Here is a 121,896-nt window from a genome sequence, read left to right on the forward strand (position 1 = left end):
AATTGAGTCGGATTGCAGTGCCCAGCGTGGGAAATGTTTTGAGATTCCATTCCAAGGTCCAGCAGTGGAAGGGGTTCTGGGGTGAAAAGTCAGGATGGGGATGAAGACAGCCAGGTGTAGGGGTGGATGTGGGGTGAGGTTGATGATGTGATTTTGGTCAGGCACTCTGGGTGACATGTGACATTTCAGGGAGATGGAAAAAGGCAGAAAGCAAACAAGGCTCATTAATCCCAACAAAGGGCAATGCACACAGCTGCCAGCTCCTGCTCTTTCCTTTAGCTTATTGTCTGAGGGCTTCTGCACCATAAACAACTCCACAAATTGCACAACAAATAGAGCTCTCAAATATTAAATGGTTGAACAGTAGGTACCAAAGTGTGGGAGCAAAGCTCTGTGACACAGACACTTCCACATCCTCTCCTGTGTGATTTGGAGGTGCAGAGCTGTACCCAGGGCCGTGGCTAAGCTAAGCTTAAAGCTAAGCCCACCCCAGGCTGTGGCCAGAGTAAAACCTGCCAGGAGGAGCTCCACAAGCAGGGAGCAGCTTGGGGAAGCAGCTGACATGGAAGAGCACAGGCAGGACTTGCAGAGGTGCCAAATCATCTCTGCAGGCTGTTTCAGTGCAGGCACTGGGCAGCAGAACCAGGCTCCCTCACAAAAACCTGGATATGGATGGCAATTTATCCGGGGGGGGGGGCTCTCCCTCTCTCTTCTCATGGCCAGGCTCTTGGCCCACACAGAATATTAGAAGAAGAATATTCAGGCATGAATTTATTTTTAAAAGTAGAACAGTCTGTTCCTGTTTGTGGAAAGGTTCTTTTTTGAATGCCCTGAACAAAAAAAAAAAAGATCTAAAATCACCTGTGGATCCTGGAGACACCTCTCCCTCTTGGAAGAGCTCAGTTTCTTTCTTGCTGTGTAATTCAAGCTGGGCAAACAAGAACGTTGCTCAGCCAAGGATGATTTAATATTTAACAAGCCTGCTCTGAGTTGCTATCAAAGTGAAGAGCAACTTGGAGTTTCTATTTAATATCCTTCCCCAGGACTGTGTCACGCTGTGTCTCGAGGTGGGGATGTGGTGCTGGATGGAGATTTGGGTGCTCACATCCCCTGGGGTTGGGGTCCATGCTTGGGATGGCCAGAGGAGTGATGTGACAGTCTGGCACAGTGCACAGAGGAAAGGAAGCCCAGCTGTTCTCATGTTGAGCTAATTCAGTGCACATCTGGGAATTAAGTGTGAGCACAGAAGCCCTGATGCTTTCCCAGGAGCTCAGGAATTCTCTCTGTGTGTGCCAGAGGGAGAGTTTGTGTCCAGCTGTGATGATTTCTGATCCTACTGCAGTGAGCTGGAACCTGCGGGACAGGAGCACTAGGCCAGTCTCTTCTTGCAGGTGACCTGCAGAACTGCAGATCTGGATGTTTGCACGTTGCTCACCTGCCCTCCTCTCCTTGTGCACAGCTGAGTCCGAAATGACACAGACAAATGAGTGGCATGGATAACTGAGTGACACACTCCCTGCATTTTCAGAAGGTTAATAATGATTTTATTAGGAACCCATTCCTTTTATACCTTGGTTGGCTACAGGTGAACCTGATTGGTCATTTAATCAACACATTTCACATGATTGGCTAATTAAGACACCGTCTTTATGAGGAAAACAACTCATTACAAACACCACTGGCAGATTGTTTAATATTTGTCTAGTATTGTTTCTCTCCAGCTCCCTAAAGCTTCCCAGACCAATTCATGGGAAAATTTATCCAGCTTTCTCTCTCTCTGACCAGACTGTCACATCCACACTCCTTGGGCTTTATCACAGCCACGTGAAGGCAGCTTTCATTTTCCAGTTTTATCCCAGTTCCAGACACATATGAGATAATGTAAGCTATCTCCTACTTTCCAACCAGGGTGTGGAGCAGACATTGTCCTAACTTGGTTGTTCCTGCTGCATCCTTCAAGTTTCTGAGGCTATTGCATGATTCTTTCCATTTCCTACTTGGACATTTGGGGTTCTGGCTCACTGCAGGCAATGGGCAGAAAGAGTCACAGCTCCAAAACTAGGGTGAAAAGAAATTGCCTGAAATCAGTGCTAAGAATCAGGAAAAATGATTTTTGGTGCTGGTAGGACATGCTTGTCCTGCCAGCATGGAAAAACTCCTGCTTTGGTCCAAGCATCAGACTGAAAAACATCTCCAATCTTCCTGGTGCTGCTTGAGGAGTTTGCTGCTACATGAGCCTGGAATTCATCCCCTGCTGGTGTTTCACAGCTCTGCTGGCTCCAGCACCACCAGCACCTTCCCTGAGGCTGCAGAATCTCCATGGAGACCCCTGACATGCCTGTGCACCTTGGCCCTGCCATTAATCCTGCTGCAATGTACCACAAAGTCAGCTGTAGCTGGGAGGAGAGATCAAATAAATATGAAAACTGCTCCCAGAGGAGGTAAATATTCGCTAGACAAGCAGAAAGAAAAGCAATAATATACCATGTAAGCTCCTGCCTTTTATTAGCTCAGCTCCCTTTTCTCCCCTTGTAAAGCAGTGTTGTGTTGTTATATTAATCTTTACTGTGAAGCAAATTAAAGCAGGGACAGTTGTCAGAGCATTATTAAGAACATCTGTTTAATTAGGGCTGCCTTTGCATCCATTGGAGGGGGGAGTGGAGCAGCCCTGCTCATCCCTGCCTCACTCCCCCTGCCCAGCAAGGACCTGTGGTGAATCCAGGAGCCTTCATCACCTGCCCTTCCTCTCTAAAACTCTCCCCATTCATCCTGAGATGGAAAGAAGGAGGAGCAGGCAGCAAGGTATGGCTGTCCTGGGGTTTTTTAGTGATCTCTGCCTTGAGAGCCCTCCATCCCTTCTGACTCCCCCTCAGAAAAGAATTTGAAATTCTGTAAAGAGACCATGAACAACTATTAATTATCATTAGCAATTTGCCATTCCAGGCCAGGCTTTCATCTGGGAATCTCAGAGCAGTTTTACAAATGCTAATTAATTGAGACTACTTCATGAAGAAGTCTGTTAAACTCATTTTCCAGGGGTAAACCAAGGCTGAGAGAGAGGCAGCCACTTGCTGGAGTCGAAGGTGGTGCTGCCAGTGGAAACAAGGCCTTCCAGACCCAAATTGTGATTTTCAACCACATTCTCCCACTTTCCCTTCATCCCCTGACACTTGCACAAGGCCACACCAGGAGGTGACAAAACCAGCTTTGGCCTTGCCCATTTCTTTGTGTTCACCAGATTAGGCTGGCCAATAATGATGAAATTATTACAGGGATTAAAATTAAAACAGTGATTAAAATTATTACAGGGATTAAAGCAGGAATTTACCTGCAGTCATGCTGCCAGGGTTTGAAGGGAGCCACAGGGCTGCTCTGAACATCTTTTGTTCTCCCCTTAAACCCTCGCTGCTGATCCCTGTCAGCACTTTTGCTCCCTTCAGAGCAGCCCTGACAATCTCTCCTGGCTTTCTCAGGTGTTTCTGTGTTTCCCTGTCTGCCCAGATCGCAGTGTCTGATTGTCTTGTCCAGGCACCATTTCTCCTGTATTTATGTGGCCATTTACCCAGGCAGCCAGCAGTGAATTAATCATTGTGTCTCCAGTGTCTGCTGGGAGAGGCTTTGACTCACATTCCAGCCCAGGAGGGCAGGAGCCTGTTTCTTACCTGAGGAAACCAAACTGCATTTGGGGCTGCCCGGGATGGCAGAGCATGAATGAATGGAGATCAGGGCCCAGCAAACAAAAGTTTGTGTTTGAAGCTGCAGTTCTTCACACAATCCCAGCCTGGTTTGGGGTGGGAGGGACCCTAAAGATCAATTCCACCCCCCTGCCCTGGGCAGGGGCACCTTCCCCGAGCCCAGGATGCTCAGAGCTCCATCCAGCCCAGCCCTGGGCAGTGCCAGGGATGGGGCAGCCACACCCTGGGCGTTCTGCAGGGCAGTGCCCACAGCAGGAACAGAAATAAATCACGAGGACTGAGAGAAACAGGACTGAATTACCCCCAGCAGCCATTTCTCTCCGTGCCCTGCCTGTGCCATCACGTGCTTTCGAAAATTAGGAATTTCAATGGAGTCAAGCCTGGCTGTCCATTTAGCAGAGACCATTTTCCCTGGGAGTACATTCCCTGAAAGGTCTGCCTGTTCAGGCACATAAATTATCCCCAGGCTCAGGCTATCTGGTGAGTTAATCAGGTTTAGAGCTATGTCAGGTCACTCAGAAGTTCAAAGCTGTCTAAGCTTACCTGTGAATCCAAATTCCAGTGAGCAGTGGGAGATATTGTAGAAGAAGCTGTTATACATGCTAGAAATAGTTTTAAAAAGACCAAAAAAAAAAAACCCCAACATAAATCTTCAACTTCCAAGTGCTTTGAAATATAAGGAATTCTGAGACAGTCTAAAAAATCTGGACCCTGAATATTTGAGGCTTTCCCATCATTATGAGTATTAAGCATATAATTAGGTATTATCTGAGAATTATCCATAAATGCTCATCACAACATGATATTTGCTAAGTAATAATTAGGCCATGAAAGGAGCTCAAATAATACCTTTGTCTAGAAAATTAAAAGCCCTGCCTTGGGTTTATACAGCACCATGCTGAGGGGGTAATAGGGTTTAAAATTGCAGCAAATTGCAGTTAGACCAAACCTCAGCCCCTCAAGTGTAAGGAAGATGCAGAGGGAGAGACAATCAGGGCTCCTTTCCTAAAAAAAGGCAGGACAAAGCACCAGGTTTATTCACAGCAGCAGCACCTGGGCACTAAAACTCCTTCCACATTTTCCTTGGAGTCAAAATCCCCATTTTCCAAACTCAGGCTCTCCTCAGAAGTACAGGATTCTTCTCTTTTACCTTGGGTTGAGTGGAATGATTACCTGAGGATGGTGATGATTTCTAGGGGATAGAGTTAATTTTGCTTTGGTTTGCAACGTTTCAAACCTCCCCTGATGAGCACAGCAGAATCTTCTGTATTAATTTATCATCATTAGATATTTTTGGGCTGACCCTAAGGAAGACAAACATGCAAATTGCTCTGAATTCCTTATTTCCATTAAATTCAGTCCAGAATCACAGGGCACAAGAACATTTGGGACAAACTTTTGCTGCACAGGATTAAATACTGAGTGTCTCTCCAGCAGAAAAGTCAAATTTTGGCATGCTGTCTGAAAGCCAGGCTGTACTAAAAGCTTCTTGTGGCTGGCACTTGATGGCATTTTCAGGAATAAAAGGAGCATTTGACCTCTGGAAATGGAAAAGAACAAGAGTGTGCTGCTGATGGGAGGCTTCCTTACTCCTCTCCCCACTTTTTGATATTTCCATTTTATTTTTACTTTTATTTCCTCTGTTCAGCCAAAGCTTTAAATGGATATTTTGGTGTGTTTGGTGCAATAATTTTTTTCGCTGTCTGTTGGTTCTTTGCAGAGGGACTGTAAAGGAGGAGCAGCAATACCAGAGGGAGCTACAGCCCCTGGCATGATCCACCCTGTGCAGCAGCTGGGATGTCCTGGAATCCTCCCTGGATTGTTTTCCTGGGTAAAGTAGAGCATTCCTGGTCACTGGGATTTGAATTGTGATTTTCCATGGATGAAACCCAACTCTCATCTTGCCTCCTGTTCAAGCACTCTGCTTCCCAGGGGGGAAGAAAATACATTTTCCAGCAGAGATGTCCATGGAAATCCAGGCTTTGTGAGCTTTAAAGCTTTCATCAGTAGATCAGAGCTGATGAAAAGCGGTGGCGTGGCAGCTGAAACCCTCTGCAGGAGGGGAGCAAATGCTCACTCCACACCTTGGACCACCAGGATGTCTCAAACCACCCACTCTGGGCTCTGCAGCTGAGAAATTGCTCCCATTTCCAGCAAAAACAATGGAATGGAGTGGGAATTTCTGGCTGTAGAGACCTCTCTGTTCACACTGGGGGTGATCCTCAGCAAACTCAGCTCGTGCCATCACCCCACTGCTACCAGTCAGTGCCAATCTGGATTTATTCAGGGTTGGGACCTGGTTTTCTCCAGCTTGGAGAAGGTGACATTTGGGAGTCTGGCATCTGGGAGGTTGTGAAATTTCCATGCCATTAGGAAATAACAGAGCTGAGGGAAGAAGACAATTTGTCTGAAAGAAAAAAAAATAAAAGTGTTTGAGAACATCAGTGGTGTTTAAATCTGAGCAGAAAGTGCATATAAAGATCTCAAACAAATGTGAAACATGTTTTTAATAAAGTTGCCCTCTCAGCCTCTTTATTGTAGGTTTTAAATGCTGTGGTACAGAGAGGACAAAGGAGGTGACTTAATCCTGCCACTGCCTGGTGAACTCGGGGTTTTTATATCAGGAGTCCTCTGCCCAGAAGGGATTGTAAAGAAAATGTGTTTCTGTGCTGTGATCCATGAAGGATGTGTGCTGTGCTTGTTCCCTTGACACAGGTAAACATCTCCGTGGTGAGGACATGGGATTTAAGGACAGTGCCGTGCTGTAACATTAGAATTGGGTTAAAAGTCCTGTTCTGAGGATGTTTAGAAAGCCCAGTCCTTGTTCAGTCACGGAGCCAGGCAGGCTCAGGCTGTTCAGATCTTCATCCTGCCCACGATTTGGAGAGGAGGCAGCAAGTAAAATCATGGAATGGAGGGTCTTGCAGCTGTGAGCTGCTCCCAGAGGTGTGGTGCCAAGCCCTTGCCCTGGTGAGCTCTGGGCATGGTGAAGGTTTGAGTGCTCCAGTAACCTGTGCCTGTCCCAGAGTCCTGGCTGGGGCAGGAATGCCTCCCATGAGTGCCCCGGGCACAGCAAACACATCATTGCTGCCAGCTGAGCTCAACTGGCCCTTTAGGAGTGAAGTGCATCGGGGGCTGCTCTCCAGGAGCAATCTGCCCGTGTTCCAGCTGGGATGAGCTGGTTTTGCTCAAGAGTGGCCTCATGGTGGGGCTGAAGCCACCTTCTGCTGTGGGTTAGGCAGGGCCCAGACTGGGGGGAGAATCTGAGGGTAAAAATCCTGTTGGTTGAAATAAAAACAGCTTAATCAAGTAAAGCAAACCGAGGAATTCCTTCAGTGCCTCCCATTATCCAGCCAGGTCAGCTGTATCCCCTCCCAGCTTCCTGCATTGCCCTGTCAGGCAGTGATTCCCACTGCACGGACTCTGGAATTAGGGAATTCTTGGAATTCTGTAGACTTTGGTGAAGGTTAGGAGCACAAACGGACCTGGAAAAGCTGATGGCAGCTTTGGTGTGCCTTGGTGTGCAAGGATTCACCTCTGGTGGGGTTACAGCTCTGTGGTGTGCCAGGAGGGGAGAGCTCCAGCTGCCAAGAGCCCTGGGGCAGGAAAGGTTGGGAACAAGTCTCAGGCTGAGCTCTGGAGCTCTAAATCTGCCAGGCAAGATTTGGGATGGTTTGACCTTCGTTCCTGATTTCCACTGGGACAAAAGTACAAGAATCCCCCTCATCAGGTCCCACTGGTTGTAAACACGGGGGTCAGTGAATAAAGAATGACCTTCACTCTTCACTCAGCTCAAGCCCCATTTGACCTTGATTCCTGATTTCTACTGGAACAAAAGTACAAGAATCCCCCTCATAGGTCCCACTGGTTGTAACCACGGGGGTCAGTGAATAAAGAATGACCTTCACTCTTCACTCAGCTCAAGCCCCGTTATCACTTTCCATTTCTTGGAATCTCCATGCTCACCTTATCTCTGTTTTCTTTTTTTGAACTTCACAAAACCAGGCCGTGGCAGCGAGTTTTGGAGTCAGAGTCCCTGGCGGATTAACACCAATAATGGAGAGCACAACTCTGTGAGGACCTGGAGATTGCTAAACTCATTAATTTTATTCATAATAGGAAATTAATGTGCAGAAAGGCAATGCCAGCCTGGCAGTAATTGCTTTTTGGTTTTAAAACATTAAGTGGAAAAGTTAAAAGTCATCTCCAGCTGCTGCTTCCTTTCTCCTCTCCCTCACTCCCCCCTTCCTCCTCGCACTCTTCCTGTCTCTTATTTGTGTTTCACAAGAATTGAGCTTATTTTTTCTCCCACCTTTGCTTCATTACGAGTCATTATATTTCATCATTACAAGACTTTGGTCATATTTCATTGCTTTCCCATTATGTTTTCATCACTCTTTCTCCTGCTATTGCTGTGCAGGGCAGAGGCAGGCAGAGGATTCAGGCAGCTCAGCTCTGCTGGGGTAATGAGCAGCCACGTCTCTGCCCACTTTGGAGCCAGCAGACGCAATTTGCTGTCCCTGATTCCCCTCCCTGACTACACCACCTCCTTCAGGACACGGGATGTTCCACCCTGGGAAAACAGAAATGCCATTTCACACCCTCTTTAGGGCTGAAATAGCTCCTTCTTTTGTAGGATTCAGAATGTGGGAGGAGGAGAGGTTGGTGAATAAAATAACTGGAGTTCTGAGCAGCCTAAAGAGTGCTGGGCATTGCCTGGCACTGCTCTTGAGGGGAATATTCAATATTTACACTGCAAAGAGAGACCCTGCCCTGTCAGCCTGCTAATGCTCTGATCCTGGACTAACCCCAGGTGTTTTTTGGGGTTGGTGACACTGTCACAAGGCCAGCACTGAGCCCAGCTCAAGGTCTTTGTGCTCTGGTTCGTTAAGTTTGATGCAGAATGATTGTGTGGGTTGGTTGTCAACATTTCCCAGTCACCTGTCCCCAAATCAGAGCCACCAACTCCAGCTTGGCCTCAAGGGGAAAGGTGTGGGAAGAGGCAAGGGAAAAGGGAAAAGGGAAAAGGGAAAAGGGAAAAGGGAAAAGGGAAAAGGGAAAAGGGAAAAGGGAAAAGGGAAAAGGGAAAAGGGAAAAGGGAAAAGGGAAAAGGGAAAAGGGAAAAGGGAAAAGGGAAAAGGGAAAAGGGAAAAGGGAAAAGGGAAAAGGGAAAAGGGAAAAGGGAAAAGGGAAAAGGGAAAAGGGAAAAGGAAGGAAGGAAGGAAGGAAGGAAGGAAGGAAGGAAGGAAGGAAGGAAGGAAGGAAGGAAGGAAGGAAGGAGTAAAAAGTTCAGTATTTTTTAATTCCATTTTTCTCACTGCACTAGATTCTATCAGTGTCTAAGTGCAAGCAGATTGTGAAGCTCCTCACAGAGCTGGGAGCAGGGGAGGTGAGTTTGTCCTGCCTTTCCTCGGGGTCTGAGGAGTCTCTCAGGAGTCTCAGTTTGGGCTAATTTTTAATTGTCTAGACCAGAACATTAAGTCTGAAAAAGTCCTGTGACCCAGTTGCAGATGCAGACCTCGTGACTGCACCCAAGTATATGAAAAATCCATTATCATCCTTTTTTCCCCTTTCTCTCTTCCCCTTTGTTATATCTGCGGTGTGTGTACAGCTTAATTTTAGTTCTGATAAAAGCAAATGACATTTTAATTTTTATAGCATGATTTATTGTCATTTGGCTTTAATTTATGAAAAAATAATTGAAAAGAAAGAGAGATTTAACCCTGACCAGTATTCCTGATATCCATGAGCCATAGCTGTGAGACTGCAGCTATTTCAGGACATATTTTATTCACCCAAGCAGGACAGGAATATTTCATTTTCTCTTACTGTTTCTGTGCAAAGGTCTAATTATTTGCTTGCTGGCTGAAAAAAAGATCTGAAAAGAAAAATAATCTGATTATCACAGTGCGCATTTTTTTCCACTGGTTTTCTGCAATTAAAATGAAATATTGGGGAACTGTGGCTGTTGTTTATTCTGCTCCTTTGCTCCAGAACTTTGTGGTGGTTTGTGCCATGACCATTCTGCTGGATAACTGAGGGAATGGCTGCAGCTCTGTCAAGGGAGGGTCAGCTTGGATATTAGGAAAAGGTTCTTCCCCCAGTGCTAAAAAATTCAGCTTTTGTACATTTTTCCTATATTTGTAGCTTTGTAGACTATTAATATGTGGTTATACAGCTCCTGGTATTTTTCCTGCCCTTCCTCTTGGATTTTAGAGTAATAAGTTAACCTTCTAATGCATTCCTGAAATACTGTTTGGTCTTGTTTTCAGGAAGAAGATTTTGTTTTCCAACCAGAATCTGAGAAGACACAATAAGAAATGGGGCAAAGAAGCCCTGGACCAATTCAAATGAGGCAGTACCCAGGGGAAGAAAAATTACCTAATCAACTGCTCTTCTAATTGGCCAAGGTTTGTTAGAGATGCTAATTTGTAAACCTTATAAAAATTGCAGAGATTCAATACCAGGGAATCTGTGATTCTCTAAATTCTGTGAAATTTGTGTGATTCCCTCTAATTCTTCACCTTTTACAGCAGCTTAGGCCACACTCAGCATTTACATCAGATCCTTTCAAAATCCTCTAGACCTCTACTTTATCTAGTAGTGAATCCCACAGTAAGTGATGCATTTAAAAAAGCAATTATTTACCTGTCTCTATCATAATGTGCTGCTCTTTCTCACTCCTTTCGCCCACTATTTTATTTTATGCACTCACAAATGCTCACACCCTCACGGTGAGGTGCTGGTGCCAGGTGGGTGAGGAGGGGTCTCTTTGGAGCCTGTTGTGTTCACTGAACACATGTCCCAGTGAAAGATGAGTGTGCCCAGGGCTCCAGCTGCCTTTTGTCCTGCCAGCCAATGTGTCTCTGTGCACTTGGCCATTGGGGAATTTCATATTTCTGTAAACATTTCCATATTGAAAAATGCAATGCAAAAAGAGCCTGGCTCCTCTGTCATCTGCAGGGGGAGCTCCGAGGGCCAGGGAGATGCTGGCTCTGCCTTTTCTCCAGGATCCTGCAGGTTTAGCACATCTCAGACCCTGCTCTGTTATTCAGAGGTCTAAAACCATCTATAATTTTAAAAAATCCCACTAGAATAATTCCCAGGCAGGCTTCCTTGCTTTTCTGTGCTTTAAACATCTTCCAGTGACTGCTGCCATTTCCTTTTCCTTTTCCTTTCCTTGGATCTGTCCCATGAGCAGAACAGCCAGCAGATGTTTGCATTTCACACTCCCCTCTCTCTCTGCCAGCCTTGCAAGGAGGTTTTGTCACCGATCAGAGCCGTGGGGGTTCTCAACGAGCAACCTCTGCTAAGGCAGAAAACAAACAAACAAAAAACCATCCTGCAACTGCCAGGGGCAGCTGGTGTTGAGGGCAGGATGCTGAAGGATTTCTCACTTGGACAGGATAATTCTGAGCTTCTTCCAGCTTTGTCTTCAGCAGAGAGAGAAATTCCAGGACCCCTGGCCCGAGCTTTGCCACTTCTGCAGCCTCCAGTGCTGAAGGACTGATGGTGAATCCATCCTGGTTATCTGTGGTCTTCTTCTAACTAAGCACCAAAAGGAAGAAGCCCTTGGTGTCTTTTCTGGAATGTCCTCGTGGATCAGGAATTAAAGTCCTGCTCCTATGCCTGCTATATTTAAATATATATATATATTTATATTTAAATGAATTTATTTGGGCAGGGAGGGAGGGAAGGAAGTGAAATCCCAACCTGCAGCAGCAGGAGGCTGCTAAAGTGCAGCTCCAGCAACACAATGCAACGTTCCAGCAAGAGATAACATCACCCTCTTTTGCATATACTGGGGATGTGGTGATAAGGCAGGCGTTCAGATAGCCCGGAATTCTCAGTGGGCTAGGGCAGGGAATGCAGCTAAAATGGAATCTGGAAATGGAGTGCATGTTCCCAGCACACAGCACAGCCCTGGGATGATGCAGAGCCACGGCCACGCTTCCTTGGCAGTCCGGGCATGTGTTTCCTGCAGAAAGACTCTTCCCCCTTTGGAAATATTTTCCCTGATTGTGATTCCTCTCAGCACTTTCTCGCTGACCTTTGATTTTAGAAAGCCCTTAAGTACCACGGAGAAGGAAAGCAAAATATTTGTAGTGATAAATTTCCACCCTTGCTGGCAACTCAGTGTTAGTCCTATTTTTGTGGCATTTTTGGGCTCTAATGGATTAAAAATGGACCTTGATTCTGATATTTCTGACTCCCCTGTGCTTTGGAGTGCCTGGCTGCAGGTGTAGCTTGAGTGGTGGAGAGATTGTCCCAACAGCTTGCAGTGAGGCAGCTGCACAAAGGGACAGGGGACACCCAGGGGACACCCAGGGACTCAGAGCATCCTGGGCAGCCCCGTGGTTTCCCACAGGAGGTGCTGGAATCCTGGGAATTAAAGGCTGGGCTCAGCCAGCACAGAGCCCAGCTGGGACAAGGCTCAGCTGAGAGTTTGCTGTGCTCTGCCCCATCCTTCCCCCTCGTTTCAAACCCTCCCCGCAGCCCCAGGCAGATGTGGAATATTTCCCCTGCCGGGCTGGCAGAGTGCTGCTCTGGGGGCTGCTGCTTGCTGGCTGGCTTTCAGTGCCAGATGACATTTTCCCAGTGCATGCAGGGTTTGTCACGAGCCCTGATGAAAGCTTTCTCCTTGAGCAGAAGGACAGCCACGAGGAGCAGGCGCTGGCCGCTGAGCCGGGATGCTTTGACGCCGTCCCCGTGATTGACAGAACATTCCAAGTCCTGCTCCACAGAGCACAGCAGGAGCCAAGCCATGCAAAACATCTCCTCTCCTTGCATCTTCGGCTCTGTCTCAGCCAGCACTTGGCCCAAATATTCTCCCTTTGCTGTCATTCAGAGCGGTGCTGCTGGAGCTGTTCCTGCCTCTGGTTAGCTCCTCTCCTGGCTTCCTTCTGGCTGCTCGTCAGCAAACAGACAAACCAGCACAAAAACAGCCAGCTCCCTGCCTTCTGCTGGGAGCACCTTGCATGGGCGTTCATTTTGGGCAGCAATTCCCTGTTTTATTGATGAACCACTTACGTTTCGATTCCCTGACTCCATCAATCTCTGCGTGCTGGGCAGCAAAGGAGGAGTGGCACAGGGGCACGTGCAGTACCTGCACTGTGAATATTCCTCATTTTTGTATGCATGCACACATCTCCAGGTGCCTCTCAGTCTGTGCCAGGAGTATTATATGACAATACAAAGTTTTTTTAATACATATTTGATGCTTTTTTGTGCAATGCCAATACAATTATTTTTTCCTTCAGGTGAATTCCTGTACCCAACCACCTCCCTTCCCTCCAGCCAGCCGATTGTTTTAAGCTCTGCCACTCCATGTACCATGAAGGAGAGGTAAATAGGCAGCCAGGGAATCGAGAGAGGCAGCTGGGAGATTATTAATGTTGAAAATATCAGCAAGCATCAGCCCTTTGATCACCAGGCGTGTTTACAAAGGGACCTTTCCTCGGCACGCACCCCATCGAGCTCGTTGGCATTCAGTGCATGCCACAGCAGCTGCTCCTGTCTCCTGCTCCTGCCTGTCCAGAGAGGCTGGAAAAGAGTCAACAGGTAGATAAATAAAGAGAGAAACCTGGGCTGTGGGGTTTGTGGAGGAGGAAGCAGGGAGGGAGAAGTTGGCAGGCTGAGACTGGCCCTGCTCCAGAGGTCTGGGGAGCTGCATTGATGCCTTGGGAAGGCTGGCCTGAACAGAGGCTGGACACAGTTACAGAATAAAGATTTATTAAAAGGCCTCCATGGATGCACCTTGGGCAGCACCAGAGCCCAGCCAGGGCTGCACCCAAGATGAACCCAAATGGTCCCAAAACGCACGAGCGCTGCCGGGGTCTCTCCCTGGGCTCAGCTCTGCTCCATGTGCACATTGCAGTTCAGTGTCCAACCCCAGCTGCAGCCCCTGCAGTCCCACCCTGCTTGTTTTTCTCTCTGCAGCCCACGGGGTTTGTGCTCCTGGGCTGAGATTTGGATCATTTGTCCTTGGTGCCCAGCTGGAGCAGGAATTGTTTTGTCTCCCTGCTCTGTGCAGAGCTCACCATCCCCTGATATGAACCCAGACCCACACACTGAACAGCACAGAACCTGAAAAATAGAAAAGCTCAAACCTGAGGCATCAACCTTGGAAACTGGGAAGGACAGGGGACAGGTGGGATAAGCACTGTCAGCTGGGTCTGGTGGCCACTTTCATCCCTGCTTCACTTTCCCCTTTCACCCCACCTGCAGCCACACCTGTGCCCATCACCGCTGGAGAAGATTTGTTCTCCCCAGCTCGTGGTTTGGCTGTGTGGATGCTGATCAAAGCCTCTGGGCTCTTCCAGAATAGAAATAATCAAGAGCAGCAGGGTGGTCTGGGCTGTGTCCTCATCTGGGTCCTCATCTGAACATTCTTCCAAACATTTCTCCTTGGGACAGAGTCTGAACCACTGAAAACTAAAGATTGTCCCAGTCCCATCAACCCCAGCCTGGCCTGAAGACATTGATAAAATTTCCCAGTGGTTGCTTGGGTTTTTTGTTTTTGTTTTTTTTTTTTTTTTTTTTTTTTTTTTTTTTTTTTTTTTTGTTTTTTGTTTTTTTTCCCATGGAAAACCACTGTATGAGTCTCATGGGGCTTTTTTTTCCCTTTTTAAATGAGGAACCAGCCACATCCAGGCAGTGGCTGCACTTCAGCACTTCAGGTGAGCCCTGGAGCAGGGCTGGCCCAGTGGAAACCATTCCCTGGCCGAGCTTGTGGATGCAGATCACAGTGTAAATAATAATAATTACTAATTATGGCTGAGTAGCTGTCGGCAGCTCTGCCTCGCTGGGTGCCATCCACGCTGGCTCTGGGCTGCATCCTCATCTGGGTCCTCTTATTTGGAATTATTCTTCCAAATAATTCTCCTTGGGACAGAGTTTGACCCTCTGAAAACCAAAGATTGTCCCAGCCCCATCACCCCCAGCCTGCCTGCAGACATTGACACAATTCTTGGGTGGTTCTTTGGGTTTCTTTTTTCTGTTTGAATCACTGTATGACACTTATGGAGTTTTTTTCCCTTTTTAAACCAGGAACCAGCCACATCCAGGCAGTGGCTGCACTTCAGCACTTCAGGTGAGTCCTGGAGCAGGGCTGGCCAAACTCCCTGGCCCAGCGTGCGGACACAGATCACAGTGTAAATAATAATAATAATTAATAATAACTGCTGATTAGCTGTCTGCAGCTGTGCCATGCGGGCTGGCAGCAGTGGCAGGAGCTGGCTCAGTGTTGCCCAAACAGCATTTGCAGCTTTTGTTCTGCAGGAGTGCAGCTGTGGGGAGCAGCCCTGGGTGAGACCCTGGCTCACACACGGGTGAAGGGACAGCCCTGGGCTTGCTCTGAGTGCTTCAGGAGGGACAAAAATCCACAAAATAATAATTTCCATCCTCAAAATAAAAATTACAGGAGCAGAAAGCAAGGAGAAAGAACAACTGACCTGTCCCAGGAGCTGCTAATTCCCACCTCTCTCCTCTGACATCCTGGGGCTGTGGTTTCCTTTGTCCCTCTTTTATTAACATAAGACATTTTTGTACATTTAATTCCCTTTTCCTTTCCCTCATAGACAAGGCAATTTTATAGGTTTGAGTTCTCCATCTTGTGCATGGAAACACCTGTGCACAGAAATGCACACACAAGCTGCTTTTAAGGATTTTTAGAACTTTTGTGTGTGTCCGTCTTGTGGTTGAGAAGGCTCTTGTGGCTTTAATTGTATTTATTATTATATTGCATATAATATATAATATATAATATATAATATATAATATATAATATATAATATATAATATATAATATATAATATATAATGCATAATGCATAATAATAACAGATAGCATATAATTACATTGAATATAAAACTTTATATAATTTTATTATTATATTGCATTTTATATTGTAATATATTTATTGTGCTTATTATCATATGTAAATAGTCTCTCCCATACATATTCATTTTTTCTTTTCTTCATTTTTTCTTTCTATTCATTGCTTCTTTTCTTCAGTTCTGTCACTCACAAGCAGGTTCTGCTCCATTTAAAAGGTAAAAATGCTGGGATTTTTCCTACTTTTACATTACTAAAATCAACTTAAAACATCTCTTTCTTGTGTTTAGTCCTAGGGAATGGAAATGCTTTAATTTAAATGAAATTCCTGGACTCAGCAGAGATAAATGGATGGATATCATGGTATGTGTAACATTTGTGATATACAAGAGATCACCTAAATAATCAGCTGCCTCCTTCTTACCTTCAAAGAAAGGTTCAGTTCTCTCTTGTAGTCTGCTCCTGGAAGAAATAAAATGTCAAAGAAACAGAAGGATTTGTGGTTATATCATTTGTTGTTCTGCTTTTCCAAAAAGTATTGGAAGCTGAAAATGTGAGTAAACACACAAAAAAAAGCTATTTATTGTATATCAGATAATGTTTTGCTTTGCAGCAACTTTGTTCTCTTCAGGTTTTTCAATTTTAGTTTGAACCAAACAAACAAAGCAGTAAGAAAACAAATTTTAAAAGTATTCAGATGAAATTGGGGTAGGAAGGGAAGCATTTTTCCCTTGAGATCCTGACAAAAAGAGTAATAACCACTTTTTTTAACCAGCTTTTCCATGGAATCTTCATCCTCCCTACATTTATTTTTTACCTCTAGTGCTCACCTGCTGTAAATGAATGAAAAGTTTTTGATGTTAAACCTCACAAACAATTTTAGGGCATTCTTCATAAAACATCAGCAGCAGTAAAGGAGCTTTTAGTGGGAGCTGCTTCCTTTGGGAAGGATGAAAACTGCAGTGGAGAGGCTGGACAGGAATTAACTACAATCTCCTCAGGGGCAAACGTTGCTCCAGCAGAATTTTTAGCATCTTAGCCTGGGAGAGGACAGGGAGCTGAATAAATGGCAATACCCTGACGTCATTTGAAATGTTCTCAGGGCTCTCTCTGGTCACACTGTTTATACAGTTTAAGGTTTGAAATGTAGCAGTTGCTGTTATCCCAAGATAAGACACAAAGAAATGCTGTCTGTAGCCAGTGAGGGTTATTTCTGTAAATCAAATTATTTCATGCTGCTAGGTTTCCAAATGGACTCTAATTAAATTAAACAGCTTTTTAACTTTTTTTTTCTTTATCACCACAGGCAGATCGAGATTGCGTTGCAATTATGGGGGAAGATCTATATTTATAGCGTGGAAAGAATTTGTGCAGCAGCCACTGTTGTCTCTCTGTGCCTGACAGGACATTTCCATTCTGCACTAATGTTGTGTAACCTTCGGGTGAGAGGAGCAGGCACAAAATATTTACCAGCACTGGCAAGACAAAGCTACAGGTCTTTCTTCTTTTGTGCTTAAAATATCAGAGCAGATGCTGTGATATTTTATATTTTATAACCCCTCTCTTGTTAATCTGTTGGAGGTTGAAAGCTGAATTCCCACTCGTTGACACCAGTGCAGGGGAGGAATATCAGATATGCTGGGTGGCAGGAGAAAAATACACAAGAAATCCAATATCTGCTGAGGAACTCCACTTCTGCTTTGGGTTTCATTTGCTATCTCCCAGGGTTGTGTCTGAGCAGCTGATAATCCTTCATGTCCCTGTTCCCAGAACAACCCTGTGAAAAATTGCCAGCCCAGCCACGAGGGAGATTGGCAAGGGGAGTTCATATCTTTCCCAATATCAGCCCTTCATCAATCCACAGCTGGCAAAGGTTACACTGCAAAATTGGTTTCCCCCCAGCAGGGAGACAAAGCTTTTGGAGGCATTTCAGTATTGATGAGAGGAGCTCTGTGTGTGTCTTGGTTTGAAAAGCCAGGTGTCTGCTAAGGAAGGCAGGAGCCTCCCCTGAAATTGAAAATGCAAACCCCCTCCCTCAAAGAGCAGAGAACTGCCCCACAGATAGAAATAGAACTCACAGCCCCATTTCCAACCTGAGAGTGTCACTGGCCTTGGCCAGGGCGCTGTGAGAGCCCAGCTGGGTTTGTCAGAGCTGCTGGAACAGCTGGGCTCAGCTCCTCCTCTGGAAGAGCCCTTGGGCAGGGCAGGTCTGCTCTGCTCCTCCAGGAGTGACAGTCCCAGCCTGCTCTGATGAAGGACCCTGTCAGTGCCCCAGGTGTGCTGGGATGTTCAGTGCAGCAGCTCCTGCTGCTGTGAGTTCCAGCAGACACCACTTAGACATTCCCCTGCTGTCCCTGCACTTGGCACCTCCTCATTACCATAATCAATGCAATTTACACCCAAAATAATCAATGAGTAGTTATCAGGAGCATTGGGAGCTGTGTATCCAATCTTCTGCTCCAATTCTCACTTTTTCTCTTCACTCCAGCTTGCATTGCTATGAAAATATCTACAAGTTGAGCATAATAAGATTAAATAATAAAAAAAAATATAATCAAAGTTCAGAGTGCAGCCTCATTTAAAGTTTCTGACAGAAATTTTAAAAAAAGCAACACAAAACCAAAACCCAACATTTAAGTAACCTTAGTACATCAAATTAAATACCACTTATTCAAATCCAAAGAAAACCATTCTCAACCTACTTAATCAATCTACCAATAAACAATTAACCAATACCACAAAATATCTCTCCAAATCTTTCACAAATCATTGTCAATCCCACTAAAAAATAAAATACCTAAACCAAATTTCTCCCTAAAACACTCTATGAACCTCAAAAATTAACAGCTGTAATAATAAACAGCTCAGTTTAAACAGCTCAGGAGTGAGCTTCTGTGTTGTTATTACAAACATATTTTTAATACATTTTCTAACAGGCAAAAAAAAAAAGTCTAATAGCAGAACTCAGATTCTTCTTGGCTTCCTGGTGATGAGAATTAAGATTAAGGAGATGTGGAAACTGGCCAGCAGGTCAGTTGTAACAAATGATAATGTTAAAATGTGCCCTTTTTTCTCTTTGTTGGTTTTCCTTTCTCAAGCAGGGTTTTTTTTGCCCTTTGCCAAGGCTCCATCACCCCCAGCAGCCCTGCCAGCCTCCCTCCTGTCCCCTGGCTGCATTCAGGGAGCGTTGTGCAGAAAATCAGAGGCAGCTGCTGGGGGCGGCTGCTGCGATTTGCTCCGGTAAACAAAGCCAGGAGGGGAGGCTGAGCTTGGCCAGGACACCTCATGCACCTGACACCGGAGGGACTGGGGGCAGCAGGGACATCAGGAGCAGGCTCAGTGCCCAGAACATTGTGTCAGCTGTGGCTGCATGCACAGCGCTGCCTCGGGGGGAACACATTCCTCTGAGGAAGTGTCGGAACCCAGGATATCCCTCTGGGTGCCCTGGGTGACACCTGCCCCTGGCAGCGACCAAAGACACTTGGGATTTCGATCTTGACCCATGGTATGAAGAATCACAAGTCACAGGAGGTTAAGTAGAGTGATAATGAATTAATCACCGGGTGAAAAATGGAGTTTTGGGGGTTTTATTATAGGGGGGTCTAGTAGGCAAGATGGAGGGAATGGGTGTTGTCCTATTCTTCTTCCTAGCCTCCATCTTCTTGGTGATGGTGGCACATTTAGATTGGCCTAAAAAAAAAGTAGACAGTCTAACATAGACGATAAGTATTGGAAAATAATGATAAATAAAGTATGTGTAACTCATAGTATAAAATGGAGACACCAGCCCAGGGGTGGGCAGTGTGCCTTGACAGACCTGCAGATCTGTGGGTCTGGGAGAAAATATTTTGGATAATAGATAATAAACAACCTTGTGAACATGCGACAAAGACTCCTGACTCTTTCTTTGACCATCAGGCTGGAAAAAGGGACTATTGGGTCATCCCAAAAGCAGAAAACCCAAGAAAGAAGGAAACAACCTGAGCATAAAAACATGTTCTTCCTGGCCCACAAACGGGCATTGCACAGCTGCTTGTGCAGATTCAGTGTAACACAGTGTAATACAGTATATAATAATATAGTGTAATAAAGTAATTAATTAGCCTTCTGATAAGATGGAGTCAGATGCATCCTTTTCTCCCCCTCGTTGGGGTTGTCCTGCTCTTCCAATAGGGGAGCCCTGGTTTAGCTGCCCAAACTCTCACAGAGACTTAAATTCCACACTGAGAGCAGGAGCCTTGTCCTTGGCAGCTGCTGTGGAGCTGTGGTTTAAATAAAAATAATAAAAATATACGAAAAATATAAGAATAGGATAATAATTGAAATATTAGTAAGCTAAAAATATAAGAATGAAAATAATAAAAAAATAAAACCAGGATTTTATCCCTCTTTCCCAAGCTCTGTCCAGCACAAGGGAATTATGGGCAAGGCTGGGGGTGAAGCTGAAGGCACAGGCTCTCCTTTTCCCAAGGAAAATTCCAGATGGCTGTAGGAGCTTTCCAACCAAAGATTCCCAGCCATATTCAAGGGAAAATTCTCAGCCAGAGAGGTCTGGGACATCTCTCAAACACTGCCTAGATAAGCAGTAAATTAAAAACCAATTAAGGCAGAGGGAGAGGATGCCAGGTGTGGCCCAGGCTCTGTTTAAACTTGCTGCTCTCCCTGTCACACTTGGTGGCACTGCCAGCTGTCACCGCAGGCTGCCTGTGCCCAGGGCCTCAAGGTGACAGCGCTGGTGCATGTCTGCAGCAAGTGGGCACCTTCTGGAAAAACATCTCAGCTGCCTGGTGCCATCCATCACAGAGGCAGCTCCTCTCCAGCACTCCATCCCCGCTCCATCCCCAGCAGCTCTCTTCCCTGAGCCAGGCAAGTCTCCAGCATTGTGAGCCCAGCCTCAGCATTGTTATTCAGTGGGATCATTTTGATCATTGAGAAGCCACTCCCAAGCTCCTGGGTTTGTTCTGAATACCCAGTAAACGACAGCACCATTCCAAAAAAAAAAAAAAAAAACAAACCCAAAAAAACATCCCAGGTAACCCTTTTGAAGCAGGTCTCTACTGCAGAATCTTCCATCCTGTAATACAGTCTGACTTCCCATGTCCAACCCCATTGAAATCAGCAGGAAATCTGACAGGAATTCCATCTCTCATGGTCTGAGTGTCATCTGGAGCAGGTAATGGCACTCAGGGCTCACCTTCATTCAGAAAGGCTGGATTTATTCATGTATGGGTTTGTTCATTTGGGGTTTTGCTAATGAAGAGAGATCCCTGACTCCTCTGCAATGAATCCACTGGCAAACACCCTGCAGATTTCAATAAGCAGAGTTTACCAAGCTTTTGGAATAAAAACTCCTTAAGATGTCCAAGAGCCTGGGCTGCTGATATGCCTCATATGATCTGTTTTTCAGGACTGGATTATAATTCCAAACACGGCGCTACTTATTCCACTCTGTGGAGTCTAATTAACTGTCAGGAAAGCATTGTTGAAGGGATGATGGATTATACCAAGGAAAACATTAATGAAGCTCATTCCAGGCAGCACATGAAGACCAGAGCTGATGTCACTGGCTGCATGGGAAGTCCGTTTCCTTTTGGTTTCCAAAGCCTGGAGCAGGGACTGAGTGCCAATCCCACCCAATTAAGAGCTCATTAGCTGCACCCTTTTCTCTCACTGTCATGATCAAGGTGATTTTTGCCTTTGTGAGCAGCAGAGACTGGAAGTGAGCACTGACTGGGGGAGTTCCTCACTCCAGGCTGTCAGTGCTCCCTGAGAGCAGAGCCAGGCTGAGGGAATAGCTCTGCTTGGCCATTCCCACATCCTGCAGAGTCGGGATCTGCCCCTTGCTGTGGAGCTGGGAGCGGCTAAAAGCTCTGAAGAACCAGCAAAATTCCATCCCTTCCTGCTGCCATCACACCCTCCCAGCTCAGGCCACAGCCAGCTCTGGAATTGTCCTGCTCCGCTCATGAGCTTCATGGCTGGGACCTGGCCACAGCCACCTCCAGGCTGACACGGGTGTCTCCCTTTTTCTGGGCAAAAATCCTGCAGGATCAGCTTTTTCCCCCTCCCTTCTTGTGCCCCATCCCCTGGAGAAACAGCCCAGCCCAGGCTGTGCTTCCCCACACAAAGTGGGGAGCTTTTTGGCTTGATTCCTTTTTGGGTTACCTAAAAACGAAATCAAGAGAATAAAAAGCAGTTCTATTTATTGAAGGGCCTTCAGGTACATTTTGGGCAGACAAAGCCCACCCAAAAATGGACAATGGGTCACGGGTTTCACACTTTTATAAGTTTGGTCCATTAGCATTTTGGGGGCCAATCTTCCAATTCCAGCTTCAGCCAATGAAGTCACTGACCCCAAGTCTGCTCCCCCAACTCCCTTTTGTTTCCATCTCTCAGCCTGAGGCAGTGAGGTGTCCTTGATTGCCAGGCCTGGAGAGGAATTGTTGTGTCTGCCCCAAATGGGGAAGCAGCAGCTCCCACTGTGTGTGGAGTTTGGAGTTCTGCACTAAAGAACTGCAGGATTACAAACAGATGGAAAACAGAAAAGCTGAAATCCTAAGGCATCAGTTTGGACATCCCATGTCCCCAGCCTGCACAGCCTGGTCCCTGGGCAGAGCTGCTGGATCAGGGCAGGGAGATCCATTCAGCTCTGGCCACCCTGGGCTCTGCTGGCCATGGCTGGGCCATCTGCTGAGGGCAGCCAGTGCTCCTCTCAACCTCTCTGCAGCCCCCGTGTGCCCCTCAGAGGTGGCAGCAGCCAAGGTGACAGCGTGTAATTCAGTGGGAATGGATCCCCATGTGAACCCAGAGAACAGGAGTGAACATAAAAGCCTGGCAGAATTTTTCTCACCTCATCCTGAGCAGATGGCACCAAATTAGTCCTCTCTCTCTCTTTTTTTTTTTTTTAACCTTTTAAATAATGAAGCAGCAACCTGGCTGAAACGGCTCCATCTGGATCATATAATCCTAATCTTCCTCCGAGGTTAAGTGCAGGTTATGTCACCAGGAGCTGAGGTGACAGCGTGGGCAAGGGCACACAAATCCAGCCTGTAAGTGACTTTACTTCCACCCCTGGTGGGATTGGGAATGGCCCCTTCTGGGAAAGGTGGGATGGGGAATGCCCCTTCTGACTGCAGACCTTTTATCAGAATCCTAAATTAGTGGGTATTCCACTGCTGTCTTTTCCTCCAGTTCTCACCCCGCTCATTTAAAACACAACAGGTTGGAAGAGCAAACAGAGCCTTACTCTAAATTCAGCTGAAATCCCCAGCCTGGAGCTGCCTTGAGCCTTGCCATGGTTCAGGTCAGCGTGGAGGTTGTGCTCTGTCCTCTGTTTCTACTCCAGTTCCTAACCCAACTATTTAATTTAGTGTAGTGGGATTAAATCCAAGGCTTGACTTGAATTTCCTCCTTCCAAAATCTGCAGGAAAAGTCTGTCAGAGACTGGGAGCAGCAGGGTAGGAAAGGGTTTAAGGGTGACGCAGAAAAATCTGAAAAAAACTAGCGGGATTAAATAAAGCACTGAGAGTTTGACACAATCAGGAATTATATCCTATTAGACTACAGGATAATCCCAAGAGAGGTGGCAGAATGCAGCAGGCAGTTTAAACCAAATTGCTTATACCAGCCTGTGAATACCGAAAGATAAAAGGCAGCAGATAAATTAATTAAAAATCCATAGCTCAGACAGGCCTTGCTTTGCCTCTCACTGTCCCTGGGATTCATGAGGAGAGAGAGAACAGCACAAAGCCAATGGCACGAGGGCAGGGCTGAGCCTGGTATCTGATTATGTCAGTTAATTTAAGGCAAAGACACTGCAACACACAAAAAAAACCATTCCAGCAAACAAAAGTCACATCCGAAGGAGCCATTTGTCACTTTTTTTATGACTGCATTTAAAAGGCAACCTCCAAAACAAAGTTCACCCTGCTTATATCTCATCACTAGGACCTGGTGCCTGCTGCAATGAAAGCAATTAATTGAGGTCCTTTACATCACTTTCTCTCATGCATCATTGAGTTAATTATTTAATGACATATAAATCCTATCGGTTCAAAAGGTCTGGGGCTGCGCTGCAGCTACATTGCAAAGCTGTCTTTCATCTCCCTCTCCTCTCACAAGAGCAACTTCCCTTCCCTGTGAAGAAGGAGCTCTCTCTTTGAGATATTGTTGTGGCAGCCATCAAAAGGTGTGATATGAAATGTTTATTCACACGCAGATAGCAGATATTAAATGAAATGAGACATATGTGGTTGCCTGTTTGTTTGGTGCTCCCCTGCTAAACCCTCAAGACACTTCCCTGTCACTCTCTCTCCTTGGATTGGCTGTGGAATGGGATATGCCTGTTTGATCTGGTGCTTTCACTTCCATTAGATAATGCTTGTCAGCAAGGAAACACCACAAATTAATTAATTTGTTAAAAAGACTGAGTGTTTCCTTAACAATGCCTCGCATTTGTTTGGAACCTTTTTTATAAGGCTCTTGGAAAGCTCTGCAGAGCTGAATTAATTAGTGGTGAGGTGGCATTTTCTGCAATGCCAGAGTGAGCTTGGCACTTTTTGGGGCTACAGCTTTAAATTAAATGAAAATTTTTAAAGTTTGTGCTTTAAATTGTGTGTTTGGGCCCAGGCCTGGCAGCTGCTGTGTGCAGGGACACTCTGCCCCTCTCACAGCACCTTTGCAGCTCAGGGGAATTGTGCTGACCCTGTCAGAGGAATGAGGGATTTGTCTTTCCAAACAAGCTGTGGGTCTGCTGGTAGATGAAGCCAGCAATGGGACAGAAAAGAAATAATGGGAAGGATTCCACTGATTGATGAATGGAAAAAGATATTTGCCTTTACAAATATAGGCTGGCTGATCAATGAAATTGGACATTGAAAGATGAAATAAACTACAGGGAAAAACCCTAAATTCCATAAGAATTAAAAATTAAAGGGGAGGGTTGTACATTAGAGGGGAATCTTTGGTATCAGGCATTCTGGGAAGTCTGAACCTCTCAAGCCCCTCAGCCAATGGGGAAAGAGAGAGGGAAATGTGGCTGGGAAATTGGGCTAAAAAGGAGGCCGAGTCTTCCAAAAATTGGAGAGACTCCAGGGAAATACCCCATGGCCTCTCCCTTTATTGGAATAAAGTTCCAGGACTCTTCTGTCTCCTTTTTGGATGTCAACCTCTGATGTTTGTGGATGAATTTTCCTGACACTCATCTTGCAGAATCTTCCTAGAGCTGCTTTCTGAGCCATTTTTCTGGGTTTTTTCACCGCCTATAAATGTCTTTTCTTAGTGACCAGCCAGCCCCAGGGAGGGGATTGCTCCTGCTGACATCCCTCCCTGCTCAGGTGAGGTGACACTGCTGAGAGGGAGGAGTTGGAATCCACTCCAAAATAACAAAAAATGCCCCGTGCTCGGAAGTGCCACCTCCCCTCTGCACCCTGGCTCTGAGCGCTGCTGTGGCAGCACTTTCCCCTTCTGTCCTGCCTGGGAGAAGTTTTTGTGAGCAGTTTGGGTTGGATGTTCAGCCTGGTTTGTGTTTGTGAAGGAGCTCTGCCCACAGGCTGTTATTCGGGCTGACTTTGCTCCCAGCGGCAGGAGATGCTCTGAGCTGGGAGCAGCGTTTGGAACGGCTGGGGGTGGATGTTTGGCTCTGTTCTGCCGTGCTTTGCTGAGTCTGGGAGCAGGATCTGCACACAAACCGAGCCCACAGACTGAGATTAGTCTTGACTTTGCTTCCAGTGGCAGGGAGATGCTCCAAGCAGTGTCTCACATCCTGCTGCCAAAAGGAAAAAAAAAAAAAAAGTGGAAAACCACACATGGCCAGTATGAGTTTCCTCCCCGGATCATTTTCTTTCAGCTGATGCTGCCTTCTTCTTATTTGTAGCCATTTTGTGAATGGCTTTGAATGCCTGAGCTTCACAAAAAAGAAATGGCTGTTTCTCAAACCCTTCCTTATCAGGCTAAAAAACAATCATTCTTCATTGTAAACCGAGCTTGAGAACGTGTGAATTATCTCGTGTCCGTTACAATCAGCTGAAAACCTGGCATGGCTGCATCCAGCGTGGCTGGGGGAATTCAAACACATTTGCAAACATCCCTTGTCTGCAGAGGGAACAACGGGCACAGCTGCCTGGAAACTGCTCAGCACCAGCTGCAGCCTGGGCCTGCTCCTCTGGGAGGTGACAGCTGGGGAGGGACAGGGACAGGAGGCTGGTGGCAGGACACCCTGAACTCTGGCACCGGGGTGGTGTGGAAAGCGCCAATCACTTGTTTTTCAAATTTTTAAGTTTAATGGCAATGAAATGGTAATAACAATGGTAATATAATTAGAGTAATAAAATTTCAACAATTGAGATTAGGACAATATGAGACAATAAAAACAAAGCGTTATGGCTGTCCGGGTACCTTTTTCTGGGCCACACAAGCCTGGAAAAGGACACCCGTTAACAGAGGATTAACCCTTAAAAACAATCACCCGTTGCATATTCATACACTCATACATGATGCATAAATTCTATTCAAATAAAGGATTCTGTCTGTTCATCATCAAATTCTCCTCTTATTCCTAATAGCATCTTTTTTTGACTGAACCAGGTGGGAAGAAGTTTATTTCTCCTGATAAATGAGCAATAAATTCTCTTTCTCTGAAAGATTTAGGTGTCCTGCAGCCGCCATTCAGTGAGAGCAACCCACTCCTTTCCAAAAAGAAAATATTCCACATACATAGTTCCTATTTTAACTACAAAAGTTACCTTTTAGCTATGAAACTACATTTACCATACTGTTAAAATGTTAATGAAGCATAACTTTCTAACATAAAACATATAATATTCATTTTAATATTTGCAAAAAGCCAATCATAAAATACGCATTTTTCACAGGTAGGACACCTCAGGGAGCTGCTCTGTACCTCCACCAAGGAGTTAAATGTGTTTTGTTGGGGTCAAATTGTTGTGTCTTTCACGATCTTGGTACCTCACCTGCCTTGGAGGTGCAGAAGAACTTCAGTGCACAGTGGGAATTGCAGGTAAGGTGGGAAACTGGCAAAATTTCAACATGAGAAGGACACAGAGTTTTCAATGCCCACCAGAGCAGGGTATTTTCAAGAGCTAAGGATTCTGCTAAAATAATGAGCCGGCCACATGGCACTCAGAGCTCTGGTGAGGGTGCTGGGCAGTCACAGGTTGGACTGGTCATCCTGGAGGTGTTTTCCAGCCTGAATGATTCTGGGGAGTGGAGCTTGGAAGAGGCTGGTTCCCTCCAGCTCAGCTCCAGTCCCTTGCTGTGGGATGAGTCCCTCTGGCCACGCTGCTTTGGGATCTGTGCCACGTCCTGCAGAGCAGGGACCCCTCAATTCATGGGCTCCCTGAACTGCTGGACCCCAAAATCCGTCAAAATGGATGGATTTTTTTCAAGAAAAAGCTGTTTCAGCCTAGGGGGAAGCTCTGTAAACCTATACTGGGACCAAGCTGCAGCCACATCAGCTGGAATTTCTGTTCCCTGGGCTAACCCTGCTGCATGGAGAAAGAGGAGCTGGGGGGCTTCAGTGCTCATCATTTCTGCTGCATCTGCTCCTCCCCAGCTGCAAGGAGGGGTTTCCACAGCAGTGGGAATCACTAAATAATGGAGAATGGTCTGAGTGTCTCACTCAGGTCAAAATGTGAAAAATACAGTGAGAATCCAGGAAGAAGTGTGATTTTTCTAGTTGCTTGCACCTATGTGAGAATGAGAAATCACAGGGTAATGCTTTTACAAATTAATGGGGGGAAAAAAAGGAAAAATCCACCATGGCCTGAGAAATACAAACATGCCAGAGGGGGTGGAGGAATCTCTGAAATCCCCATGTCTGGAGGCTGTGGAATCATGTTGGAGAGGAATCCTTGTCCTTCTGGTCGCATTTTCCCTCCAAGTTTGGTTTTACCCACTCTGAAAGCTCCTCTGGCTGGGTGGGATTTTGGTGGGATTTGGTGAGATTCTCCAGACAAATGGAACCCTTCTCCTTCTTCCACTGAAATTTCCAGCAAATCTCTCCTGCTCTGCACCAGAAGCATCAGCCTTTAACCCTGGCTCAGCAAACTGCCACACCAGGACTGATTTGGCAACAGAGCATTTTCCAGGGCATGTTTTTTTAACAAAAACACATTCCCAAGGACCCCTGCTAATAAAGAGATCAAAGGCAAAGCTTAGCTGGTACAAAGGCAGCTGTAGACATACGTGTCCAAATGAATGTGAACAGAAATTAGCAAGGAGAGCGAGGATTACTCTGAAAATAATTTGTTTGATAGAACAGGAGCTGTGCAGTTTGAGTAATTATTCCTACAGCACTTTTTGGGAAATACCCTCTTGCTTTCTGCTCCCTTGTTCCAGCCTCAGCTGACAGGTTCTCCTCGCTTGCCTCTCCTCAGGGAAGGGGCTGTAATTGATAGAGAGAGGAGGGTGAATTAAACAGATCCACTTGGAAAGTGAATTGTAGCTTTTCAGGTTGCCCAAACTCAGGCAGACAAGCTGCCCTTGAGATAAAGCTTTTGCATCTGTGGGAGAGAAACAACTGGCCAGGAGAACCATTTGCAATCCATTTCAGCAACACTTTCTAAATTAAGTGCTTTAAAGATTCCATTTAGATTCTGTCAGGCAGTTTCTGGGTGTTAATTAAATACTGACTGATTATGGAAAACTTATTTATGGGAATCCTAGACCTGCTGATGCCTCTAGGAGCATTTTATAACACATCCTACTTACAAATAATTTTTTGCATTGATTTTTCTACACCCTTTTTTTTCCCCACTTATTTTGAAGAATGTTATCAGGAAAAGAAAGATTTCTTTCTTAAAAGTTTTCCTGCCATAACTTTTAAATTCTCTGGTTGTTACTGATTGAGTAGGAGACTGCAGGTGATAAATCATAGGCTCCAGTTAGAAACATTTAGACTCTGGAAATGCAGCCACTGGAATTAAAAATGAGACAGAGAAACCTTTTATTTCTTGCTTTGTGGGCACCCATTTTGCTGTGAACATCCCTATTCTGATGGTGTCAGCAGCAGGTTAACCATGACAACCACAGCTAAAAACTGACAGAATTAGAGATTCAGTGGCTCAAAATAATTACAGAAGCAGGAAAAACTTCTTGTAAATGCAACAGGTGGGTGTGGAACTCTGGAAACTTGTCTTAAGGAACAGAACTGCTGGGATTATCACTGTCTGTCACCGTCATATTTTCTGAAAAATCCCTTTGCCAGAATTTCTTCCCCTGGGAAGCTGAGAAGCCTCAGAGAAGAATGAAAACAATAATTATCTGGTTGCTTCTCCTGTGTTTTGCTGCTTTGGAATGTGGTCTGGACATTGTTTACCAACAGGTGTGTTATTTGATTGGTTTCATGTGAATTGTTTTTACTTAATCACCAATCACCATCAGCTCTGTCAAGGCTCTGAGGACTCAGTCACGAGTTTTTATTATTCATTCTTGTTAAACCTTCTGATGTATCCTTTCTCTATAGTTTAGTACAGTTTTAGTATAGCATAATAATAATATAATATAATATAATAAATATAATATAATATAATATAATATAATATAATATAATATAATTAATATAATATAATATATCAACCTTCTGAGAGCATGGAGTCAGATTCATCTCTTCCCTCATCCTGGGGACCCTCACAAAGACCACAACTGTCACTGGGGTTGTCACTGGGGTTGTCACTGTCACTGGAATTGTCACTGGGATTGTCACTGTCACTGGCAGGAAGCAGCTGAGGGAGCTGTCTGTGCTTGGGGAGCTGCTGCATCATCTTGTGGGAACAGGAGCATCTCTGTGACCTCCCAGTGCTGGGTTGGTGACAGAGCTCCTGCTGCAACCCTCAGTTCAGCCCTGAGGAGCCTGACTAATTAATTCTGTGTAATACGCCTGGAAAGGGCCTCCAGGTGTGACTCAGGCAGGGGAGCCCAGCAGAGCACCAACATTTTGCTTGAAACTATTAAAACTGAGCTTAGCAACACATCCCAAAGGGCAGGAATGACAAACAGAGGTGGCCAGAGCAAACACAGCCCTTCCAGGCTGGCACTGGCCCCAGAGAGCCAGGTGGGCATCCTGGCTTTGCAAAAAGCACCAGGGGTTAGTCCTGGCTTTGCAGAAAGCACCAGGGGTTGTCTGTGAGCCCCAGGTTTAGTGCAGCATCCAGGGGAGTGTTCAGGGAGCTGTTCCCTGATCCAGGAGCCCCATGTGGCCCTGCAGAAGGGCTGGGCCCGGATGAGCAATGCCTGATTCACACACACAGCCTGATCCATCATCATTGCCTTTGATTTAATGCACAATAACCCTGCCTCTGAGCCTAAATTAATTGCACGGTCGTACATATGAGTCATTTAATTGTAATTGTTATTACCTTAATTTCTACAATTACAGTGGGTAAACAACAGGGCTTCATTTTCCAAGGGACGTGGCTCACGTTTGGAGCACGTTTGCTTCCCTGCCTCACTCATCTCTCATGGCAGCTCTCTAGAAAACATCATGCACATCCTCCCAAGCAGGGAATTTGGAAATATTCCTATGGTAATAAGAACTTCTCCTTCAGCTCTGGCCAGCCTCTGGGTGGGACATGGTGACTGAGTGACGCCAACCTGCCCTACAAAGGGACAACTTCATCAACAGCTGATGAACAGCTTGCAGCTCTTGTCTTCCTTCAGTGCCTGACCCCACAGAGTGGTGGTTGTAAACCCAGATTTACAGATTTTCCAGACACTGACCTTTTTATAATTTGAATTTTAGATAGATCTTTTGTAGAGCTGGCCCTGGGCTGCTTGATGTCTCCTGCTGATGGGATGAGGCAGTGCCTTTCCAGCTCCAGAGATCACAGATCTGAAAGAGCAGAAATCACCAATAACTTTAATTCCTCTCCCTTCAAGCTACAACCCCTTTAATTACAGGCCTGTAACATTTTTCAGTCGTTCTCACTTCCCAGCAAATAGTTTGGCTAATAGTGGTTGTATTGATGGACCCATCCAGCAGAGCAGAGAAAGAACCAAAGCTCCTGGATTTAAAATGAATGGAGTGTTTACCTGTACATCATTTTAATGGATGGTGAAATTCATTCTCATGATAGACCCATAAATGTCACTTTCTGTCTGCCACAGCAAAATACTCGTGTAACAAATGGCATGCTGCATTAATACCCAACAAGAGGATGTTCAAAGCAGCTTGACTTGCATTACACACGCTAATAAAGGCTCAACCTGGGATTTTTATTCATTCTGTTGGCTCAGGGAGCAGCAGAAACACATGGGTGGAGGTACAGCAAGAGGGAAGATGAATGATATGAAATTAAATATAAACTAGTCTGGCTCCCAGAAATGAGATCCTTTGTTGAGCTTGGGTTTATTCCAGGTGCTCCAGTAGAAACTATTTTTATTTGTTTGTTTTTTTTCACCACAATCCTCTGTGAGTTTGCTCAGCTTTGAGAAAACCTGGAGGCTGATAGCAGCATCTTCCATCCCTCAGTGGAAATGCAATCACATCCCTGAAATCCCAGTGTCCAGGGAGCTCAAAGCCCTCCAGGTGTGCACAGAAGAGCAATCAGGGCCCTTTATTACATCCTGCTGTGCCACTCTCTCCCAGGACAGCAGCAGGTTTGGGACACTGTGGGCAAAGAGGAATCAGCAAAACATCTCCAGCCTTTTGTTTCCCATTATTTTCTCTCCAGGAAAATATTTTCTTAGGTTATTTTTCCTGGATTCCCCTGGGTTGGGAAGCACAAACATTGTCCTCTCCTGGGCCCAGGGATGGGATGGAGAAGACAGAAGGGAACAGCCCCAGCCCCTGTGCCTGTCCCTCTGCCTTTGACATCACAAATCCATCCTGTGGGATTTCAGAGGGGGGAAACCAAAGGAAATTTTAGAATTAAAATTTATTTAGCAAAAAGTCAAACCCTCTGTAGTCCTATAGAAATCAAGAATATTCTTCACCTTTAAGTCACCCTCTAGGCTTTAGCAGAGAATAATGTATCATATCATCCCTTGAGAATAATGTCTCATATCTCATCCTTTTTACCAGGGATGGTAAAAATAGGTACAAAATGTAGAGAAAAGGAGGATTTCTCTCTTTCTTTTAAGTTCCCCATAAGCAGCTCTTATCTTGGTATTTGGGATGTTTTTATCTCCCCGTGATGGAGAGGGCTGGGTGTTTCATGAGCCACAAACTGTCCCACCCCCACTTTGGGGCTGAGGAACACTCAAGTCCTGTGACAGCTTTCCTGGATCACCCTTTATCCCTCCAGAAAGGAACTGATTGAAGCTGCCCACCCAAAGAGAGCACTCCCTGTGTGCCCTCCCACATTCCCTGGTGATAAATTGGGGATGGGGGTGGATGAGAAACCCCTAATTGTAGGTGCTCAAGCAAAAGTCAGGCCTTTGTGTTCCTCAGCAGAGGATTAGAGCCTGGGGGAAGTTTAGCAGGACATAAATTGAATCATTTAATTAACAGAAAACTCCCCCTTCCCATCCACTGCCAAATTTCTGTTACACCTTTGGTTTCATCTTTATTCCCTTTGGTTTAGTTCCAGCTCCCCTGTCCCTAAATTCGCAAAGTGGAGCCCTCCTGCTTTTCAAAACAATGCTGCAGCTCAGTTTCCAAGCCCTGCTGAGCTCTGTCAGATCATTTAAATATTTAACTGAGCCTGGATGGACTATTTGTTAATTAGAGCTTTCTGTGTTAGAGAAATGTTCCTTAATTTGCATCTCCCAATATAAATATCCCCTGGATACCAGCACTTAAAGCTGCAAACCCCTCCACAGGAAGAAGCTGTCAGGGACAAAGCAGAATGGGATTCCCCTGCTTCCCAATTCCCAGGATCCATGGCCACGTTCCTCAGATTGGAAACATCCCAAAAGGAATGCTTGGCTGGAGCTCAGGGTTTGGATTTGCTCAGGTCTCTAGCACAGAGCATCCAGGATCTCCTGGGCTCTGTCTCAGGCTGGAAGATGTGTCTGGGGTTCCCTAATAAAGAACTATAGTTATTTCTACTCCCATATCCTTGCCTGAAAGCTCCTTAATTTCAAAACTATAATAATTCAGAGGGAGAGGATTTACATTTTCCATTTCAGGGGAGGCTCCTGCCTTCCTTAGCAGACACCTGGCTTTTCGAACCAAAACACAGGCCCTGCTGGAGGTGGGATCTGAGGCATTCACCTGCTCCTGATTTCTTTCACTGATCTGTTGTAGGAACATGTTTGAGGCATTGCTCCTCTCTGATGGCCTCTCCAGCTTTCTGTGTGAGGACTGTGATAATTCCACAGTGATACTTCAAGAAATATCGCTGGCTCTGTGTATTTAAGGGCTTTGAATCGTGAAGAGAAAGGGGAAGTGTAATCTTCTTACATTATCATTAAAGGCATCAACTAATCCTGCTGCAAAAGGTGTGATTTGCTGATGGAAAGGGGAATGTCGCTGCTGCCTGGGAATGCATCTTGCCAGCTAATGAACACTTCTCCCCCAGTTCCTCAAAAGCTTATCTGTGCCTGATAAATTCCACATCCCCTCCTGGTTAATGCACAATCCGCACCTGGCAAACGCTGTGGCCCTTTCTATAAATATTTGCTTTTCCACTGCTGAGTAAAAACAACAAACGGCTGGGGCTGGGATGTGCAAGTGCTGCAGATCAGGCAGGAGGTGGCACAGTCAGGTGGGCAATCATCAAACCATCCAGGGGCACACTCAGGTTTTTCATTTTGCTGCTGACTTGATCTGCTGCCTCAGGCAAAGCACTTCACTGCGTTCTGCTTCCAGTTCCACCCACCAGGAAAATAAATATCAGCGTATCCAGCTTTGTCCCTCTCCTTTGGAAAACAAAGGAGCCGAGATCTGGGAAGAAGCATTCAGGCATTTAGCTGTGTGGCAGTGATCTCTGCCTCTTTTCCAGGCAGGATGAGGGAAAGTTTAACTGTTCCTTCCTCATTTTGCAGGCATGGCCCTCCTGTGCCAACCCCACAGAGGGGAAGAGGGATGTGAGCAAGGTTTGGAAACCTTTGGGCACAGGGATTAATGGAGGGGAGAGGTGCCAGTTTGCTGACAGAACATCTTTTTTCCTCCCTTGATAAGTTTTTTACCATTGCAGGTGCAAATTGGTCAGCTTTACCTTGCTCCTGTGTGTTCCATCTACAGCCACACAGCAAATTGGTTCTGCCAATAACTTCCCCTTCCCACACATCAACCATTCTCTCCAATACTCAGTGGCTTCCAGAAAGTGCTCCATGGCTTGGAGAGGCTTTGCACAAGGAAAAAATCCAAGCCAGAATGTTGAGGGATAGTTAAAATGGTAAATGGTTAATGGAGCAGAGTTTTGAGTTCGGTGTAGGGTGTTGGAGTCCAAGTCAAAAATCCTTGAGCTCAGTGGGCTGGGGACAACAACAGGATTTGGTTCCAAGGAATGGAGGTTTCACAGGTAGGAGGTTTGAGCAAGCAAGATGAACCCAAAGAGGGAGTTTTTCACAAGTATGGAGGAGTTGAAGCATCTAATATATGAATGAGGAATAATCTGTCAATAAGATATGAATAAACCCCAGGCTGACAGGGAGCAGCAGCTGTGTGACAGGAGCAAGGATTGTCCTGGACATGTGGCTTGGCCATCCCCTAAACCAGAGATAAGCCCAGGCTGTGCCACTGCTGTCAGCAGCAGGAGCTCTGCAGCCAACAGAGAGGGGAACTCTCTTATTTCCACATTTATTTTGTACCAGAGTTCCTCTGACTGCAGCACTATTGGAAAATGAACACAATTATTTTGGATTTCCCATTTCTTATCTCTATTTTTTTAATTTTTTTTTTTGTTCCTTAATGACTTGCTTTTAGTTAATGAAACCTCCTGCTGCTTAAGAAAGGAAAGGAAAGGATAGGCTGTGATTTCCAGCCAAATGTGTGTGTGTGCCAGATACTGTCAGCACAACACCCTGCTCAAATTGGGCAGGGATCTGAGTGCAGGACATGGATTGAAGGAGAAGGACATGAAATTCCACTTGCCTGGCTCTTTCTGTAGGATCTGGAATTCAAATGTAGGGTTCACTCGTTGATGTAAGACCTGGAAGTGCCTGTTGCCATCACTGATTTGGGTGGACTCACCAGGAATTGACTCCAGAGAGGAAATGAAACTTTCTGACCTTGGACTCCACACCCCCATCTCCTGTTGGGGTGGACACAGAGGATCTGTAGAATCCTGGTTTAAAAATGGGCAACAGTTGTGATTAAAAAGAAAAACCCTTTGTCAGCTTTCTTAAAAGCTATTTTATCCCCCATGTGGGGAGAAGAAGGGGGAAGGACGCCTTTGAATAGCTCCTGTGCCTTGGAAACATTTTTAATATCCCTTTAAGTATAAGCTCCAACATATTTCTGGCTGATATGAATTGCTCTTATATTAAAAATGTAGCAGTGGTGTTTTATGAAGGGGAAACATTTTTAATGCCAAAGTAGTGCTATTCTAAAATGAGTTGCTTTTATGAAATAGATGAGGTGGTTTTATTTAAAAAAGACCATTTGGGAGGGAAAACTGTGGCTGTATTTCTGTCTTGCAGTGTAAGACAAAGCTGCATTTCTTACACTACCTCTTTTTTGAAAAGAAGGGGATAGATTTGAATTTTTTGGGGTTTCCATGGAGTCTGTTTAGGCTCTGCCTGCAGACAAAAATACAGTTTTGTATGAAGGGTGTGGTATTAGAAATAGTCAAAGGTGTTCCTTTGGCTCAAATACAAAGTGACCTTGTGGACAACTGCTTTGGAATGAAAATTGCATTTGTAATTCTAAATAATAATAATAATTTAAAATATAATTAATAATTTATAATGACAAATAATAATATAATAATAAAATATAAACCATAATTCACATGTAATTATAAATTATATATAAATCATTATAAATAAATATAAATAATAATAATAGCAACAATATAATTAAATATATAATTATAGACAATAATGTTTTACATTATGAATAATAATTATGAATAATAATTATAAATCCTTCCCTTCTGGCTGTGTAGAGATTGCTGTGATAGCAAACACAGAGTTTTAGCCACGGCCTCATCCTTCCTGCCAAAGGTGTGCCTGAGGAGGGGCAGCACCAGCCCTGCTTTGCCTCCACTTTTGGGCACCTCCAGGAGAGGACTGGCAACAAAAACCCTGGATAATTCAGCTAAGTGGGAAGGGAAGGCAAACCCATCATAATAGCTCTGAATAACAAACCCCAAACCCAACAACCACCCCAATAAACAACAAATCCCAGCTGCTTTTCTCACCAGGAGCACCCAGGGCTGATTCTCCCTGTGCTGAAGCAGGGCAGGGAGGTTTCTCCAAGGGTGCTCTCCCAGCACAGCTCACACCAAGTCCCAGGACGATGTGGGACGTTGTGTCTGCACAATCAAAGGGGTGCAGGACCCTGAGCCAGCCCAGCACCAAAACCTTCACCCCTCAACCTACTGATCCTTTGCCTTTGCATTTATACAGGTGCACTGCTCTGGCTGTTCTTGACATTGCACTTGTGCCCCTGAGAGGCTGGGCTGGAGCTGTTCTGGCTAAAGTGAAACTCTCCTGTCACCTGGAGCACCCACACTGCTCTCAGCTTTCTGAACTGGTCCATGATCCTCATTTCTCACCTTTGTTTCCTCATTAAAAGCTCTGGTTCAGGTCCGTGATCCTGGCCTGTCACCTTTGTTTCCTCATTAAAAGCTCTGATCCTGGATTCTCACCTCTGTTTCCTCATTAAAAGCTCTGATCCTGGATTCTCACCCCTGTTTTTTCCTTAAAAGCTCTGATTCTGATACATGATCCTGATTTTCACCTCTCTTTCTTCATTAAAATCTCTGGTTCTGGTCCATAATTCTGTTTTGTCACCTTTGTTTCCTCCTTTTTAAAAGCTCTGGTTCCTGGAATTACGTTATTTTCATTCCATGATTCATTTCTCAGTGTGCTGCTTTCTCTACCCCACCCCTCATCTCTCACTTCTTCGTGCTTGTGGGCAGAGGGAAAAGCCTTGGGAATGCACCCTCTAAAGATCAAAAAAAAGTTAAAAGCCAGGAAAACACTTTTTTTTATGTGCTTGTTTGCAGGAAGTTGAGAGTGGCCACGGCCGTTGTGAAGAAGAGCAAGGCTGATCTGTGCTCACACAGGATGATTTTGAAAACAGACTGTGGGTGGCACAGGACCAAAGGCATCTTGGGAATACACCCTCTAAAGATCAAAAAAAAAAGTTAAAAGCCAGGAAAACACTTTTTTTTATGTGCTTGTTTGCAGGAAGTTGAGAGTGGCCACGGCCGTTGTGAAGAAGAGCAAGGCTGATCTGTGCTCACACAGGATGATTTTGAAAACAGACTGTGGGTGGCACAGGACCAAAGGCAAATGTAAACACTTTTCAGAGGTGAAGTTCCTCCTTTCCTAAATTACTGTCTTGGCTCATTTCAGGGTCTGAGTGGCTTGGTGTGTGTGCTGCAAAGAGGCTGCCAGAGTGCTGGTAATGCTTTGGCAGTCCTGACTGACCTCAGGTGCTGCTTCCACAGCTCTGCCATCCACCCCAGGAAATTTGTGTTCCTGGTTTGAGCAGACAGGTGTCTGCTAAGGAAGGCAGGAGCTTCCTCTGGAATAGAAAATGCAAACCCCCTCCCTGTGAATTATTGTAATTTTGAAATTAAGGAGCTCTCAGGCAAAGATATGGGAGGAGGAATAACCTCCTTTGATATGGAAAATGCAAACCCCCCCTCCCTGTGAATTATTGTAATTTTGAAATTAAGGAGCTCTCAGACAAAGATGGGGGGTAGGAATAACAGTTCTTTATTAGGGAAGAAAATAAAAATTAAATAAACAATGCAGTAATACAAAAACAGCACTGCCAGAGTCAGAACAGGCCCTGTCCCCCTGTGGGTCAGGGTGGTGGCACAGTCCCATCCCATGGGGGCTCAGCCCTCCTGCAGTGCCAGCTGTGCTTCTGCTGGAGCAGGGATCCTGCACAAGGGGGGAGTTTTCCTCTGCAGCTCCAGGGCTGCTGGAGATGGGCCTGGTGTTCCTCTGGCAATGCAGGGCAGGAGAAAGCTGCTCCTCTGGGCATGCAGTGGGCAAAGGCTGCTGTGCTGTTCCAGGCTCAGATTGTATCCAGGTAGGAATGCTTGGCTCCTGCCCTGGGCAGAGCATCTCCCCATGGGATGCTGGAATTTGATCAGCCCTGCAGGGACACTCAGTGGCCATGGACAGCAGAGATCTGCTGGAGGGAGGATTGGCTGTGGGAGAGATAAAGAAACCTGCCCTATGAACAGCAGAGAACTGTCCCAGCTCTGACAGATGGGGACAGAACACACAGCACAGACACAGCTTGTAACCTAAGACGTTTTTGTTCTTGAGTAGAGGGAGAAACCATGGCTCCTGTCACTCAACAGCACATTCCATGTAGGAATCCCTCTCCCTGACCTCTGGGCTGGGAACCAAGAGCTCACACAGCCCTGCAGGTCAACAGGTTGCACACCGAGTGTGCTTCAGGTTAAGTTTCTGTAATTGCTGAAAGGCAAAGGGGAAAAAACTCAGCGGTGTTTGTTTTGTCTTTAATCATCCCTGTACAAAGGCAGTTCTCTGCCTCCCTGGGGTCTGCCTGGGTGGTTTTGCATATCTGAGAGATGCAGTGTTGGCTTCCCCCTTCCCTCTCCATTATTTATCTATTCCTTTGTGTCGGGGCCAGCTTAAGTTGTGAGCAGTTCTCTGGGCTGTGGTGATAATTATATTTATTCCTCTGAGATGGTTTTCCTTGGGTTTTCAAACAGGACAGAGGCCTTTGAGATCCTACTCTCTGTGCCTCTCTGATAGCTTTTGAACCATTTGTGAATTTCCAACAAATTTCTCCAGCATGTGCCAGTCTCAAACAGAACTCATGAGGATGTTATTTTTGTTACCCAAAGGGACTGGTAGAATCCTATATTTCTGTAAGTATCATAAACACAGGTGGGAGAGAAATGGGTGTTAATTCTGTATTTCCATAGGCTTTGTAAACGGAGGTGGGAGAGAAAAGGGTGTCAATCAATCCCACTGCTGGGGGCTGAGGGTAAGGTCACCCTTCCAAGAAACCAGGATCCATGTGGGAGACATCCTGACTGTCCCAGGAACAGGAAAAGCAGCTTTGTGCCTAAACTTCCATCCATTTCCATGGGAAATTCAGGGTTTTGTGGTTCCACCACCCACAGAGCGACCTGAGTGTTAAGCTTTATATATTTAGAATTTATTTTGTCATGCTGCTCCTCCTGCTGCTTCAGCCATCTGACTGACATCTATCTCAGCATTTCATATCTCAGTCCCTTCCCTGAGAAAGGAGCGTGTGAGGGCTGGAAGCAGAATGATGTATCTGTGTTTGGGACAGAAAAAGGATCAGGAAAATGAATCCACAAACATCGGAGGTTGACGTCCAAAAAGGACACAGAGAAGTCCTGGAACTTTATTCCAATAAAGGGAGAGGCCATGGGGCATTTTAGCCTCCTTTTTATCCCACAGCCTCCTTTTTATCCCAATTTCCCAGGCACATTTCCCTCTCTCTTCCCCATTGGCTGAGGGACTTGAGAGGTTCAGACTTCCCGGAACACCTAATACCAAAGATTCCCCTCTAATGTATAACCCTGCCTTTTAATTTTTAATTCTTATGGAATTTAGGGTGTTCCCCATTGTTTCTTTCATCTTTCAATATCCAATTCCATTGATCAGCCAACCTACATTTCATTTGTACAAGCAAATATCTTTTCCCATTCATCACTCAGTGGAATCCTTCCCATTGTTTCTTTTCTCTCTCAGTGCTGGTTTTATCTACCAGCAGACCCACAGCTTGTTTGGAAAGACAAATCCCTCATTCCTCTCAAAGCTGAGGTGTGAGACACACACAGCTCGTGTCTGGCATTTTGGGAAGTGCAGAACGCCCTGATCCCGTCCCTTCCTGCAGACAGAGACACTTTTTGGGTGCATGACTCAAGTGAACTCACTGATTTTGTCTCCCTGCCATCCTTGGGGCTGGCACAGATGACCTCATGTCTGGGAGAGCACAGGGCACCCTGTCCTCTGCTTCCTGCATGGACAAATCCACTCCCTGCATGTTCTGAGACCTGATTTTCAGTGCTGCTCCCTGCTGAGCACCCCCATTCAACAAAAGGGTGTGCAAAGCCTTCTATGTGCAGTTTTCAAGGGAATTCCTGCATGAGAAAAATCTATAGAACAATTACATTTAAATACTTCATTCATTTTTAAAAGAACTGTTTGTTCCTTTCCTCTCTTAAAAGCTCCTTTAGTGATTTAACTCCTTCACCAGCCATCAGTAAATTCTGAGGGACAAAAAGGCTTTTTGGTGTGAGCTGGGAAGGGACCTGCAGCCTTCCAGCCTTGTGACACAAGGACAGCCATTGCTCCTCTCTGTCAAAAGCTTTAATTCCTAATTTAGGAGGCAATTCTAGTGCAAATTAGTGCGCCTTGCAGATAGAATTAGAGTCTGTGTGATGATTTGGAAAATACAATCAATTTACTCCAATTGTTTGTACATGTCAGATCTCTCTCCAATAATGAAGAATTTACTCCTCGTGCATGAATACAAACAATGAGCCATTAGCCACGGAATGGGAGGCAGAAACTGCAGTGGGGGTGTGAGGGGCTGCTCCTCAGGGAGGGTGTTCCCAGGTCAAAGAGGGTGTTCCCAGGTCAGGGAGGATGTTCCCAGGTCAGGGAGGATCTTTCCAGGTCAAGGAGGATGTTCCCAGGTTGAAATCCCAAACCCTGCCCCGTGGAAGGCTGCAGGTAGAGGAGGGATATTGGATTCAGGGCAATCCCCGTGGCAGAGAGGAATGATGATGACGACTCCATTGATAGCAGAAGGCTAATTAATTACTTTATTATACTATATTATTCTATATTATATTACACTATGTTACATTACATCTAAACTGAATCTGCCAAGCACTCAACTCAACTCAGCTGCCCAGAATCTGGTGACTGTCAGCCCTCAGTCCCAACTCACACACACCCCTGGCCCTGACAGGCCAAGGAAACAACACACCTTCACTCTGGGTGAACAATCTCCATATTGCATTCTGCTTTGGCACAACACAGGCATAGCAAATGAGATAAGAATTGTTTTCCTTTTTCTGAGGTTCAGAGAATGTGAAACCCAGCAATATTCTTGGGAAGAATTCTGCCTTGCTTTTCTCTGTGAAAAGAGAAATGTGGCTGCAGAGGGATGTCCCTGCCCTGTCCAAAATGGTGTGGGAGGAGGATGGAGGACACCCAGTCCTGCTGCTACAGCAGGGGAAGAGAGGCCAGTGCTGGGGTCAGGGTGGCTCTGCCCCTGCAAGGGGACACCACATCCTCCCCTTGTCCCCAAGCTGAGCTGTCACAGAGTGGCTGGAGAGGTCCTCTTCCCCAGCCAGGGGACCTCCTTTCCCCTTCCTTCCAAATTCCTGGGCTCCCCAAAGTCTTGTTCTGCTTCTGGAGCTCCTAAAAAGCACATTTATTGAGATATCCCATTGGGGACTGTGCTGTGACCATCATTAACAGTGCAAGTATGATTTCTGTGCTGCAATAATTCATCCTGTGAGGAAGCCAGGCTGGACCTACAGCTGGTTTCAGGAGCTCTGGACCATTTCTCAGCACCAGCAGAGCGTGTCCAGTGCATTCCTTGCAGAGCTCCTCCAGACCATCCCCTGTCCCACATTCACAGAGCTCATTAGAGGGTACCTGGGGAGTGATTGTTGCTCTAATTCTCCATTTCTGGTCTTTTCACAGCCTGATCTAAATAGCTTCTTAGAAAGCAAACAATATGCATATTTCATGGAATTCAGCTCAATATCTGTTGAATTGTGAACACCCTGGGTGAGTTTTGAGGAGCTGCTCCAGTGAATCACTTGAGCTGACAAACAGGGAAGCTGGGGAGGAATTTCTGAGCACCAAGCCCTCATCAGCCTCCTGCTCCTCTCTCTCAGAAATCAGAATTCAGCTCCTTTGCCTCGGTCTGGCAAAGCCTGATTTTTCCCCAGCAGAGTTTTATGTCTGGTTTTGGACTTTGAGCAGTTCCTAGGGAAAGGCCATTCCCAGGAAAAGTTCCCTTTAATCCCCAGGATGGCTGAAAAAGGCTGCTTTAGCAGGAGCCTGTGCTGCCTGCTGGGGCTGGAGGCCAGGATGGCTTGAACTGTACAAACCCACTCAAAATTCCATCAGGGATCTCCAAAACTCCCAAATCCACCCAAAAAAATTCCCAAAAATTCCACCCAGATTTCTGCCCAGGAATCCCAGAAGCCCTAAATCCCACCCAAAAATTCCACACAAAATTCCATCAGGGATCCCCAAAACTCCCAAATCCACCCAAAAATTCTCCCCAAATTCCCACCCAGGAATCCCAAAAATCCTGAAATTCCACCCAAACCCCCAAACTCCCACCCAGCAATCCCAAAAATCCTGAAATTCCACCAATATTCCACCAAAAATTCCACCCAGGAATCCCAAAAATCCTGAAATTCCACTCAAATTCCACCAAAAATTCCACCCAGGAATCCCAAAAATCCTGAAATTCCACCCAAATTCCAGCCAATATTCCACCCAGGAATCCCAAAAATCCTGAAATTCCACCCAAATTCCTCCCAAATACCACCCAAGAATCCAAAAATTCCCAGAAATCCTCCCCAATTCCACCAAATATTCCACCCAGAAATCCTGAAATCCCACACAATAGGAATCCAAAAAATCCCCAAATTCCAGTGAAATTCCAGTGAAATTCCCAGCTCCTCCAGGTGGGAGAATCCTGTGGCTGTGAATTCCTGGGGCATGCAGATGTTCCAGCATATGGATCCTATCTCTGGGGCCAGCCTTAATGCTGGGGGAAACGCACGAGATGCTAAAACCTACATTATCTGGGATTTAGGATGTTTGCTTGGCAGAACAAGGGATTAGAGAACAGAAAGCTGAAATGACCATCTGTCTGCAGAAAAAGGATCCCGTGAATTCAAATTTCCATGGTCGTTTTCCTCTAATCTGCTTGGCTTCATTTGATAGCTTCTATCAGAGCTGCTGTCCTGTGCCCCAAACAGGGACAGAGTTCATTTCCCACCCGTGGGAGTCCTCTCCTACTTGTCTTTCTAGAACCTGTCACTCTTGAGTTTCCCATTGTTTGCAGCCAATAATTTTAGGGCTTCCAGCACCTTCTATCCCCAAAGAATGAGCACTGGGTTTGTATTTCTTCTCCATCTAGAACTGAAATGTTTTTTCCTCTGGGGTGGGATGACTCACACTGTTGGATTCTATCACTGCACAACGGTTTAGTCACCAATTCCAGGTGTTTATACACCAATTTCTGCCATGTGCTTGTGAATCTGTTGGTATTTGATGTTTCCCCATAGAGCCCCTGCTCCTGGAAATGTGAGAACCTTGAAATTTTGGGTTTAAAAAAGCTTCAAGTCCTTGTGGCTTGAGGAGAAATCTGAAGTGTGTTAAAAGTGCTGCCTGTGGATTCACAACCCAGAGAGCTTAAAGCCCCAAGTTTATTAATTTAAAATCTCATTATCTTTAAGAGCAAATTATATTTTCCTTAAAATAGCAGAGGCATAACACCTGCAAAGAGGCAGCAGATCCTTGGTTCTGTAGTGGGGCTGAGAGCACTGGGAGATGCAGCACCTCTCCTAACTGATGAAATACTCAGAGCCTGAAGGAAACGAAGTTCTTTGCTTTGTTTTTAAACCTTGCCTTGCTCCCATTTTTTAGGATTTAGTTCTGAAGGCAGGGAGCCTTGCTGGGAGACCTTGATGCGGGGTATCTTCAGCAAGACAAAGAGGTTGCTGGGCACTAATCAGCTCTGCTGGAATGGTCTGTGGCTGTGCTGGCATTAGCATGTGCTCCCCAGGGGCTCCCAGGTGCCTTTGGAGTGAAACACCAAATAAATTGGGGTCCTCACCCCTGTGCAGGCTGCCTTGAAGCACAGAAGCTTGAGATTTATTTCATTTTTTTCTGTGCTCTGCGTTCTGCCTTTCCTGCTTTCCTTCTCTTTTAGCATTTCCTTGTTTACAGCAAGGTGAGTGGTATTTACAGCGCCGGGGAATTTGTCAGGAGCTGCATTCTGCTCCTCATCTGTTCCTTGCCCATTTCACAAAGCAATTAGCAGGCGGAGCATGCGAATAACAAACTGTGCTGGAAGGGGCTGCTCAGCCGAGCAGAGCGGCTCCTGTCAGAGCTGACAGCTCCAGCCAGCACGGCCAGGGCCACTGCCAGGGCCAGCAACCGAGCTGCGGGGAGGGGACAGGGATGCACAGCTCTGGGGCCTTGGGGACACTGCTCTGGGGCCTTGGGGACACTGCTTTGGGGCAGGTATCAACTGTAGGGAGAGGTTATGGATCCACAGCTTTGGGGTCCTTGGTGACACTGTTTGGGGCCCTTGGGGACACTGCTTTGGGGCTCTTGTGACACTGCTTTGGGGTCCTTGGGGACAGTGTTTTGGGGCAGGGAGTGGCAGTCAGGGGCAGGTATCAGCTGTAGGGTGAGGACAAAGATTCCACAGCTCTGGAGTCCTTGGTGACACTGCTCTGGGGCCTTGGGTACACTACTTTGGGGCCTTGGGGACAACACTTTGGGGCAGGGAGTGGCAATTAGGGGCAGGTATCAGCTCTAGGATGAGGACAGAGATGCACAGCTCTGGGGCCCTTGGGGACACTGCTTTGGGGTAGGTATCAACTGTAGGGAGAGGTTAGGGATTCACAGCTCTGGGGTCCTTGGGGACACTGCTTTGGGGCAGGGAGTGGCAATTAGGGGCAGGTATCAGCTCTAGGATGAGGACAGAGATGCACAGCTCTGGGGCCCTTGAGGACACTGCTTTGGGGCAGGTATCAGCTGTAGGGTGAGGACAGAGATCCACTGCTCTGGGGCCCTTGGGGACACTGCTTTGGGACCAAGAGTGGCAATTAGGGGCAGGTGTCACTTACTTGCTCTTTCCTTTTCCGCTGATGAGCTGTGCATCCAAACTCTTAGAAGTGTCCTGAGCTGTTTTAGTCTTAGAATCGAAGAAATAAAACTTTTGTGATCAGTTCTGCTGCTTGAGATGCAGCCTGGGCTCAGATGGAATCTGTGACTGGGGGTTTAGCCAGGGGAGAGCTAAAAGATGTGGGATAGCAGAGTAGTGTTTCATAGGCACTTTAAAAAGTCATCTGCAAATATAAGTTAAAATTTCGCTTTGTTTGCATGGGATGTTTCCCTGCCCTCAGTACTGCACCGAGTTTGGACGCTGGAATCAATCAGGGAAGGGTGAACAGAGGGATCTGAGCCTGCTTCAAGTGCAAATGTCTGTGCAAACTCAAACGTGGAGCTGCTACTGACTTTCCCATTATTCATTTATTGTGTGCCTTCCTCTGAGGCTGAACTTTGTCCCTCCAAAAGAGAGGAGAGACCATCCTCTATCCCAGGTTTTGGATACTTCCCAGTCATTTCCTTCCCTCCCAGGATTGCTGTGCTGCCCTTCAAGCAGCACTTTGCCTGAAAAGCAGGCCCACATCACCCAGCCTGGCCTCCAGCTGGCTTCCCATGAAATAATAATCACAGCATTTAGGAAATGAAACCCTGAGTGTCGCCCGAGGGCAGGCGGGCCCTGCGAAGGGAGAGTGGAGAGTGTTTGTTCAGAGCTGGGAAGCAGCAGCAGGATGGAGCTGAGTGCAGGAGACAGCCCCGAGCCTGATGCTTCCTGACGGGCCCTGGCTGCTCCCTCCATCAGCCTGTGCCCCAGGGAATCCATCCCACCTGAGGCCAGGGTGTAAAGGTGAGGGGAGGTGGGCATGGGACAGCCCTGTGTGTGTGGGTGCAGAGCCTGCTTCAGGATGGATTCCAGGAGTGCCTGTGGGCACAAAACCCCCTGTGGCTGATCCAGATGTGCTTCTGGTTGATCCAGGTGTGTTTCTGAATTCTGGAAGTGGTTTTCTGGGTGGGAATGATGCTGTGCTTCACACAGATGAGAAATGGTTGTGTTTTCCGGGCTGTTCCTTGCACTTGCTCCTTTCATGGCAAGTGAAAAACGTTTTTCCTGTCCTGCCTGTTTGTTCCTCAGCTGCTGGAGGGGCATGCTTGTGTGTATCAGAACTAATAAAGGCCATATTTAATTTACCTGAGCAGACGTGAGCTGCTGGGCTGTCACAAGCACAGAGCCTGGTGTCCTGGTGCTGCAGTTCAGAGCCTGCAGGGAAGCGCCGTGACCAGCCAGGCCCTGAGTGGGCCCTGATGATCTGATTCCCTGAGCAGCTGCATTTCTTGGAACAGAGAAGGGGGGAGAAACTGGGTCAGCATCCAACACAACCTTAGATTGGGCATTTGCAAATTTATTTAGTTTTGGGCATGCTTTGGGCCAGTTTGAGACTGTCCCTGTGGCCCAGGCGAGGGCTCGGACCTGTTGGAGCCTGTGGGCCTGTCAGAGGCTCTGCAGCAGCTGTGCCAAAGGCTCTGAGACCCTGCAACAAAGTGCTTATGTAGGATTTCTCGTTTTTATAATTGTGTGGTGCTTTGCAATGCTGGGCTGAGCTGCCTGGCAGAGGCTGCTGCTGGCTGGGAGTGCCCCCAGCCCTCACGTCCCTGTGAGCTGTGTTCCTGCAGGACAGAGCACCCTGTGCCCATGTCTGAGTGCTCGGCACTTTCCTGCCTGTGCCTGTGTTCTGTTGTTCAAATTTCAGCTTTTCTATTTTCCATCTATTTGTAGCCCTGCAGTTCTTTGGTGCAGAACTCCAAACTCCACACACAGTGGGAGCTGCTGCTTCCCCATTTGGGGCAGACACAACAATTCCTCTCCAGGCCTGGCAGTCAAGGACACCTCACTGCCTCAGGCTGAGAGATGGAAACAAAAAAAAGTTGGGGGAGCAAACTTGGGGTCAATGACTTCATTGGCTGAAGCTGGAATTGGCAGATTAACCCCAAAATGCAAATGGACCAAACTTATAAAAGTATGCAACCCATGACCCATTGTCCATTTTTGGGGCTTTTTGTCTGCCCTAAATGTACCTGAAGACCCTTCAATAAACAGAACTGCTTTTTATTCCCTTAATTTTGTCTGTCCTCTGTTTTTAGGCAGCCCAAAAGGCATCAGTGCCACCAGTGAAGATGGACTGAGGTTGCTGTCCCTGCTCCTGCAGCACTGCAGCTCTCCAGGCTGCAGCCAGGCTCTGGGGGGTTCCTTCTTGCAAGAACCCTGGAGCGGGCTCTGCTCTCAGAGGGACCATGACATTATCTCACTTTTGGCTGGAGGTCTGTCTCTCTCTTCCTAGACAGGAATGAGTATCTGGGAGACAGAGGGAAAAAGAGGAAAGGATTTTCAATAATGAGAAATTCAGCCAATTATTGAATGGTTTGGGTTGGAATGCCAAGGACAGGGACACCTTCCACTGTTCCAGGGTTCTCAAAGCCCTATCCAGCCTGGCCTGGAACACTTCCAGGGATGGGGCAGCCACAACAGCTTAACAAATGTTACATTTCTGTTTATGAAAAAGCTCTTTGGTGAGCTGGTAGCCGTTTAAACAGCTCCCTAATATAGTGCAGTCTCTCAGAAAGGCCAGCAGTGGATTTGCAGCACCTGAGATGGATGAGATGGCTCCTCTGCTTTCACCAGGAGCAATTTATTTACGGGGCGAGGCTGTCAGCCCTGCATGAACGCTGCCAAAGCTGCCAGGTCTGCAGGATGAGCTTTTGTTGGGTTTGTAATTCCAGCTTCAGCCAAAGCAGCCCTGCCTGGGCCGTGGCTTTGTTCTGAGAGGAATGAGATGGTCAAAAGACAGCCCCTGCTCTCTCTTGCCAGCTCGTGCTGCCTGGTGCCTCGTGTGCTTGGCGTGGTGCTGTGTGGGATGGCTTGGAGCAGAAAGGAGAACTGCAAAGGTGGTGTTGCTCGTGCCTCCACGGAGAATCAAAGCCTGATTTCCCTCTTTAGCTGGGAATTAGTTGGGGGAGTGACTCACTGTGCTGTTGAGGCAGCAAATGCTGCCTGCGGAATTATCCTGGCCACTGCAGCTTGGGCTCCTCACTCACCCTGCTCCAGTTGCTCTTGGCCGTATTTAAGATTTGTCATTGTGCTTAATTGTGCTTTGCTGCTTGCTGAGCTGCTGAGGGGATCAACAAGACAGGTGGGAGGAACTGTTGGGAAATATCAGGGATTCATGGCATTTCCAGAATTTCAGAGCTCAACCTGTATTGTATTTGTGAGGTTTTCAGATGAAGGAACGATAATATTGTTTTCCTTTTTCTCTGAGGCTTCTCAGCTTCCCAGGAGCAAAATACTGGGCAAAAGGGATTTTTTCCAGAAAATATAACTGTACCAAACCTGGCCTAGCTTGTGGTCTCCTTTTTTCACCAGGAGAGATCAAACACCACGAGCTTTGGATCTGCTGTCTGTAGCAGATTAATGTTTCTGTTCCTCTGGAGCCCATGGCTCGGAAATAATGACCTGGTGAGAGGCACATCCAAACAGTCCATAGAAAGGTCATGATAACAATTACAGGAGTGTAATAAAAGCAATTAAGTATTCACAGCAGCTTGTTCCTTGCTAAGGGTGGAGATATCCCATTTTGGAGAGGAGCAGAGGGCAGGCAGCAGAAAGGTGAGGAGCATATTTGATGTGGCAGGGAATGAATTCCCTGACTTGAGCAGGGTGAGTGTCCTTCTCATCCCTGCTCAGGGCCGGGCAGCAGCAGGGATCAGCACAGATTATGGAGAATCCCTCTTGTACACCTGCTCTGAAGGCTGTCAGGTGAAAATCTGCAGGACTTGATGCTGTGGAGAGGTGGAGATTTCCACCAAACCCCAGTGATGGTAAAAGTCCTTGGGGAGAGGGAGCAGCAGCAGCGTGGTGGAGCCTCCTCTGCAGGGAGGGGAAGGTGAACACCCTCTGTGGCCTCAGCATCTCATTCCTGGGTTGAAAGGAGCAGGATGGGAGCATTCTCGGCTGAATGGAGCAGGATGGGAGCATTCTGGGCTGAATGGAGCAGGATGGGAGCATTCTGGGGTGAATGGAGCAGGATGGGAGCATTCCTGGCTGAATGGAGCAGGATGGGAGCATTCCTGGCTGAATGGAGCAGGATGGGAGCATTCCTGGCTGAATGGAGCAGGATGGGAGCATTCCTCATGCCACAGGCTTTATCTGCCTCACTGCAGGCCTGCTCCTTCAGCTCTGCCAAAGGGTTTGTAGCCTGCATCCTCTGCTGTGCAAAGGCAAGGTTTTGCTGCCAAGGTGATGGTGTAAGTGAGATTGAAGGCCTGTGTGTGTGCAAAACCCTGCAGGGTTTGAAATGGAAGTAAGAACAGTTGTCCTCAGTCTGCTCTTTTTTTGTTGTTTTATGATTCTCAGGGGGGAATTCTGTGCCTCAAAAAGAAAATGTGTTTCCCGTGCCAAAGGTGAATGTTGGGACACTTCTGGGGGCAGTGATGGTGTGTGCAGGGCAGGATTGATGCCCCAGTGCTGGGTGAGTGGGTGTGTGCACAGCCCATCACCCCATCAGTGCCAGGGCTGAGGAATCAGGCTGGATTTATGTGCCTGGTGTTTGGATCCACAGCAGAGCTGAAAAAAGGATCCCAGTGCCTGAGTTCTCAATCTCCTGCTAATCACAGCACCCGAGGGGAACAGAGCTTTTCTCCAGTCCCCTGGAGAGGCTGCCCAGGGCTGGGAGGCACAGCTTGGAGTGGAGACAATCAAGGAGAGCTGTCAGTGCTGCCTGGGGCTGGCCAAACTTCTGGTGCTGCTGCTCTGGGGTGCTCTGGGATGCTCTGGGGTGTGGGAGCTGCTCTGGGATGCTCTGGGATGCTCTGGGGTGTGGGAGCTGCTCTGGGATGTGGGAGGTGCTCTGAGGTGCTCTGGGATGCTCTGGGATATGGGAGCTGCTCTGGGATGCTCTGGGATGCTCTAGGATGCTCTGGGATGTGGAAGCTGCTCTGGGATGCTCTGGGATGCTCTGGGATATGGGAGCTGCTCTGGGATGCTCTGGAGTGCTGCTCTGGGATGTGGGAGCTGCTCTGGGCTGCTGCTGTGGGATGTGGGAGCTGCTCTGGGAAGCTCTGGGATGCTGCTCTGGGATGTGGGAGCTGCTCTGGGATGCTCTGGGATGCTCTGGGATGTGGGAGCTGCTCTGGGATGCTGCTGTGGGATGTGGGAGCTGCTCTGGGATGTGGGAGCTGGAGGGACTGGAGTCACACTCCCTGCTACTCACCTCAGGCTGCTCTGTTTGCTCCTCTCCACGAGCAGCCTCTGGCTCCCTTCTGGGAGGTGGGATGTTTGTTTAGCAGCAGTTTCACCTTTGTTTCTGGAGCCTCCAGCGGGGCTGGGCCAGAGGCAGTGTAATTAAAGTTTGCTCAGACAAAGGCGCTCGGTGACGAGATGCAGTGTTGCTGAATCCACAAGGGGCACAATTAACTGATAAGAGTAAACTAATTGTTATTCATATTAAATTAGGGCACAGGTGATTTGGAAAATCTATAGACACTCCCATATGCTTTGCAATTTTGCATTGCAGATTATGGTTTTATAAGGCCCTTCTGGGATTCGGATTAGAGAGGCAAAGTGTGGAGCTGTATCTAAACTGAACATACTCCTTCCTGATTAACTACATGATAAAAACATAAATGTGACCATCAGAGGATTTATCATTGTTTGCATACTCATTTTTCTTTTCCAGGCACGAACACAACAGGTTTTTTTTCTATATCCCAGTGATTTTGTTTAGTGGCAGCTTGGTAAAGCCAGACAGGGTGACGTGATTCTCATGTTGTCACATAATAGTTTGGAGCTGGAGGTTAATAGCAGGGAATGGGGACACGGCAGGGACATGACTGCCACAGGAGCTGGTTCTTTTGTGCTGTGCCCCCACGCTCTGTGGATATTTGAAGGGCTGTGCTCACCCTGCCAGGATGAGGTGAGGCTGCAAAGAGGTGTAGTCACTCCACACAGCCTGGGAACACCAGGCTGGAGCTTTTGGAGCAGTTCTGTATCAGGCTCTGTTGGTTTAAAACATCTCTGAAATGAATATTTATAAATGGGACACGTAAAAAGAATCTAAATTGCTTGTGTGATCTTGGGACGTGAGATATTATGATTATTTATGCGCTTCTATGTCTCGCTTTATCAGTTCATTGTGTTGCAATCCCAGAGTGTCACAAGCTGCTCTTGAAGGAGGTTCTCTCTCAGTAAGAGCCAAAACTGCCTGGAGAAGCAGTGGTGGGAAGTGTGGGGACAGCAGAGCAGGAAGTGGGGCAGAGGATTTGCCAACAACCTGGAGTGTTAACAGAGAGAGAGATGCAGGCTTGGGCTGGCTGCTGAGCCTCCTGACCCCTGAAAACAGAGTCTGTGGCTTTTGTCATCCTGAGGTCCCCACTTGGAGTTGTCTCAGCAGAGACCCAGCAATAATTCCTGCACGTGTTGGCATCCCCTCCTCCTTCTGGAGCTGTGGCATCCAGCAAAGACAAGAGCTCCTGACCTGGGTGAGGGTTTGGAGAGGGAGCTTAATCACAGAGAAAGTGGAGAGAGCTGGTGGCGTTTGTTTGCTAAGAGGGTGCTTCTCAATAAATTAAAGCCCCTCAGAGAACAGTTTGGGGTGTGATTTAGCACCCTGTGAGCCGTTCTGCTCCCTGAACAATCTCTGCCTTGGATCCCGGCCAGGATAACGATCAGGGAAAGGCTGGAGCTGGACAAGGAGGCTGGGGATTATTGAAGCACTCTGCCAGCTCCCAGCAGTGTGTTAAACCGTTTCCCCTTGGATGTTCCCCTGAGTTGAGCTCACCTGTGCTGGGTCTTCAGCCCAGGAGGAGTTTCTCCCAGGAGGCAAAGGAGTTCCTCTATCCATGGGGAGCTCCAGGCACAGCTCTCATCCCCCGGGCTCTGAGCTGATGCTGGCTCAGTGTCCCAGCAGGGCAGAGAACAGGGGGCTTGTGTGAGGCTGGGGGCTTGTGTGAGGCTCAGGTGTCTTCACTGGAGGAAATCCCGCTGGAAAAACGCCAGGCAGGTTGCAGGGGAGAGCACCACCTGCTGATACAGCACCACGGCTCCTCTGCTCTCCTCAGCCTCTGACCTGCTCCTGAACCTGCTGTGCACAGCTGGGAAGCGTCCTGAGGGCTGCACCCACAGATCGGGGAGCAGGAACCTCCTCCATCCACTTCCAGAGCCTTGGAGGGGTGGGCAGCACCTCCCTGCTGCTGGGGAAGAAAGTGTCACCCTGTCTCTGAGCCTGTGGCCCTTGGTGAGTAATGGCCAGGACGGCAGGTGGGTGTTGGAGGAGGTTTTGCCCAGGGTGCAAATGACAACCAGAGCAGGGGCAAGGATCTGTTCCAGAGAGTGGGAGGGACTGGGGGGGGTTGAAGGGAGCACCATAAACAGTGGGCTGGGGGGGTTGGTAGGATGGAGGGTGAACACAATTTGTTAGTTTGGTTTCTGGGATTGAGCAGCTACAGCCACTGTGGGAAGAAGGGGAATGGTGTTAGGTTGGCAAAGTGGCCAGAATTTGGCATTTTTTCCTCCATAGCCTCTCCCACAACCTCTGGGCTGCCATGCAGGTGAGAGGGACCATCAAGTGACACAGAGGCATTGCTCCATCCTTCTGGATGGAAATTATGGCACGAGGCACCCAGAGCAGCAGAACAACCATGCAAAGACACTGCCCTGACATTTGTCACAAAGACACTGCCCTGGCATTTCCCAAGGCTGGCCTTTGAACCAAGGTCAGGGCTGGGTCTCAGGAGCTTCAGAATCTGCCCATGCCACTCCTCTCCCGTTTGTGCAGGCAGTTCTGTCTCTGGTGTGGCACCACAAGGTGAGGATAGCCTGGGGAAACTCCTGAAGGGAGGTGATTCCCGTGCTCAGGCAGGAGGAGGAGGCAGTGCTGCTGAGGTCTCTTCCACACCCACTCCTCCCTCCCTTCAGGGAACATCTGCTGATAACAGGCCATGGAATGTCCCTGCATGGCTGATAAGAACTGCAGCATCCACTGGGAGATGTGAGCCCAGAGGGAGGAGCCAAGCATTCCTACCTGGATATAATCTGAGATTCTGGAACACCAGCACGGCTTCTCCACTGGATTTCCCAGAGGAACAGCAGCTGCCTCTTCCACTGGATCTTCAGAGGAAGACTGCACCCTTCTACAGGATCCCTGCTCCAACAGAACCACCCCTGACACTGCAAGAGGGCTGAGCCACAATTCCAATGGGACTGCTGCCAGCACCCTGACCCACAGGGTGTCAGGCTGTGCTCTGACTCTGGCAGTGTTGTTTTAGTTTACTGAATTGTTTATCTTTTTATTTTCTTCCCTAGTAAAGAACTGTTATTCCTGCTCCCATGTTTTTGCCTGAGAGCCCCCCACCTTAATTTCAAATTTATAAAATTCGGAGGGAGGGGGCTTACATTTTTTTCCATTTCAGGGGAGGCTCCTGCCTTCCTTAGCAGACACCTGGCTTTCCAAACCAAGACACATACCCTGCTGTTTACTGAGAACTGGCCCTGGTGCTGCTCCCTTGCCCCTCACAGCCTTGCCTGATGAGCTGGGTGCTCACCAGAGAGAGGCACCACTCGTGTCTGTGCCCGGCTCCCAGCACGGATGCTCCCGGCACTGCCAGATGGCAAACACGGGGAGAGGAGAGCAGGGAGCTGCAGCTCTGCTTCCTCACAGGAAAAAAGCCTGGAGGGAGCGAGCCTGCCCCGGCTCTGCTGCTGCCTGGCTGTGGAGCTGGAAAGGGCAAGACAGGGCAGGGTCAAGGACTGAGCCCCTGGGGCAGCACAGGGTGTGGGGCTGGGAGCATCCCCTTTAGGTTTGCATGTGCCTCCAGCCCTGTGGAAACAAACCTTACATAAACCTAGCCGGAAGCAGAGCATTAATATTTAAAAAAATGACATTTAAGGTATTGGATGTGTGCTGTGCTCTCCAGCAGTGTCTCTGTGTTTGCGTGTGCGCGCTCACGCTCCGGGCTTTGTTTTCCTTTTATAGTGGATTGTTGTGTGTATGTGTTTTACTCGGGGTGTTTTGTGCTATAATAAGAAGGGGGAGGGAGCAGGGAAATGCTGCTCTGTTTATACACACTGCTGTCAACAGCGATGCTGCCTCTTCCAGACTCACATCCTCCGTGAAGCTCCTGGATCCAGGCAAAGACTTCCCCCCTTCATCCCAGGATCCTGCAGGACTGCCTGAGCCTCTCCTCCCACTCCCCTCTTGCTGGCTCTCTCCTGGAATTTGGCCCAGAGGAGTGTGGCACAGCCCCATCCAGCATGAAGACAAGTGGATATGTGAGGGTTCAAAGGGACAACCTTGGCAAATGTCAGGGCAGTGTTTTTGCATGGCTGTTCCGCTGCTCTGATCACCAGAAGCAGCTCTGGGTGCATCACGCTGTAATTTTTGTCCACAGGGATGAAGCAATGCCTCTCTATGTCCCTCCTGAGCTTCCTTGATACTTTTCCCAATGCCTTCCACCTTTGTGAGTCTTCTGAGGAACTGGCTCAGCCTGAAATGTTACTGCTCACCCATAATTTTATGAATCCCAGGTGTAGCACATCTCCTTCCCCTCCCCCCTGAATTTTGATGTGTTTAGATTTTGTGGCAGGAGCATTTTTATGCCTCTTCTCATTTTTTTTCCCACCTAAAATATTCAGTGAATTTGCCCTTTTCTCATTCTGATATGGGCCTCAAGGGACAGATCCCTTCTATCCATCTCCAGCATGCCATAACAGCCTGGGACACGCTGGAAAAGCACCAGGTCTAAATCCACCCGTTTGATCTAAGTGGACATTATGCATTTTTAATAGACATGGAGCTCAGTGAAACCCTTAGTACTAGCTGAGCTGGCACAAAATTCCCAGGCAAGGAGTCTTTGGAGCTGATCTCTCCCTAGGTACCTTGCAGAAAATGAGACCAAGGACAAAAAAAGGCCACGCTCCCTTTGATTGCAGGAGCTGCCGTGTTTTGCAGAGGGGATGGCTGAGCAGGAGCTGCCTGGCTGTGCATGAAGGACTCTGGGCTGGCAGTCCTTGTTCATCCTGCTCTTCCACAGAGTAGGTGCAGCTTGCAGGGAGAGGCTGCTTCAGTCTCTTTCCTTCCAGCATCACCCTGGACAGTGTTTCAGCGTGGCCTGGAGGCATCATCTCCCTGCTTTGTCCAACACAGGCTCAGCAGAGCTCATTTCCACCTGAGGCAGTGGTGTGGAGCACTCTAGCTCACCCCACTTCAGGAATAAGGAGTGTGGGATCCCTGTCCCTCTGATGGTGCAGCTGGGCTTTTTCAGTGGCTGATCATTTGTGGGTGATGTTTGGATTTCCAAACTTCTCAGCAGAAATCTCTGCATCCCCTGGAGATGCAGAAGTTAAAGCTGGAGTCTGAATGCTGTAGGTTCAAAACCAAAAGGTCCAGTGAAAATGGTGGGAATCCCTGGTGAGGACCACTGAGGCTGCTCCACGCTGTGGATCTCAGATCCCTGTGTACTCCAGCTTTCCCCAGTCACCACAATGATGTTTTTTTTTACTTTGTTCTTCCTTTTTTGGTAAAGCATAAGTGAATCTGTCTATACCTACAGGTTTCCATGGCACTGTAACCTTACAGAGAGGGAACAGCAGGGGAGATCTGTGGATCTGTGCTCGTCCACTGTGGAACAGTAGGAGATAAATGGGGGTACTGGGAGAGGACTGATGTGGTGGGAAGCAGCTCAGGACAGGTGAAAGGTGCCTCACCCCCAAGCTCAGCAGTGACTTTTGGCTCAGGTTAAACTGCCCAGCTGGCATTTGGAGACACACTCACTGTGCTGTTCAGGCAGCTGGGAGAGATCTGCTGCTGAGCAGGGTCAGCTACTAAAGGGCAGGGTCAGGAGACAGGACCTTTGCTCTCCCTGCCCCCTCAAGCCCTGTCTCCTCCAAGTGATCCCCAAGGAGGAAGGGACAGAGGTCACACACGGGTCCTGTGTGCCTGCTGGGCTGGGTGCAGATGTCACAGCTCAAGGGCAGTCACATCAGAGCCTCCTTCCCATGGGATAATGCTCCTGCTGCCCTTTGTCCAGTGCCAGGACCCTCGGGCAGTGCCCAGGAGGGACATGGTGGTGGGTGAGAACGGCTGAGCAAGGCCACAGGAAGGCTGGTGCTGCATGGAAGGGGTGTGGGATGAGGTGTAAGGAATGCTGCCCATTGCTCCCAAAGCCTGGCTGGGATCAGCTGGGAGCCAACAGCACAGGCACAGGCAGAGAAGAGCCAAGGGGGCTCCTCTGAAGAGCTGGAAGTGGAGCTGAGCTCTGCCTGCCAACACGGGGGCTGGAGGGGAGCCGAGCCTTGCACCCAGCACATGGTCACCTTCTGAGCTTCCTGTGAGCAATGCTGAGCCCCCTCGCCAGCCAGAGCCTCCCCATCCCATGCATGCCACCCCCATCCACATCCCCATCCCATGGATCTCATCCCATTATCCCATCCCATGGATCCCAACCCATCCCCATCCCATGGATCTCATCCCATTATCCCATCCCCATCCCATGGATCCCATCCCATTATCCCATCCCCTCTCCTCTCTCCGTGAGTGGAGCAGCGGCTCCCCGAGCCCGCGGCCGCAGCCCGGTGTGTGCTGAGAGTGAGGAGAGCAGAACCAATTCCTCGAGGGGCCCTTCCCTGGCTTTCCCTGGCGGCTGTCGCAGGGAGCGGTGCCCCTGGCGGAGCGGGATGAATTGGTACAGACCATCAGCAGCGCAGGTCCTCCTCTGGCAGGGAGAGGCTGTCGGCGCTGCTCTGGATACAAAGCAGCCACGCTCTGGCTCCTTCCTCCTGCATCCCGCTGGCCTCCTCCTCCTCCTCTTCCTCCTCCTCCTCCTCCTCCCTGTTTGCTCGCTCCCTCCCTCCCTCGCTGTCTTTCTTTCCCGAACGCCACGCTGCAGAAGGCAGAGCTGCGAGCCGGGGCTGCGCGGAGCCAGGAGCTCTCCGGGGCTGCTCCCGGGCGAGTGAAACGCGGGCAGGGATGCCATGAAGCAGCGTCGTGGCTGCTGCCTGGATTAAGAAAGAAAACATTTTTTTAAAAAAAACCCAGACACACCGAGAGACCCACCACAAAGCCGGACGCAACAAACGAGGAGAAAAGGGGGGCGAGGAGGAGGCGGAGGCTGCTGGGGGAGCCCGCTCGGATGGGCGAGGAGCCGCTTTGAATCGTGCCTCTGTTCCCAGGGATTAGAGCATGAATGGGAGCAGCTTCCCGGCCACGATGGAGACAGAAGGCGGCTCCGGCTGTGCGAACCAGGTAACTCTCGCCTCTCGCCGCTGCATGGCTGAGGCGAGCAGGACACGGCTCCTTTATGCACAGGGTGTGTGGATGCAGCGGGCAGGGCACGGGAGGAAGCAGGGCACGCTCGGAGCGGTTTTTTCCCACCCCTCGCAGCGCACGGAAAGGACGCAGAGCGGGTCGGGGGGCTGCGGTGCTGGAGATCGCTTTGCCCCCGCTTTGCTGAGGACACCGAGCTGCTTTCCTGCCTCAGCGGGGATGCGCCCGTGTCTCGCCTCCAGGAGCTCCCAGCATCGCCCTCCCAGCCCGGGGCTCCCCTCGGGGACCTCAGTGGCCCCTCAGTGTGACAATTAGGGGAGGGAGGTGAGAGGCCACCCGGAGTTGCTTTTCTCCCCCTCCCTTGGTCATCCTCTGCCTTTTCTTCGCACCGGAGAGGGATGGGATTCAGCAGGAGGGGGAACTGAAACCGCTTTCATTCCTGCCAGCAGTGCTGGGAGCCAACTTTGAGGCTGCTTAAAGGGAAAAGCTTCCCAAGTGCTGTCTTTTGAGGGAAGAGGAGATGGCTGAGCAAGGCTTTGCCATCTGAGGAGGGATGGATCTCTGTGTTGTGGTGTGGAGTGGGAGGGGATGAGGAACAGTGGTTGTGAGGGAGAAAGTCAGGGCTGATCAATGAAGCTGCCCACAAATGATGCTTTCCTCTCCCTGCTGGGCCTCTCTCTGACTCAGTTCCTGGGTCTCTGACCGTGAAACTCCGAATTTCTCTCAGTCAGAGCCCACAGCACAACTTCAAACAGTGCTGGGAGGTGTCTTTAGCCAGATGTTTGGGAAAGCCCCGAGGAAGCCCGATGTTTGCAGCTGTGGAGCCCCATCCCAGCTATTCCCAGCGAGCAGAGCTCCTGCCTGGCCACCCCTCACCTCCTTGGGCAGGATCTTGCTGCTGCAACATCCATTTGCTCGGTGCTGTCTGCTACATCCCCCTCCTCCCCTTGCCTCCAGGGGCTGCTTGATGGCTGCTGGCATGGGGTTAGGAAGCATTTGCTTTGATTACTGAAATAATGACGTGTCCCAGAAGTCCCCACTGGTGCAAACACATCCTGAGCCCCGGCGTGCCATCAGTCTCTGTAAGAGCCTGCAGGAACATTTGGGGAGTTTGTGGCCCAATGTGAGGGACTGGCAGAGAGAGACTCTGGAGTCTCTTGCACTGCTCTGCACACACTTGGATTTTTGGTGTCCCTGAGCATCCACCTCAGTGAGTGGATTCACCAAGATTTGGCTGGAAGGTCACAGGGGCTGGGATTTCTTGGCTTACCTGGCAGAGATGGGACTGAAAGGGTGTGGAAAGGAAAATGGAGGCACTGGGGAAACGATGGGGAAAATATCTTCCTTCTGTGTGAAACTCCAAACTCTGGTTTCTGTGCCAGCCTCGAGGAATGTAGGTGATGTTCTGGTGAAGGAATTCAAGAATGAGGAAGAATATTTCTCCCAGCAGGGTTAATTCTGTGGTAGGGGCTTTGGAAATGGCCAAAGCCAGCAGGACAGTGGGTGTTGCTATAATGGGAAGGCAGCTGATCAATAATTTTCTTTTCCTGTTTGAATATTTATGGGTGTGGGGAAGGCAGAGGAAGAAACACACAGCCAGTGATGTTGGCTCTGACTACATTCCCATTCCAGCTGGGGAATTTCCCATTTCTCCATTCCTGGGGAAATGCTGTGGGGATCCCAGCAGTGCCCTGACAGCTTCAGCAGGAGCTGGCTGACCCAGCAGGGTGCAGAACAGGGGACACAAGTCTCAGGTTCTGCTTCTCTGGGGCAGAAAAGCCAGAGGGTCTCCATGAGGGTCTCCCTCAGTGCAAGAGTCCCCAGGAGGAGAGAGGCAGAGCTTTCCCACCTGGCTTCCCAAAGTTTCCTGACCCATCAGGCTGGCTCAGAGTGGCCGGGGCTGTCACCCTGTCTGTGTCACAGCTGGCACAGTGCCTTTGTCCTCACCAGGGCAGTGCCACCACAGCCCAGCCAAGTTCAGGGATGCTGCATTTCCTCTTCCCTGCCTGTTTGTGGTGCATCTTTCTGGGGTTTCTCTGCAGTTTTGCCCCTCTGGAGGCCAGCAGAGCTCTGAGTGCCTCCAGAGTGCAGGGCTGGAGGGGTTTTAGCATCCTCAGCCCTGCTGCATCCTCCTGGCAACCCTCAGGGAGACCTGGCCTAAGCTCACCAAGAATCCTTCCAGGACTGAAGTGTGAGCACACACTCTCCCCTTGGCCAGAGCTGGCTGTTCCCTGCCAAAATGCTGCTTCCTGAACCCAAAACAGGGCATCTGCCCCTTCAATCTCTTCCAGCCCTCTCCTGTTGCCACAGCACAAGCCTTGGGAAATGACAAGAACTGTCTTAAAAAGGGACACCAGGGCAAATGTTGCATTTCATTCTTCAGTGGGTTTTTGCAGACTTGCCTTTTGAGATGATTTTGCGCTCTCTTGCCCTTGTTCTATTTCTACTGGCTCAAAAAAAAAAAAAAAGTTGTGTAAAAAAGTAATTTTTAGTTTCTCTGACAAAACCCAGTGGGCAGATCTGAATCCAGAGGAGGACAGGACGTGGTCCTTTCTTGCATTTCTGTGCATTTTCTCTGGCAGGGATGAGCAGTGCCAGAGGCTGCCCAGATTCCAGGGCTGCTTTTCAGCAAGATCCCTGACTTCTGGGGATGCAGCAAGCCTTGGTCAGCATCTTCCTCTGTGGCCATGCCCTCAGTGGTTTCCTCACCCTCCACTTTCCCTGCAGGCCTTCATTTCCTGCCTCGAAAACTTCAGTGGGCTGCAGCTGTAAGTTGTGTTTAGCTGGAGGAGCATTTGGAGGAGCTTTGAAGTCTTGTGTCCTGCTGTGGTTGCCAGAAACTGATGCCTTGGGAAGGATGAGCTAGAACAGAGACTGGACAGAGTTACAGAATAAAGCAGGGATTTATTCAAAGGCTCTCCTCCATGGATGCACCTTGGGCAGCACCAGAGCCCAGCCAGGGCTGCACCCAGGATGAACCCAAATGGTCCCAAAATGAGCCCAAGATGAACCCAAATTGAACCTGAAAAATAGAAAAGCCAAAACCATCAGCTTCAACCCACTGCAAGGCAAAGCTTCTTCTGGGATCCATGTCCTTGGAAGGTGCCTCTGCAGTGGCTGCTCTGTGGGTCCTTCTTCTCTGTGATGTGTTGTCTGCTCATGTTCTGCCTGTGGAGATCCCAAATCAGCCACCTGCCCGTGCTTTGCTGCTGTGTGGCAGGAGGAGTGGCCCGTGCCAAGCACGAGGGCTGAAGGGTGAGGATGGACTCTCTCTTTTCCTCCTGCATTCCTTGACTTGTTGTGTTTGGCTTGGCCATCAGGGCTGGATTCACCCCCAGGAGCTGGTGAGGGATTTGCTGAGCAGAGCCCATGGGGTGGGGCCCATAATTATAATTATAATTAATCCCCATCTCCTGCTGGAGACACAAGGACCAGCCCCAAGAGCTGTCAGTGGCACTGGTGTGAGTCACTGTGGAATACATCCTGCTCCAGCTGGGGTGGGAACTCCACATCCCCAGGGAATGACAGAGTGGGCAAAGAATTCCCAGGGCTGGGGAGCACATCCTGCTCTCAGTGCTCTGTCCCAGCAATTTAGCCAGTTCACCCCTCCTCCTACCTTTATCCCTCTCCCTCTGTGGGTTTTTTGTTGTACCAAGTGTCACTTCCCAAAAGATGTTGTTCACAGGCTCAAAAAAGGATTCCTGGGCAGGAATGCACCTTGGAGCACACTTTCACACCCATTTTTCCATCCTGGAAGTGAGTTCCTTCCCTCTGCATAGTTCTGGGCAGTAAAACACCTTAAAGTAGATTTCCACATCCATTCTTCCATCCTGGAAGTGAGTTCCTTCTCCCTGCACAGTTCTGGGCAGTAAAACACCTTAGAGCACACTTCCACTTTCATTTTTTCCATCCTGGAAGTGAGTTCCTTCCCCCTGCACAGCCCTGTTCTCACTCTGTTCCTGCCCTGCCCGAGCCTTGAAGCAATTTCCCAGCTGCAGTGGTGCCTCTGAAATCCCTCCAGCTCCGCTCTCCCTGTGAGCCACGGCCAACACAACACGATATGCCTGGCTGTGACAGCAGAATAAATAGGAAATGCTCGAGATCCCCCTCCTGCCTGGATCTGAGCTGTTTTCCTAAAGCCAGGACAAGAGCTAAGCTTCTGTCTAGGGATTTTTGTGCTGTTCTTGAAGAGCAGTGCAGAGGGAATTGAAAGCTGTGGCTCAGAGGGAGAAGTCTCACCCCCAAAAGGAGAGGAACCCTTTGCTCCAGTGTTTTGAAGATTGGGGTGTCACCTCAGGTAGGTTCAGCTGTGATGGAAAATACAAATTTTCAGGGTGAAGCTCATCTGATCTAAAGGAATTCCCCTAAAATAGACCAAATAAACTCTCCCTGTTGTTAGCAAAGAGAATAAAGACAGGCAGCTCTGCTGAGGGGACCTCCCTGCTCCTGCGGCCCTGCAGGGAGAATGAGGCACACTTCACTCTCTGACAGGAGACAGAGCCACGGGATTTCTTGCTGGACTTCATTCCTAAATGCCCTGCAGGTTCCTTTGCAGATTTGGCACCTGAAAGGCAAAAAAAAAAAAAAAAAAAAAGGTTAATCCAGGAGAAACAACCCAAGTCTGCCTCACCTTCCACTGAGCTGGAAAGAGCCCCGGAGCAGAAGGATGGATGCTGAGGCTGTGCTCTGCATTTCATGAATGGATGAATGTAGAGACACAAGAGGGGATTTGGAGGGGATTTGGAAGCCTGCTCCAGGATTTGTCTGGCACACAGAGCATTTATAATACTTCCAGCATTATCATAACATAATGCCAGCGTGATTTGGGGCCCACTTGGGCTCTCAGTGAATAAAAAGCAGCACTTGTGTCACCATCAGGGGCACGGGGATCTCACTTTGGATAGCTGGAGTTTGTGTGGTCCAGATTCTTGTCCTGGTGGCACCAAGCAGGGGCTGAGATGCTCTGGTGTGCTGCTGTGAGGGAGTGGGGCTGCTGGAGGGTGTGTGGGTGCCCCTGTGACAGTGGGGTGGGTGCCTGGGTCACCTCCCCTCGGAGCTGGCTGTAAAATTCCACCTTGGATTTCACCCTTTGCGTTTTCCAGCTGTTCAGGAGCTCCTACAGCTGAGGAGGAAATGTGTCCCAATGGGTTTCTCTTCACAGAGGTGGCTCTCTGAGGGCCAGGACTCCATGTCCTTGGGGGGTTCTGCTTTTTAGGGAGCAAAAGCAAAGGCTGGGGGTTGACACTGCCCTGGCCCCACAGGCTGAGTGGTCTCCTGTGCTTTTTCCAGCTGAATCCCAGAGATTGTGACACAGAAATTAAACCTGGAACCGTGCTGGGATCAATGAATCCAAGGGAGCTTTTTCCAGCTTCAGCTCATGTGAAGCCTCATCCGCCCATTAAAAAACAAAACAAAACAAAACAAAACAAAACAAAACAAAACAAAACAAAACAAAACAAAACAAAACAAAACCCAACAAAAAATTAAAAAAAAAAAAAACAAACAAACAAAAAAAACCAAACAAACAAAAAAAACAAGCAAAAAACCCCAACCAACCCCAAGAGAACCCAAAGAAACTCCATAAAACCCCATCACTCTTCAGTCCTGTGGTGTGAATTATTCCTCTGGAATCATTTCCCCAAGGCCTTCCTTGCACAGCAGAAGCACACCAGAGTGCTGCAGCATTCCTGGCTGCTCCAGTGCAGGATTTGGGGTTTTTTTGTGGTCTGCACTGGAGTGTTTTGTGTTTTTAGGAGGGCTGGGGGTGCTCACAGTGCAGTGAGCCACACACAGAGCTCCGTGTCCCAGTTTGTGGCACCAGCATGGGAGCAGCAGCCCTGGCAGGATTCCCTGCCTGTGTGGACGAGGGGCAATGCTCAGAGAAATCATCCCGGGTGTTCACGGGGTCCAGCCCAGGGCAGGGGTCGGCTGGGGTACATCCTCAGCAGCACATCTGGATGGAGGGAAGCAGGAGCTGCCGTGTGCAGCTGGGGCTGGGTGTCCCCTGGCCTGTGATGGGTCCCTGCCCATGTCCCCTGTGCCCCCTGTGCCCCCTGTGCCTGTGGGGAGCTGTCGCTGCAGCCCAGGGGCCAGGCTGGGCTTTGTGGAGCGGGCAGGAGCTGAGGGACCCTGAGGGACATCGGGGATGATGAGGGGAGGCAGGCAGGGCTGCTCCTGCTGTCCCTCACAGAACAAATCCCCCTAAATGAGGGATCCACTCTCCTCTCCCTGAGCTCAGGCTGGGAGCCAACCAACCGGAGGGATTTTGTTGGGCTGGGTGCAGTACCTGGAGACTGTTTAGGCTCATGAATAACTTGATATTTCTCCTGAATAATAGATGCACGTGATGGTTGCTGAGAGGCAGAGCTGTGAGGGGGCTGGGTGCCTGAAGGAGGGAGGGAGGGACAGGGACTGAGGCAGTCCTGGGCTGAGCTGGGGGCTGGAAAAGGGGCAGAGGTGATGTTTGGGTGTGAATGTGTGTGACTGAGGCAGAGAGGGGGCCTGGCTTGTATTTTTATGTCCCCTGCAGTCAGCAGGAGTATATAAGCATATATTTACATAAAAATATATAATATAATGTGTGTATATTGTATTATATCATGTATATATTGTATATAATATTGTATATTATATTCTATTCTATAATTACATTATATATGCATTGCATTATATAATGTAATTATAGAATAGAATAGAATATACAATATCTATAATATTATAATTACCTTACATATATAAATATCTATAATGTTTATATAGAGAATATATAAATATTGTGTCTTATATTGCATATTATAATTGTATATAATGTGTATATAGGCACATAATACATATATATATGTGTGTGTATATATATGCATTACATTATATATGTATTATATTATATAATACATATGTATTATATATTATTAGTGCAATACAGCACTGCCCAGCTTGGGCCCTGTGGCTGGGGAAGGTGAATATTTTAAATTTTCAGAATTTAAAACATTCTAGTTTATTATTTAAATTTTTATTTTAAAAATATTTGCAAATATTTGCCATTTCTCTGCCTCCAAGAAGGGCTTCCATGGCTGTGTCCACGGCAGGGAACCATGTTTAAATCAGAGGTGTTGTGAATAAATCCCAGCACAGTTTATGCTGCGGGTCAGCAACCCAGGCCATGCCTGCCAGGGCAGCTCTGGGACAGCACAGAGGCTGGAGCTGAGAGCTGTGGGGATTTTTGGGAGGCCCTGGCCGTGCTCAGGTCAGCAGGATGCTGTGAGAGGCAGCACCTGAGAGCTGTGGGGATTTTTGGGAGGCCCTGGCCGTGCTCAGGTCAGCAGGATGCTGTGAGAGGCAGCCTCTCTCTTCCTTGAGAGACAGCTTTCACCTGACTTTCTAGTGGCACGCTCTGCTTCTAATTCGGGAGAGAGGGAAGGATAATCTGGCACAAGCCTGCCACCTCTGAAAGGCTGCCAGCCAGTTTGTGGCACTGTCTGCTCCCTGCAGCCCTGAGATGCAGGAACATTCCTTCCCTCCTGCCATGCCTGGCTCCCGAGGAGGCTGCAGAGCTCAGGGGAGGCTGCTCTGGGTGCTGTGGGCTGGTAGGGACAGCCAAGGGTTTATTCAGATGGGCTCTGATCCACTTGGATGGACAGCAGCTGGTTAAGGAGATTGGAGCCACAGAAGTCGCTGCTGATGAATAATTCTGCCAGTGTCTTTCTTATAATAGTGTCACATTCAGCAGGCGTGACTCGGACATATTCATCTTCCCAGAGCATGCAGCTCCTGGAGTGACCTTCTGTGAGGCTTTGGAAGTGTTGTCTTCGGTTTGTCACGTCGAGGAGCATCGGTCCTGACATGATTTTTAGCAGGGATAAAAAATTATGAGTGCTGAAATGGGGAGCATTGAAAAGATGGGTTGGAAGCTGTGTGGAAAAGGACAGCTCTGAGACTGGGAAGCAGCGTGGTGAGGGCTCAGCTCACTCTTGGGTGGCCCAGTTTGAAGCCTCATCTCCCCTGGAGTTAGTTATTCTAAGTTATTAGTTCCTTTAACTCTGAAATTCTCCCAAGTGCAAGCAGGCAGAGCTCAGAGAGGAGCACAGAGAAGGGGCCTGGCGGGCACAGCTGTGAATAAACCCCCTGTGAGGTGAATCCCCAGCAGCAAGGGGGGTCTGCCTGGATCCTGCAGGTGGAGATGGTGTCTCTGCCTCCAGCCTGGCAGGCTGGCCTCAGGAAAGAGGAAAAATGGCAATAAAAGGTGCCTTTCTACAAACAAAGCCCAAAGGAGGGGAAGAGGAGGAGCTGCCAATTTCTGCCCTTTGTGGGGGCTGTGGCATGGACAGGATTCAGGAATTGCTGTCAGGTGCTGGGCTCAGGGAAATGCTCACCATAAATCTGTCCCTGCTTTGGGGTTTTGGGGGTTTTGCACTGGCAGGACATGTGTGGGAGGGGAGCAGGGGGACCTGGGCTCTGTCCCTTGGCTTTGGCAAATGTGACAGCTGTGAAGCTGCTGGTGGCAAAGGATTGGAGGCACTGCCCTGAAGCTGTCACCCCACACATGCACCTCCTTCCTTCCACCCGTTTGTCTTCTGGAAATGCAGCCAGCACTGTTCCTGCCTTACCTGGCAGCCCTTCTTTCCTTGTTCCAGAAGGCTCTAAAGGCAAGAGGCTCAGAGTTAATAAATACCACACCTGAGAGCCTGGGTTGTCCCAGTCCAGAGCAGAGTGGGAGCCCTGCAGGGCTGGGACCCAGAGCCTGGAGAGGGGAAGAATCCAAAAGTGGGATGGGATCAGCACTGCCCCCTCTGCTGTGCTGGGGGACACTTTCAGCTTGCAAAGCTTGGGGTGCTTCCCAAAGCTGTGCTACACTGGGTGGATGTGGGAAAAGGGCATCAGGGAGTGCAGGAATCCTGTTCCTAAGGCAGGATGGGAAGCAACGGCTTCAATGTGCTGAGAACCAGCACACGCAGAGAGGCTGAGACAGAAAATTATCGTTTCTGTCAGCATGAGGGAGGAGCAGGAGTGCCCAGATGTCCTCCCTGGTGTGCCACATCCCCTTTTCCATAGCCTGCATTTCCCAGGCAGCCCCAGTCCCTCGAGCTGCAGAGTGTCCCCATGCAGCACCTTCAGAGCCCATGCAGCTCTGCTTCCTCCCTCTCTGTCTCACCATCATTTCTGCTCTGGCTCATTATCAACTGAGTCAATGAGTTTAGTAACTCATGTTTTTACAGATTAGTCATCTATAGGAATGACATTTGAAAGACTGACAGGCCCAATCAAATCACAAGGGCTGCTCTTGTGCTTGAAGATAGTTGTTTAATTTAAAAAAAAAAAAGGTAAAATCAACCTGACTAATTGCGTGTGGTACCTTGAGATGCAGCTGAGGGAAGTACAGACGTGTCCTAGGAAGGAGGGAGCTGCCAGGCTGCTGGGGTGTGGGTTGGGCAGGCCTGAAGGGAGTGAGCTGGAGCTCTGTGGATGTTCCCTTAGCCCTGCTCCCTCCTTGGGCAGGGCCTGATCTCTGCCAGGCAGGGCTGGTGACAGTGGTAATAATAACACTGTGATTTGTCGGGTTGATTTCAGATGTGCCATAATTACTGCGTGATTACAATATTCTTAGAGCAGCCCTTCCAAGCCCCCCCGGCTCCTCAGAGCTCCCCAAGGGCTCATGTGGCACCTCACCTTGCAAGCAAAGCCTGCAGGGGAGTCTGGGTGTCCCTCAGGCTGTGGCAGGTGAGGGCTGTGTGCCCTCAGCCACCTGGAGGTCAGAGTTCCCTGCTGCTCAGACTCTCTGGGGTAGGTTTTTTGGTGGCAGGATGGTGCTTGGCCAAGCAGGACAAACTTTTCCAAGGGCTGAGGATGCTCCTGGGAAGGGCAGGGGGTGGGGAGTGGTGCTGGCACTTGGGGATGCTTTTCTTCCTGTGACAACCTCCTGCTCACTGAGTTATGAGGTGGCAATGCTCAGCTTCATCCTGTCTCCAGCTTCTGCTTTGATGTCTTTTTGGGGATTCTAAAACAGAGGCCAGGCAAAGTTAAGAGAATAAAAAGCAGTTCTATTTATTGAAGGGCCTTCAGGTACATTTTGGGCAGACAAAGCCCCCAGGGACTACACCCAAAAATGGACAATGGGTCACAGCTTTCACACTTTTATAAGTTTGGTCCATTTGCATTTTGGGGGTGAATCCTCCAATTCCAGCTTCAGCCAATGAAGTCACTGACCCCAAGTTTGCTCCCCCAACTCCCTTTTGTTTCCATCTCTCAGCCTGAGGCAGTGAGGTGTCCTTGATTGCCAGGCCTGGAGAGGAATTGTTGTGTCTGCCCCAAATGGGGAAGCAGCAGCTCCCACTGTGTGTGGAGTTTGGAGTTCTGCACCAAAGAACTGCAGGGTTACAAATGGGAAATAGAAAAGCTGAAATCCTAAGACACCAGTTTGGCTCCTCCATTTCTCATTCAGATCTGGATGGGCTTGGACCTTGAGTGATTCTAAATTCAGGAGAAATTACCTTCTCCAGGCCATGGGATTGGTGAGAGCTGGGCTGTGTCAGTGTCAGTGCCTGTGCCATCACTGTGCTCAGCCCTGAGCTCCCTGAGCCCTGAGATTCCTGGCCAAAAGTAGGCAGCTATTTCCATCTCACCTCCAGAGCAGGCTGAGGTGAGCTGAGCCAAAATAACTCAGCCACAGGGAAGCCAGAGTCAGAACCAGGCTGGGGTTGGAAGCTGGACAAGCCTGAACATTCATCCTGTGCCTTTCCCTGCAAGAGCCAAATCCCATTTCCTCAGGCAGTGCTGGAAGAGCTCCGGGTTTATTGGATTGGCACAGGGGGTTTGTGCTGGTGGAAGAGAAGGAGATTCCCTGCCAAACACCTCTCAAATGGAATGGGCCAGGTTATCCCAGTGATGCCTTGGGAAGGCTGGCCTAGAACAGGGCTGGACAGAGTTAGAGAATAAAGCAGGGATTCATTAAAAGGATTTCCTCCATGGATGCACCTTGGGCAGTGCAAGAGCCCAGCCAGGGCTGCACCCAAGATGAACCCAAATGGTCCCAAAATGCACGAGCGCTGCCGGGGTCTCTCCCTGGGCTCAGCTCTCAGAACAAAGCAAGGATTTATTAAAAGGATTTCCTCCATGGAGGCACCTTGGGCAGTGCAAGAGCCCAGCCAGGGCTGCACCCAGGATGAACCCAAATGGTCCCAAAATGCACGAGCGCTGCCGGGGTCTCTCCCTGGGCTCAGCTCTGCTCCATGTGCACATTGCAGTTCAGTGTCCAATCCCAGCTGCAGCCCCTGCAGTCCCATCCTGCTTGTTTTTCTCTCTGCAGCCCACGGGGTTTGTGCTCCTGGGCTGAGATTTGGATCATTTGTCCTTGGTGCCCAGCTGGAGCAGGAATTGTTTTGTGTCCCTGCTCTGTGCAGAGCTCACCATCCCCTGATATGAACCCAGACCCACACACTAAACAGCACAGAATGTGAAAAACATAAAAGCTAAACTTGAGGCATCACTGACATGTCAAAGGTTCCCAGGCAGGCAGAGGTTCCTGTTCCTTGGGGAGACAGCTGGTGAGCACAGGATGATGAGAACACCTCGTGGAGCCCTGTGTGCTCCTTTGAGCAGGCCCAGCAGGCTCAGAATTTGGGCAGGGAGCAAAAATCCACAAGGGAGACCATTTAAAAGTGACCTTCCAAGCAGGGTGTGTATGTTTGTGGCTGCACTAATGGGCTGCAGGACTGCAAGCACGAATTGATTGGGCTGCAAGCTGCTGAATTATAGTTAGGCATCTGCTTAATCATGCCAAATTCCCCCTCCCCCCCACTTCCCTTTCCACGCTATGGCATCAAAGAATGATGTTAATTCCTCAGTCCCATTAGTGACTCCTGTGTGGGCACCCAGCACTGAGCAGGGATCAGGATTTGAGCCTCATCCCTTTAAAGGAGCCATCTAACGGGGATGGGAGCTGGGAATTTTCTCTCTAAGCTGATGTAGTGGCTGATTTCTTGTCCAGCTGCTGAGCTGGGAGCTCTGAGTGCCATGCTGAGCTCTGCTGGAGCTGTCCTGAAAGGCCACAGGAGTGAAAACCTGCTGGGAACACTCCTGTTGGTGCCTTTTCAGTCCACCTAAAAACAGAGGCCAGACAAAATTAAGAAAATAAAAAGCTGTTCTATTCATTGAAGAGCCTTCAGGTACATTTAGGGCAGACAAAGCCCGCCAGGAGCTACATGAGAAAGATGATAATGGGTTTCACACTTTTATAAGTTTGGTCCATTTGCATTTTGGGGGTCAATCTCCCAATTCCAGCTTCACCCAATGAAGTCATTGACCCCAAGTTTGCTGCCCCAACTCCCTTTTGTTTCCATCTCTCAGGCCTGAGGCAGTGAGGTGTCCTTGATTGCCAGGCCTGGAGAGGAATTGTTGTGTCTGCCCCAAATGGGGAAGCAGCAGCTCCCACTGTGTGTGGAGTTTGGAGTTCTGCACTAAAGAACTGCAGGATTACAAACAGATGGAAAATATAACAATTATTTATTATTATTATTATTATTATTATTATTATTATATAATCTATTTCAAATAGATGAAAAATATAAAAGCCAGAATCCTAAGGCATCAGTGTGAGTAGCACTGCTGTGCCATGAATCTGTTCCTGCAGTGTTGGGATGTGCTGGGACAGGAGGTGACAAGGACTGGCTCAGGGTGCAGCAGTGACCCTGGGAGCCCTGGCAGCTCCTCTGCAGTGGAAAGTTTGGAATAAGGCAGGAATTCAAACGTGAATTCACCCAGACACTGCTGAGCTGGAATTCCCAGCGTGGCTGCTCTGGGTGCTGCTGACCCTCCCAGCAGCTCCTGCAGGCTGCCCCAGCTCGGAGCTGCAGGTGTGGGGAGCAGCAGGGAGGCGATGCCGGCTGGGAATTCACAGCACGGCCAGGAGCAGCCTGCCTGCCCCGGGCAGGAGCAGCCCCGCTCTGCTCCCAGGGCAGGGAACCTCCTGCCTGCCTGTCTGGAGCTCCTCCCAGCCCGGACACGTGCCAATGGCCAGCAGCTCCTGCAAAGCAGCTTCTGCTTCACCTCCGTCTTCTGCTCCACCTCTGCCTGCAGCAGCTGCGGCTGTTCCCAAAAGTGATGGAGAATTTGGATGCCTTCATGGTTTTTTTGGGAAAAAAACCCACCTCTAAGATATTTGATGTTAGGTATTGAAAAGAGAATAATCATGTTTTTAAGAAGTAAATCTCTTTTTAAGGTGTTTAGAGAACTCAGTGGTGGCTTTCTGCAGTGGGAGAAGTGAACTTGTTCAGCTCTGCAAGCTTCTTTCTCCCCTTTTCTTTTATACATTAGAATCAGGTTATTAATAACTCCTTTTAAATAGAGCAGGATTTATTTTCTTCCAGGGTTAGGGAAGAGCTCTTTAATTAAAAGTGAGTGCTGATGGCTGTGGGGCTGCTGAGCTGCTGCCAGGTGATGCCAAAGGTGTGTCCCACCCTGCTGTGCCCCCCTGGCACTGGGTGTGAGAGGAGAGCAGTCCCACCTCCAGGTCTACAATGGAGAGCTTTGGGAATTGGGAGATAAAATGAGCCCTTGTGGCTTGCTGGGCACAGCTCTTCCTCTTTGAGGGCTGGATTTGTGAACTTTGCCAGGTGCCAGCGTGAGGGGAGGCAGCTCCCAGTGTGTCCCACCAGCCCAGGGCTACCCACAGAATCATCCACCAACAATTCACACAGGGTATAAAATAATTCACACAGGGTATAAAATAATTCACACGGGGTATAAAAGCCTGGGGCTTCTCTCAACCATCACCAGAACGAGCTGTGGGGTGGTGGAGGTGGTGGAATCCTTAATCCAGCATCAGTGAGCAGCAGCCTGCCTCCTTTTATTGTTGTGTTCTACTGGTTTGGCTCGTTAGGCTTCCTTGGGTACAGGGAAAGGAAAGGAAAGGAAAGGAAAGGAAAGGAAAGGAAAGGAAAGGAAAGGAAAGGAAAGGAAAGGAAAGGAAAGGAAAGGAAAGGAAAGGAAAGGCTTGACACATTTGGCTCGATGATTCAGCCTTGCACATCCTGGAGAAATGCAGTTTGCTGGCCTGCAGGTTGGAAAGGTGGGCCTTTTCCTCTGGAAAAGTGAGGTTTGGTCATTGTGACCTGCCACCTGTTCCTGTGAGGTGTCACGTGGCAGCTCCTGCCTTCAAACCCCTTGGACAAAGCATATGCAAAGCCTATTATGGAGCTGTGGAATTTAGCCCGATCTGTTGAAATTGGGTCATCCTTTGTTAATGTCACTTTTTCAGATCCATGGGAGTCAGCAGTGCACAAAACACTCGGTGCAATGCAGAGCACAGAGGTGGAAGCAGAGAGCCTGGGAGTGTGTCTGGTGCTGGCAGTGCTGGTGTGGTCTGGGCTGAGCAGAGGGGACAACTCGAGGAGTGTTGTGTCACCAGATGAGGAGAATTGGCTGGAGAAACCCTTAAATGAGCTAATTGTTGGAGCATTTCCCCAGCATTCACCCACGAGCAACCTTTACAAAACTCCACCAACTTTTCCCAAAGCAAAGCAACTCCCAGTTGCCTTTCTATTTTGGGAGTGGGCTGTAAGTCAAACAGCTTTTCATCTTGGGAGAGATGCTTCTTAAAAACCACGTGTGAAGTGCAGCCCTTCATCAGGAGGGTTGGGGGCTGGAGAGGTTTCCTCATCCCCCACCTGAGCCAAGGCACAGCTTTGCTGTGCTGCCAATCCTGGCAGAGCAGAGCATCCTCTGTCTGACAGATGAGGAATGAATGCCATGGCTGGCTCTCACAGTTAAAAGGCAAATATTATGTGTATGTTAAGAGAAGTTTTATAGATTTATAGTTATATATATATATATATATAAAACTAGGCTATACATAACTATTAATTATATATAACTATTATAGTGCTATATAACTTTATATGTAATAACTATATAGATTATCTATATAACTAGACTCTACATATCAAAACTATTACATGTAACTATTAAAACTATTATATATAACTATTATAGTGCTATATATTATAACTTTATATATAATAACTATATAGATAATATATATATCTAGAGCATACATATTATAACTATTATATGTAACTATTAAAACTATTATATATAACTATTATAGTGCTATATATTATAACTTTATATATAATAACTATATAGATAATATATATATCTAGAGCATACATATTATAACTATTATATGTAACTATTAAAACTATTATATATAACTATTATAACTATATATTATAACTATTATATATAATAACTATATAGATAATATAGATATTTAGACCATACATATTATAACTATTATATGTAACTATTAAAACTATTATATATAACTATTATAACTATATATTATAACTATTATATATAATAACTATATAGATAATATAGATATTTAGACCATACATATTATAACTATTATATGTAACTATTATAACTATTATATATAACTATTTTAACAATATATAATGCAATATATTATAATTATATAGATTATATATATAACTAGGCTATACATATTAAAACTATTATATACAACTATTTAATTATATATATTATAACTATTATATATTTTACTTGTATAGATTATATATATAGATATAACTAGATATAATTTATAGATTTATAGTTGTGTTTTACCCCCTTGTGTTGTTATTGGGGTGCTCTGGGTTTGGGACATTTGGGAGGGTGGGATTGTTACCATGGCAACAGCTGACCTCCAATCAAGATGTAAGGCAGTGATCTCCACCCCTGGAGAGCAAAGAAGGAGTGGATGGACAGAACTTTGGGAGAGGCTAAAGGGTTAAAAGGCCTCCTACAGTGTGGATGAGCACATGGTGGGAAAAATCCTCTGCTCCCAGCGCTGTAATATTTTCTCTATTCAGTCTTGTGTTGTATTTTTGATAAGGTTTTAATAAACCTTTCCAGTTTTTGGAAGTGAGTAGCGTTTCTCACATCTGGAAGCAGAAGGGGTCCCTGAAACTGCTGCCATTCCCTGGTGAGGCTGTGCCAGCACCCCGGACCCACAGCAGCCTCACCACTGCTGGTGCCAAGTGTGTGTGACGCATTTTTTTGCTCCTGCTTTGCTTGGCACAAGAAGGCTGCAAAGCACAGGTTCAGCCCTTTCCAAAATCACTTAATCAAAGCATTCCTGCCTTTTCCAGCCTTGGAAAAGATCCCTTTGTAGCAGCAAGGAGAGGAAGTGCAGTGCCTGTAGTTAAGGAGAAATCTGAACAGCACTTGGGCACTGTGGTGATGGCTGCAATGTGAGAGCCTGTCCAGGAAAACAAACACATTTAGGACAATAAATCGAATATTTTCAAGCTTTCCCAGGAGGTGCACCTTGCTGTTGGAAGCAGTGGAACCTTGGGACTGTGTCACAGCATAAGAGCAGTGCCACCACACCTCCTGTCCTGATTCCACCACGGTGGGGGGATTAATCTGGAGAAGAGAAAGTTTCTGATGCTTGTTAAAATTTGGCTGAAGCTCTGAAACTCAGGGGTTTTTATGTTTTCCAAACTGGTGGGTGGTTCATTCTAATTGTGGATATGCAGTTTATTCACATACACAACTAATCCTTTTTTGAATCCTGTTAAGTTCTTGTTCTCCTCAGTATCCTGTGGCAATAAGTTCCAGCTGCTAATTGTGCTTGTGTTGAGCTCCCTTGATCCACTTTACTCATACTTGCTTTAAAATTTACGTGTTGTTCTGAGAAGCTTGGTTATTTTTTTAATTTTTTTTCTGGGAGATAATCTGTGTTCTTGATCCCATTTGTGAGCTCAGGCTGGAAGGGAAGGGTGGCTTGGGTTTTGCCTCAGCTGTTGCAAGGTCAGGGGAATTTTGTGCCTCAGTTTCTGTGGCAGCTTGGCAAACACAAGGAATGGCTCTGTAGCCAAGGCTAGAAGCTTGTAGAAGCTGGAGAAAATACTGAGTGAAAAAATAGCCTCCAGAAGCTGAGCTTCCTTACCAGGCTTTTCCAGAATCTCTGGGTTTCTGAAATCTAAAAAAAAAACCAAAAAAAAAACCCAACCAAATAAAAAGAAGAATTCCTTATTTCTGTATTCTGGCCATAGGAATTATTTCAATTTTTAAAAGAAGGAAACAAATGCTGGGTAAAGAGATGATGCAAACCCTCACCCTCCATTGCAGCATTGGCTCCAAAATTTGGATTCTCATGGATGAATCCAGGTCTCCTCTAGCTGGAAGGATTCTCCTGGAACCTGAAACATTTCTGGTGATTCTCCTTCCCTTTGTTGACTTGCAGTCCAAGTTTTGTGCTGCACAGATCAGCTCAGGGATAGCCATTCCCCCTCAGAGCTGTCTGGGAGGGCTGGCCTGAAAATCCTCTGTCCTTTTGTCCCCTGGATTGGGAGAATCTGAGCTTGAAAACACCACCCCTGATTAAATCCTCCAAGAAGCAGCAATTCTGTGTGCTCATTACTCAGTTCTGGCTATGTTCTGCTTAATAACTAAACACTAATTAGCTGCACAGTTTTGCTACTATACTTATAATAGCCCCCATTAAAGTTATGGGGTTTTTAGGCAGTAATGGCTTACAGAGTAATTAACGAGCAAGAGGCTTTTATTACTACCTTTATTTTTAGCCTGTGCTTTACAAGCCTGTTCTGCCAAATACTAAAAATCTTAGACAGAGGCTTGGAATGCCCATCCCCTGCCAAGCAGTGTGAAATGGAACAGGGATGAGTGTGGAGCACCTGGAGCTCAGAGCTGCTCCAGAATCCCAAAATTCCAGAATGGTTTGGGTTGAAAGGAACTTAAATGTCATCCAGTTCAATCCCCTCCCATGGGCAGGGACACCTCCCACTGTCCCAGGTTGTTCCCTTGTCCTGACCCAGCCTTGTCCCCAGTGTCTGCTGTGCTGTGACCATGCTGTGCCTCAGTTTCCCCCTCTGGGAAGGGGGCAGGACATCCCCGGGGTTGATTTCTGTGCCAGACTGGGCTGGGGTGTGAATTCACAAGGGTTTCTGGGGTCACAGGGCTTGTTGTTTGAGGTGGGCAGAGCAGAGGGACCAACTCTGTCTTGTGCCACTCCAGCATCATTTTTCAGCAGGGATCAGAGCCAGCTGCTGTTACAAAAGTGACAGGAACCCTGATTTTAGATTTTGGGAGGGAAAAGCTTTTGGTGACAATCTCCTGAAGTGTGAGTGTTTATTTTCTTTGCAAAGCTTTTGTTGCAGGTTTTGGCAGCATCTGTTTGTTATTTCCTGGCTTGTTTGGAGCACAACAAAACAAGTGTTTGCTATGTTTGTTTGGGGATTTTTTTGGGTGTGTTTTTTTTTCACATCCAGACAATGTTTTTACTCCAGTAAGATGTATAGGTACATATTCAAATCAAGCCTTTCTTTAGTTTAATATTTTCTAAATCACTTCTCTTCAGTGTGGGCAAACCAAGGATTAATGACAGTGGGGCTGAGCAGCCCCAGAGGAGGAATGAAGGTAAAACTGACTATAAAGGTTGCAGATCAAATCACTCGTTCCTATGGCAAGTGTCAGAGCTGATGCCAATTAACTTGATTTAAAAAAAGAACCTTCAGTGTTTAATAATCCAGCATGTTACTAACACGTGGCTCCAGGATTTATTAAAGCTTTTTTATTAGATCAGTGCCCTTTCCATATTGTCATTCCTCGACACCATTGCCCTCTGCCGGAGGATGGGGATCTCTTTCATCTTGTGGCACCCAATTCTTCCCAAAACCATGCAAAACTCCTTTGTTTTAGGAACACTTTAACCCTAAAATCACTTGCATTTGAGCCAGTGATTTGTGGCTTGCACATCACTTTTCAAAAGTGGAAAAAAAAAAAAAGGCAGGATACTTCCTGTAGTGGAAAATAGAGTTTGATTGTTTTAATTGATGTTTAAATTTGTTCCTCCTCCTTCATTTCCCTGGGGAAGAGGAGACAGGAGAAGTTTAAAAGTGACAATCTGAACGGAGCAGGTTTTGTCTCAAACCATTTCAGTGAGAAAAGGAGAGTGCTGTTATGATGGGGAAGGGTTGGAGTGAATGCCTTGAAGAAGAGCATCATTTTTCCCAGACCAATTTTCGTCTCGTGCCACAAACAGCAACAAAAATCATCGCCTGGCTTTGGCAACAAGGGAATTTTGGGATTTAGGGCAAGCCCTCTGACCTGGGCTGTGAAGCTGTGACTCCTCTCACCAGCAGTATAAAATCATAGGCTGCCTTGTAATTCCTGGCTGATGTTCACAGGAGGAAATGGATTTCACCTTTGGCAGCTTTGGCACGTGCTGGGAGGGGAGCGTGGCTAATCACTGAGGTGACACGGTGTCACCTCACACTGAGACCCTCGGTGGCTTCAGGGTGTGGAGAGAGGGAAGCTTGGAATGCTCTGGATGGAGATTTCACAGCTGCCCCAAAGGAATTCTTACCACGTCCTTCAGGCAGGATCATCAATAAAAGCAAATCCCTTCAGGAATCAGCAGTGAGGGAACGCTGCAGAGCAGAGCCCGTGCTGCTCCCTGGATGTTTCTGGGCAGCTCAGGGTGCAGAGCGTGGCCAGAACTGGGGTCAGCCTCTGGCTCCATGTCCCTGCCTGCCCCCATCGCCATCTGGGAGCCACCCTGGGCTCGTGTCCCTTTGGGGACATTCTTCAGCCACTGCATCCGAGTGGCATCTGCAGCCCAGGAGCGCGGGTGGCACAAAGGGAGCTCAGCCAGCTCCAGGGGACAGGGAAGGAGCCCTGGGACATTCCCTGTGCCTGGCAGCTCTCCCTGCTGGGCCACCAGTGGGCTGTGCTGGCCCTGGGCAGCCGGAGCTCCACAGTGACAGCTGAGTGACCAGGGAGCTGCTGAATGCTCCGGAGCAAATGGAAATTATCAGAGCAAAGCACAAATCACTGGAGCCTGCTTGTTCTCCCTGGTGCTCAGGAGCTGGGAAGCAGAGCAGCACCCCAGCACAAAGGGGCCCGTTTTCCACCTGTCCTGTGGGACGAGGCTGAATTGAGCCTGGATGGGCATGGGACAGGGGAAAGGCAGCTTTAAGGTAGGGGCACTGTGCCTGGAGGAAGCTGCCCCTGACAAACAGGGCATTTGGTGATGCCAGCCCACTGTGGCAGCTTGCCAGGGGCTGTCAATGGGCTCTGAGTGGCTTTTTAAGCTGTTATTTCACCCCACTCCCTCTCCAGGAGCAGAATCCTTTCCTGGGTGCATTTCTGGGGAAGGCACTTTTCCTGGGAAAGCTGTTCAGCCCTTCCAGCTGCCCCTCAGGCCCTGCCCTGCAGGGATGCTCAAGGGACCTGTTCCAGCTTCATCAGAGCATTCCAAGGACGCCACCACTCCTTGTCCTCTGTTCAGGCACAGTCAGCAACGCAGGGACAGCAGGGATGAGGCCAGATGCTCTTTCCTCAGGGCACTGTGCTCTGGCAGATCGAGGTCAGCAGGAATTCTCTGGCTCCAAGAGCTGGACAGGGATGCAGCAGAAGGCTGATGCTTGCTGGAATAATTCCTCCTCTTCCTGGTTTATTTGTCTGAATAAGGCTGCTTTCACCAATTCTCAAAACAAATGAGAGAGCTCTGACTGAGGAACTGGCTGTTTGCTAGAGCTGGCTGGGAATTTTCCTATGAGTTTGGGTTTTGTATGCATGGAAAAGAAATTATTCACTGAAACTTCAGTTGAAGGGCATTTACATGACAGTTTTAAGGACAAAGCCCAACCTATTGTCTTCTCTGGTGAATTAATAACCTTTGTGATTGAAGTGCTAATTTTCAAGAACCAGGTTCTGTCCAGCCACTTGAATATTGCTTGATTGCAAGATTAATTTAGAAGAAAAACCTGTCAGTTCTTGGAGCTGTTTCATTCCAAGTGGGCTCAGTGCTGGGGGCTGGCTCCACAGCCCAGTGGCCAAGGGAAACTCAGATCAATCCAATTTGGGCTAATCAGGGACCTGAACCTGGATCTCTCCTTGTCAACCCCAAGAAAAAGCCAGCTCTGGGAAAATATTTGCACAAGCAGCGTGGCACCAAGAGCCCAGACTCGAGGGGGCTTAAGGAGGGGATCTGATAACTCCCAAGTCAGTCAGTGGGAGAGCAGTGCTTTTCCCAGAGCATCCTGCTCCCCCTGCAGCATCCCTGGGCTCTGCCTGCCTGCACTGCAGCCCTTTTAGCAGCCTCTAATGCGCGGCCCCACATGGGAGCAGCAGCACTAAACTGCTACCCGTGTTTGCAAACTGCCCTCGGTGCGCGGCAGCCCTGCTGAGTGCCGTGCTGGGGATGAAATACAGCCTGCTTAAATCTTGTATGTGCTCGTGCTGCATCAAACTAAGCCGTTGTGGCACTTTAATATACTCCAGGCACAGCACCTCCGAGAGGGAGCAACCTGAGCTTTGCTTAGCCTGAGCTGAAAGTGCTGTGCTGGAGCTGCCTGCAGGATGGGCTGAGCTGAGGGAGTGATGGGAATGATGCCTCTGTCCAGGGCTAGCTAAAACACAGGCCAGGCAAAATTGAGGGAATAAAAAGTGATTCTGTTTACGGAAGGGCCTTCAGGTACAAAACAGAGCCAGAAAAATTAAGAGAATAAAAAGCAGTTCTATTTATTGAAGGGCCTTCAGGTACAAAACAGGCCAGACAAAATTGAGGGAATAAAAAGCAGATTTATTTATTGAAGGGCCTTCAGGTACATTCAGGGCAGACAAAGCCCACCCAAAAATGGACAATGGGTCACAGGTTTCACACTTTTATAAGTTTGGTCCATTTGCATTTTGGGGGTGAATCTTCCAATTCCAGCTTCAGCCAATGAAGTCATTGACCCCAAGTTTGCTGCCCCAACTCCCTTTTGTTTCCATCTCTCAGCCTGAGGCAGTGAGGTGTCCTTGATTGCCAGGCCTGGAGAGGAATTGTTGTGTCTGCCCCAAATGGGGAAGCAGCAGCTCTCACTGTGTATGGAGTTTAGAGTTCTGCACTAAAGAACTGCAGGGTTACAAATAGATGGAAAACAGAAAAGCTGAAATCCTAAGGCATAAGGAAAAATATGGGATTTCTGTGCCCAGGAGCAGAGGTGCAGCCACCCCAGGCTCTGTCTGGCCAAGAGAAGGGTCAGGCAGGTGACAGCCTGTGCTGATGTGTCAGGCAGTGCTGTGGTTGCAGCAGTCTCTGCTCCTTGCCTGGGCTTGCCTGGCTGGAGGGGAAGGTTCTGTTCCACTGGGATGGCTCAGACACTGCGGCTCTGAGCAGCTTTCGCTCTCCTGACAACAGGGACTTGCTTGACAAGGGGATGCAAAGGCAAAGCAAGGCCCTGGACACACAGGAGGCATCTCCCTGGAAGGGTGGGACACTGCTGCTGCTCACTGCCTCTGTGGGCTTTGTTCTCAGGAGAGCTCTGGTACTTTCTGTGCCTACTGGCCTTTGCTCTGTGTTGCAGGTTTCCTCCCACATGAGTCCCTGAGGTTCCTGCTGGCAGCCCCAGCAGTGCCCTGCAGAAGTGCCCTCCTGCTCCTGGCTCAGCAGCCGAGGCCCCTGCAAACCTGCTTCTGCAATGGGTGGGTTGTAAGCACTGGTAAGACCCACGAGTCGTGTCGCCTTGCTGCTCTCTCCCTCTCTCGCGTTCTCTCTCTCTGTCCTTGCTCCTTCCTGCCCATTTATTTCTGTTCTCCATGTGCTCTGCTGTTCTGTCTCTGGGGTTTTCACTGTCAGGTAATGAGGAGCTGTGGGCCCAGTCAGTCTTGGAGATGCCGAAGAGACGAGACATCCTGGCTATCGTGCTGATAGTTCTGCCCTGGACACTGCTAATCACCGTCTGGCACCAGAGCACCATTGCTCCACTGCTTGCAGTGCACAAGGGTGAGAGAAACCAAACCAGCCCATGCCAAGCCCGTGCATCCCCCCTTCGTCCTCATCTCCTCTGTCATTTCATTCCTCCATGGCAGCCATGCTCATCTCAGCTCCCAGACCATGCCCATGCAGGAGCCTCCCCACCTCTGCTGTAGGAACAGCCCAGTGCTCGTAGGGGTTCTTCAGAGGCATCAAACCCCACGCCATGGGATGTGCTCGCTGCACTTGGAGAGCTCTTTATGTCCTAAGCCAAGAGTGCTGCTTCTCTTTGTTCCCTGAGAGGATCCCCTCCCTCCCTGCTGGCCTTTGCAGTGCTCTGCACACAGAGTTATTCCAGCAGGAAAGCTGCAAAAGAGGCAGCAGAGGAAACAAAGCTGCCACTCGAGGCAGCTGCTCCAGGAGACCTGATGCTGAGAGCACTTTTAAGGAAAGCAGAAAAGCAGTGCTCTTGTACTTGAAGGAGAAGGCAAGAGCCAGATCTCACCTGCCTGGGGGAGCTGAAGTGCTCTGAGGAGTTGACTCCACACTCCTGTCACACACTGCAGTAAACACAGCCCTGAGCCAAATCAGGGGCTCCAGGAAGTTCTGAGGGAGCCCTTCTGGCCAGAAACATCCCAGTTTGTCCTGTTCTTGGCACAGCAGCAATATCTAAGGGCTGTGAGGGCTCTTGGGGGCTGGAAGAAGCCACGTTGCCTTCTGCCACCTTCCTTCTTGGTTCTGCCCCTCTGCTGTGGGCAGGCTGGTCTGGGGGAAGAAGGCCAGCTCATTTTCAGGACCCTTTCATCCTCTCTGAGGGATTCTCTCCCTTTTCAGTGTTTGTCCCCATCCTGCTTATCCTTTTGCTGGACACTGATGTGCAGTTTGAGCTGCAGGAAGTTCAGTCTGTTCTGAGCATCCTTCCCTTTCTCCTGACTGCCACCTCTCAGGCTTTGGGCAGGGAAAAATTACTCTGGTCCCTTCTGGAAGGTGGGCAGTGTTTCAGAGGATGAGAGATCTACTGGACTCTAAAAGAGAACTTCAAAGATGACTAAAAACACGCTGCCTGTCTGTACAGCAGTTTGATCACTGCACTAAAAGCTGTTTTCTGTGAATGGCCTCTGCAGTTTCAGCACAGAGACTGCTCCAACGGCTCGGTCAAGAACTCACCAATGACCTTGATGAGACACTTCTCTGCTTCTCAGAGCCCCCAGCAGGAAGTGAGTGGTGGTAGAGACCAACCTGAAAGCTTTCAAGGGGAATAATTTTCTTCTTGTGAAGCATTTCTGAGATGCTCTGCTCACAGGTGCTGAGAGAGATGTGCACCTGGAGATGGCCAAAACAGCAGCACTTCCCTGTGCCAGGGCTCACAGCTGAGGATCTGACCTGCAGGGCTTTGCAAACTGTCTCGAGCACCATCCTGGCTAATTACATTTGTGTCTGTGTCCAATGCATTTCGCAGATTTATTTCTGAATCGATTCCAGCTCTCAGAGAGCTCTGCTGTGATGCTGAGGTGCTTTGCAGCACATAGGGCCTGATAGCAACATGTACCCTGTTCCCTCCCCCAAATATCCACCCCCCTCTGCCAATACCATGGAGTACAAAGCCTTCATTTGGTTCAGGTTTCAAAGTCTGTGCTGCTGGAAGAATAACGCTCTATGAAAAATCCATGGGTAGTCCCCTGCTGGGTCAGATCTAATGGCCCTCTGTTCCTGTTCTTTCTCATCTCAAGTTCCTGGTAGTTACCTGATGTTGAAAAATCTATGGCTCAAAGAGTGCTGTGCCCACCGGAGAGGCAGCCTTACATCCTGAGTGGGGGTCCCCCTTCATCTCTGCAGACTGTGGCATTCCTGCTGCCCTGCAGTGGAGAATTGCATGTGGAAGTTGCGCCCTGGAAAAGCAGCAGGTGCATCACCACTGGTTTTCCTTGGGCTGATTGGGAACAATTCGCAGGGATTTTGCATGTTTGGATCAGAGTATCTGATCTTTAGGTTGTTCATTGCTCACATCTGCAGCCCTGGAGGGGCTGTTCTGTTCAGAGGCTGGAGGGGTCTTTTTGAGGCAGGTTAGTCAGAGGCACGGGAAAGTCTCTACAGGAAAAAAACTGCAATCACAGGCTTTAATTTCCACTCTCCAGTTCTGCATTTGAAGTGTGTCTTTCCCCACTTCTCTGTGCCTGTCAGAGAGCTGTAGGGCATTGCAGTGCCCTGCCCAGACTGCGCTGCTGGGGCCCTTCACTGGCCTGGTGTTTTCCACCAGTTTTTTCCCTGCCTCCAAGTTCAGGTGCTCCAGTTCCTGAGTGCAGGTCTGAGTCCTGCCCCACTGAGCGTGGTGCCCAGAGCACTGGAGCTCTTCAGGAATGATGGATCATCATTCCAGGGTTATTTTCTTTATCTAGACCTATTTGCTCTGTCTCTTCTGGGTGCTTTTTGAAGCTGCTTGTTGCAAGCACTCAGCCCAGTTGTCCCAGGCTCTTAGGCCTTTTTTCTTTTTGGTGCTGGCTTTCTAGCAGCAGAATCTTTTTTTCTCACGTGTTTGTCCCTGATTCCTTTATTTATCCGTGCCCTTACCTATGAAAGCCTCCACCCCAGCCTGTTTCCTCTCCTGGTGCCCACGAGGGTGACCCGCTGGTGGCCGCAGCCCGCTGGCTCAGCCGGGGGGTGCCGGACACCCGAGTCCATGCGGCTCTCTCTTCTCTCCATGCCCTTGCCCAGATGATGGTGGTGACTCCCAGCGTGATCTCGCTGCAGGCTTGGACTCCAAGGAATACTGCCTGTCGGACCGGGACATTGTGGAGGTGGTGAGGACAGAGTACGTTTACACGCGCCCACCCCCGTGGTCAGACACGCTGCCCACCATCCACGTGGTCACCCCCACCTACAGCCGGCCGGTGCAGAAGGCAGAGCTGACCAGGCTGGCCAACACCCTGCTGCACGTGCCCAACCTGCACTGGATCCTGGTGGAAGATTCGCAGCGCCGCACGCCGCTCATCACCCGCCTGCTGCGGGACACGGGGCTCAACTACACCCACCTCAACGTGGAGACCCCCCGCAACTACAAACTGCGCGGGGACATGAGGGACCCCCGCATCCCCCGCGGCACCATGCAGAGGAACCTGGCCCTCAGGTGGCTGAGAGAGACCTTTAACAAGAACAACAGCCAGCCCGGGATTGTTTACTTTGCTGATGATGATAACACCTACAGCCTGGAGCTCTTCGAGGAGGTAAGGGCGTGCTGGGGAGTGGATGGGGCTGGTTAGCCTGGGGAGGGGTGAGAGATGCTGTGGGTGAGCTGAGGAGGTGCTGGGCTCCTCTCCTGAGCTCTGGGTTAGTCCTGTAGCCAGTGCAGCTGTGCTGTGGTTTTCTCTAGAGCTCTGTTGCCCTGTGTGTTTCCAGAGCCAAAGCATCCCGTGGGAAGCAATGGGAACCCCGGTTTGTCTGTGGTGTGTGATCAGGAGGCAGCTTCCATGGAAAGGGAGCTAATGAGGAGCTGTCTTCCCCTGTGGGGAGCCTTGTTAGGGTTGGAACATCCCCTGCTGTCCTACGTGCAAAGAAACCTCAGCCATCCTCCTTCCTCGCCTCATCCCAGAGATTTCCAGCTGATCTGATGTTATCCACCTTCCTCCTCCACCACTTGGCTGTCTGTTAAATCCTGCCTGCTTTCATTTGAGGAATCCTTTTCCTTCCCTGCCCTTTGCCTTTGCCTGCTCCCACCCCAGGGCTAAATCCTGGAGCCTGCTCCAGACCCCAGCTGAGCAGCAGTGTCCTGTCAGAGCCACCCCTGAGCTGTGTCAGCACAGCCACAGCCTTCCCAGGATATCTTGTTCAGAGATGTTCCCTGTGCTTGTCTCTGCCTTGCTGCACACGCGAGGAGCTTGATGATGTCAGAGATTGTTTGAGATTTGTCAGAGATTTTGGTTCCCCTCCTGGAAAAGCAGAGCCCTCCATGCAGTGCCTGGGGCAGGGATGTGTGTGCCAGGAGATGTGTGCAGCTTTTCCCCCCTGGAGCAATTCCTATTCCAGGACTCGGGCATGGCTCCCCAGGCTGCTATCAGAGGGGCTGAGATCTCCCCCTGGAAGTTTGCAGCTCCAGGGCTGAATTTCAGCATGTCCTGACAATCTGGTTGGGCTTGAGCAGGGGAAGATTTTCCACGGGCTTTCCCACCTTTGCTCTTTGTTCCAGCCCAGCTTCAAACCTGTCTGCAGGTTTGAATGGTCTTAGTGCCAGGTACCTCACCTGGCTTCCAGCTCAGAAATTACTTCTTCCCTTGCTCTCTTGAGGCCAAACTCTTCCACCAAGGGATGAGAAAGGAGGATTGCTTCCTTCCCCTCCAGCTGCCCGTTTTCATACCAGGGATCTCCTATTTATTTCCTCATGCATGCCTCTTTCCCTTCCCCAATGGCTCTCACTTTAGCTTGCACAGCCACAGGAATGCACGCGCTTTGAAAGCTGAGAGTGAATTCAGGCTGAATTCCTTTCTTCCCCCGTCCCCTTTGAGGCTGGCTCCGGCGGCATCTTGAGACAGACTCCTCGCATGAATAAAGCAGAAAGGGTTCCTTCATTCACTCCTGTGCTGTGCTTCTCCTCTCAGATATGTCACTGCAGTTAAGGTCACTGAGGCAAGGAAATGTGCTGTGAAATGCAGGAGACACACATTATTGTTCCCTGTGGACAGGGGCTGCCGTTAGCGGCTGTATAATGCAGAAGGGCAAGTGCCAGAGCTCTTCTGCTCTCGTTTGCAGTAATTAGCAGTGATGAGATTAGCTCTGGGAGAGCCCTGATCTAAGAGAGCGAGCTGAGAGCAGAGCAGGAGGCTGAGCCTGCCAGGGAGCAGGGCAGGGTGCTGGGGGTGAGTGGCATTCAAAGCATCTGCCTTGGCAAGGGCAGGTGGCCAAAGGGGGCCCTGGTGGCTCTGCTCCATTTCTGGTGACCACAGAGAGCAGAGGCATCCTGTTCCACAGGGCAGGACTGTCCTGCCTGCTGGGAATGTCCAGAGAGGCTGTGCTTCCCAGCTGTCCCCCAGGCTGGCAGCTGCAGTGCCCCACTCTGGAGATGCCCTCTGCCTGCTGGGAATGTCCAGAGAGGCTTCCCAGCTGTCCCCCAGGCTGGCAGCTGCAGTGCCCCACTCTGGAGATGCCCTTAGCCTGAGATTGCAGCTTAAATACCTTAGTAGAGACCACCTTTCTTCCTAGATGTGCCATTCCTGCGTTTCCAGGTGGCCTTGGACAAGGTGCTTCCCTCCTGTGTCTTGGTTTGCCCATGTGGAGCCCAACAGCTGGACAAAAACCCCACCCATAAATCCCAGAGATGTTCCTTATTGGCACCTCTGGACAAAAACCCCACCTATAAATCCCTGAGGTGTTCCTTCCTTATTGGCAGCTCTGGATAAAAACCCCAGTCATAAATCCCAGAGATGTTCCTTATTGGCAGCTCTGGATAAAAACCCCAGTCATAAAGCCCACAGATGTTCCTTATTGGCACCTCTGGACAAAAACCCCACCCATAAATCCCAGAGATGTTCCTTACTGGCAGCTCTGTTCTCGGTGCTTAGTCCAGTTCGGTTCTGTGGCCATTGCTGTTGCTAGTTGCCACTTTCCAAAGCACTTCCCTTCTCCAGCTGTGGGATGGGCAGCCCTTTACAGGCGGTGCTGAGGTCTGAGCCACAGAGGTGCTGCCTGGGGTGGAACTGCTTGGGGGCAGGTGAAGATGAAGCCTCCCCAATGGGCTGCACCCAAAATGGAAGATGGTCATGGGGTTTTCATACAGATACAAGTTTGGTCCATTTACATATCAGGGGTTAATCTTCCAATTACAGCTTTAGGCAATGAAGTCATTTACCCCCCGTTTGCTCCCCCCAACTCACTTTTTATTTATGATGAGACAGTGAGGTGTCCTTGAGTTTCAGGCCTAGAGGAACTGTTTTGTCTGACCAAAATGTGAAGACAGCAGCCAACACTACATATGGAGTTTGGAGCTATACACCAAAACAGTAGAGGATTTTAAAAATATATGAAAAATACAAAAGCTACAATCCTAAGGCATCAGGTGGGGTGGTTGTGCCAGGGGCTGGTGGCAGCCACAGGTGGGGTCAGCGTGTCCCCATGTGTGGAGACAGACGGGCATGCCAGGTCTCTCCCTTGGAGAGATATCCCTTGAATGGGCTGTGATAAGATCATCTCAACCCTCCTGGACTGAGAAACCCTCCTGGGTCATGGCGAGTTCCCAGCATGCTTGGGCTCCCATACTGATTCTGTGTAACCCATTGGTTTTTCTGCCTTTATTCCACCCCTCTTTTCCCCATAAAAACTCTTGCTTCTGCCTTGTTCGGGAGGGAGCTGTCATGCCATGCCTCCTTCTCAGGGTGCTGGAATAAAGGAACTCTGTGGAACTGCTACATGGAGCTGCTGTCTCTTTGTCCCTGTGTTGGCCTGGGGACACCTCACAAGGCAGAGCTGAAATCATTGAGAGCTGAAATCACTGAGAGCTGAAATCACTGCTCACAGCTGACTGCTTACAGCCATGGGCTGCCTGCCCCTTGCTGAGGTTACCTGGCAGCTGAAGGACTGCCTGAGACCCCTAAAAAGCTGTGTCCTGTGGGAGCTCTGTTGATGTGTTCACAGGTCCCAGGATGAGGGAAGAGATGAATCTGACTCCACATTTCTTAGAAGGCTGATATTATATTAAAAAGTGATATACTAAAGCTATACTAAACTACAGAGAGAAAGGAATACATCAGAAGGCTAGGAAAGGAATGAATAATAAAAACTAGTGACAGACCAGAGAGTCCAACACAGCTGGACTGGGACTGGTCATTAAGTCAACACAGTTCACACAGAACTAGTCAAAGATGCACCTGCCACATTCCACAGCAGCAGATAATTATCTACATTTCTTTTCTGGGGCTTCTCAGCTTCGTAGGAGAAAAAATCCTGGATTTTTCAGGAAATATCCTGGTGCCAGGAGGTCTCTCTGGGAAGGCTGCGGCCTGCGAGCCCTCAGCCCGGGGTTAACCCCGTGTGTGCTCCCCGCGGCCGGAGCCCTCAGCCCGGGGTTAACCCCGTATGCTCCCCACGGCCGGAGCCCTCAGCCCGGGGTTAACCCGGTGTGCTCCCTGCGGGCAGAACCCTCAGCCCGGGGTTAAGCCCGTGTGCTCCCCGCGGCTGGAGCCCTCAGCCCAGAGTTAATTAACGCCGTGTGTGCTCCCTGCGGCTGGAGCCCTCAGCCCGGGGTTAACCCCGCGTGTGCTCCTTGCGGGCAGAGCCCTCAGCCCGGGGTTAACCCTGTGTGCTCCCCGGGGACTCAGCCCTCGGCCCGGGGTTAACCCCCTGTGCTCCCCGCAGATGCGCAGCACCAGGAAGGTGTCGGTGTGGCCCGTGGCCTTCGTGGGCGGCCTGCGCTACGAGTCGCCCAAGGTGAACGCGGCGGGGAAGGTGTACGGCTGGAAAACCGTCTTCGACCCACACCGCCCCTTCGCCATCGACATGGCCGGCTTCGCCGTCAACCTCAGGCTCATCCTGCAGCGCTCTCAGGCCTACTTCAAACTGCGCGGGGTCAAGGGCGGCTACCAGGAGAGCAGCCTGCTCCGAGAGCTGGTCACCCTCAGCGACCTGGAGCCCAAGGCTGCCAATTGCACTAAGGTAGGCTCTCGTCCTCCTGCGGGGTGGTGAGGAGCCAGAGGGGCAAGAAAAAACAGTTTGCATCGTCATTCTGTCACTTTACAGAATCACAGAGTATCCTGAGCTAAAAGGGACCCACAAGGGTCATCCAGCCCAGCAATGCCACCCTGGGCATCCCTGGCAGCGCTGTCCAACCCCTCCTGGAGCTCTGCCAGGGCCATGCCCCTTCCCTGGGGAGCCTGGGCAATGCCAGCACCCTCTGGGGAAAGAACCTTTCCCAAAATCCAACCTAAACCTGGCTCAGCTCCAGCCATTCCCCAGGTCCTCAACAGAAAGAAGAGGGATCAGTGCCTGTCCATCCACTGGCCCTCATGAAGAGACTGCAGATGGCTGTGAGCCTCCCCTCAGCCTCCTCTTCTCCAGGCTGCTCCTCTGTGTTTGCAGGGAGCACACCCCCATTTCATGGAAGCTGGGAATGGGGGATTATGCACTAAAATGTGTGGAGGGCACTTAATCTCTTTCGGCTGCAGGCTGCTCGTGGTTGCATAAGCCTTGAAATGCAGTCTTCTCTCCCCTGTAACTGTTCTTCTTGCTTACATTACCCCTTAAAAAATATTATTTTCAAGGTGGGCTTTCCTGTGGCTTGGCAGATCCCCTGGGGCAGGGAGTTTCCATGGGTGAAATGTCAGTTATTTAACATGAATTCCCGAGTGGGGTTTGAGTGCTGTGACACGCTGGGCTTTGCTCTGTGGGCCCGTGTGAGCTGTCACCCAGGAGCAGCAGCCACAGCCTCTCCTGGCTGCAGGGAAGAGCTGCTCACACAGGCTCTGCCTTGCTGCCAAGTTGTGTTCCCCCTCCTGACATCCGTGCAGTATCTGTGCTGTAGGTGCCCACAAAAATCTGGGCTTTTCTGTGTCAGAGATAATACAGAAGTGTTGTAGTGCCTGGGATATTGCTGTGAGCTCCAGGAGGCTTCCAGGAAGCTCCATTGGGGGGGGATTTTACTGCTTTTAGCTGACTGATCAATGCTGCCTGTACACGTTGCTAGGTCAGGGAGCAGGACCCCGTGTGCTAAATAACACAGAAACCACGCATGGTTCCTCTCCTGAAAACTTCCCAGTCTGAGATGAGAGATGAATCTGTCTGGGCTGACAGGGAGCGTGGGAGACACCATGAGACAAGGCTGCTTAGAGTGACAGGCATCAATCACAGCCCATCAGCCACAGAGGTGCTGCCAGGGGCTTTGAAGCTTTGTGAGTGGGTTCCCTAAATACTGGAGGTGTTCTGGAGGTCCCTCTGAAATCAGACACCCCTGTGTAGCACTCGCACATCTTTGTTATAAACATCAGCCAGTCTGATTTAGAGAGTCTTTATTGCTTAATTACCCCAACAGAATTGTTTATTGCAAATAAGTTGTGAATGGCAACAATGCCAGTGTTGGATCCAGGTCTCCATCCTTTTTGGGATAGAAAAGAAAATGTGACTAATGCCCTTTGCCTGATTTCCATGTGCACTGCTCTAAAGCCATGGAAAAAAAACCCAGAATCTGAACGTTCATCAGTGCTCTCACAAGGAATCCAGGAATAAGGAGGAGGGGCCGTGGGGAAGGAGCGAGTCTGAGTTTTATCTGATACCTGCTGTGCCTCTCTGAATCCACATTTCTGTGGTTATGGCTGTCCAACACCAGCACAAATAACCCAACCAGCCTCCCAAGAATGGGGAAAGAGTTTGGATTAAAATTAGATCCCTGTTCCTGGGCGCTGTGTGGAAATAGATGTGTTTCCAACAGGCAGGAGAGATGGACAGGCTGCTTTTACTCTGTGTACAGAAGATTAGGGGTGTTTACTCCGTGGTCAGTTATCCAGTCTTTGGTCCATTGTGTAAATAAATACCTGTAAATAAATACCTGCTGGAAGGAAGCTGTGCTGAGAGGCTGGGGTGGGAAATGACGGCCCTGGAGGAAGGAGAGGAAGGAAAATGTTGTTTCCAGGCAGGAGGAAACAAAGGGTGCTGGAGCCAGGCAGAGCTGACACGGGTCAGGGATGGGGAGGAAGCAGCAGGAATTGCTGCCCAGCACTGGAAGCAGGCTGAGTTTCTTTTCTTGGCTGGGTGGGGAGGGCTCACAAGGCTCCTTGTTGTGAGCTGAATGCTGTCTGCTCCTGGCAGGCTCCGAGTCAACTTGGGCTCTGCCTTCCTGTTCAGCCTCCATTGCCCTGCAAATCTCCATTTCTGCTTTTACTCACCCATTTTACAGAAGAGTCTGGGCCAGCAGCAGAGAAGGACCAAAGGCAGCTGTGGTCTGGGGTCCTCTGAGCCCGAGATCACAGCACAGGCTCCTCTCTCCCCCGTGTGCTCCCAGCACTTGTCATGCTTTGCTTCTGTTAAACATAACCACACACCTGCTTTGCAGGGAGATTTACATTAAAAATTATGATGTGCTTAGACAGAGTCATTAAGGAGGGATCAGAGGAATGTGTAAGATAAGCACAGACATCTGTTCTCCAAAAATGCTGCCTTCCCTGGGTGCACTGCTGGTGCTGGAAATATTGATCAGAATTCAGCCCACAAACACACACTCCTGCAGAAAGCTGAAGTTTAGGCCAAAGATCACATATCATGCTTATTTTCTTGGATTTAGGAACTTCCCAAAATGAAGGAGAAAGTAAAGGAAGTTGAGGTGAAAGTTATCCTTCCTTATGAGGAGGGAAGGATTGGTTTATCCTGGAGCTGTAAGGAAACAGGGCTTTGCAAGGGTTCTCTGTATTTGGATTTCTGCTGTTTGTGCATTTCCCTGAATCAAACCATCCTCTCTTCAACCCCTTGGCACAGGAGAGAGGTCTGAGATTTGGCATTCCTGTCAGGCTGATGGAAAGGGGGGACATTCTGCTCCCCGTTTCCTGTGGACAGCCAGGGAACAATCTGCAGTGGGCTCAGCCAGGGAGGACTACAGCAGAGACAGAGGCCCAAGGGCACCATGATGGCACAGCTGGGGAACATTTTATTGTCAGGCTGGAGAACAGGGAGCAGAGCTGCCCTTGCAGCCTGGTGTCTCTTTTTTTTCCCCCATTCTGCAGTTTCCATTTCAAATAACAATTCCTGAATCCCTCCTGGGAGGGTCTGCTGGAAACCCTGTGACCCCTCCCACTGCAGGTCAGACACTTCTGTTTGGTTTTTCATCTCCTGTTGAGAGGCAATTAATTGTTCTGCTGTGGAGATGGAGCCTTGTGACCTCCTAGATCTGTTTTGAGTCCTGTGACTCTGAATGGCAGGGCTGTAAATGAGTGGAACAGTTTTGCAGTAGTACTTTTAAAGGGGAGTGATCTATGTGATCCCTCGAGTGATCTGTATGAAACCACTGCTCAGGAAAATTCACATATTTGGTCCCCCTCACTGTTTGGTCCCTTGTGAGAGAGCCAAAGCTTCTCTGAGGCATAAAACATGCTGCTTGTTGAAAAAAACAAGCACTGGCTGAAAGGAAAAGCAAATGTTTCTGTAGTAAATGGTGATCTACCTCCCACGTTAAGGAGCACAGAATGAAAAATGGTAAAAGCTGCTGTATCAAGCTGCAAACTCTGAAAACAGGTCTGGTTCAGCCCATTTAATCTGCCCTTTTTGGCATTTGGTTTGAGAGAGCAGCAGTGGGCTCCAGCTGAAGGAGAGCCCTGCTGCTGTGCAGTTGTGTTCCTCTGCTGCTGGAGTGTGAACGAGCCCTGGGCCACAGCAGGGCTCAGTGAGGAGGGCCAGCAGTGCAAAGGGCTCTCACCAGCCCCTGAGGAGGAGAATTGGCTGCAGGATTTCTCCAGCACCTTTTTATCCTTTCACCGTCGTTGCAGAGCCCCGAGAGCCACTCGTGAGCCCTGTTGGGTTTTGCCTTTTCCCGGGCATGCAGTGCGGTAATTGCAGCAGCGTTGCTGCCGTGGGGAGAGCAGGGCTGGAATCAAGGGTGACTTTGATGAGCAGGCTCTGAAGTGCTTGTGGGGGATGATGAAATGGATTTTTGGACCCACTCCAGCCAGCAGTTGGTCTCCACTGCCTCAGTATTAGCAGAGATTTAAGCTCCACGCAGGAGGTGACTGCTCACATCAGAGACGAATTTGGTCAAACAAGCTCCTTGGGAAGGGGGGGAAGGTGCTCTGCTTGAACCAGGAGGGTTTGAAAGGTGCTTTGTTCATCCTTTAGAAGCAGAACGTGGCCTGGTTTTTCAGGAAGGCAGGCGCTGGGTGGAAGAGGTTTGCAGGATTCGGTGTGCAGGGGATTGTCATGGCAACCAGAGGGAAACCCCACGAGGTGGGAAACAGCCAGGCACAGGTGAGGGGAAGCAGGAAACCTGTTTGGAGAGGATAAAGCTGCTCCCAGCAATGCTGGTTCGAGGAGGAAAGCAATGAGTATAATTGAGTATTTTCAACAGCTTCCAGAACCGTCTGAGCACAGCAAGTAGAAACAATTTCCTATAACAGCCCCCCCTGAAATACTCAACCACCTCAGGTTCTGCCAGTTCTCCTCCACAGATGTTGATCTCTCTGCAACTTTGCTGCCAAGGCAGAGGGAAGCTTTTAGGAGAAGCTTCAGTTCTGTTTTAAGCTAGTTTGGGAAGGGTTTTAATACCTGGTACAGAATCGGGGGTGGCTGTATGGGGCCAGCATTCCAAAGGGACTGGGGAGGGGGCTTTTGGGGGATCCATAGGGGAATGCTGGGTTGTGAGAGGGGGTGTGCAGCCCGGAGTTTGTGGGAAGAAGGGAGGATTCTGGAGCCAGCTCCTGCCTCAGCAGCTCTGAGGCTGCAGCAGCAGTGAGTCCTTCCCTGCTCAGTGACACTCAGTAGCTTTTTTAGGCTCTGGAAAGGATTTAAAAGTGAAAAGTGATGCTGAGGTTAGGGGACAGACTGATGCCTGCTCCCAGTAATGGATTTTCAGGCATGTGCTGAAGAATTCAGGTTGTATTTCCCCCAGCCAAAGGCAGGGGTGGAGATGGGAAGAGCTGGTGATGCCTCTTCCCTCACAACACCACCTAAATGGCAGGAATTTGCATTTCCCCTCCGAGTGACTCCGAGGGTGTAAGGTGATAACCAAGGAGCAGCTGAGGAGCTGTGGGAAGCAGGGATGTGATTCCAGGCTGGGAGGGAGCTGCCTTACCCCATTGGAAGGCTGATGAGCCTTTGGAGGGAGCTGCTGGATAACTACATGGAAGGAGCAGGTTAATGTCCCACGACAGCACACTGTAAAAGGGTGATTTCTGTGCACTGTGCATTTTGCAGAGCAGCAGCTCTGCCTAAATGAAGGTTTATGCAAAGCCCCTCTCAGCAGTGGATGCACCATTAGGCTCCAGGGTGGCTGGTTAAATTGCACTATTGATTTAATGTGCAGGAATATTTCCTAGTGCACTGGAGAGGTGCAGCTAATGACTTCTGCTGGCTTCTTCAGATTTTAGTCTGGCACACAAGGACAGAGAAGCCTGTGCTGGTGAATGAGGGCAAGAAAGGATTCACAGATCCCAACGTGGAAATCTGACTGTGCATGGCTGAGCAGAGACCAACAGCAGGTAAGAGCACGTGTTTCTGACAGCAGTGAGGGCTGCACAAGGGCAGGAGAAAGAAAAAAAGCTCTTTTAAATGTGATTTTTCATTTCCATTTTTCACACCCCTGACCTTCCCTTACTGCCAAACTTCTCAAGATCATTTGTTAATCTCTCTTTTTTAAAGTTAATCCATTTTTAAGACAAAATACCTGCTGAAAGGTCAAGGGGAAGAAAAATGTGGGGAGTGGGAGTTTAGGCAGAAGTTGCACCATTAAGAGAAATCCTTGTGGAAACAAGGTTGCCTTATTAACTTTAATATAGCTAAAGCACAGGGGTGAAGGGTATGGATTCATCCACCTGCAAACACCCGAGGAAAGCTAAAGCAGTACCAGCAAAAACATTTTTGGTCAAGCAGAAGCTTTTCCTGAAGGAAATATTTAATTCAGGCCCACACTGAAGCCACAGAGGCAGTGACGAGTGTGGAAGGTGTGGATTGAACCCTGCCTGAGGTGTTTGCTCACCTGAGGAGAGCATGGGGTGTCTTTTCCAGTGGAAAGGAGGAAAGAACACACACGTTGGTGTTTGTTCATGCCCTGGGTGTTTCTGCAGGTGGTTTGCAGGAGGGTGAGCTATTCACTTGTATCTGCAGCCTGTGGAGCTGCCCTTCATTCTTATGGGTAAAAAAATAAATGCACAATGCTGCCTTTCACTGGAGTGAAGAACCAGGCCTGGAGGGAGAGGAGGTTGCTGCTCTTGAGTGCTGAGAAGCAAGAGCAGGAAGGGGTAGATTTGCTCAGCAGTGGTGAATTTTTACCTGCAATGAGCTCCCTTATGTCCCATTCCCTGGGGGAAGCAGGATGGAGCCCTGCCTGCTGCTCTGTGATCTTGGCAGGGCAGAAGGAGAGCCTGCACCAGCCTCTCTGTGCCAGGGGGAGGCTCTGCAGAGGGGCTGGAGCTCTGCAGAGGGGCTGGAGCTCTCCAGCGCTGGCCCCGGTGCTGCTCCCCCTGCCCAGGCAGCACAAGTTTGGGATCTGCAGTGGGACAGGGCTTTGGGATGTCTCTGCAGCGAGGCACAGGGGTTTAGGATGGCTCTGCAGCAAGGCACAGGGCTTTGGGATGGCCCTGCAGTGGTTCAGGGCTTTGGGATGGCCCTGAAGAGTGGAACAAGGCTTTGGGATGGCCCTGCAGCAAGGCACAGGGCTTTGGGATGGCCCTGAAGAGTGGGACAAGGCTTTGGGATGACCCTTCAGCAGGACAAGGCTTTGGGATGGCTCTGCAGTGGGACAGGGCTTTGGGATGGCCCTGCACAGGGGTTTGGGATGGCTCTGCAATGAGGGACAGGGCTTTGGGATGGCTCTGCAGTGAGGCACAGGGGTGACACCCACGCTGCTTGTGTCTCTTGCAGAAGATCTCTTCATGCACAGCCTGCAAGGTTCCTCTCCACAGCATCCACCCAGCCAGCCAGGCGGGAGCCAGGCCCTCTGCTGACTCCCACGAGTTTTAGCCTTCAGAAAACCAAGCACCACTGCATACATGAAGTCCCCGGACCCCCTGCCCCTCCTCCTGGGCCCGGAGCACAGGCAGAGCTCCGGAGGTGGAGAACAAAGCACAGAAAGGCAGGACTGGCAGCTCCCGGCGCCAGGCTCGGCCTGGCATGTGGCTGCAGGAGCAGGGCTGTGTGCCAGCACCTGGCTGAGGGTGAGAGCCACGGCAGTGCCCCCAGGGACTGGTTTTGCTGAGAAACACGAACCTTGTGGCCATGTGTGAGACAGCCTGAGCAGCTCTCTGGCCGTGGAGGGGACAGCTGCCTTCAAGATGGCACCTTAGCCCTTAATTTTAAACCTTCTTTAATCAGTGTTTGTTACGCTGCACAAGACAGGGAGGGTTTGGGGAGGGGGAAAAGCAAGGTTAGAACAAACCCTTTAAGCATCACTGTTCTCTGATTTCCCTGTCCTTTTCCTTCCTCAGTTTCACAGTTTGGGGGGCACCCTGACGTTCCTCTGTGGTCATGGAATCGTGGAAGGGACTTTAAAGGTCCTCTGGTCCAAGCCCCTGCCATGGGCAGGGACACCTTCAGCTGGACCAGGTTCCTCCTGGCCTGGAATATTCCCAGGGATGGGGCATCCCCCACCCCTGTGGGCAACTGTGCCAGTGTGACACCACCCTCATTGTAAAAAATGTCCTTATATCAAATCTACCCTCTTTGAGTTTAAAACCATCAACCCTTGTTCTATCCCTGCTAAAAGGTTTGTCCCCATCTTTCTTAGAAGTCCCCAGAGTGGGATGGAGGGACAGGATCAGGGAGCTGCTGATCACCACTGATTCTGGATGGAGTCATGTCTCCAGAATGTGGTTCTCTAAAAATGCTAAAATAATGGGAAGTGGGGTTTAATGAGATTGTGGGGGCCATACACCATAATATTCATCCAAATCTGGGTCCTGTTTAGCCCTAATTTGGTTCCCGTGAGCATCAGGTGTGGGATTCTCTCAAGGGTGCTCCTACATAAAGGCAAATTTCCACTCTTAAAAAATAAAACTGCTTCAAACTAGGGACTGGATGCTAAGAGATGATTTTAGTGCATTTCCCGTTTGATTGCAGTGTATCCTCCAGCCCCAGCCCCTTTTTCTGCTACTGCAGAAAGGTGTGAAAAGCCACCCTGGAGCAGTTCCCAGTCCCCTCTGATGGAGAGAGCAGCACCCTTGGGAAGGGGATCCTGGGCTCAGGCTCTGCTTGTTCACCATCTGGTGGTGCTGCCACCATGGGTGACTCTGTCTGAGACTGCCAAACTTGCTGAGATAAAAACTGAGGTACAACAGGCAAAATCCCAGCCAAAACCCCTAAATTCCCTCCCCCCCCCATAACTGTTGTCAAACCTTTGTCACCCGCCCCCGCCACTGTCCCAATTCCTTCAAAAATTTTGAAGCACAATTTTACCTTTGAACTGTGGGAAAAATGTAATCCTGCAATAGACTTGGTTATTTTTAGCCCTAACACATAGAACCATTAAAATGCTCTGGGTTTGATTGCTGGCTCACGGTGCAGAAGTCTCCCCTTGGACTAATGACATTGTGTATTTCCTGATATTTCAAAGGATAATATTTTTTGTAAGTTATTTTCTCCCTCTGTATATCAGAACCATTGGGGAAAAGTCTCATTCTTGAGTTCCCAGCCACAGAAGCCTTTACAAAAATGTTCCTTTTAGATGCAATGGCTGAAGCACCACTTGGAAAGAAAGTGTTGGATGCTGCTGGCTGCTCTATGGGAACAGGTATTGTTACCTTGGATTAAAACTCTGCACTCAAGTAGATTTCTTCTCTTATTGTACTGGCCTTCCAAGTTCCCTTCAGTCTGCAAACCTTACAGTGGAAAGAGACATTTTTCAAGGACTACCAAGTTTTCACAGCATTGAAATAGTTTCCAACTGATGTCCTCTCCGAGCTGCATGTTTTGGTTCACTGATCTGAATTCCAGTCCCTGCTGGGTTCCAACCTTCCCTCCTTGGAAGGAAACAACTTTCAGAAAAATGCAAAGGACGGAGTCCTGAACACAGCCCTGCACATTTGCTCTGCCCACAGGAGCCTGGGCCCTCTCAGCTGTCCCAGAGCTGCTGTGGCCCTGGGGAGCAGAGATGGGTGTCCCCAGACCTGGCCAGGATGGAGCGTGTTCCAGCTGCACTGTCTGTTCTCAGTTTTAAACAAACTGTATTTAAATTTGTTAAATAAAATGATGGTTTCTAAGAGCCAGAATACCCTGCACCTCCCTTACAGACACAGTCTGGTGTTTCTCCTGGTACTGGCACAGAAAGCAGCAACTCCTTGGAGCTGCTGAAGGATTCACAGCTCGGGTTTCATCTCCCCCTCTCCCTAAGGAGGCTGCAGCTCCTCTGTGCCTGGAGCTGCTGAGTTAAAACAATGTCATATTTACCTAAATCCTGAGTTTCTGTTTAGATGGACAAAAAGAACCTCACTACCAAGATCCCACAGCAGCTTTAAGGAGAAAGCAGGGATGGGCTTTCCCACTTGCAGTCCCTTTGCTTCTACCCCAGCCAAAATCTGATCCCTGCTCATTTTCCAAGGGGGAATTTCAGCTTTAGGTGCTTCACAGTGTGAGCAGTGGTGGAGAGGGGACTGCAGGATTCACTTGTTCTTTTCTCCTCCTTGCAAATTCTCATTCCTGTCTGGCTTGAAACATAATGATACATTTGACAGAAGACAAAACACATCTCACTTTTTAATTTTTTCTTTTTTTTTTCCTTTTGAGAGAGAGATGACCTCCATAATAAAACTTGGTGGAAAACAAACCTGAAATTAAAAGTCATTTGACAACCACCTTGCCTTCCAACAAGGGAGCACTTAATGGCCTTTTTGCAGAGACTTGCTAAAATCTGCCTCAAAGCACACCAAAATGGTTTTCCACACCTGATTACTCACATGTGCACCAACTATTTTCTCCCTACCTAATTATAAGAACGAGGAGGCCAACGTTAGCACATTTTGGAAGTCCTTGGAAAGCTGAGCTCAGCTTCTGGTTCAGATGGCTTCAGTTCTTTCTCTCTCTCTCTCTCACCTGCCTCCAGCACCTTTTTACTCCCCCACATCCACCAGATGGTGCAGAACATGCACAGCCATCGGGGCTGGGGGCCTCAGCAGGGCAGGGGATGAGCTGCATCATCCATCCATCCATCCATCCATCCATGGAACAAGGGCGCTGCTTCCTCTCTGTCCTCTCCTCTGACCTCACTGCCAGAGGGCCAATCCTTGCCCTGGCTGGAGTGGAGGTTAGCATGCCCAGGTGCTGAGCCAAGCAGGAGTGCTCAGGCTGAGCCAAACGTGGGAAGGCAGCTCTCAGTCCACGTACTGGGTCCGTCCCAGGTAAGGGATGTCCACGGACTGGATGATCCGGCCCGCCGTGCGCTCCTCGAAGATCACAATCTGCACAGGGAGACAGAAAAGCCCTTCTTGCAAAGCCTGGGGGGCTGCAAATGTTCTTAGGAGGAGGGGAAGGAAGCATTTCAAGAGCTCAGTCAGTGTGGCCTGAACAGGGACTGAGGCTCTGCAGGGATGAAGCAGCATCACATCAGGTTTGTCTTGATTTCCAACCTGAGGCAGAGCTGTGAAGTTCAGCTGCCATCCCTGTCACCCTTTAATGGCTGCCAGAGCCAGCTTTAGAGCAGCACCTTCCCTCGTTTTCAGAGCTCTTAGGAGACAGCACTGTCCTTCCCCCCTACTGCACTGGCTTTCAGCTAAAGGGTAATTGCTGTCCTGTGTGTGTCTGCCTCTTTGGGACAAGGACCTTTAACCCCAACAGGCACAGAGCAATCCCAGCAGAGCCTCTCACCTCGTTGCCCCCTCTCCTTAGCCAGGGCCCAGGAAGGTAAAGAGTTTCCTGAGGTCCAATCTTCCAGTATCTTCCCAGGTTCTGACCATTGACAAACACCACTCCTTTCTCCCAGCCCTGGAATCAAGGCAGAACATGAAATTACTGATGCAGCTCTGCTGCCTCGTTAGCATCCCCACAGGAAACCAAATCTGCTTTCACACTTGCATTCTTTCCAGCCACTTTCTGCAGGTTTTCTGCTTGCTTTCCCTGTGCAAATCCCTGCAGCCAGGAACATTTAAATGAGCCCTGTTGAACAGGAGTGATCCTTAATGTGCTCATTAAAAGGATAAAGCTTTCAAAAATGTGCAATTTGTGATTCGTGCTTGTATAGGAAGTTTCTTCCTTTTGAACAGACAGGCCTTTATTCCTTCCCAAGCACGGAATATCTGCCCTCACCTCTTTCCCAGGTGACAGAAAAACTGAACTGCTGCTGGCTGGCCTGATTTACAACAAATATAATTTTCCCAATCCATGAGAAAGTGAGCAGGACAGTAAGGCTGGGCACAAGGTTGGCTCTTAGGGAGGGAAATCAGAGGAGGAAGTTTAATAATATTTAAAACCTCATCTGAAGTTCTGTGCAGTCTCCAACAGAAGCATGACAGGAATGCTAACTCCCATGCCATGGCCACAAAGAAGTGACTCTTTCCATGTCACACTGAGGAAGACAGGAATAAAACAAGGCCCTCCTTTATTTTCTGTGCCCATTACTCCTCTGCAACCAGAAAACAGCATTTGCATGCCAGTAAAAAAGGACTGAAGTGGTCACTGGCAGCTCTGCAGGGTCAGTTTTCTCACAGGACCTCTCCAGACTGAGCAGAATTACCTGGAGCAGATCCTCAAAACAATTCCCTGAGAGAGAGGGGGAGGCTACAGACACAGAGATCAGTCAGAGCTGTTGCACAAGTCTCTCTAACCAGCTTTTTAAAAAAAAAACTTGACCAAGAACAACCAGGACTTGCCTGCAGCTTCAGGAAGGTGTCCTGTGGCTGCTGCTCTATCCACAGCCTCCCGCGGAAGAACGCCGGCCCCACGAAATAATCCGGGACCGTGCTCCAGCCAGACACGTGCTGCAAGCTGAACAGAGGGACACGTCACACAGCCCAAGGGGCCACTGCCTGTCCCCTGCACCCACAGCCCTGGCAGGCCACGCTGCCTGCAAGAGGAGGACACCTGGGGCTGTCACCATCTCTGGGGCTTCAATGGGAAATGCTTTTTACAAGAGTGAGTGGTGACGGGACAAAGGGGAAAGGATTCAGGCTGGCAGAGAACAGGTTTGGATTGGATATTAGGAAAAAATTCTTCCCTGTGAGGGTTGAGGCACAGGGTGCCCAGAGAAGCTGTGGCTGCCCCTGCATCCCTGGAAGTGTCCCAGGCCAGGTTGGAATACCCTGGGATAGTGGAAGGGCTCTCTGCCCATGGCAGGGGTGGGGTGAGAGGATCTTAAAGGTCCCTTCCACCCAAACCATTCTGGGATAAAAGCTCTGCTTTGGCTGCTGAGGATCCTTCAGATCTGCCAGGGTGCTTGAAATGTCTGTGGGCTTGCTAAAGGAGACTGCAGAACTGACAGGATTCAAACCAGACATTCCTGCCACGGCTCCTGGTGAGGAACACAAACATCCTTGCAAGTGTGCAGCAATTAGGGGAAATCTGACATGATTTCTTACCTGTGGCAACAATTTGGGAGCAGGGCACAAGCAGAAGAGGAAATAAGGAGAGCAGAATCCCACAGAAGCCTTGAGCTGCTGTAAGAACATGTTCCCTCCAGCCCTTACAAACTGCATCTCTTGGACTGGGGGAAGTTATTGATCCAGTGCAGCCTGGCTGCTACTGAATTATTCAACTAAAAGCCTGTGACAGCTCCTTTCACAACACTCCTCTCCCTCCTCCCCCGAGGGGACTGTGAGCTGATTGTGTTTCAGTGCTGCTGGTCAGCAGCCAGGAGCTGAGGGTAGTGGTGACTAATCTTGCTTTTGTTTGGCCATGGCAGCTCACTTGCTTTAATGCTCCTCACTGGAACTATTCCTCTAACACCCTGCAGTCCAAAAGGCTGTGAGTTACCCCATCAATAAGAATCCTTCAGGTAGTCCCTCAGCACTTGGTCAAACTGCCCTCAGGCATTTCAGAATGTGCACTTTTTTCCTTTTAAAAGCCTTTTGGGTTTAACGTGGCCTCTCTCTCTCCCTCCTACACAGAATGGGGCAGCTGTGATGTCTTGGGGGATGCACATAAGTTGCTTGCTGGTATTAAAAACATCACTGAAAAGAGTGTCTCTGGATTGTGGCCAGAGTCCATAGGGCATCTGCTGCCTGAAACATTTGCTGAGGTTTTCTCTGTGTGCTGACAGAGGCTCTTCAACATCCCCCTGCTAAATTTCCTCCCTTGAATTAAAGCAAAACAACATAAAAGAGAGGGAGCCATCTGGATTGTTAATGCACTATCAGTAGCTTTCTAGAATTAATCCATCCCTTGCCAGGCTGAATTACTAAATATATCAGCCAGATTGGTAATTTCCAGAAAGACCCAAAATTTCCAACATGTGGGTGTGAGGGGATCCTTCCCTTTGGATAAGCCTGGATTTACCTACCTGATCTCACCCTGCTGCAAGGAAATCTTTCAACCCTGCACCATGGGATTAGATTTCTCCCTAAATGATGGAATGGATCAGCTGGCACCAGTTCCTGCACTATTTCAGGCAAAAGTATCAACAAAACTATCAGTGCAAAAATCCACCTCCCTACTGTTACCTCATTTAGCTGCTCCCCATTAGGCACTGCACTGCTGGAAAGAAGGTGGTTTGAAATGAAGGAGGAAAAAAAGAAAGGTTAAAATCCCACAAACCTTTTCATGAAGGCAGGTTTCATCTCCAAACTGTAAATCTTGAAGTTCCTCAAGGGGGTTTTATTCAAGAAGACGTCACCAATTAAGCCTGTGAGAGCAATGGGGGTAATGAGGAGTTGAGGAACAGCTAAAGCTGATGGATTTTGCTATTTGAATCTGAGGAACAGCAGGAGATGGAAAGCAGCCACGTTCTGCAATGGAATTAGAGTCCATATGGTCCCATTGCTCATGCAGATTGAGTGGGGAGCATCTCTAAACTGTGCCCTCTCCATTCCCTCCTCTCCCTCCCAGCAGAACACCCTGGGATGTGCTGGCACAGGAGCACCTGGGGCTTCTGGGGACTGTGGGGCTGGAGCTGACCGTGCACAGAATTTTTTAAAGCAGTCAATCACTTCTCTAACAGGCACAGCAAAACATAACTGAGCCAGCACCAACGCCCAGGGCTGCTCTGGGCTTTTCATCCCAGGATTTTAAGGCACCTGAAGAAGTCATTCACCTTTAGCAGCCTTTTGTTGAAGTTGCTCTCCATGAAGCAGGCAAAGCCTGCTGCTAATCACAGCACTGAGGCTGCCTGGGCAGCACTGAGGTTTATGCAACGTTTCTGCATTAAATAAAATCGATAGAGTCACGTGCCTAACTCCATTAATCTATTTTATAGAGCTTTTGCACATAGTTCCCACTAAAATAGAATCAAGCCCTTCCAGCTCCACCACTGTGTGTGATAGGCTTGAGCATTTCAGTCAATTCTGCTCCAGGGGATGCAGTTCCCTCCTCCTGACATTGTGTGAGCTTTTAAATGGTGTGATTCTCCAATATCAACCGCTCCAGGGACAACACAGATTAAAAAAGGTATTTTCCTTCCCTCCCTGTGAAGTAATATGCTCACAGAGCAAGAGAAAGGGAGCTGAGCATCACCTAGGAAACCTAGAGCAGAGCAAGATTCATTGATAGCCCTGGGTTTAGCTGTACCCTTATAAAATAAACCTTGGTGCAGGACACTGAGCAGCCACTGCTTTTCCTCTGATCACCCCAGACAGGGGTGAGGCTGTTTTTTAACACATTCCCACTGTGTTGTAGCCCAGCTCCCCCACATACGTGGGGTTAACAAACACCTGCAGAACAGAGCAATGCTCATCAGTGATGTCATAATCACATCCCTCCAGCTGGATTTGGGCAGGAAAATGTCTCTGCTTGAGCCTAGAACTCAAGTGTCCATAACTGTGCCACTGTCAGTGCAGGTGGGAATAAAATTATTAAAATATTCTCAGAACATTCAACACTTCCCACCAACTCCCAGTCCTGACCAGCACCACGAGAGCTGTGCTGGAGAGGCTGGTTTTAAAAGAAAGCAACAGTCACAGTTGTGGCTAATTCAAAAAGCTTCCAGGTATTTGTGATGTGTGCAGCAGAGTTGAGCCCTTATGGCTCTTAAGGTTCTTAATATTTTTAGACAAAGAAATATCTATTACTTTAATTATGTCACAGTGATTTAGGCACTGATGTACCTTGACAACCTTCCACACTTCCTCAGCAGAATGTGACACACCTAGGGAGTTTTAGAGCCAGCTCCTGTAGTTTGACTGCCCACAAGTTTGTGTAGCAGCAGGAGCAAAGACTTTCAGGGACAGAATCTTGGATTTACATCCCATGTTAGGCCTGCAAAGTCCTTGAACAACACTGAAACTCGTGACACTGATGGGGTTTGCAGAGACCTGAGACATCAATTATGCCTATTCCTAAGTCCTTCTTCTGTACTGTTATAGGACTCCAAGACAGCTGACCTGAATCTGGAGCTGCTTTTATATCTGACAATAAATTATAAACACAAACATTGCCTGGAATGTTTTGGAATAATCATGGGGAGGACCACAAGTTGCTGAAGAGCACCTGGGCCCTCAGCTGCAGCATTTCCCTCTGAGAGGTCCCTGGGAGGGTTTGGGTCCCTGGAGGGTTGGGAGCACAGAGGCAGACCCACCTTTCCTCTGCTCGTTCAGGGCCAGCCCGTAGTTGACACGGCCGCGGTTCTCCACCAGCAGCCTCAGCTGCCTGAAGCCCTGCTGGGAACAAACAAGGACAGGCATCAGCTGCACCAGCCCTGCAGAGGTGCTGAGGGGGGAAACGGCACCACTGCCTTTGGCAGCTGCCATTTATACATTTAATTTCAAGTTCTCTGTTATTGTTGCTGCTTTTTAATGAGGGAATGGGACTATCCTTGGGCTAAGAATTTCTTGTTTAGATAAACATCAGTCTCAGAGGCTGAGATTCTAAAGGAGTAAGTAGCTGGCTATAAAGTAGTGACAAGTTCTTTGTTACAAGACAATACATAACTTTTTAATCTAACGGACAGATGCTACAAGGTTTATTTTGCTTTACTAACTTCCCACCTTTCCTTACTTCTACTGCACTGCAGATACTTTTACTTAATAGGTTTCTGTCTCACATCCACACAGATGCTTCTGTTATAACTTCTAAACACTTAGCTTATTCTATACAACCACACCCCTACATTATGAACTCTTCACCATCTTATCAATGCAGTTTGCTACATTACAAACCCTTCAGCATCTTATCAATACAGTTTCCTACATTGCAAACCCTTCACTATCTTACCCAATAGTTTCCTACATTGCAAACCCTTCACTGTCTTACCCAATGCAGTTTCTCACTCACTTAAAGCATATTGTTACTTACAACTATAGAAACATAAGTTTATGGTTTTCCTAATTAATGTGTGTACTTTATTTTTACATCAATCCAAGCTCCTGCAGATCAAACCCTGCTGTATCTGTACAAGTTTCTGTCTTTCCCTTTCCCACAGTTCTCTAGTGAAAACAGTGAGGAACTCACAGCCTTTGCACAGATTTCTGGGCTGTTTTTTTTTTTTCATCTTGAATTTTGAATTCCCATTGTAATAGCACCCACAGAGCCAGAAATAGAGTTTGACACAGGACAGGCTCATGCCATAAACTCTCCCACAAGCCTTAAGTACAACAGTGCATCCACCCCCTCACCTGCTCCCACAGCCACCAGAGCCCTGGTGAAATGTGCCAAATCAATACATGGCTCTTAGTGCCAGGTCTGCCAGGGTAAAACTGCTCTCAGAGCTAAAGACAGACATTCCAGACCCAAAAGGCTCCAAAGCCCCTTAAAACCTGCTTTGTGCTAAGGAAGAAGCCTGCAGAGATTTAATCTGCAGTAACAGGGTACAGGTACCCAAGGTTGTGGCTGTGTAAGAAGGCTGGCAGATTTTGTGCAGAAAGGGCCAAAATAACTTGAATTTTGTCCTTGGAAAACCATTCAGACCCCACTTTTCAATCCCAAATGGTAACTTGGCAGTGAAATCCCACTATTTGTGTCTGATCAGGGTACCAAGCTAGTCTGGGTCAGGAGGAGGAGCCTTTCTGAGACTCCTCCCTCTTCAGTGACCTTGTCATCCACACCCTGAGAATCCCCTGCAGTTACCTGTCCCTCAGGAATGGAGAGCTCCACTGTGTTGTAGTCCAGCTCCCCCACATACATGGTGTTAACAAACACCTGCAGAACAGAGCACAGGAGAGCAGAGCAAAGCTCATCAATGATGCCATAATTACATCCCTCCAGCTGGATTTGGGCAGGAAAATGTCTCTGCTTGAGCCTAGAACTCAAGTGTCCATAACTGTGCCACTGTCAGTGCAATAAAACAATCAAAATATGCTCAGAACATTCAGCATTCTGATGTTTAAAGATGTTACAAGTTTTAGCAAAGTGGAACTGGAAATCAGCAACTGGAAGTTGAGCAGAGCAATGCTCATCAATGATGCCATAATTGCATCCCTCCAGCTGGATTTGGGCAGGAAAATGTCTCTGCTTGAGCCTAGAACTCAAGTGTCCATAACTGTGCCACTGTCAGTGCAATAAAATAATCAAAATATTCTCGGAACATTCAACATTCTGATGTTTAAAGATGTTACAAGTTTTAGCAAAGTGGAACTGGACATTTAGTTAGAAGCTGCACGGGTTTGGGGCTCAGCTGAGAAGTGGACATTTCATGTTTTCTCCCCATTCACTCCCTGCCTCCTCCCAGCCCCGTGGCCCTACCTGTGCCCGGTCCCGGACGTGGTCCCTGGTGTGCAGGTGTCCCCCCCCAAAAATGACAGTCTCATAGAGCACATATCCATAGGGCTGCCCAATGCTGTCGTTCAGATGCAGATTCTCCATGTTCACAGGGAATTCTGACTTGATGGGCTGCAGAGGAGAAGCAAATTGAGCATCAGCACTGGAAAGTGTTGCAGGGACAGCTCATTTAAAGCAGGTGCTTCACTCTGCCACAGGGAAGAGCCTCCCAGCTCTGGTCCAACCCAAAATCCCTCCTGACCAAAGTACCAGGAAAAGGAGCCAAGGACTTGCAAAAGTGCAATTCCAAGAGAACAGAAGGAGCAGTGACAAAGCTGAGATAAAAGATTTGCTGCTCTTGCATATCCTTGGTAAAAAAATCCCCCAACCTCATCCTTTTGGGATAAGGCAGAGCACAAGTTGCTCTAAAAGTTGATGCCTTTTAGGTGTGGGATGCAGTAAAAGAGGTGTCACTACCTGTAAAAGTGCTGGCAGCACATCCCAGAGAGAGATGTACTGGTGCAAGAGGATGGCACCATAGGAGGCCTTGCTCTCAATCATGGGAGGCAGAGGAAGGGGCTGGCCTGAGGGGCAAAAACAAAGATGGAACAAAGATTTAAGACAATGAAAATTCAAGATCCCTCCCTTAAATACAAGATACCTCCATCCCAGACCTCCTTTGCACCTCCCATCCTTAATCCCCAACCAAGCAGAGCCCCAGAAGGGCCAGTTTCAATAATTCCCAACCAAGCAGAGCCCCAGAAGGGCCAGTTTCAATAATTCCCAACCAAGCAGAGCCCCAGAAGGGCCAGTTTCAATAATTCCCAACCAAGCAGAGCCCCAGAAGGACCAGTTTCAGTAATTCCCTGACTGAACAATGCTGTGGCTCCTGGGTAATTACCAATTAGTAATTGGGTAATTACCAATGACCATGCTGAAGAGTTGTCTCAGCTTGAAGAATTTGGATGTGTAGTCCCCAGCCTCTGTCAGCACAGCATCATAATCTGGAAAAGCAGAAGAGCAGCACGTGTTTTAAAAACATAAAGCAGCTCTGGGATGGCTTCATGCAAGAAATAAAAGCCTCAGGCACAATTTTCATGGCATTGTCTAGAGTATGGAAATCTGTACACTTTAATCTGAGTGAACATCACTAAACAGCCACAAAATTCCTTAAATTAGAGAAGAGCCATTCACACTTTCAGAGATCTAATTTGCACATATCCAGAATTTCACACAGGATAAAGTCAACAATTAACCATTTTAACCACGGGCTGTTGAGATGAAAAGAGATTTATAGTAAAATTTGACTTGGTAAAATTAAAAAATGGTGTTTTGGATCATCATGCCTCCCTAGAAAAATGAGATATCAATTCATCATCTGTGACAGCTCTGTTTACAATTCAGAACAAGGGAATCCCCCACTTGTGGAATGGCTGGGAATTAGAAACACTCATTTAACCCCACTTTATTTACTTCTGGGCTGTGTCCTACTCATCTCTCAGGACAAAGTGGCTGTGCTGATCCCTCCTCAGTGTGGCTGGTGACTGTCACCAGCCCAGGGCAGGCAGGGCAGTGACAACAAACTCACCATAACTGGTGACATCTGACTTGTACTCATCAGCTTCCAACGCCCCGCTCATGAAGCCAAAGTTGGTGCCTCCGTGGAACATGTAGAGGTTGATGGATGCTCCTGTTTTGAGGATGCTTGCTACAGTATTCACCATCTCTGCAAAAAAAAAGGAGATTTTTTTGCAGTGTCAAGGAGGCCACAGACACAAATCTGGGCCAGGAATTCAAACCAGACACATTCTGATCGTTCCTGTCAGTCACAGTGATTTGTGTTGGGATTTGCATCGTGCCCTCAGTAAGGGGCAGCACATCTACTGATGCATTTAAATACAAAATTTATTTATTATTATTATTAAATACTAAATTAAATATTTAATACATTCAAATAATCCTCTCCTCCAGGTGACAAAGGGGTAAAACTCGAGGCCTCCAGCAGGAATTTTGCTTTTAAGAAGAAGAGCAGCAAGGACTCCTCAGCAGACTCCTAATGACCCAATTACAAAGACAATCGCAGGAGGATGAGAGTCGTTAAACCAGTCCTGTACAACTCTGCTTTCGCTGCTCTTTAGGTGCCCTGCGGGTTTGTTTTTTCAGTAGTAACCTTCCAAATGAGCTTTGAACCCGGCAGAAGGTGCTGCACTCACAAGGGGCTGTGAGCCAGTGGGGAAGAGAGAGGGAAATGTGCCTGGGAAATTGGGATAAAAGGAGGCTGAGTCCTCCAAAAACTGGAGAGATCCCAGGGGAATGCCCCATGGGCTCTCCCTTTATTGGAATAAAGTTCCAGGACTCCTCTGTCTCCTTTTTGACATCAACCTCTGGTGTTTGTGGATTCATTTTCCTGACAGTTTCATTCGGTTTTGGGTGGGTTTCAGGTTAGTTTCATGCAGTTCTGGTTGTTTTCACTCAATTTTGGGTGGATTTTGCTCAACTTTGGGTGGTTTCCCCCAGTTTTAGGTCATTTTCACTCTGTTTGGTTTTTTTTTTTGTCAGCTTCAGGAAGTTTTTGGTGGTTTCACGCAATTTTGGGTGGGTTTCTGTCAGTTTAGGGTGGATTTCAGCCACTTTCAGGCGGATTTCACTTAATTTTTGGTGGTTTCTCTCAGGTTTGGGTCGGTTTCACTCAGTTTTGGGTGGTTTCATGTCATTTTCTCTCAGTTTTGGGTGTTTTCATTCGGTTTTTTGTAGTTTCCAGGCTCAGGTTGAGCCCAGCAGTGCCAGGTTAACTCTGTAGGTGCTGAGGCAGATCAGGCACAGGTCCCCAGAGTTTTGGGTAGCTTTCACTGAATTTTGGTTCAGTTTCTCTCAGTTTTGGGTCAGTTTCAGGTCGGTTTCACTCCATTTTGGGTCAGTTTCTGTCATTTTTGGGTGTTTTCACTCGTTTTTTTGTCATTTGAGCCCCAGCAGCATCAGGTTAACCCTGCAGGTGCTGAGGCAGATCAGGCACAGGTCCCCAGAGTTTTGGGTCATTTTCACTCAATTTTGGGTCAGTTTATCTTGGTTTTAGGTCAGTTTCTCTCAGTTTTGGGTCAATTTCTCTCAGTTTTGGGTGGTTTCAGGTCGGTTTCACTCAATTTTGGGTCAGTTTCTGTAATTTTTGGGTGTTTTCACTCTGTTTTGTGTGCAGGTTGAGCCCGGACAGCACCAGGTTAACCCCGTAGGTGCTGAGGCAGAGCAGGCACAGATCCCTGAGGCCGAAGAGCAGAACCCCCCTGAGCCCACGAGGTGCTCACCATCTGCATCAAAGACATAGTGAGGGCCTCCCCAGTTATCAAACCACCCAGTCCAGTACTCCATCACCATCTTAGGCTGGTCTTTCTGTCAAGAGAAAAACAAAATAAAACAACACGGAGACTGGGACTCCAAGGTAAGAAGAAGAAGGGAAATTTATTTCCTGACTCCAATATTTATAGACTTTCAAAAGTGACAGTGGATTGGAGGATGAAATTGTCACCTCTCCAATGACACTGGACAAACCAACAGTCTATCAAATTTCTCCTCCTCCAGAGAGGAATGTAAAAGCAATAATTATTTACATAAAACGTGTGAGAAACTCCATTACAAGGCTGTAAACATCAGAAGGCTTAGAAGAACAGGGTGGTGCCATGGTTTTACAGGAGGGTTTTCTTCTCAAGTGGCACAGCCAAAAAGGCACCTAAGGAGCTCTGGGTGTGGGAGGAACAAGAAGCTGTGGGCCAGCAATGCCCAGAACAGGCAAGCAAAGCTTTGTGCCTCTGCTAATCACAAAGCACAGAGCACACAATCAGGTGCTGTCAAACATTGCTGGATGCTGCTGTTCAGAGAGCTGTAGCAGAGGGACAAACCAACTGTCAGTGTTTAGTTCTTGCTAAAAACACACATTTATAAATGTCTGCTTATGTGCCACGCCACTGCCAGCTGAGAGCTTGCAGGTGCAGGGCAGCCAGTGCCTGCCAAGGTACAGCAGCAGACCTGAGCTGCTTTAATGCCTTTTTAATGCTGCATATGGCACTGGCAGGGAAGAATTTGCAGGAATTAGGTCTTCATTAAAGGCTCTGCACACAGAGCAATTGCTTCCCATTTGTCAGTGCCTGGCAGATCCCTGAGGCCCTGCAGGATCCCTCCTGTGCCCGTGGCATGGGCAGGGCAATGTGTGCTCAGCCTGGCTGCCCCTCCAGCCTCCTGGGCTTTCATTCCAGGTGGTTTTGTGATTCCAATGCCACAGGAATTGGCTGAGGTAAGTGGCATTAAAGAAACTCGTGTTTCATTAGGAGAAAACAACTGCCTGTAATCATCTAAACATCCCTGGAAATACATTTAATCAATCCATCCCCAGTGAACCAGTCAAAGAAGGGATTTTATCACCTTCTGGAACAAAAACCCATGACAAGGAAAAGACAAAACAGCTTCATAACCCCTACAAACCCTTCCTATCTCGTAATTGGTGTGGCAAAGGAGGAGCTGCTCTTTTGGGGCCACATGTGGTGGGGAAAGTGCCACCTTCTGTTGATTTGCAAGGTTTGGGCAATTTTGGCAGACCTAAAGGAGGTGAAAGCACTTCCAGCAGAGCCTCTTTTGCCAGCAGAGGGAAAGAAAACAAATGCAAGCTGTAGGATTGAACATCCAGCATGCCAGCAGGGCTCCCTTCTCAGCCAGGCAAAAGCCAAGAGGTGAGAAGAGAACTGATCAGGGCTGGGGGCAGACCCCTGCTCACATCCTTCACCTGCAGCAAGCAGAGCACAGGGAAGAGGACACAGGGGGTAAAGAGAGAGATAACCTGTCACCAACCCCAAAACCTCATCACAATCAGGACACTGTTCACACCAAGTGTTCATTCATTAATTAATTCCCTCCCTGAGGCACACCTCTGACAGCACAGAGGGGTTAAAAATGCTCAAGTGACACAGTAAAACCTCATAAATCTACCCTGAATGAGGCTCTGGAGGTGACAGCCATCAGAGTGCACAGACACAGCTGCAGCACCCACAGCACCAGGGTGAAAGAGTTTGGGGAAAAGATGATGGAAATTCAAGAGAGATCTGACAATTGTGCACTGGGATGCTCTGGGTATCACCTGAAGAAGTCTAACCCCTGACAGCTGAACAATGAAAAGCCTTTTTAGAAGGATAACAGGACACTTAAATCCTCCTTCCCTGATTCCAGGAGGATTTGGCCTCATGAGAAGGAAGCCTTGAACCAACACACAAATCCCACAGAGAGTATCAGAGCTTCACTTCCAGTGCTGGAAAACATGGATGAACCAAGAGTTTCTGCAGCTCACCTGTACTGTGTCCAGGTATTTCAGCAGCCCAGGCTCCAGCTTCTGGAAGTTAACAGTGGCCAGTGCTAGTGGGAAAGGAAAAATGCATTAATTTAGACTCATCCAAAATGTCTAGGGGATCATCTCCTCAGCCCAGCAGGAGGGAAGTGCAACACCTTCTGAACCCCCAAAACAACCTCCTCACAAAGTCCCCATCACAGCCTTCACTTGCCATGCAGGATCCAAGTGAACCACAGCAGAGTGGAATCCTCCCAGGCCATCTTTCAGCTCTAATGTGCAGAGATATTAGAGAGACAGAGCATCAGAGCAGCTCCTGGGGTGTCACCAGCTCTAATTAGAGCCTGTAAAGCACTTGGAGATCCTCACTTAAAAGGCACCACATAAAGGCAAACTTATTAGCAAGTCCTGTCTGGATGGCACACTGCTCTGCCAGGCTCTAGCTGCAGGAATCCCTTCCCAGGCAATATCCTCCACCTTGTCAAGTCTGTGGGGGTGAGCCAGGGCAGCCACAGGGCAGGAGAGCCACAGAGAGCTGGAATGAAGAGTTCTCTGGGCTTCTGCCCGTCCTCAGGCTCTGGAGTAACTTCAGTCTGACAAGATGGAGTTTAATTAACCCAAGTGCCCAGTCCTGCACTTGGCCACAGTAACCCCTGCAATGCCAGAGGCTGGGGACGGTGTGGCTGGACAGTGCCCAGGCACAAAGGGACCCGAGGGACAGCAGCTGGCCAGGAGCCAGCAGAGTGCCCTGGGGCCAGGAAGGCCAGTGGCTCCTGGCCTGGCTCAGGAGTGGAGTGGCAGCAGCAGCAGGGAGGTCACTCTGCCCTGCCCTGGCACTGCTGGGGTCACACCTGGAGTGCTGTGCCCAGCTCTGGCCCCTCAGCTTGGGAAGGAGCTGGGGACACTGAGCACAGCCAGAGGGGACAGCGAGGCTGGAGAGGGGCTGGGAACACAAACCCTGAGGGGAACCCCTGAGGGAGCTGGGGGTGCTCACCTGGAGAAAAGGAGACTCAGGGGTGCCCTCCTCACTCTGCACAGCTCCTGAAAGGTGCCTGTGCTCAGCTGGGGCTGGGCTCTCTCCTCAGGCACTGACAGAGCCAGAGCACACAGCCTCCAGCTGCACCAGGGGAAACACAGGTTGGATATCAGGAAGAAGTTTTTCCCAGAAAGGTGATAAAGTTCTGGAATGGCTGCCCGGGGAGGTGGTGCAGTCACCATCCCTGGGGGTGTTTAACAAAGCCTGGATGTGGCACTGGGGGCCAGGGTTGAGTTGAGGGGTTGGGGCTGGGTTGGACTCGATGATCTTTAGGGTCTCTTCCAACCTGGTCATTCTGTGATTCTGAGAGGGAACACCTCCTGCAGGACAGGAGACACTAATCTGGGATCAGTGTGCCAGCCCCTGGCAAGCATTTCAAGCATTTTTGTATCTCCCAGCCCTCAGTCACGCTGATATTTCTCCCAGACAAACTCTGCAGCAGCGATGATGTGATTCAGCATTAAAAATTGACTTCTAACAAGAGAGCTGCTATCAAACCCAGCCCCAGTTGTGTCAGGCAGAGCACTTCAAACAGAATATTTACAGAAGGAAAAGCTCACTTCTCACTATTTATACCTTGATTTTTAATAGGCTGACCTATGTAGTGCGCTGAGCTGGAGAATTCAGCACAGAAAACACGAAAGGAGAACAAAATAAAACGTGGATTTAGCACTGATGTAATACATGAGCTGGCAGTTCTGAAGGAGAACATGCCCAGCTCTGCTTTTCATGCACATTAACAGCACCCCATGGAAAAGAGAACCATCCCCAGAGCCTTATTCATCCTTCCCATGGGATGTTCTTCCCACACCCACACACAGGGCATCCCACCATGGTCTGGAGGGACAGCAGAGGCTTTGTCACCCATCAGCTCCCAGAAGGGCTTCACCAGGTCAGATCAGCTCAGGATTATCGGAATCAGATTGGGTTGGGATGGAGGGGACCTTCAACTCATCCCTGGAAGGGCAGGGACCCCTCCCACTAACCCAGGCTGATCCAACCCCTGCCCAGCCTGGCCTTGGACACTTCCAGGGATGGGGAGGGAATCTTGCATCTCCTTTAACCCCTTCCTCACCACCCTGCTGCTCCTCACTTGGAGCCCTGGTTATCCCACTACTGCACCACACATCTGTAAGGAAGCCCTGAGGGAGCTGGGGGTGCTCACCTGGAGAAAAGGAGACTCAGGGGTGCCCTCCTCACTCTGCACAGCTCCTGAAAGGTGCCTGTGCTCAGCTGGGGCTGGGCTCTGTCTGCAGGCACTGACACAACCAGAGCACACAGCCTCCAGCTGCACCAAGGGAAACACAGGCTGGATAGCAGGAAGAAGTTTTTCCCAGAAAGGGGATCAAGTTCTGGAATGGCTGCCCGGGGAGGTGGTGCAGTCACCATCCCTGGGGGTGTTTAACAAAGCCTGGATGTGGCACTGGGTGCCAGGGTTGGGTTGAGGTGTTGGGGCTGGGCTGGACTCAGTGATCTTGGTCATTCTGTGATTCTGTGATCAGTGACATGCTGGCTTTAACAGATTGTTGTGACATCCCAAAGGCAAACTGGGATCAAAGAGCTCCCAGCAGAACAGGACACTCCAAAGAGGAGGGGCTCAGGAGATGAGGCCAAGGCAGGGATTTCTCCTTCTCCTGACAGCTCAGTGGCAGGCAGAGAGTGACTCTGTGTGGTCACAGCTGAAAACTGCTGCACATCCAAAAACATCCACAAGAGTTTTTCACCGCGCTGGTGAAGGCCCATGACTCAGTAAATGAATTTATCCCTCTCATGCTGACATGGAAGAGCAAAAGGAAGGGGAAAAAGTCCTTTCCTTTAATCATCTCTGAGATTGGAAATTTAACATTATTTATGCCTGAGTGATAACAGGAGCACTCAAAGGCCATTCCTCTCTAGCTAAGCAAAAGGAGGGGGAAAAAAGGGAGGGGAAAGTCTTTCCCTTTAACATCTCTGTGCCTGAGATTGGAAATTTAACATTATTTATACCTGAGTGATAACAGGAGCACTCAAAGGCTGTACTCTGCAAACACTAAATCTGGGGAGCAGTTACACCTCAGGCAATTGGCAGGAACACAGGAGAGAGCAGAGGCCAAGAAGAGAGTAAATCCCAGCTGAAATTACCCCAAATTCTGAGAATCAGTGCCCCAACCAGTCAGATTTAGGGCTCAGTGGAACTCAAGCAGCTGCACCTCCACTTCTTCACAGGAAAAAAGAGGAGGGTGCTAAGCAGTATTTAAAAACTTACTAGAATTATACTTTATAAAAGGGAAATGGGCATCCTTCTGCATTCTACATATCTGACACCCTCCTTCACCCACCTAAGGCTTTACACCCCAAAATAAGCTTGCTGAGAAGATAATGCTGCCCCACAAACTACTACTAAATTTAGTGCTTAAATGTAAAACTCAAAATCAAGGTTTTAATGGACCTTTTTTCCTTATCTTTTTAATTGCAAAGCATCTGCCTTAGGAAGGAGTTACTACTGCTAGTAATTGCTGAGGACCTTGTTTAGTATCTATTGAAATGAAGCAATAAATAGCATTTTCAGCCTTGTAGTCTGGTGAAATATTAAGAAATGCTGGGTGCTGCCATCTCTTGACTCAGTGGAAAGTACAGATGCCCATCCCTTCACACAGTGTTACACTTCATGTGGAAAATAAACCATTCTAACCCCTCTGGGTTTGTCCTGGCTGCACCATCCAGCCAAGGGGTCCCTCCTGCCACAAACAGGGGGTGCAGAGGGTGAATTCAAGTCCTGTTTTCCTTCCTCAGCTCTACAAGCACTCACCTCCTTCCACCAAGCCAAAGGACAGCCCGTTCTTGTTGTCTGAGGTCATCAGCAGCTCCACAATCCCTCTGTTTAACAGGGCCTAGGTCAAACAGAGCAAAAGCCATTGTGTTAACAGAGTGGAGCATTTCCCAGGATATTAAAGCACTGCAGCATCCCCTTCTGTGGGGCCAGCCTGTCTGGCAGTGCCTTGTAATAAATATTGTCCCTGTGACATCTCCCATTCCTCCTGAAGCTTCCCAGCCTACTTCTCCCAGCTTAAAGACCACTGGAAAATCTTATTTTGTTTTAGAAAGCTGGATTGGTTTCTCACTGATGCATCCAACTTCAGGATTTAACTTCTGAGATCAAGGTAATAAACAGCTTCACTGCTTTCATCAAGAGGGATTCAGGTGGAGGGAGGAAAGGAAAAGCAGCTCAGGCTTCTGACTGCCTGACAGTGGGAGCTGCAAAGAGGGAAGAGCTGATTTTCCAAGGAACACCATCACAGGACAGCTCAGGTACAAATGCTTTTCAAAAATAAATTAATTTAGTGGTTCCTCAATGAATTTAGTGGTTCCTCAATGTTACAGCTCTAGAGGAAACAGGACTCTAAGGTTTTAAAATCCACCTGCACACACAAGGTTCCTCCCAAGGATTGATCTCTTGCAGCTGGTCCTAAACAGAACAGTGGCTGATGTTTAGAGATCAGTTGTTAATTAACCACTCATTTCACTGTACCTCCATTGGAAGTCACTCCTCCAGTTCCAGAAGCTCTGAGAACAAGGCTTCAGTCTCTTTCAGTCCAGATTACTAATTGTGAAATGTGGTAAAACCTTTGTTTATTGTCCCTGCCTGCACTAAGAGCAGACCTGGGCATGAAATGTTGCAACAGAGACAAACCCAGCCCAGAGCCAGGACAAGCTGGTGACTTTGTCAACCCATCCAAATTTCTACCTGAACAGATGCTGGATTCAGACAAAATTCAGCTGCCTGAGGGAACTGGAATTTCTAACCAATTTTACCAAGGTAATTCTTTGAGCACTGCATTAATGCTAGGTTTCTTCCCTTCCTTTTGAGTGTAAATGCAAAACAGAGGAACAGCAGAGCTGCCACACGTTCAGTGCCTCCCAGAGTGCAGGAACAGAAGCTCAGTTCTGAGTGGGAAGGGCCATGTCAATACATCCTGTCACTTTTAGGAAGGTAAGCACGGGGAGTTGAGGTTTTGTGTGAGCTGTGGGTGTTTTTTAATGAGTTTATTAATTCCAGGAAGATGCAACTTGGTCACAGATGCTAGATGTGAATTAATCACCTTGCCACAGACAGAACAAAGACTCAGAGCCCCACCTCACATCAGATCCCACCTCAACCAAAAACAAAGCCCTGCAAATCCTGCTTTCCCACATTTCCATCTCCAACCACTATTCTGTGCTGCCTCAGATGCAAATTGCACACAATCCCAGAATATGATGAAACAGCACTGCAAAAATACACCCACAGGCTGGCAGGGAGCTCTGTCCTGACAAGTCTGAGACAGCACAAACTCTTTCCTCACCAAGCCTTGGAAAGCAAGGCCAAGCCTGCAGGCTGCTCAGACCCCCAGGATCTCTGTGTCCCCTTCATTCAGGGCTCTGAAAACCACTTGTTTGCCATTATCTCTAATTTGTTTGTGTACAAACTTTATATTTAACCTTGTAAGGAGAGTTAAACCACGGCACGAGCTGGAGTTGGTGCAGGAGCTGGCACAGCCCTAAGGAGATTAGCACTCCTGCCATGGATTTGTTTGTTTGAGGAGCCTCTGGACACCCTGAGCAATGGGACAAGCTGAGCCTCAGGGTGCTCAGGGCTACCCAAAGGGTTTCAGAAGGATCCCATAATCCTGTAGCAGAAGAGCAGGCCTGGATGGGTGACCCCCCTGATGTGCAGCAATACCCTTCAGCATTCAGTGAGAAGAAATGAAACAACAAACCCTGTGAGGCACACTGCAGATCTCATTATCTGCCTGCCCTGCACTGGTGCTGGGGGCAAACAAGCAGGTCAGACTGCTGTGAGATCCACCAGGATAATCCAGCCTCCCTGGGCATGGGCCAACTCCTTACCCCTGACTCAGAGCAGCCAGGGCACAGTTTAATCCCTTTTTGACAGGGGTAAGGGAGGCATTAGGCAAATTAACCTGCCTGCTGCTGAGCCCCAGATTACACAAGTTTAGGAGCATGCTGGGGACTTGTTCCCATCAACTCTTCTGCCAGGAAAGTTAACAAAGGGAAACCTTTATCAAATATCATCTAGGAGAGGCAAAAAAGGACCTGCAGGTGAGAGCTGCTTCAAGGCCAGCTGTGCAATACAGACACTCCCCAGCTCCCTGTCTCCCTCTCCTCTGGAAGATGTAAGAACACAGATTTATCAGCACTGAGAGGGTCATGTGCCAACTCTTCCACTCCTGGAGGAAACATCCAAGGAAAATGCAGCTGGTGCTTTCAAGAGTCTCTCAAACCACACTCAGAAAAAAATAAAACACTGTAGGGAAGGAGATTTATGGGAGAGATTGACAGAGAAACAAGTAGATGTGCCACCATTACCATTTTGACATAGGTCATGTAGTTTGGGTCTTTGGCATAGGAACCATATTCATTCTCCACCTGCACTGCAATGATGGGACCTCCTTTCTTGTACTGTGGGGGACAAAAAGGGAAAAGGAATGATTTCCAACCACAGGCACCAAAATCCCACGAGCTGGCAGCATCAGATGGATTCAGCTCCACCCTCCCATGCTCCCACACTGCCAGAGGAAACTACAGCTTGTGCTGATTCCTGGAGCAAAACTGGTGCATTTTTGTAGCAGTGTTTGGTTATTGCCTGACTCTGCTCTGTCACACTGAGCCCACAGTGCCCTGTCACCACTCCCAGCCCTGCAGAGGGACCAGATGGTGCTGAAACATAAACTTTGAGGAATTTAGAAATTTTAAAGGAGCTAAGATTTTAGTTAGAGATAAGCTTTATTGGAGTTAATTAAAATAAATAGGTAGGCCTTGATGAAGTTAAGTACTTAACTAATAATTGATTGCTTGTCAACACAATGTTTGGTTAGCTGGGTTTATAATGAAGGATATAGAAACTGATAAATAGCTTTTAGTAACATAAGACAATTGTGGGCCTCCTCTGTTCTGAAACCAACTGAAGACAGGGAACAGGAGTTCTACCAAAGGTTCGTTTGTCATATTTGCATTGAAAAGGTAGAAAGGTCAGAATGAGAAAGACTCCATCTACTTCCTCATTTTGGGACCCCTCCCCAAGAAAGGGACCAAAGACCCATTTTAAGCAACAAACTACGCATGCTTAATAGCTCTTGAACTAATTAGCATATGAAGCAGGGAATGGGATGTACCAAAATGATGAATCTGTATTTGTATTTTGGGCATTCAACACTTGTATGGATAAAAGGACTCTGTAATCACCTGTAAACTGCAGTGTGTATTTGGGAGCTATCCCACACTAAACATACACTTTCTAACTTTAAACTGTTAGAGTCTTTGTCACAGTTGGATACTGGTACTAATCAATATCTATTTTTTTTAATAAGTCAGTGCTTGCCTGCAGAGGGACAACAACGCGCATCAGGTGGTCAAAGTAGGCATCCACAGCTTCTGTGAAACCCCTGTACGTCGTCCTCAGCTGCATCTCGGGGTCCTGCAGCAGCCAGCTGGGGAACAGCAGCACAGGGGATGTGTCAGACACTCCTGCCCAGTCAGGCTGAGGTATTTCAGCCACGGCACCAAGTCCCACCTGGGCAGGGATCGTTGGTGTCAGCCGGCAGCGCTCACGGTGACACCCTGAGTTGTGAATGACACCTCGTGTCCATCAGCCACTTTCAAATAAATCCAATTCCCAATCTCTTCTTGTTCTTTTTGTTTTGCATTTCAGGCCCAAACTCATTTCACCATCTCTATCAATAATATTTCAAGGGTTAATCTTATCACTCTAAAGTGAATTCCCTGCATTCCCAAGGGCACTCTACAACCAAGTGCTCCCTCAAAAAATCCCAAGCCTTTCTCAAACAAAAGATATCTGTAATTGTTCCCACTATTTCTACTGCTGATTTACAAGGCTGGGTTCTGTTTGGAGTTAACAGAAAAAAGGGCAATTTGTTGAAGAGCAGAACAATATAATGCTGTTACAATTTACAGGGAATGAGCCTGTATCTTCCTTTTCTCAGTAAAATGAGGTCTTAAGTAGTATCTTTCCAAAGAATATTCAACTCTTTGCTAAATGTGGCTTTGTGGACTTAAATCATCTCCTCTTTAGCTGGAAAATGAGAATAGTACTCTTGAGAATGGGAATAGTTGCTCTTTATTAGAATTTTTAATCTGTCAGATAAAAAACCCACATGGGTGATGTGAAAACAACTGACAACAGATGCACTTTTCATAATCTAACCTGGAGGTGGCTTCTGGCTTTGGTCATGAGGAGCTCAGCTCGCAGGTGTAAGTCACTAACACCTCAACTCTGATGCCAAAGGCAGGTGAAAAGTGAGAAGTTAAAAAAATAATCCCCAAGTATCTCCACTGAGGTTTGTGCTCTGTGCAGTAAGGAAAACAAGTGGTAACCTGGCACTGGCTCCAGTCAGGAACCAGGCAAGTCCCAGAGCTCCCAGAGCCTCCTCCAGCTGTGTTCTTCAGGGAAAACACAACAGGAGGCTGGCAAAGTTGTGGGTTTCATTACTGCCAGCCGTACAATGCAGATTTCTAGTAGGACTTTTAAAATGGAGCTGAGATGGAGCAAATTCTTACACCAAGCTGCAAATCCTGTCCATGTTATGCAGAGTCAAGGTGCACCAGCAAGATTGGCTCCTGCAATTCTATTTTCTTGCTGTAACCATTATACCACAAAACTATTATTATTATTTTACACACTAAAAATATATATAATTAGAAGAGCTCCATAAGATAATGAGCTGCCTTGGGAACACAGAAAATAAATATCCCCATCAAGCAGCCAGCCATTCCAAAGCAATTCTTCTGAAGGAGCCTCAACTGTGTGATCAGGAGCTTGGGATTTGCTTGTCCCTGATGCTTCCCTGAAGTGAACAATTTCCACACTCACCTGGGCAGACCCCCGAGGTCCCACTCGGAGCAGATGTAAGGTCCAGGGCGCAGAATCACCCACAGCCCATTTTTAGCTGCCAGGGAAAGGAAGGCCCTGGGGATCCAGACACAGGAATTACTGTCTGCTGCAGAACCCCCACCCCTAATACTCCAATCACCACTGAATTTAGGTAGCAAAGCAGAAGGGAATTGCATGATGAATTAACCACACTGGATTGGTGGTAAATTGATTAAGTTCTGGGAACTCCAGAAGGATGAGGAAGGGGAAGAAAGGAAGGAGTCCCCATTGCCTGATCAAAGCACATCTGGAAATGACATCTTCACCCAAACATCACACACCCCCTCCCCTCCAAAGAGGAGTATTTCATAACAGAGCTGGCTGTGCCACATACCTTAGGTCCAGGTTTTTACTGAAGTCAAACTTGCCTCTTTCCTTTTCGTGCAGGTTCCATGGCACATACCTGAAAGGCAGGTGAAAGGTGAGCTCAGAGAAAAACTGAGGCCCCACTATTCTTTTCCCACAATAAGAAGCATGGAAATACATCACTGTGGCCCAGTGGAGAGGCTGGGCAGGGAGGGCACTCACGTGGTGAGGGTGTTGAGGCCACAGGCTCTCATCTTGAGCATCCGATCCTCCCAGTACTCGCGGGGCACCCTGAAGTAGTGCATGGAGCCCCCGAAAATGCGGAAGGGCATCCCTTCCAGCAGGAACTGGGAGTTCTCTGTCTGCAGGCCCAGGGTCCTCCCCCACAGCCCCAGGGGGGTCAGCTCGCTCCAGTTAAACCTGGATGAGAAAAGGAGATGTGTGAGCAGCCAGTCCTGGGGAAGGAATGTGTCCTACCCGTTGCACCTCACCCAGCAGGACCAGCTGTGCCCTCTGCTTCTCAAGCAAGCCACTCTCTTGGTCCTACAGAGCACAGAAGTTGTTCAGAAGGCTCTATTGCACCTCACCCAGCAGGACCAGCTTGCTTCTCAAGCAAGCCACTCTCTTGGTCCTACAGAGCACAGAAGTTGTTCAGAAGGCTCTAAGCCACTTGGGAGACCTTCCCAAATTTAAATCCATTTCACTGGCTGTTTCCCCCTGAACCCCCAAGCCACTGTGCCTCGCTCTACAACTGCCACTGCTCAGGCACAGAGCATGAAACTCTCTTGCTGAAGTCATGGATAGGCAAGTTTTCATTCACAATTCTCACAAACACTGCCCTAACTTAGGAAATTCAACATCTCCCTGTTCTGCAGTAGGAGGGCACATAGCTGATTTCCAGACCCATGTTCCAACAGCAGCTGCATCTCATCACTGCCATCCCAAATGTTTGGGGACTCTGGTATCTTCCAACTAAAAGCACGGAAAAATTAAAACCCCCTCTCCAGTCCCCTGTGAAAAGAGAACCTTTTCTCTAGTTTAATGAACCCCCTGGATTATATGCACCCAGGAGAGACTAAATCAGCTGCCACCACAAACTTACCTCTGCCCACATCACCGTTTGTGTTAATCCTGAAAATGTTATTTGCCAGAAGAACCAGAGCCATGGGGCCAGCAGCTCCTCAGCACTTACCAGGGTGAGCACTCCTGCTGTCTCAGCTCCTCTTGGGTCAGCTCCTGCTCTACTCATGGCCTGGCAAGCTCCCAGCTCACTTTGGCCGAACCAAACCCCATTTTACCCACAAGACACAGAGCAGTGTCACTGCCTCCCTGAGCCCACCCCATGGACACACAGATGGTCAGACAATGGCAGCTTGTTCCTTATCAGAGCCAGATGTGAGCAATGAATTCCCAGCTCCAGAAAGCAGGAATGACCAGCACATTTGGGAGAAAATCACAGTGAGAGAGGAGAGGAACACCTAAGCCTCCAGCTGCTGCCTAGGCTATGTGTGAAGCATTGTTAGCAGAGGGTGAGGATGCTCAGAGCTCGTGGCTCATGGAGATTGCTAACCAGCAATCCTCTGCCAGGCCAGGGGGACTAAAGGAGCTGAATCTAAGGCTTGCAGGGCACTGCACGGGCTGGCTGACAAGCTCACAGGGTACCTGAGTGGCACAGCATTCTCACAGGGCTCTGAAACAACCGGCAGCAGGCAGGGGTAATACCTGGAAAAGGAAGCCAGGTTAGATACTCACTATCCTAGATATTCACTGCCTCCACACAAGGAGGCTCACACTGATTGTCCAGCCATTCCCAGTGATATATATTGGTCTCTTCAAGCCAGGTCTTGTAAGCTCTTGGAGATTTATATTACACCTAAGATAGCTCAGCTACTTTAGAAGGCATAAAATCAGGATGGCTTTTGTGGTAGTGTTGGAAACAGAAAAGTTTTAATAAAAGGCAAAATAACAAAGCTCTTTACAGAGAAAACCCGAGTCAGGTGCAAGAGGCTCTTGCTCCTGGTAAAACACCCCACAAAAGTTATTAATTCCTTTGTTCTCTTCTTTTTCTAGTGGATTGCTCAGGCAGGACCTTTTGGCTTCTGTCCAACTGGCTATCCTTAAGTTTGAGGTCAAGTCCCTCAGGTCCTAGGAAGTGTCTTTTTCCTAATTGAGGAGAGAAACTTCTGGGCTTTTTTCCTTTTTAAGGGGACAAAGGATAGTTTGGTCACTCCATCAACAGGGGCACATTCCTACATCCCAGAAACAGTGCTGAGCAAGGAGACTGCTGTGTCAGAATGTCAGCTCTTGATGATGGTGCAGCTCAGGTAGGAGAAATGAGTCCAAAACACCAATC

The 121,896-nt window shown here is 48.5% G+C and overlaps 2 protein-coding genes across 6 annotated transcripts; one reads left to right on the forward strand and one right to left on the reverse strand.

Annotated features, from left to right (window-relative positions):
• The first annotated feature begins 56,496 nt into the window (after nt 1–56,496).
• Nucleotides 56,497–96,395, forward strand: B3GAT1 (beta-1,3-glucuronyltransferase 1). Of its 5 annotated transcripts, none has more exons than XM_039721904.1 (7): nt 56,497–56,731; nt 79,126–79,260; nt 79,398–79,544; nt 82,227–82,735; nt 86,853–87,149; nt 92,548–92,665; nt 94,047–96,395. In XM_039721904.1, the coding sequence occupies exons 3-6, from the start codon at nt 79,433–79,435 to the stop codon at nt 92,632–92,634; spliced, it is 1,005 nt and encodes a 334-aa protein (XP_039577838.1). In that variant the 5' UTR covers nt 56,497–56,731; nt 79,126–79,260; nt 79,398–79,432; the 3' UTR covers nt 92,635–92,665; nt 94,047–96,395. The 5 variants fall into 5 exon arrangements, with proteins under 5 accessions (XP_039577838.1, XP_039577834.1, XP_039577835.1 ...); XM_039721900.1 differs by having other exon boundaries at nt 56,708–56,731; nt 79,126–79,243; XM_039721901.1 differs by having other exon boundaries at nt 56,708–56,731; nt 79,126–79,243; nt 82,263–82,735.
• A 464-nt stretch (nt 96,396–96,859) lies between these two features.
• LOC120508371 (beta-galactosidase-1-like protein 2) lies at nt 96,860–121,269 on the reverse strand. Its single transcript, XM_039721899.1, has 19 exons — nt 121,206–121,269; nt 119,766–119,963; nt 119,572–119,640; nt 119,178–119,273; nt 117,669–117,777; nt 116,657–116,749; nt 114,099–114,180; nt 110,278–110,342; nt 108,251–108,335; nt 106,540–106,677; nt 105,875–105,955; nt 105,429–105,535; nt 104,937–105,083; nt 104,322–104,393; nt 102,835–102,916; nt 100,860–100,947; nt 98,981–99,095; nt 97,980–98,096; nt 96,860–97,573 (listed from the first exon to the last, which is right to left on the reverse strand). Exons 2-19 carry the CDS (start codon nt 119,873–119,875, stop codon nt 97,487–97,489), a joined length of 1,743 nt encoding a protein of 580 aa, XP_039577833.1. The 5' UTR covers nt 119,876–119,963; nt 121,206–121,269; the 3' UTR covers nt 96,860–97,486.
• Nucleotides 121,270–121,896: the final 627 nt, after the last annotated feature.

This window comes from Passer montanus, unplaced genomic scaffold (genome assembly GCF_014805655.1).
Source record: "Passer montanus isolate IOZ18808 unplaced genomic scaffold, ASM1480565v1 scaffold47, whole genome shotgun sequence".
Taxonomy (NCBI): Eukaryota; Metazoa; Chordata; class Aves; order Passeriformes; family Passeridae; genus Passer; species Passer montanus.

What these genes read in the sequence shown, in the direction of transcription:
- B3GAT1 (XM_039721900.1), top strand. An exon ending in GCCTGGAGCTCTTCGAGGAG is followed by an intron (nt 82,736 to 86,852) that starts GTAAGGGCGTGC and finishes TGCTCCCCGCAG; the next exon opens with ATGCGCAGCACCAGGAAGGT. An exon ending in AGGCTGCCAATTGCACTAAG is followed by an intron (nt 87,150 to 92,547) that starts GTAGGCTCTCGT and finishes TGGCTTCTTCAG; the next exon opens with ATTTTAGTCTGGCACACAAG.
- LOC120508371 (XM_039721899.1), bottom strand. Translation starts at nt 119,875, where the DNA reads ATGCCCTTCCGCATTTTCGGGGGCTCCATGCACTACTTCAGGGTGCCC. An exon ending in GTCAGATGTCACCAGTTATG is followed by an intron (nt 105,956 to 106,539) that starts GTGAGTTTGTTG and finishes CTGCTTTTCCAG; the next exon opens with ATTATGATGCTGTGCTGACA. An exon ending in ACTCTTCAGCATGGTCATTG is followed by an intron (nt 105,536 to 105,874) that starts GTAATTACCCAA and finishes TTTGCCCCTCAG; the next exon opens with GCCAGCCCCTTCCTCTGCCT.